The sequence below is a fragment of the Telopea speciosissima genome, chromosome 8 (assembly GCF_018873765.1).
Source record: "Telopea speciosissima isolate NSW1024214 ecotype Mountain lineage chromosome 8, Tspe_v1, whole genome shotgun sequence".
Lineage (NCBI taxonomy): Eukaryota > Viridiplantae > Streptophyta > Magnoliopsida > Proteales > Proteaceae > Telopea > Telopea speciosissima.
In genome coordinates, this window is record NC_057923.1 from 33196097 (window position 1) to 33340275 (window position 144179).

At 41.2% G+C, this 144179-nt stretch overlaps 2 protein-coding genes, 1 non-coding gene and 1 pseudogene across 5 annotated transcripts in view; 1 reads left to right on the forward strand and 3 right to left on the reverse strand.

Annotated features, from left to right (window-relative positions):
- Positions 1-424: 424 nt before the first annotated feature.
- On the reverse strand, positions 425-9377 carry LOC122671617 (ribulose bisphosphate carboxylase small subunit, chloroplastic-like). Of its 2 annotated transcripts, XM_043868949.1 has the most exons (5): positions 9195-9377; positions 8987-9121; positions 8639-8864; positions 4473-4492; positions 425-440 (listed from the first exon to the last, which is right to left on the reverse strand). In XM_043868949.1, the coding sequence occupies exons 1-4, from the start codon at positions 9375-9377 to the stop codon at positions 4485-4487; spliced, it is 552 nt and encodes a 183-aa protein (XP_043724884.1). In that variant the 3' UTR covers positions 425-440; positions 4473-4484. The 2 variants fall into 2 exon arrangements, with proteins under 2 accessions (XP_043724884.1, XP_043724885.1); XM_043868950.1 differs by lacking the exons at positions 425-440; positions 4473-4492 and having other exon boundaries at positions 8634-8864.
- Positions 9378-40290: 30913 nt separating this feature from the next.
- On the reverse strand, positions 40291-95321 carry LOC122672244 (annotated as a pseudogene).
- On the forward strand, positions 77435-77541 carry LOC122638473. The gene has a single exon (XR_006329465.1). It is a non-coding gene; the product is annotated as a small nucleolar RNA R71 (small nucleolar RNA).
- A 44408-nt stretch (positions 95322-139729) lies between the features above and the next one.
- The window catches only part of LOC122672756 (acyl-protein thioesterase 2-like), a 6208-nt gene continuing 1758 nt past the window's right edge, over positions 139730-144179 (reverse strand). For both annotated transcript variants that reach the window (XM_043870234.1, XM_043870235.1), the window contains exons 4-10: positions 143536-143572; positions 143337-143406; positions 143065-143169; positions 142544-142694; positions 142266-142348; positions 140218-140311; positions 139730-140114 (exon numbers count right to left, since the gene is read on the reverse strand). In XM_043870234.1, the coding sequence (XP_043726169.1) occupies positions 140027-140114; positions 140218-140311; positions 142266-142348; positions 142544-142694; positions 143065-143169; positions 143337-143406; positions 143536-143572 (628 nt within the window). In that variant the 3' untranslated portion in view covers positions 139730-140026. The remainder of the gene's footprint in view (positions 140115-140217; positions 140312-142265; positions 142349-142543; positions 142695-143064; positions 143170-143336; positions 143407-143535; positions 143573-144179) is intronic.

Below are 144179 nucleotides of genomic sequence, written 5' to 3' on the forward strand. Positions count from 1 at the left end.
CAGCAGTCTATCCTTTGCTAATAGGGAATGCCTTATATCGCGGGACAATCAGAGCTCTGTTATTGACGTACCCTACTAGATAGTGTACCATTTTCCAAGGGACAATCGAGGCAACATTTTTTATACACAACTCCAGATGGATATGTCACTTTTAATGAGGGACCATCAAAGGATGGACAGAGCCCCTTCTGATGACAGGTAATCCACATTAGGAAGGGTGTACCACTGAGAATCTCGCTTATAGCCCTAAATAGACTATGTTAGTTTGTGGTGTATCCTAATCGTATATGGTCTAATTTCCTACATGATGCATGCAATAGGTAGGCTGATAGGACAGAATAAGATCACCCTTGACAGAACCTATATACCTATTGCTTATGGTCGTGAATTGCAAGTATGTGGTTCTTTTGATCTACTTGGGGCATAGGTCACATGATCTACTCAGAGTAATCAATCTAGTGCCCTTTTTGAGTAGCAAAGTACCCCATGACACACTAGTGAATACCCTCGTTGGTGATTCTAGATCCGTATAGTAAATATCAAGGGTTGTGGCTTCGTCGTGAATTACCCATGACTACATATGGGGTCCAACGACTAACCATGAGGCTGTGTGTTTCCATGCCGTGTGTGTGTGCATCATAGTGGTGCAGGAAACAGCTATCATCCGATCTCAGAGTACATAGTATGATGTGCCAAGGATAGAGGCACAACAGGGAGTATGCTCATCGTTCGATTTCACTTCGAACACGATGCATGATGCAGTTAGTAAAACAAAAGGGGTTAGCCAAACATGTTATCAATCAAACAATGCATGAGGGAGAATATTCTTACGTTCAATGGTAGCATCTAGTATTAAAAGCTTTATCAACAATCCCCAGTGAATTCACCATTGTGAGGATCCATTTTTCTAGTGCTCTGATGTACGGAAGGTCGTTAGGTTTTCAAATGTGTTTCCTCGGTTCAGAGAGAGAAGGAATGCGTCTTCTCAAGGGTGGATGATTATCAAGATTTATCAGGGAATGGGGGTCATACAATAATTTAAAATGGAGTCGCCACCTAGAGTTAGGGCCTAGGACCCATTGATGTAGCCCTGGGAAGGGCTACGAGACTTCAGCTAGTCTGGTCAGAGATTCGGGTAAGTGGTCTGGTTACGAGAGTGAGACGGTGTTAGGCACCCACCTCGCCCAGGTAAACCAATCTTTCTACTAGATGCTTGTTTTCGAATATTCTCCTTTTATGAATGTCTTAAACCCATATGTATGGCTAAATAATGACGAACAAACTACTTAAATAAAATTAAACTAAGTTACAATAACTATTGTAAACTACACGGGAATGCTTAAAAGGACTACATTGTGCCAGAATTAAAAGTTAATGGAAGAAATGTATACCTGCATACTTTAAACAAATGCAATTATGCAAGACGGACATCCCCCTGCTCAGGTGGAGGCAAAAGACTGGCTTTGTCCTTTGTCAGATAGAGTAATGGCTTACTAGTATTGGATCTTAAGATCTCGGGCAGAATAACGGCATTGCAAGGTTTCAAAAATCGGATGCTTTAATATTAGGCAGAGTGGCTAGGCCATGGGAGATTCTTGGGACTAGGATGAAAAGTGGTCAAAGAAGCCGGATTCGGATAATCCAGGCTTCAAACAATAAAACAAGGCCCTGGAACAAGGAAACTTGGAAAAACTGGAAAACTGGAGCTTTGGGGGTGCCCCCACTCCCATAAACTTCAAATGTTGCAAATGAGGAGGTGAGGGGGCTATTTATAGGCAAAATTGGTCTCTGCGGCACCGCAATGGTTATACGGGGCCGCATGGTGGGGCCGCAAAAAGTGAGAAAAAAGGGAAAAATGGAATCTAGGCACCCGCAAGTCTGCCTGGCATGGTCGGAGAGCATACACTGCACCGCACGGTTGGGCTAGGAGGTTTTGTGCAGTGCTGCCCTGCGAGGCTGCGCAGAGCATGCAAGGCTGCCATGTAGGGCAGCGCAAAGCTTATGGGACTACCTTGCCAGGCCACACAAACTTTAGTGCTACCTGGAGGGGTAGTGCCTTGTCCATGGGGCTGCTATGCGTATGATGTACGCCTTATAGGGTGAACGGGGATGCTTTCTGGCTATGTGGTGTTGAAGGGTTGGTTTCAGGGACATTGCTAGTCATTTGCGTCTGATTGTCGTCATCTCTGGGGGGTGACAAAATTCAGCATCTACAGGTTGTAGGGGATTGTTGGGAGACCTAGGGCACATTTGGGGATTGGTAGGCTCCAGTTTGCAACTCTAGTTTGACATCATCGGCTGACCAACATATGATTCCAGGACCAAGGATGCTACCTAAGGTGTTGCAATAGTACTATACCCTCAGACTTAGCTTTGCTATTTAGGTGGAATTAATAAAATGAACTCATTTATGCATTCATGTACATTGTGCATTCATGGATTATGTGCGTTTGTATGTGCTTGCATGATCTAACTGCTCATTGAGCTTAGTGAAGCTCATCCCTCGAGGGTACTTTCTTTTTAGAATGTAATGCAGATGCATCGGAGCCGGTGGGCTCAGAGCTTTCCCTTCTTGTTGCTGATGGAATCACTGATTGGTGGACTCCTGAGGCAAAGGGACGTGGTGCGGACTACATTTGTGATGTATGTGCCTATGAGGCACAGTGATTCTTGGACGTGTTGCCCTTGTTGAGAACGGGTCCTTGTGCCATGGGGATACAAGGGTAGTTTAGGTAATTTACCAATTATAGGGGATTGTCCCTATCTTGGTTACGTAGTTTGTTTCCACCGTTGTATGTTAGTTTCCTAGTTAAGGTTAGTTTCTTATTATTTTTAGTTTCTTGGTTGTCAAGGAATGAGTTTCCTATTTTGATGTAATTAGTTATTATTATAAATACAAACTGTGGGAGAGGAACTCAGTGCATCAAGATCTCTTCTTTTCTTCCCCATCTCTTCTTCTCCTATCGGTTCTTCTGTGGTTTGTCCTTTTCTTCTCAGGATTTATAACATGGTATTAGACCTGATGGTTTGAATCGATCTGGGTTCAAAATGTTGCCGGTTTGAGAGTCGTTTAAAGGTCTCTGCTATGGTGAGCAGCCACTGTTATCGCTGCACATTTGAAGAAAAAAAATATTATAAACCCTAGTTGAAGAAGACCCAGGGTTTCTACTGGTTCGAAAAAAAATTATATATATCTTATCTACTACTACGTTTTATGGTTTTGGATTCTTCAAATCTGTTATGGCCAAGGTTCTAAAACTCGGGTTTCGACTAGGTTTCGACCAGCTAGAAAATGAGTTCGTCTCGATTTCGATCATATCTGGGTCGAAATTTGGGACTTTCTCCAGGCTAACTAGAACCTTGGTTTTGAGGCCCCGAAGTTATTTTTTTGCCCTGATTCTTGTTGGGTTGCCTATTTTTGACATTTTAAACTCAATCCATGCATTAGTTTCACATAGATAACACTAAAAATATTACTTGTGGTTTTGATCCAAGCTTGATAGCTATATATTGTTCTTGGACATGGTATCAAATAAGGTTTGACCGAAACATAATTCTTCAATATAAATGAGATTTAAACAATCTTGGATTTGTTTGAAAGCTTTGTTTTGATAGCTTTCTAATAAGTCCAAGATTGCTTAAATCTCATTTATATTGAAGGAGTTATGTACTGGTCAAATTTAATTTGGTGTGCACGAATACTGTCAAAACTGCTCTAAATGAAAAAAAAATTTGGACATCAAAACAAATGAATATTTTACCGTAATTTTTGTTTTTAGCAATGTTTTAGCATATTAAGATTTATGAAATTTTTAGATTTGAGAAAAACCCCAGCATTAGAAAGTTGAAAATTGCACCTACCATCGAAAATCCAATTTTTGTTCTTGAACTAGGGGGATGACAGTTTTTCTTTTCAGAATTTTATTTTTTAACTATTTTTATTGGATTTAAATAGGGGGTATTTGCATATCTAAGAATAATATCTTAAGTAAATGAATACAAATACAAAAACATTTACTTAAATGATATTAGGCATAACTAAGTGTCTGTCCATATTTCTGGCAAAAATACTAAGTATCTGTCCTGGTTTCTGGCATAAATACCTGTCTGTCCTATTTTCTAGCCAAGTTTCCCCTAGTTTCGATGGACATGTGTCGAAACCACCGAAATATGGTTGAAACCATCGAAACCCAGTCGAATCTAGGGATTTTACAAAATCCCGCTTCAACTCATCTCGGAAACCTGAGAAACCGAGTTAACTCGGTGGTTTCGATAGGTTTCGATCAAGTTTTTGTTCCATGGTTGTGGCTGCTATAGTCATTGCACTCTATTGGTTCATTGGAGTTGGTTGCTGCTCATAGTTATTGATTTCCTAGTCACTTGTTCTTGTTTATTCCACTGGAACTTGGTGTCGATTGGAAACTTGATTGCTATCCTGCTATTATCAAAGGAGATTGGAAGGCCTTCTTTACTGAAGTTAATGGTTACTTGGTTCTTGATTGTAGTTTCGTCTGGTACTTTGTTCTCATCTTCTCCCACCGTAGTAGATACAAGGTGCTAGTTTATGTTTATCATTGGACCTGAGTAGCAGCAGATCTATTTCCTATTTTGATTTATGTTTAGAACACCCATCAATGGGAGGTTACATATCTTCTGGTTCACGCTAAGGGTTATTGGAGAAAAAAAAAAGGGTTTTTTTACCATTTAGTTCGTTCGATTTACTGCTATGGGTTCTTGGCTTGCTACTACTATTGATCTGGGCATCAATTAATTGGTGTCGATTACACCTGTGATATGCTACTACTGCTTGGTTATCGACAATCTTTCGCAGTGATTCATAGTCTTTCTCTTCTGCTTCACGCTGGAGGTTGGCGGTGAGTTCAACAGTCCTTTATTTATCTCTCTTGTTACCCAAAATACCCCTACAACATTAATCGTATCTAGCCCTGTGTTATTTCTATAGTTTCCATCTTTACACCTATTCTTCCATCTAATCAACTAATGTCCCAACTTTTAATTTTCTTCCAAGTTGATCCCCTATCAATAAATCCTAATATCCTATGTATCCTTTTCCCTTTTGATTTACTAAGTACCACCTTGCATATTCTATTTAATACCTATTTTCTGCCATTAACCCTTGTTTATTTCCTCTTGTGTACTTGGGTGGGCCCACACAAACCCAATTGGGTATTTTGACCCCTTTTTTGCATCACTTGGAGATTACATTATTATTTATAGAATTTCCATTGGACTTACAAATTCAATGGTGGACCCGGTCATATCAATTTGGAGTTCCAATATTTTTTATAAAGATTGGCATTGTTGCCACACTCTGGCTATCCCCCATTGGCTTTACCTTATTTGTCCATGTGCTACACGTGAGGGGGAGATTGGAGTTTATCTTGGTGATTATTGGTGCTTGGATTATTGGGTTGCTCAAGAATTATTTAGAAATTTGTCTAATTTATCTGGCCATCAGCATGATGTTTCTACCTGATTGAAGACTTATTTGCTTTAGTCACTCATTCTTGAAGATTATTTTTATCTGTACGTGTCATTTGCTCATATCCACTGCAACATTAAGAGTTTATGTGCTTGGTTCAGCAACAGTATAGCTTCTATTTGCTTGGTCCACGACTGCCTTATGCCGAGTGGTTCGTCAGCAACTATACGATGTCTTTGTATGGTCGGTCAGCAACCAGATGCTATCTTTGTGTAGTTCGTCAGCAACCATATGCTGTCTTTGTATGGTCGGTCAGCAACTAGATGTTGTCTTTGTGAATTTGATCCGCATTTCTACAAGCACCGAGTTGATGTACAAGTACCGCAGTAGTACCTCTAAGATAGTAGCCTTTTGTGAAATGGTGCCTCTGAGAGAGTTGTGAGATTCTTCTTGTGGTGTAGTGGTTGAAGCTGTACTTTTACTTGTTTTCTTTGGGAAGATGTCTATCTACTACCTGTCTTCCTTGGGGAATATTTTGTGATGTTGTTGTTGCTGTTATATGATCTTTAGATCACAATTGGGGTTCTCTACCGCTTATTATTGCTCATTGTTGTTTTGTTCTATTCGACACGGTTTCTTTTACTTGTTGTTGCTGATTGGTGGCCATTGTGCTTGAGCTGGTGATGTGCTGTTGGGTGACGCTACAATTGTTACCTTGTGCTTTTTTTTCAAGCTAGAGATTCCTTTTTGTTATATGTGTACTCCAGGTTGAGGGGGAGTGTTGAGAATGGGTCCTTGTGCGGTGGGGGTACAAGGGTAGTTTGGGTAATTTACCATGAATAGGGGGATTGTCCCTATCTTGGTTACTTAGTTAGTTTTCTAGTTAGGGTTAGTTTCTTATTATTTTTAGTTTCTTGGTTGTCAAGGAATGAGTTTCCTATTTTGATGTAATTGATTATTATTATAAATACATACTGTGGGAGAGGAACTCAGTGCATTGAGTTCTCTTCTTTTCTTCCCCATCTCTTCTTCTCCTATCGTTTCTTCTCTGGTTTATCCTTTTCTTCTCAGGATTTGTAATAGCCCTTATTTTGATACATTGTTGTGATGTATTTTTTAATACATTACCTTTTTGATGTATTAATCTTAATTGTAATTATACATAAGTTTGTGATTAAACAATGATGTACAGAATTGGATAACTTGACACAATTACAGTATATGATACAACATTTAGCTTCCGCACTATGATTATTGTTTTATATTCTGTCTTCCACAACTTTGATTGAATTATTGATTATGAACTATGAGGGATAGACATTGCATCTGTGATCTTGGTGGTTGAGTAGGGTGTCAGCATACATCCTAGTCACACTACTATGGGTAAATGAAGTGGGGTGTGACAATATCACTCGTCCTTACTGGGGTGTCCCTAGGCCTTTGTTGAACATGACCATACCATCTCATATAACTCTCTCGGAGCTTGTCATTGATCAGGGCAACTCGCACTAAATAAAATCAAATAAAATAAATAAGAGAATACATATCATCCTATTAAAGAAAATAAATATCTAATTGCTAGTTTTTTTTTTTTCTTTCTCCCCCCCCCAAATCCAGGGTTCCCTATTTCTCTTCCATTTGGTAAAGAATTTTTGTTCCCCAAAATAAATATCTAATTTATTCTATTAGACCCACCAAATCTAGACCCTCTTATCAGTCTTGGTTCTTGTTCAGATTCTGCCAGGTGGAAGGAAGTGTTCCTGCGTTAGATCTTACCTGTTTTTCCTGTTGGATTTATGTGTCCATCAAACCCGGTTCGGTCCGATTCAATCCGGTTTTACTTTGTATTGAACCTTTATACTTTTTGGTTTAATATTATCACATGCCATATAAACTTTTTGAACATTATGTGTCCGTAAGTTTTACTTAAAATGGTAGTCACGACTAGGGTTTGGGCTGGGCACCCTTATCATATGGTCGTCGCATTGGGTATGCGTAGACATGTGATGTCAGGGTACGAATGCGAGTGCTCACATGATCGATGTGTGTATTGGAAAAGAATCTACTTTGTCGATTCCCTCATGTATTACTGCCAGATGTAGGTAGGGATAGACATGTGTCACCGACACCCTTTACCTCAGGGAACCCTGTCGCTGCAAAGTGTGATCGCATTCTTTGGTTCATCACTAACTAAGACTCAAGTGAATCAAAGCCGGTGTTCTGGAAATACGTGAACACTTTGTGAGTGAAGGAGTTACAAAATATGGTCACCACTACCCGACTGGGGAACACCAAGATTGAAGTTGTCTATGTATGGTTGGATCGGAATCTGGATCCAGTGCCGTTTTGGAAATGGTTTTTACAAAAGATATTTTACACAAAATAATAGATTATATGTAGTTATTTGAATAAAGTGTTTTATCGAGTTTTGAAGGACCCGATCAAATATACAGACACTCTTATATGGACATATGCTATGGAATGGGATTTGCCAGTACAAGTGTACATGCCCTAGATTCCATAATGATGGTGTTTATTAGTGGGGGGTTATACATGATAATTTATTATCATATAGGGAGTTATTTAGAATTTGCTAAAATAACTGGTTCTTTATTTAATTAATGGATATGGTGCTAATTGTAATTATCCATAAATTAAATAAAGTAATTAATTATAGGGTTTTTTATAATTACCACCCTAAAATCTTTTATATTTACTATTACCCCCCAAAAAACTTTGAAACAACTGTTACCCTCCCCTGTTGCATACTAATAACTAACTGCCCCCCACCATTACAGACCCGTAACGGAGGGAGTTAGTCGTGAGAGTGTGCCGTTGTCACAGATTTCTTAGGACCAAAATGCCCTTTTTGGGGTGGTAATTGTAAAAAACTCCCACCCCATCACCGTCCCTTCTCCTCCTCCTCCTTCTCCTTCTTCTTCTTCCTCCTTTGCAACCCCAACCGCCCCGATCGATGATGCCATCACCACCTGACATCATCTTAAAAGCATGGAGTTTCTCCTTCTTCTTCTTCCTCCATCGCCTAACTTTCTATATCTTGCTCTTCAAATGTACATTTCGCCGAACACATCTACATTTTAGAGACAATTCAACGAAAACAGGAGATCCTTTGAAAAAACCAAAAAAAAAAAGAGAAGAGCACAACCCAGTTGGGTTTTAGTCCTAAAATTTAGAAGCTAGGAGGCTTGTAAGCAATGAAACTGATGCACTGCACTTGACGCTTGTTGTCAAATCCAATAATACGAATGAAAGAGTTGGGGTATTCCTTCTTGGCTTCCTCCAGCTCCCTCAACACCTGTGAGGAGTCAGTGCATCCAAACATGGGCAGCTTCCACATTGTCCAGTAGCGGCCATCATAGTACCCTGGAGATTTGTTGTTTTTTTGGTACACGAATCTTTGCTATACATATTTCACACGAACACAAATCGAATCAAATCAAATAAAACTGTAACGAGGGTAATGAACTAATTAATGGGTATAGCTTTAAAAGCAGAGATCAAACAGGGGATAAATTCAAAAACCTCTAACTCGAATTCCAAGCAGGGAACCCAACCCATGCGAAGGAGGTAATCGACCTCCTTGGCTAGTGATTCAGATGAGAGTGGTGGAAGATATGATAGTGTCTCAAACTTCTTCTTCCCTAGTGGAGGCCACACCTGCATTCACAACCCTTTAAAATCCCTTCACGTTTTGAACTTCAATGAAACACTTCCAATTCTTGAAGCTTACATTCATGCATTGGACTCTGCCACCATTGGTGGGCAGAGAAGCGAGGTCGTTGTTGAGCTTGCGAGTTACAGGGAAAGCTGAACCAGACTTGAGGCCTGTGAAAGGAGGCACCAAGCTAGCTTGAGCAGGGCTGTCACGATTAAGGGAGATAACTACTGTCGATGAGATTATTGAAGAAGCCATTTCCTTCTCTATTGCTCCTAATGGCTCTGATTAATCCTCTTTGTTGGAAGCTGCAATGGAAACCATAGTATATATATAGGAGTATGGGAGCTCTTAGCTAGCAATCTTCATGGAAGAATGAGGATAGACAATACCCATTCCATAACCATGCAAGGGAGGATAGAATATTGAAACCCTTAATCCCTTATCGTCTGCAACTTCATCATTGTCTTAAAAGCATGGAGTTTCACTCCACTAGCTTCTTTCTGGAATCTCTCCTCTCTTAAAAGCATGGAGTTTCCCATAGATGACTTGGAGGTTCGTACGGTTAATGTGAACAGGAAGAAGAAGAAGGAGAAGAAGAAGGAGAAGAAGGAGGAGGAGAAGGGACGGTGATGGGGTGGGAGTTTTTTACAATTACCACCCCAAAAAGGGCATTTTGGTCCTAAAAAATCCGTGACAATGGCACACTCTCACGACTAACCCCCTCCGTTACGGGTTTGTAACAGTGGGGGCCAGTTAGTTATTAATATGCAATAGGGGAGGGTAACAGTTGTTTCAAAGTTTTTTTGGGGGGGGGGGGTAATAGTAAATATGAAAGATTTTAGGGTGGTAATTATAAAAAACCCTTTTTTAAATAATACAGTTAGATTCTACTTCTTCACCAATTAGAAGCACTTTGAGTTTAAACAGAACAACCAAACAAGGAGAGAGAGAGTCTGACTCTCACTGAGATTTTATTTTCCCATCTAGGGTTTTTTAAAGTCCTAGCATTATATAAAAGAAAGCAAAAACGTAGAGGAGGGCACAGGTCTCCACGTTTTTGGCTGCCCCCCCTCTTAGATGGTTTTTGGTCTCCCCTCTCTCTCTTGTGATCTCTTCCTCTTCTTCTTATTGCTCCCTATTGTGTTTAGAGAGTTAGGGTTTTAGAAACCCAGATTTGTGCTTGAAGAACAGAAGAGCATTTGGGATTGGCTTGAAGAACCTTGGCTACACCATTGGAGGTTTAGATCTGTTTACTTGGAGTACTCATTGGAGGAAGAACCATTGTCTATTGGAGGAGCAACACTTGAGGCTCATCAGATTGTAATTCTATGTTAATTCCTCTTGTTATTTAATTATTGATTATTCATGGGATGTGAAAGTAACCCGAATCGATTATTTTCCACTATGCATTCAGGTATGGGATGGATCCCCCTATCTATGAGATGGAATAGGGATGATTGGACGAGGTATTGGTTAGTCATACCAAACCCTACTAGGGTTCCTGTAGGACACCATGGGCGACCATGGATAACCCTAAAATTGAAAATAGGGTGTCTTAGGGACAACCTTGGAATTCCCTAAATCAGGGAACTTGATTTTTTATTACTATTGGTTTACCATGGTGAACCATTATGATCCCATGGACCGTAGTTTCACCTACAGTGTGGTATCAGAGCCACCTTTCTCACTCATGGACATCATATAATTAATTGGATGTAATTATTATATATGAGATGCAATCTTTTTATTTAAATATTCATGGTAGAATATGGATGGATGTTTTTGCACATGGCTTATAATGGTTGTAACAACCTTCCCATATACACATGGGTGGTTACAATGTACTTATTCGTGTAACAACCTTACCATCTGCACATGAGTAGTTATGGTTGTTGTAACAACCTTGTCCATGTAAGATGATGGAATTTTATTTTTGTAATGTTTTTATTTTCATTCCATCATAGGGTTTAAAACCCATTATTTCAGATTTAATAAAAAAATAAATAAATTTTCTTTGTACCCTAGATTCCCTGCAGTGCCAGTGGCTGCTGCCTATGTTGCCAGTGGCTGCTGCCTACAGTGTCAGTGGCTGCTGACAGTGGTGCCATGTGGCTGTAGCCTATGGTGCCTTGTGCGACTGCTGCCCAGTATGTTTGACAGTGTTTTTCCCTCCAAAATAAAAAAAAAGAGTTTTTTATTTATTCTATTGTTTTATGGGTTGAAGGAAGAAGATGGGTGAAGAGATTCTTCTCTACACTCACTTGGTAATAAATTGAATTCTATTGTGAATTTGGGTACATATTTTCACATTCAACAAGAAAGACTCTCAATAGACCAAAAAGGTAAAAATGCTCTTAAAGAAAATAATGATTCTTCTTCAAAAGACATTGCTTGCTATGAGTGTAAGAAATCAAGACATTTTAGGGGAGATTGTCCGAAGATAAAGAAATACAATAAAGTATACAAAGCCGAACACTCCTTCGATTCAAGTGATGAAGAAGAGGAAGACGAAGAATCTCAAGAAGAAGAGAAAATCAACTTTGCTTTTGTGGCTATTGAAGATGAAAAAAGTGAAAATGAGGTAACCCCCACTTCTCCATCTCATAAGGATAAGGATTTTCTAGAATTAGAAGAAGCTTTTGAAAACCTCTACCAAAATAGCATGGAGTTAACTACTACTAAAAAGAATCTCTTAAAAGAGATAAATACCCTCAAAGACCAAAACACAACTCTAACTTCTCAAGTTAACAACTTAGAAGAAGAAAAAGAAAAATTGTGTATAGACTTAGAATCTTTTACTAATGGTAAAAAGAATCTTGATATTTTACTTGAATTTTCATCTAAAGCACCCTTCAACAAGGAAGGGCTAGGCTATAATGTGAATATGAGTTCAAAGCAAACCCAAAAGCCAAGTTCAAGTAAGATAGCAAGCAAGGGAGCAAAGAAAAATAAGTTTTGTAACTACTATAGGAAGAAAGGACACTCGATTGAGGAATGCTACTCAAGAAAGAAAAGTCCTCAAGTTAAAAACCCCAATTCCAAAGGGAAGACTCAAAATACCCCTCAAATTATTGTATGCAATAATTACAATAAGAAGGGACACACTATTTGGGAATGCTATCATATGAAACAATCTTTTCATCGTCCTAGAAGACCTTACAATGGTCAAAACTGGAGAAGTCATCCAAATGTGCAAAGACCCCCAAAAACCAAGGTTCACATAAGATATCCCAAAACCAAAGACCTTGGAACCCCCAATCATATCCAAATTGGTATGGCAACCAAATAGTATGGAAACCGAGAGAAAGGTATGATACTAAGATTGATGGACCCAACACACAATGGGGACCAAAACTTTATTAAGTTTTTTCCTTTCTATCCCCGCTTTTTGATAATGCCGAAGGGGGAGAGAAATGGAGAGATAAAGTTGTAGTTTATCTTTTGAACATAAATTGTCTTGATATTATCTCTATATATCATTTGATACTATTTATTTGTCATCATCAAAACCATAATGGGTGATGTGTGGAATTTACCCCAACAATCTCCCCCTTTTTGATGATGATAAATAAATAATATCAAATGATATAAAGAGATAATATCAAGACAATTTATGTTCAAAAGATAAACTACAACTTTATCTCCCCATTTCTCAATACTTATAGAGGTGCAAGTAACCTACTTTGAAGACGTGATCGGACTGAGGAGATGATCGAGGCATAGCATCCATGGCATGATTGATGCACCCATGTTATTTGATTCTATCCATGATATGTATGTGAGAGTTGCTTAATCCCTCTTTAATCATAATACATGTTTGATATGGACTAGTCTAAGTTAGTAGATATGTCCATGGCCTCCTGTTGAAGATAAATGTAGAGATTGTGTGATATGACCCGCATATGTCGACAGGACATTGTCAGGCTCATTATCACATGGTTATCTATATTTACCTCTATCTAGATACGTTAGGATATGGATAGTGAGAGGGCACTGTGAGAGTGGGCCATCTTTCATGATTCCATGATTCTAACTAATGCAATAGGTAAATACATGACTTGGATGTATGTCAGCCGACAGGATCTGGACATGACACCCAGGTGGCCAAAAATATTGGAAGCCCATGAGGCGGATAGCTTAGTCCACATTGCCACAGTGTATATAATGACTCCAGACAGGGTAAGTTATGAATGCAACGGTTGTAGGTATCCGATTCATTTTTTCGATCATGAGGGAGACCTAAATAATGAAAGACCATTAATGTGTAAGCTCAATTTTTTTCAATGGTTATTAATATGCATGTGTTTTACTTGTACATGTGTAGATTATTACTCAATGGCTGCCATTAATTCTAACTTGTTAACACTCATTAGCGAATACAAATTAAATGGTACAAATTATGTCGATTGATACCGGAGCATTAAATTGCTCCTGACTACTGAAGGACTATACACAATTCTTGATGAACAAGTTCTTCCTCAATTCGACCCGAATGATTTTGAGGCACATGAAGAGATGCAGGATTTCCTCAAGAGGGACCCCAAGGCATCAGTTTACATCCTAGGATCATTGGAAAAATCAGTTCTGGACTCAGTCAAGGATATACGCACCTCAGGCGATAAACTGGATAAGCTTACTGAATTGTTCAACAGGTTGCTGACACATGCACACTCTGATGTAGTCGGTCAGATCCATAACTGCAAGATGTCCCAGGGGACTCTAGTGATGGACCATGTTATGAAAATGATTAATTTGTATCAGAAATTGGAATCCATGGGGACTGATTTTAGTCTGCGATACAAGACTGATGTGATCTTGGCATTACTCAATTCTGCCTATGCACCCTTTAAGATGTCTTACAAGATGTCAGATAAGAAGGTGGAACTCACCAAGTTTGCTAATGCATTGGTAGAGGCGGAAGCTTCCTTGAAAAAGGACAAGGCTGAGGTCAATGCAACTGATATGAAGCCTTCTTCAAATGGGAAGAAGAAGAAAAAGGGAAATAAGGGTAAGCCTCTGAAACCCAAAGGTGGGAAGTCTGGCAATAAAGCTAATGGCAAGTGCTTCTATTACAAGAAGGAGGGTCACTGAAAAAGGAACAGTCGTGCATTCTATGCTACTATGAAAGACAAAAAGCCAAATGATACTAAGGCTGCTAAAGAAGGTACATGTGATGTTCACGTTCTTTATGAGTCTAATTTATGTTTTGAACTGACCAATTCTTGGTTGGTGGATAGTGGTTCCACTGTTCACATTTGCAATGATTTACAGGGGTTCAAGGAGACAAGGAATCTAGAAAGAAATGAGGCACATCTTCGAATGGGCATTGGAGCTGAAACCATGGCGATGGTTGTGGGAACACTTATATTTTAAATTTTAGTTCAGTTAATTTAGTTTTAAAGGATTGTTACTATGTACCCTCTTTTAAGAGGAAGATTATTTCAGTTTCAAAACTTGTTTTGGATGGGTATAGTTTTTCCTTTAAGTCTAAATTATTATTCGTTTTAATAATTCTTTTGTGGCTTCTGGATATGTGCAAAGTGGATTATACTTCTGAGACTGCCCTATTAGAACGAATGTTGTTTTAAATGTTGATTTGAAACGAAAACAGCTCCAGTGAACTCAACATATCTATGGCATCTAAGATTAGGTCACATTAATTTGGACCGAATTAGTAGATTGGTAAGGGATGGGCCCTTAGATTGTCTGAGGGTGGAACCATTCCCTACCTGTGAGTCATGCCTTCAGGATAAAATGACCAAGAAACCCTTTAGCAATAAAGGTACTTGAGCCACAGATCTGTTAGAGTTAATACATACTGATGTGTGTGGGCCCATAAATATATAAGCAGGGTAAGGGTATGAGTATTTCATAACTTTCACTGATGATTACTCTAGATATGGTTACATATACTTGATGCGTAAAAAATCGAAAGCCTTTGATACATTCAAAGAGTTCCAAGCCGAGGTCGAAATATAGCTCAATAAACGCATCAAGTCCTTACGATCAGATCTTAGAGGGGAGTATCTATCGGATGAATTTAAAAAATATCTCATATCGCAAGGGATAGCTACTAAACTAACTAATCTAGGAACACCATAACAAAATGGTGTATCCGAACGATGCAATCGGACTCTATTGGATATGGTCCGGAATATGCTAACTTATAGTGAGCTACCTCTCTCTTTCTGGGGGTACGCTTTAGAAGTGGCTATTTATATCTTGAATAGGGTTCCATCCAAATCTGTAGCTAAGACACCCTTTGAGTTGTGGAAAGGGCGTAAGCCCAGCATTCAACACCTTAGGGTATGGGGTTGCATAGCACATGTACGAAAGTAATAGACAAACAAGTTGGAATCCAAGACTTCAAGATGCTTTTTCTTAGGCTACCCCAAAGGCACGATAAATTACTACTTTTATGACCCGGTTGACCAAATGGTCATTGTAAGTAAACTTGTCACATTTCTGGAGGAAGAAATGTTAACCAAGAAGTCCGAACCTGTAGTCATTAAAGAGTTATTGGATAACTCAGGAACTTCACTTCCAAAAGTGAGACCAATTGACATACCCGCTGAAATATCAATACCTCAAGAACCTTGACGCAGTGGGAGGACCATTAGACCACCCACCAAGCTTACACTTCTTACCAAAGAGGAACAAATAGTGGAAGAGTTCCATATGCTGTCGATTGAATCGGATGATAATCCGATAACATACTCTGAGGCTCTTAAGGATGTTGATGCCACTTGGTGGCTGGAGGCAAGGCGCTCTGAAATCCATTCGATGCATTCCAATAAGGTCTAGACTCTGGTCGATCCACCACTTGGCATTAAACCGATTGGATGTAAATGGATCTTCAAGAGGAAGAAGGGCGCGAATGGAAAGGTCAAAAGATTCAAAGCGAGATTGATGGGAAAGGACTATACCTAGAAAGAGGGTATAGACTATAAGGAAACCTTTTCACCAGTGGTGATGATGAAGTCCGTTAGGATTTTATTGGCTATCGCCGCATACTTTGATTATGAGATGTGGCAGATGGATGTGCAAACTATATTTTTGAATGGATTTCTTCAAGAATAAATCTACATGCAATAGCCAGAGGGGTTCTCTTCCTTGGAAAAAGAAAGAAAAGTATGCAAATTGTAGAGGTCCATTTATGGACTGAAGCAGGCTTCCAGAAGCTGGAACATTAGGTTTGATCAATCAATCAAATCTTATGATTTTGATCAAAATATAGATGAACCATGCGTTTACAAAAAGATTAGTGGGAGTGCAATATGTTTTCTTATTTTATACGTAGATGACATATCATTGATGGGTAACGATGTGGGGTTTCTTTCATCAGTGAAACAGTGGTTGTCCACAACGTTCTTGATGAAAGACCTTGGTAAAGCTAGCTATATCCTTAGGATCAAACTCGTGAGAGATCACCAGAAAAAGATGCTAGGCTTGTCACAGGCTACCTATATAGACAAAGTCCTGGCTAGATTTAGCATGGAAAACTCCAAATGGGGAAGTGTCCCTTTCCAACATGGAGCCAGTCTTTCCAGATCTCAATGTCCTCAGTCTCAGATGGACATTGAAGAAATGAAGAGGATTCCCTATGCCTTTGTCACACCCAAAACCACCCCTTGGGAGGATTGGGTAGGTGACCCGAATTGAACGACGGCACTCTACCAAATCCCACAGATCTAGAAGCAGTGCTTACATTCATGAACCAACATCCACATCTTAACCACAAGTAAGATAAGAGTAATGCAGAACATCTACAATTTAAACAAATAACCAGAAGCATAGCGATATGGGAAATGGTGATAATATATACATGTAGAAACTTGTTTGTTACATTTCCCAGCACACACAACCCACAACGAAGGAAAACATAAGCTGATAAGTACAGCACTACATACATGATTATATACAGGGTTAGGATACCCAACCCCAAAAGAGAGAAAGGAAATAAAAGCAGTAACTAAAACCGATCCACAGTCAAAAACAGGAAACCTCCTAACAAAACAAAAAGGAGTTTCCAACACCAAACATCAGAAGCACTCCTCAACGGTCTTCATCCATGACCACCGAAAAAGTATGCAAAATCAGTATGACCTCCGTCGGGGTCCATACCAACATCATCATACACACCAGGACTCTCCTCCTCGAGATAGCCTGCCATGCCATAGCAGCATCTACCTGCAAGATCATCTAAGAACAAAGCAACATATAACAGAGTGTGAGCCCCACCGAGCTCGTGAGCAAATAAAATCCATCATGTATGCATATGCAATCACAATCCACAGTTCATATGATCTACATGATATGCAAGTCCAGTTTTATTATTAGCCACCTATCATTACAAATGAGTCAGGTTTGTGCTACTACAATCCCAATGCATGTATCCTGGTGTAGTCTTGGTTACCTCTTCCCGCGATACACTCATGGGGTTGTCGGAGAAAACCAGTCGGCTCCAGCATCCCTTCCTAGGTCAGCCCGACCAACCCTCTGTGATTATCCTGATAAACAACCGTTTCTTCCCTCATGCACCATATAGGTGTTCTGTATCTATGCACCTTTTGGTGTTCTGATATATGCACCTTTCGGTGTTCTGATAATTGCACCTTTTGGTGTTCCGATCCTATTCACTCCTTGATAATTGCTTCCCAGGCATCCAGCACCTTAACCCCTACTGGCAAGGGTTCGTAGCACGGGTGATGAAACTCTAGCTCCATGTCTATATGGTATAGTATGAGTCAAGCAGTGTCAACCGTATTCATAGTACAGGCTACCGCAGGCCTCATTTCCAAGCCGAGTACAGCATCTATTCTAACAATCACAATCACCATAATCATTTCACAGTGTTGATCGACAATAGTCATTATGTAGTGATTTGAGTAACTTTGATTATACGTATGTAAATAGCATAACAGACAAGATTCAATTATTAATAGCCGGCATCAGATCACAATTGCATTTATACATACGATAGTATCATTCACTCACCAGTTCCTGGCATGGGCCAATGACTAGGGCACAGGGGCATTTTGGTCATTATCAGTGCCCGCACCTGCTACTAGGTCAGAGCTAGCCCCAAACATATTTTACATCATAATAAACGGCTGTCCAACGCCGGACAGCACAGTAAAAATCAATCACAGCAGTGCACAGTCACCTGCGGGGCCCATTTAGGGTTCCAAACCAATTTTCACCTATGGACAGATGTGGGGAAGGTCATTTTTGTCATTTCTCACATCCCACAGTGTCCAAGGATCATTACCCATAGGAAATTATAGTTTTTCCCTTTTATATCAAAAGATTCCTTCACTGGGCATTGGCTCTAGGCGATGTCTGCATCGCCCAGTGCATCGCCCAGTGCCTATAGAATCGACTCAGGCTGAGTTTCCAAGGTTGGGCTGGGCCCACACTTGATGCTCTGCATGTTTAGGGATCTAGGTAGCCCTTGCAATGGTCTACATCATGGTCCAATCGATTTCACCATCAGGGATCTAGTCAGGCTGATTGTGGCTGCCCAAATAACCCTGGTGAATAGTGTTCAGGGTTTCACAAATCTGAGAACTTGGGATTCAGCCACATGCAAGGCTGGAAATGGATGTATAATAGGGTTTCAGGGCTGCAACCACCTAGGGTTTGGTCTCTGCATCCCTGGCATGCAGTTTGGGCTTCAATCCAACAGCCAGAAGGGGATCTGGGCAACCAGATTTCGGCCAAGGCAGCAGCATATCTGAATTTTCTTTTTCAATAAAAATCTCAGATTTACCATGCACAAGGTCTGCATGGATGATCTGAACCAAAACTGGGCAAACCCTAGCTTGTCTGGGTTGCCCAAGGTTGTAAAACACAGCATACAAAGGAAGGAGATCATGAATAGCAGGTATGTAGGGGATTTTTATACCTGAATATGGCTGAGGGAGCTCGAATCAATCTCTATGGGTGATGGCAGCAGCCTCCCACCTTCCTTCCTTCTTCCACCTTCTTCTTCTTCTTCTTTCTCTCCTTTCTTTCCTCTCCTCTCTTTCTCGGATTCAGATTTGCCAAGGGTTGTAAAATGAACCCAAGGCATCTTATTTATAGCCAAAAGCCAACTAAGGCCTGTTTGGCAACAGTCCCCTCTTTTAAAAACTGATTTTTAGAACTGATTCTGTCCAGTTTAGGGCTCTCTGGTGGGGTCCACACTGAACCAAGGATATGAGGTGGTCCCTTAGAGTCCCCTCTATCAGTGGAGAGTGTCCATGGTCAAGTTGGGTGGTCCCCATAATTATAATAATTAAATATATGCAAAATCAGCCACTGGGCGATGTCTCTAGGCGTTGTTGCATCGCCCAGTGCCATCGCCCAGAGAATTCCTGCAACAGAATTGAAAGGGGAAAAGCACAGGGGTTTGACCCTGGGTTAGGGTATTGTCCCCACATTCCCACCATGGGTTTTTACATAATTTTTTAGAGGTGGGTCCCACCACTTGAAGGAGGAGAGAGATTACCTGGGATCCAAGTCATACATTAGGCTGTGAGCTATACAAGAGCAGAGGTCTGCTGTCCATCTTTTCACAGGTGTATAGGAGGACATGCACTATGTTTCCTCATTGATCCATATCACTGGAGCGATGCTCCACAGTGAATCTGATTGCCTGATCAGAGGTTCCAATACTTCAGTCAGATTCCAGCCAATCAGAGGGCAGGGTTTGACATTTCTCCCCACCTTACAAAAATTTTATCCTCAAAATTTGCTTACCTAGTAATCCAAAAAGTTGAGGATACTTCTCCTTCATTTCTTCCTCACGTTCCCACGAAGCTTCTTCCACTGGGTTATTTCCCCATCGAACTTTCATGAAAGCAACGGTGCGGTTTCAAAGGTTATGTTCTTTTCTATCCAGTATCTCCATGGGGTGTTTTTCATAAGTCATATCCACGTCCAACTGTTCAGGATCATTTGATAATACATGTGTCGGATTGTTTATGTATTTTCTCAGCATTGATACATGAAAAACATCATGGATACCCGATAAAGATGGTGGTAGCTCTAGTCTGTATGCTACGGGTCCCACTGTATTGCATATCTCATAAGGACCAATGAATCTTGGGCTCAACTTGCCCTTCTTGTTGAAACATAGTAATCCTTTAGTTGGAGACACACGAAGGAATACTTTTTCTCCGACCTCAAATTCAATATCCTTCCTTCGGTTATCCTCATAACTCTTCTGTCTCAACTGGGCTACCATGATCTTCTCTCTTATGACATCCACTTTGTCGCAGGTCACTTATATCATTTTAGGTCCGAGATACTTCCGCTCACCAACTTCATCCCAGTAGAGCGGAGTTTGACACTTCCTGCCATAAAGTGCTTCGAACGGTGCCATGCCAATGGTGGAGTGATAGCTATTGTTGTATGCGAATTCCACCAAAGGTATGTGGGCATCCCAACTGTCATTCATTTCTAAAACACAGGCTCGGAGCATGTCCCCCAGAGTCTGGATGGTTCTTTCCGACTGTCCGTCCGTCTGCGGATGGAAAGCTGTACTAAGATTTAATTGAGATCCCAATACCTTTTGTAAAATTCTCCAAAACCTTGAAGTAAATCGAGGATCTCTGTCAGACACAATACTGACAGGCACGCCATGTAAGTTGACTATGTTGTCAATGTAAACCTGGGCAAGCTTCTCCATCGGATAACTTAGCTTAATCGGTAAGAAGTGAGCTGCCTTTGTTAGTCCGTCCACGATTACCGAAATTGCATTCATGCCCTTCCTGGTGTTGGGCAGATTTGTTACAAAATCCATAGTGATTCTTTCCCACTTCCACTCGGGTATGGGGAGTGGCTGCAATAACCCATACAGTTGGTGTCTCTCTGCTTTTATTTATTGGCAGGTGAGGTACTTAGACACATAGATTGCTATGGTCTGCTTCATTCCAAACCACCAGTAATATTTCTTCAAGTCTTTGTACATCTTTGAACTTCCCAGGTGGATAGTATAGGGTGAGCAGTGCACCTCTTTCAAAATTTGGTCTTGAACATCATAGTCATCTGGTACGCACAATCTATCACCAAACTTCCATGCTCCATCTTGGGCCAATAAAAAATCCGGGTCTTTGTGGACACCTTGTTGAATTTCCAATATAATTTTAGCCAGCTCGGGGTCCAATGCTTGCTTCATAATTATCTCCCCTCATATCGATGGTTGCAGATCCATTGCTGCTAATTGTATAGCTGCTTCTCCGATCACGAGCTCCAAATCAAATCTTTGAGCTTCCTCTATTAGTTGTTCACTCACGACCAAGGATGCGAGAGATGCAGTCTGAGATTTTTTGCTTAACGCATCCGCCACAACATTGGCCTTACCAGGGTGGTACTGGATTTCACAGTCATAATCCTTTACCAACTCCAGCCATCGCCTCTGTCTCATGTTTAATTCCTTTTGGGTGAAGAAATACTTCAGGCTTTTGTGATCGCTGAAGATTTCACTCTTTTTACCGTAGAGATAGTGTTGCCAAATTTTCAATGCGAAGACTACCGGTGCCAATTCTAAGTCATGTGTGGGGTAGTTCTTCTCGTGCTCCTTTAACTGCCTAGAGGCATATGCGACCACTTTTCCTCTCTGCATCAAGATGCCACCTAGATGCATCTGTATACACTACCATTCCCCTGGTTCCATCTGGAATGGTTAGTACTGGGGCTAACACTAATCGATTCTTCAATTCTTGAAAACTCTTCTCGCATGCCTCATTCCATTCAAATTTGGTGCCCTTCTTGGTGAGTTTCGTCATGAGCGCCGAAATACGCGAGAAATTTTCAATAAATCGACGGTAATACCCAGCCAAACCTAAGAAACTTTGGATCTCCATGGCATTTTTTAGAGTTTCCCATTCTAGCACCGCTTTCACCTTGCCGGGGTCTACTTTGATGCCGTCTTTGGTGACAATATGTCCCAGGAATTCAATTTGGTTGAGCTAAAATTCACACTTACTAAGCTTGGCATAAAGTTGGTGTTCTCGCAGCCGCTGCAACACAAATGTAACATGTCGCGCGTGCTTCTCCTCACTCTTAGAGTATACCAGGACGTCGTAAATGAACACTATAACAAACTTATCTAGCACATCATGGAACACTCTATTCATCATATCCATGAATGCTGTCGGGGCATTGGTTAGTCTGAACGATAATACCAAAAATTCATAATGCCCGTATCGAGTTCGGAATGCGATTTTATGGATGTCACCACTCTTGATCTTTAGTTGATGGTATCCTGACCTAAGATCAATCTTAGAGAAAACTCTCGCTCCTTGTAGTTGATCAAAAAGGTCGTCAATACGTGGGAACGGATATCGATTCTTAATTGTCAGCTTATTCAATTCACGGTAGTCGATACACAGCCACATGCTTCCATCCTTTTTCTTCACGAACAGCATGGGTGCTCCCCAGGGTGACACACTGGGTCGAATAAATCCTTTCTTTTGCAGGTCTTGAAGTTGTGCCTGCAATTCTTTCAATTTGATGGGTGCCATTTGATAGGGTGCTTTAGATACCGGTGCTGCACTAGGAATCAGATCGATCGCAAACTCTATATCGCGGTTAGGCGGTAGCTGAGTCAAATCTTCTGGAAATACATCAGGAAAGTCTCTGACGACGTGGAGTTCTTCCAAGGGTTTTACCTTCGCCTCCGTGTCTATCACGGTGGCCAGAAAGCCTTGGCATCCTTCTTCTAGTAGCTTCTGTGCTTGGAGTACGGATAACGTTACCCTTCTAGTCTTTCTCCTTGGTTCACTTTGGTAGGTGAACTCTGACCCATCTCCCAATTTAAACCCTATCTTTTTCTCTGCACATAAGACGTTTGCACCATAGGCAGATAACCAATCCATGCCTAGTATTACGTCAAAATCACTTATTTCCATTTTTATCAACCGAGCGGTTAACTTCTTCCCACAAATTTTGACTTGACAAGGGTCGTAAACCTCCTTCAAACTTACGATGCTTCCTGTTGGCGTGCTGACTACTAGCTCATGCCCAATGTCCCTTGGTTGGTCTCTCATCTTACTTGCAAAGTTTGAGGAGACGAAAGAGTGGGTTGCGCCCGAGTCAAATAACACTCGCGCGGGTATGGTTGAGACATTTAGGGTACCTAGGGCTTGTAGGTGATTTAGGTTATATGATATAAACCAATTATTACCTAGTTAAGTAGCGTTCAGCAACATACCTGTCATTATGTCGGGGTTTGCTTCAGCTTCTTCATTGGTTAGAGCGTACACCTTCCCTTGCATCCGATTGTCTCGTGGCTGAAATGGCCTGGCGTAGGCTTGATTTGGCAAGGTGTTGCCGTAACCACGCGTCTTACAGTCTCTGGCCATATGCCCTTCCTTGTCGCATAAATAGCATTTGAAGGGTGGGGCTCCAGGTGTTACGGGTTTGCTCGCTTGACTTGCTGCTAGTTGGGCTGGCGAAGCTGTTGTCGTCGCTTGACTCGTAGCAGGTTAAGCAGGTCGACTAAATGTGGAGTGGAATGGATTCTATCCCAAGATCGGCCTACGATACAGAGTCGAAGTAGGGCCTGAGCTTATTCCTCGGTAAACTTTATTTGGCCAGCCGTAGGTTTGGAAATTGTTTGGCCTTTTGTTTAGCCGGAACAACATCACAACCTTCTCTTTCTCCTTTTCTTTAAATCTATCCTCCATTGTCTTCGCCTTATCAACCATTTGGGCATATTCTCGGATATCCATTATCGACAAAACTGATCCAATCTCGGTCTTAAGTCCCTTCTCAAATTTCTTGGCCTTACTAACTTCTCCTTTCAAATGCTCTGGAGCAAAATGGAACAGATCTTCGAAACGCTATTGATAATCTAATACCGACTTGTTCCCTTGCACCAGTGCAATGAGTTCTGCTTCCTTTCTATCCTTGAAACTTTCAGGAAAATAATTCTTAAAGAAAACCTCTTTAAACTGCTCCCAAGTGGTATTCGGGTGTGCAGCTTCTAAATTAGGTCTAGTGGCCTTCCACCAAGCTTCAGCTTCATTCTGCAACTGATATCCCACACAAATAATCTTTTGTGCGTCCGTGCACTCCAGTACCTCAAATGCCTTTTCTAGGGCACTGATTCACCGTTTCGGTTGCATTGCTTTAGAGGTTATTTTCGAAAATGCAGGCAGTTGAAGTTTCTTAAATCGTTCCATCACCTTGGCGGTGGAATTCTCCTCTAAGTGTTGCGGTACTGGTGGTGGAAATAGCACTGGTCGATTAGGTGGAGGTGGTGGTGGTGGTGGAGCGCGTTCATGCATCATGGTTGAAAATTGTGTAGACATCTGACCAAGCAACTCCTACTGTTGTTGCATAGTCCGCATCATCGTGGTCATGAACGCAGTTACGTCGCCGACTGCCACACTTGGCTGAGATGCTGCTGCAGTAGCTTACGTAGCCGTTGGTGCTTCGGATGAAGCAGCCGATGCCTTAGAATTTTGAGCCTCAGTCCCATTGGGCAGCTCCACTTCCGGCACAACTCTAGGTTGTTTACCTTTCCAACCTCCACGAGAACTTCTAGTGTTGACCATTGATGCTTCTCTGAAAAGAGGAGCGTGTTCAATGTTCCAATTTCATCTATGTGGGTAAATAGTTGTTTTCTAACTTAAACAGGTTCAAGTCCAGTCCAAAGTTCCAATGAGTAGCATGAGTCATACCAGTAAGGTGGAATTTGTTAGATTCTTTATCTTGGTTTGTTATGTGATATGTTTTATTGAATGCTTTGTGTTTCTTTGTCTTATGCATTTTATGAATCAATATGCTATGCATGGCACTAATGGGAAATTTCAGATTTTTAAATAAAAAAGCTTTTAATTAATTACCTGATCTAGCAGGCGAGCATCTCCAACCTCTTCCCAGTCTCGAACTCCACTGCTCATCAAAATTCTATGTCAGCTATTACCTCTCCAGCTAACCTCAGAAAATGCTCTTGTTCCTCAGGTCCACTAATGGCTGCAATGGTCAAGTAAAGGTCCAGTCGGTTTTCAGGCCAGGGTAACACTAGTCGTGTCCGCCTCAGTCTCTCTTGTAGATGTCTAATATAAAGCATGGTACTGGGGTCTCCAGGTCGAATGAGGTAATAGGTCCTATCACACAAAATGGTTCTGGGCATGAGGGCATACTTAATTAAAAGAATTAAGTACATAACTATGGAATTTAAATATGTATGGACCAGTAAAACAAACTAGTGGGTTGGCTCGAGGTACCTTAACGTCTAAGTGATCGATTGACTAAGAGGTACTATTAGGTCCTGTTCTCGGGTATTCTAACCTGAGTTTGGATAGGATCTACGCCTCTCACACGTACTACGCATGTATCACAACATACCTAGGTAGCTATGTTCTGTTTGCATCACAACATTTCAATTGGGTTCATACATTGCAACAAACAAGTATATTATATACTTATAATGCACACCATAGACTATATTTATATAACAAATTATATATAATTATACTTATTAGTATATAATACACTTCCATTTTAAAACTTAACCATATAGGTCCTTTCCTTAGCCCCTATTTGTGAAATTTTACCTTCTTGAGCTTATGAAACCTAAGTCCCTAAGTTGTCAATTTCTTATTATGTAATATATTTTAATATTTTTATTATTTAATAATAATAATCAATTAATCTGTTTTTTGTAAAGGTCCTTGCTTTAATGTCCTACAAGGTTAGTATGCCCAAAAATAGAGTCTACATGTGAAAATACTGATTTCTTGCAATTTTACCTTCACTGGGCGATGTCTCTGAGCGTTGCCACATCGCCCAGTGCCATCGCCCAGAGAATCGGGCTCAGCCTTTTTAAGTCCGAGAGGGTCCCATTTGTTCCCTATTCTATTCCAAACTTCTCCAAATCTTAGGAAAAAGTTCTTGAAGGATAAGGGGACCACTTCCACACTATTTCTCATCGATTCCTCGGACTATTTACGATCACCTACGCTCTTTGGTAAGCTTTCTTGGTCAACTTGTCTTTTACATGTCTCTATTTATTTCTCTCTTGCCTAGGTTAGGTTTTTCACTAAATTGCTAGCCCTAACCATGGGGTTTCTTTCTCTTTTGTAGAGAATGTCCACCAATCGTCGTACTACACGGAAATCGGTAGCCCAAAAGAGGCTACGAGTCGAATCCGAGGAATCATCCTATTCTTCGGTTCCACCTTCATCCCCTAGAGATGATTCATCCTCAGAGGAACCAGATTTTGACCACCATCTTTTCTCCAGGTATGAGTATGCTAAGGACTGGAAGAATTTTATTTTTGTAAAAATAGTGAATGGCCGGGTGGTGCGAGTAGAGGACTTCCACCAATATGGCCTCTTTGCCAAGTTTAATGCCCTAGGCTGGGCATCTATGTTATCTCCTACTGAGCCTTATTATCCCAACCTGGTTCAGTACTTTTATTGTAACCTGGGGCCTTCTAGTGCCCAGGAGTTAGGGGTGGAAAGTAAGGTGAAGGGAGTGGATATCAGGCTGACCACTACCCTATTGGCGGAGATCTTGGGTTTACCTGACACAGGTGATAGGGTTTATTACCAACCCCGTATGGATATATCGGACATGTTCTCTTTAGAGACTAGGCAGACTGTGTTCAGACCTTTGACAGGGTCAGGGGATACTCCTAAATCAGAGACCGTCTATAACCTTAGTGCAAGGGTCATTAGTAGATGTGTAACCTATAACATCTACCCGAAGGGTGGTAACAAGGGTAGCATTTCTATGATGCGGGCCTACATTACCTATTGCCTGTTAGGTGCCGGTCAGGGGGGTCTAGTCATCAACCTCCCATATTTACTACTTCAGGTGATGCTTTACCACGCACGGAATCCAGCCGATGGTAACCTTCCTTATGGGAAGTTCCTTACATTGGTCTTTCGATACTTTGGGGTTCCGTTAGAGGGGGAGTACATTGACAAGGCCAGATCCAGGCCAATAGACAAGACCTCTATTCTGAAGATGAAGGTTCCTTGGGAGGATCCTATAGAGGGTGAGGAGCAGATGGGCATACCAGAGGGTGAGCTTCATGGTGATTCTGCACAGGACGAGGGTCAGATTGGTGATGCACATGATGAGATTGGAGAGGAGCAGGGAGACATTAGAGCAGACACTCAGGGCATGTACACGGAGGAGCAGGGATTAGATCCAGATGATCTTGAGGGTTTTGGCACGCCGTTTACGGACTTACCTACTTACGAGATGATCGGTGCCACTAGTTCACAGGTTCCAGGGCCTCCAGATTGGGCTCAGGTGATGGCACAGCTTCAGAGCCTCGGGACACAGATGTCGGACCTGGGATCCAGAGTTGATTAGGGTTTCACTTCCTTGGGCGGCAGAGTAGGTGCTGTTGAGCAGAGATTGGACTTCTGGGATCGCTACTTTCGAGTTGATTCACGCCAGCCTCAGCCTCCTACTGATGACTTGCCTCCTACAGAGTAGCTCCTAGCATCTTCCAGATACTTGTGGCTACATGATTATGATCATTTTTTTGTAGTTTATGCATTTTAGTCTTTTACCTATTGTACTTAGTCTATGTTTTTTTTTTCCTTCTATCAGCTTATGTACTTGTTGAATTGCAGTTTATGCAATTAAATTTATATTAATATTGTTAAGTTAATGAAAATTTTGAGTCTTTGTTTACTTGCATCTACCTCCCTTGTAGCTTTTACTTATTACATATTTTATTAGTTATATCTTGTTACCCTTAGTCTGCACGTCATGAATGTGAGAAGAGCCTCACGCTCTGATACCAAGCTCTGTCACACCCCAAACCACCCCCTGGGAAGATTGGGTAGGTGACCCGAACTGCACAACGACAATCCGCTAAATCCCACGGATCTAGAAGTAGTGCATACAATCATGAACCAACATCCACATCTTAACCACAAGTAAGATCAAAGTAATCAGAACATCTACAATTTAAACAAATAACCGAAAGCATAGCGATATGGGAAATGGTGATAATATATACATGTAGAACTTGTTTGTTACATTTCCCAGCACACATAACCCACAATGAAGGAAAACATAAGCTGATAAGTACAACACTACATACATGATTATATACAGGGTTAGGATACCCAACCCCAAAAGAGAGAAAGAAAACAAACGCAGTAACTAAAACTGATCCACGGTTAAAAACAGGAAACCTCCTAACAAAACAAAAAGGAGTTTCCAACACCAAACATCAGAAGCACTCCTCAACGGTCTTCATCCACGACCACCGAGAAAGTACGTAGAATCGGTATAACCTCCGTCGGGGTCCATACCAACATCATCATACACACCAGAACTCTCCTCCTTGAGATAGCCCGCCATGCCACAGCGGCATCCACCTGCAAGATCATTTAAGAACAAAGCAACATATAACAGAGTGTGAGCCCCACCGAGCTCGTGAGCAAATTACATCCATCATGTATGCATATGCAATCACAATCCACAGTTCACATGATCTACATGATATGCAAGTCCAGTTTTAGTATTAGCCACCTATCATTACAACTAAGTCAGGTCTGTGCTACTACAATCCCAATGCATGTATCCCTGGTGTAGGCTTGGTTACCTCTTCCCGTGATACACTCATGGGATTGTCGGTGAAAACCAGTCGGCTCCAGCATCCCTTCCTAGGTCAACTTGACCAGCCCTCTGTGATTATCCTGGTAAACAACCGTTTCTTACCTCATGCACCATATAGGTGTTCTATATCTATGCACCTTTCGGTTTTCTGATATATGCACCTTCTGGTGTTCTGATAATTGCACCTTTCGGTGTTTCGATTCTATTCACTCCCTGATATTTCCTTCCCAGGCATCCAGCACCTTAACCCCTACTGGCAAGGGTTCGTAGCACGGATGATGAAACTCTAGCTCCATGTCTATATGGTATAGTATGAGTCAAGCAGTGTCAACCGCATTCATAGTATGGGCTACCACAGGCCTCATTTCCAAGCCGAGTACGGCATCTATTCTAACAATCACAATCACCATAATCATTTCACAGTGTTGATCGACAATAGTCATTATGTAGTGATTTGAGTAACTTTGATTATAAGTATGTAAATAGCATAACAGACAAGATTCAATTATTAATAGCCGGCATCAAATCACAATTGAATTTACACATACGATAGTATCATTCACTCACCAGTTCCTGGCTCTAGGTACTCAATCACAAACTCAGTTCCAGCTGTTGTCTGATTGTTGTCCTCGAGCACGGGATCAAGTCCTAGATACCAAAATCAAACAGTGTTTTATTTGGTTATTGGTCCCAAACTGGTGTCCTAGGGTTACCCTATCTTACTGGGTTGACCTGGGGTCTAGTTGGTCTCATTTGGAAACACCGGGCCTTACACTGGATCTTAGGTCATGTCCCGGTGCATGGGCCAATGCCTAGGGCACAGGGGCATTTTGGTCATTATTAGTGCCTGCACCTGCTACTAGGTCAGAGCTAGCCCCAAACATATTTTACATCATAATAAACTGCTGTCCAACTCCGGACAGCATAGTAAAAATCAATCACAGCAATGCACAGTCACCTGCGGGGCCCATTTAGGGTTCCAAACCAATTTTCACCTATGGACAGATGTGGGGAATGTCATTTTTGTCATTTCCCACATCCCATAGTGTCCAAGGATCATTTCCCATAGGAAATTACAGTTCTGCCCTTTTATATTAAAAGATTCCTTCACTGGGCAATGTCTGCATCGCCCAATGCCTGTAGAATCGACTTAGGCTGAGTTTCCAAGGCTAGGCTTTGCAGGGCTGGGCCCACACTTGATCCTCTGCATGTTTAGGGATCTGGGTAGCCCTTGCAATTGTCTACATCATGATTGTTTGAGTTAAAATAATGCCGCAAGCGTACGGGTCAATCGTAGCTACGGGTCGAACACGAGGAGATATATGCCACCCTATTTAATTAACTTAAAAGTAATGCAAAGTGAACCAAATTAAAATGTTAAATTAAACTAATTAAACTAATGAAAATTAATGCATCCTAACTCATAGGCATCTAACAAAATTAAAGGATTAAATTGGCGTCCTAACACATGAGCAACTAACCTATCAAACTAAAGCGAATTGAAAAGAATAACAAAAACGCGGCCACACTTCATAATCACATAAAAAGAAATAAGAGAATAAAAGTGCATCCACATACCACAACCATATAAAAAAAATAAAAGAAATAGAGGGAGAAGAAGAAGAAGATAGAGAGAGATAGAGGAAAGGGAGAATGAGATTAAGGGTTTAGAGAATGAGATACCTTGATGTGCTTGAATACTTGAATAAACTCACCATGGCTTCCTCTTCTTAATCTCCATGTCTTGTCATCAACATAGGAACTTAGACTAGGAAGCTTTAAACTAAAACTATTACAACCATTAAACTAAACTTATGAAATCAAAACTAAGAACTTGAAATCAAAACTAAGAACTTAAGCCAAAAATACGAAAAGAAGAGAAAATTTCACTAAGTGAATGAAGTAAAAATTACACTAAAAAATTGAATTAAAATTGAACTAGAAACTAACTAAAAATTGAACTAAAAAACTACTCACTTACAACCCAAAGGGCAAGGGGTATTTATAGGGGGAAGAGAAGAGAAGGGAGAAGAGGGAAGTGTAGGAGAAATATTCCCTAAGAAAAGAGAATATTCTCTTCTCCTTCCTCTTTTACAATGCCTTGAATCCTAAGAAAAAAGAAAAAAATAGAAAGAAGAAGAAGAGAAAATTGTTTACATAGACCTTCTATTTCTAGAAAAGTAAACTTCCAATTCTAACAAGTGCTTCCTTTTCTTTGTAGATATCTTCTCCAAGCAATAAAATCAAAGCATCTTTGATTTTTCAACTTTCCATAGGTGAGAATGTCTTTCAAAATAAGTCTATCCCAAGTAGAATTCCAGAAGTGCCCTTGAGAAGTTGGAGGAGAGAGAGAGTAAGGGTGATGACTAGGATTCCTTCAAGAATAAATAAAATACCCATTCTGTCCTTCAGAAAACGTGGAGCATGGGGTGCTTATATAGGCCTCACAATTGTGTTCCTTATGAAAAATCACCCAAAATAGACCCAAATTTCGTCCAATTTGGAGTTCTGGAGCCCAAGATATCTCAAGTTGAAGTTGGACTGTCCAGAGCCCTCCAAATGGAATCTTTCTGGTACAAGAAATGTAACTTCTAATAATTCTGTTAAGGCCCCTGCAATCTGAACTTTCGCTTCACTTTGTCTCCAGCCGACTGTCAATAATTACAAATAAATCCCTATAGACCATTTTCGTGCTTCGTTACGAAAACGGCTGTAACTTCTTCGTTTCAACTCGGAATCATGTGCCGTTTGAACCGTTGCGAAGCTGACTCGATGGGCTACGCATCCAAGCCATTAACACCTCTAAACAGCTTAAAAACATTTCCTTAGCATCATCTCCTCCATTTTCACAAGAATTCACCTAAAACCTGAAAAGCACAAGAAAACACCGAGTAACTCTGTCCAATGTGGTAAAATATATGTTTTATGCCCTAAGATTTCACACATAAATGTGCTCATCAGATTCCCCCACACTTGAACGTTACTTGTCTTCAAGTAAAGCAAAAGAAAAACTAACCTAGAATGCAAAAATCCTAACTCACTTTCGTAGGAATCACGATTGCACTTAGCATGTGCAACAAGCCTTTAAACCCCTAGGTTACCCCTAGTGGACGAGTTGTGTCTCGTGGGTGTTTGCAGTGAATATACACCCAAAATTCAATTGTAAATAAATGCTGCAAATTTTAATCATGGCATAAGTAGGACAGTGCACATAATCCCAAAAAGTGTTCAACTAAAGATCAAGGAGCCAAAGGTTCCCCCACACTTGAATTTTATCACCCCACATCAATTCAAGTAACAAGTATGCATCAAGTTCAAGGGATCTCCTCATATTTTCTGAACACTACTCACCTTCAAGTAAACCCCCATAGCATCGATGGAACCAAAGACTTAGGCATTGAGTATTGTTGACCATACTTTTTTTTTTTCAGGCATTAAGGCAAAAGTTTTTTCTTTATCAACCACAAACTCTATTTCTACTCCACTACTGTTCTCTGAATGACATGGTGGAGCATACACCAGACACCCAAATACTTGATAGCTTCGATTTTTGCATATATCCATAAGACATTGAGACATTGAAGCAAGAGTTTTTTTTTTTTTTTTTTTAGTTTCTTTCCAAAGAATTTCGATCAAGTCACCCTGCTTCATGAGGCACAGTGCCCTGTCTAGTCCCAAGGAATTCCACTTTCTTTTCTGTTTCTTGCTTCTTCTTTTTTTCTCATTCACTTCCACTTTCATGCCTTGCCTTGCCACAAACAAATTGGTCTCAACTACTAGCCAAAAGATCAAAGGATCCATAAAACACATAGAGGAATCTAGCCATCAAATGAAATAACGCTCATATTTTTCAATTCAATCCCTCTCACCGGATACAAACCAATTACCATCCTTGAAAAGGGATTTTTTATTATTTCGCATGCTAGGACACCTAATTCCCTCTTTCTCTCGCTTTGCAATCAAAGAGACATATACACAAAACCAAACTATTGCCACAATCAAAATTCACCAATTAAGCCCAACATCCCCCCCACACTTAATTCATGCAGTGTCCTCAATGCATGCATAAAAGAAAGAATAAGGACAAGGGAGGAGATGAAGGGGTTTACCGGATATAATCAACAAAGAGGATCATGAAGAGTCATGAGCTCTACAAAAAGTGCTAGGAGCAAAATGAAATCTCAATCCATGGCCAAGAATGGAGAAATAGCTTGAGACTTAAAACACTCGACCATGAATTTTAGTAAAGCGAGAAATAATATGGAAGTTAAGCACAACTGAGAAATATCCAATAGAAAAATCTATCCTCATGGGACAGTGGAAAATGAAGGCATTAAAACTCAGGCCATAAATTCTTCCCTTCTCTCCCATTTGCAATGTAGAACACCTATCATTCTTTGAAAAACCAATCAAAAACGGATCACAATAAGCATAAAAAGGATTATGAATAACCTCATCTAAATAATCATCAAAAATTGGAGGCTTACTCAAATCAATCCTAGCAATACAACTATCCGCTCTTTGCATAACTTGGTTTGCTAAATAAGGATCATGGAAATATGTTTGAAACGCATCTTGACTAACATTGTCTTCCTCAATAAAATCATCAAACCTAGGAAGTTTGGACAAATCAACAAACGGGACAATGGAATCCTCAAAATGACCATTATCCGGGTTTTCCAAAGAGAGAGGGGGAGATCGAATTTCCTGGGTTTCTATGTTATTATGAAAATCTGATTCTAAATCAATAAAAACACTAGGCTCACTAAAATCAGAAATTTCAGGAAAAAGTTGGACTTCCTCAAGTAGCTCATCAAATCTCGCTTCACTAATATCCTGAGGAGACTCAATCTCAACAAATAAATCATCATAAAAAACAGCTTGCTGGGAATGATTGTCATTAACCTCAAACTGGGGTGGTAGACTTTCAATATCATTAAATTGGGGATGGGGTGGTTCATTCTGAACAGGAATCTGGTAGCATAGACTAGGTTCAGGCTGACTAGGTAATGTACCCGTTTCCTCCTCTTGCACCATGATTATCAGTTGAGAGAGTTGTTTCTCCATGGTATTTTGGCTTATTGTGAGAAGGTCTATGTATTTCTCAAGCTCATTCAGTCTGGCCTCCACACCCATGTTTTGAAACTCAAGGGGTTGGTGATATGGTTCAAGGAGAGGTGGCCCATTGAGATTTAATGGAGGGTTGGGCATTGGAGGACCAAATTGACCATGATATTGGAAATTGGGTGGTCCAGCTTGGTTATTCCATTGATCCCACAAAAAATCGGGATGATCACTCCATCCCTGATTGTAAGTGCCAAAAGAATTGTATTGAAATTGAGGACTCACATTCTCATCACCATAGCTACCCCTATAAAGATTAGGGCATCCTTCCATAACATGGATTGTCTGGGGAAGTGACCAATCAAAATTTCCCGAAAGCCCATAGTTGGGTTGGGGAGCAAAATTGTACTGGGGTGGTGCAAAATTGTTCTCTCTCTCACAACTTTTGGCTTCCCTAACCTGTTTAAACATTTCCTCCAAAATCATGGTTGCCTTAGCATAGGTCCATCTTTCCCCCAAAGTCTTATTTGGAAGTGTATCTCCCATTATTCTAAATTAACCACCTATCCCAAATTGAGGTCTCCCATAAAAAAAAATTTAAAGAAAAATAAAAGACTAGAAAAAAAAAAAATACTAAAACAAGAGGGAGCCCAAGGTAGATAGTGCATCTATCCCTCGAAATCGAAACAATGGTTCCAAAGTCGTAAGGTTGCCATATAGGTTGACAAAGAAGGGAACCCGTATAATCTTCACGAGCCACCTACGGCGACTCCAAATGGATTCCGATGTAGGGTGGAGGACTACTATACGATTATGTTTCCAACGCTCTCACTATGTCGCTTTCCTGTTATCAAGAGTGGTCACCTCCAAAGATAAGTCACATGCCAATCCAAACCACCCAACGAATCAAGGGGTACCAAGATTGGCTGGGTTTGGGCATATGAAGGACTTTAGATTGGGCGCACACTATTTGAAACAAAAGAGAAACAAGAAGAGGTTTTCAAAAAATTTTTTTTTTTTTTTTTTTTTTTTTTTAAAGAAAGAGGAGAAAGAGAAGAAACTAAAACACTTCGAATTACTTAAAAATAAAAAAAATAAAGTGGTCAATAATCTCCCCGGCAACGGCGCCAAAAACTTGTTTGAGTTAAAATAATACCGCAAGCGTACGGGTCAATCGTAGCTACGGGTCGAACACGAGGAGATATATGCCACCCTATTTAATTAACTTAAAAGTAATGCAAAGTGAACCAAATTAAAATGTTAAATTAAACTAATTAAACTAATGAAAATTAATGCATCCTAACTCATAGGCATCTAACAAAATTAAAGGATTAAATTGGCGTCCTAACACATGAGCATCTAACCTATCAAACTAAAGCGAATTGAAAGGAATAACAAAAACGCAGCCACACTTCATAATCACATAAAAAGAAATAAGAGAATAAAAGTGCATCCACATACCACAACCATATAAAAAAAATAAAAGAAATAGAGGGAGAAGAAGAAGAAGATAGAGAGAGATAGAGGAAAGGGAGAATGAGATTAAGGGTTTAGAGAATGAGATACCTTGATGTGCTTGAATACTTGAATAAACTCACCATGGCTTCCTCTTCTAAATCTCCATGTCTTGTCATCAACATAGGAACTTAGACTAGGAAGCTTTAAACTAAAACTATTACAACCATTAAACTAAACTTATGAAATCAAAACTAAGAACTTGAAATCAAAACTAAGAACTTAAGCCAAAAATACGAAAAGAAGAGAAAATTTCACTAAGTGAATGAAGTAAAAATTACACTAAAAAATTGAATTAAAATTGAACTAGAAACTAACTAAAAACTGAACTAAAAAACTACTCACTTACAACCCAAAGGGCAAGGGGTATTTATAGGGGGGAGAGAAGAGAAGGGAGAAGAGGGAAGTGTAGGAGAAATATTCCCTAAGAAAAGAGAATATTCTCTTCTCCTTCCTCTTTTACAATGCCTTGAATCCTAAGAAAAAAGAAAAAAATAGAAAGAAGAAGAAGAGAAAATTGTTTACATAGACCTTCTATTTCTAGAAAAGTAAACTTCCAATTCTAACAAGTGCTTCCTTTTCTTTGTAGATATCTTCTCCAAGCAATAAAATCAAAGCATCTTTGATTTTTCAACTTTCCATAGGTGAGAATGTCTTTCAAAATAAGTCTATCCCAAGTAGAATTCCAGAAGTGCCCTTGAGAAGTTGGAGGAGAGAGAGAGTAAGGGTGATGACTAGGATTCCTTCAAGAATAAATAAAATACCCATTCTGTCCTTCAGAAAATGTGGAGCATGGGGTGCTTATATAGGCCTCACCATTGTGTTCCTTACGAAAAATCACCCAAAATAGACCCAAATTTCGTCCAATTTGGAGTTCGGGAGCCCAAGATATCTCAAGTTGAAGTTGGACTGTCCAGAGCCCTCCAAATGGAATCTTTCTGGTACAAGAAATGTAACTTCTAATAATTCTGTTAAGGCCCCTGCAATCTGAACTTTCGCTTCACTTTGTCTCCAGCCGACTGTCAATAATTACAAATAAATCCCTATAGACCATTTTCGTGCTTCGTTACGGAAACGGCTGTAACTTCTTCGTTTCAACTCGGAATCATGTGCAGTTTGAACCGTTGCGAAGCTGACTCGATGGGCTACGCATCCAAGCCATTAATACCTCTAAACAGATTAAAAACATTTCCTTAGCATCATCTCCTCCATTTTCACAAGAATTCACCTAAAACCTGAAAAGCACAAGAAAACACCGAGTAACTCTGTCCAATGTGGTAAAATATATGTTTTATGCCCTAAGATTTCACACATAAATGTGCTCATCAATGATCCAATCGATTTCACCATCAGGGTTCCAGTCAGGCTGATTGTGGCTGCCCAAATAACCCTGGTAAATAGTGTTTAGGGTTTTGCAAATCTGAGAACTTGGGGTTCAGCCACAGGCAAGGCTGGAAATGGATGTATAACAGGGTTTTAGGGCTGCAACCACCTAGGGTTTAGTCTCTGCAGCCCTAGCTTGCAGTATGGGCTTCAATCCAACAGCCAGAAGGGGATCTGGGCAGTGCAACCATGCACAACCAGATTTTGGTCAAGGCAGCAGCATATGTGAATTTTCTTTTTCAATAAAAATCTCAGATTTACCATGCACAAGGTCTGCATGGCTGATCTGGACCAAAATTGGGCAAACCCTAGCTTGTTTGGGCTGCCCAAAGTTGCAAAACACAGCATGCAAAGGAAGGAGATCATGAACAACAGGTATATAGGGGATTTTTATACCTGAATGTGGCCGAGGGAGCTCGAATCAGTCCCTATGGGTGATGGCAGCAGCCTCCCACCTTCCTTCCTTCTTCCACCTTCTCCTTCTTCTTCTTTCTCTCCTTTCTTTCCTCTCCTCTCTTTCTCGGATTCAGATTTGCCAAGGGTTCTAAAATGAACCCAAGGCCTCTTATTTATAGCCAAAAGCCAACTAAGGCCTGTTTGGCAACAGTCCCCTCCTTTAAAAACTGATTTTTGGAACTGATTCTATCCAATTCAGGGCTCTCTAGTGGGGTCCACACTGAACCAAGGATATGAGGTGGTCCCTCAGAGTCCCCTCTATCAGTGGAGAGTATCCATGGTCAAGTTGGGTGGTCCCCAGAATTATAATAATTAAATATATGCAAAATCAGCCACTGGGCGATGTCTCTGGGCGTTGCTGCATCGCCCAGAGCCATCACCTAGAGATTTCCTATAACAGAATTCAAAGGAGAAAAGTACAGGGGTTTGACCCTAGGTTAGGGTATTGTCCCCACATGCCCACCATGGGTTTTTACATGATTTTTTAGAGATGGGTCCCACCACTTGAAGGAGGAGAGAGAGATTCCTGGGATCCAAGTCATACATCAGGCTGTGAGCTGTACAAGAGCAGGGGTCTGCTATCCATCTTCTCACAGGTGTATAGGAGGACATGCACTGAGTTTCCTCATTGATCCATATCACTGGAGCGATGATCCACAGTGAATCTGATTGCCTGATCAGAGGTTCCTGCACTTCAGTCAGATTCTAGCCAGTTAGAGGGCAGGGTTTGACAGCCTCTGCAGTAGAGAGTCTTATGTACGCTATGTTGTGTATGAGGCCGGACATTTGCCATGCAGTAGGTATTGTGAGTCGTTACTAGTTTAATGAGTGGAGGTGCCATTGTATAGAGGACTACAAAATAGAAATCTACAGCCGATCCCAATTTTTAAGAACAACTTGCATCATATGATGCGGCTAATAAGGTGTTTGGGTTAGAAAGTTCCAAACGTTTCTGGAGTAGTTCCTGATCTTGTCGAAGGCCCTATTCCCCTGTTATGTGACAACAGAGGGGCCATTGCACAAGTTACAGAGCCTAGGGCTCATCAGAGGAACAAACACGTGCAGTGGAAGTATCATCTCGTCAGAGAGATTATCCCGTAGAGCGACGTGAGTATCTCCAAAGTGGATACTATTGAAAATATGTCAGATGCCATGACAAAGGGTTTGTCCCTTGGAGTGTTTGAAAAATACATGGAGGGCATGGGTTTAAAATGTATGGGAAATTGGCTTTGATGTACAAGTAGGAGATTGTTGGATTTATGTGTCCATCAAACCCGGTTCAGTCTGGTTCAATCCAATTTTACTTTGTATTGAACCTTTATACATTTTGGTTTAATATTGTCACATGTGATATAAACTTTTTGAGCATTATGTGTCAGTAATTTTTACTTAAAATGGTAGTCACGACTAGGGTTTGGGCTGGGCACCCTTATCATATTGTCATCACATTGGGTATGCCTAGACATGTGATGTCAGGGTACGAATGCAAGTGCTCAAATGATCGATGTGTGTATTGGCGAAGAATCTACTTTGTCAATTCCCTTATGTATTACTGCCAGATGTAGGAAGGGATAGACATGTGTCACCGTACACCCTTTACCTCAGGGAACCCTGTCTCTGCAAAGTGTGATCGCATTCTTTGGTTTATCAATGACTGAGACTCAAGTGAGTCAAAGCCGGTGTTCTGGGAATGCATGAACACTTTTTGAGTGAAGGAGTTACTCAACATGATCACCACTGCCCAATTAGGGAACACCAAGATTGAAGTTGTCTGTGTATGGTCGGATCGGAATCTGGATCCAGTGACGTTTTGGACATGATTTTTGCAAAACCTATTTTACATAAAATAATAGATTATATGTAGTTATTTGAATAAAGTATTTATTGAGTTTTGCGGGACCTGATCAAATACATGGACACTCTTATATGGACATATGCTATGGAATGGGGTTTGACAGTACAAGTGTACATGCCCTAGATTCCATAATGATGGTGTTGATTAGTGGGGGGGGGGGGTTGTACATGATAATTTATTATCATATAGGAGTTTTTTAGAATTTGCTAAAATAATTGGTTCTTTATTTAATTAATGGATATGATGCTAATTGTAATTATTCATAAATTAAATAAAGTAATTAATTATATCATTCCTTATTAGATTCTGCTTCTTCCCCAATTAGAAGCACTTTGAGTTTAAACAGAACTGCCAAACAAGGAGCGAGAGATTCTGACTCTCACTGGGATTTTATTTTCCCATCTAGGGTTTTTTAAAACCTTAGCATTATATATAAGAAACCAAAAATGCAGAGGGGGGCACAAGTCTCCACGTTTTTGGCTGCCCCCCTCTTGGATGGTTTTTGGTCTCCCCTCTCTCTCTTGTGATCTCTTCTTCTTCTTGTTGTTGCTCTCTACTGTGTTTTGAGAGTTAGGGTTTTAGAAACCCAGATCTGTGCTTGAAGAACTGAAGAGCATCTTGGATTGGCTTGAAGAACCTTGGCTGCACCATTGGAGGTTCAGATTTGTTTACTTGGAATGCTCATTGGAGGAAGAACCATTGTCTATTGGAGGAGCAACACTTGAGGCTCACCTAGTTAGCAATTCTATGTTAATTCGTCGTGTTATTTAATTATTGATTATTCATGGGAAGTGAAATTAACTCGAATCGATTATTTTTCACTGCGCATTCGGGTGTGGGATGGATCCCCCTAGCTATGAGATGGAATAGGGATGATTGGACTAGGCATTGGTTTGTCATACCAAACCCTACTAGGGTTCCGGGTACCATGGACGACCATGGATAATCCTAAAATTGAAAATAGGGTGCCCAAGCCAGATTGGGGTGCCCAGGGTTCCCTAGGGACAACCCTGGAATTCCCTAAATCAGGGAACTCGAATTTATATTACTATTGGTTTATCATGGTGAACCATTATGATCCCATGGACCGTAGTTTCACCTACATTTCCATTATACACTCACATCTTAAAACCAACATGGCAACATCCTTCTTAGGCATGAAAAAGAGGGCACTCCACCAATCCATCAGCTTGCCTTTTTCATTCAACAAGTTTAGCAGGTTTTATGCAATAGGTAGGTTAATTAGGCAAAGAACATTAACGGCATGCTGGTGGTTTTAGTCAATATTATGTAATCAGTGATTTTCTTTTAATCACTTGGGACCTAATGGCAGCAACAGCCAACAAGTCATAAAGTCTGGTGCAAATGCTAGTAGATCCACAACAAGTGTTTACAGAGATGAAAACTCCATGACAAGTTGCCAAATACCTTGGTGCCTCCAATAGTAGCACTTGAATCACCAGTATCTTGTTCAAGCCTGTCTACCCTTAAAGACCCAGATCTCTCTGACGTAACATCAGAGGAACTCCAAGAAGATTCAAACTCTATAATAAAAATAGGTCTTGGTATGTGCTTCTGCTTCCTATCGAAGGACTGAAACGCAATGACCTGGATTCTTCCAACCTAAAATAAAAATCTAAATATTCAAATCAAGATATGGAAGATACTAAGTTACACCATTAAAGTCAAAGAATATTTTAAATTTTGATCCGGACCTTGAGTGTATCTTCACTGAAACATGAAAATATGAGTCCAATGAACCCAGTATCTAGAAGTTGATACATGGCCTGAGTTCGCACATCTGCAGAAGGTAGGCAGAGAGAATCTCCTTGTCAATGAAATAATAATGAATCCATTTTTTTCCTTAAAAAAAAATCATACTTAGTCCTCAAAAATGTTAGTCAGGGATATTAAGTGGTCTTCAGTTATTTTAGAGACTCGAGTTCTTTGCTAAAATATCCATTTATTACTCCCTCTGTCCCATTTGGTTAGTGTCCTAATCTAAGTACATCACTCTTTATTTTAAGTTTAGTAAATGTAAAAGGAGGTGCCAAAAATCACTTTATTCTAAAAAAAAAATTTATTTCAATTCATTAAATTGAAAGAACAATAAAAAATCAATAAGAGATCCCTTGCTTTTGCAGTCCTCCCTCCAATACCAGATCAAAGAATAACAAATGAAATATATTTCCTACCCTTCTTGCCCATTGTTAGATTGAATATATTCATTGCCTTACAGATTACTCTCAATGGAGAGTGTTAACAGAGAATACAGAATGTGAGATCCTTTTAGGATTTGTACAAGGTAAGTGGATGAGAATGGATACATAAAATATGGAAATAGAGATGTGGTGAATCACTAGGAGCCGAGTTGCCATTCCCGTAGGGAATCCATATCGCATGTAGATCTCTAAGGAGACATGCAATCTGGGTTTCCATTTTCAATAGGAAACGTGTTATCACATGTGCCAATCAAGAGAGAAAGACCAATATATCCTCAATACACCCCCTCAAGGTGGAGATTCTGGCACGCGAATCTTCAGCTTGTCGCGTAGGAACTGAAAACGTGCAGTACCAAGGGCCTTGGTAAACGTATCCGCTAGTTGATCCTTAGTGGAAATAAACTGAACCTACAGTCGCCATTGAGCAACACGATCTCGAACGAAGTGGAAATCAATTTCCACGTGTTTACTATGAGCATGAAAAATGGGGTTGGCAGAGAGGTCCGTGGCACTGATATTGTCATACTAAAGGATGGGCGGGCAAGACAATGGGAAGCCCAGCTCTTGAAACAAAGATTCCAGCCAAATTAGCTTAGCAGAGGCATCCACTAGGGCCTTGTATTCAGCTTCTGTGGAAGATCAGGCAACCGTGCGTTCCTTGTGGGAGGTCCAGGAGATGAGATTTGGACTAAGGAAAATTGCAAACCCACTGGTGGACTTGCGATCTAAGGCGCTGCCAGCCCAATCGACATCAGAGAAGGCCTGGAGGGAGCATGATGGAGAGCGCTCAAAAAGTAAGCCATGAGTACGGGTGCTCTTAAGGTAGCGAAGAATATGCTTGACGAGTTGCCAGTGGTCCACTGTAGGAGAGTGCATAAACTGGCAGGTCCGGTTGACAGCAAAGGAAACATCAAGGGTATCAGTGTAACATACTGTAGGGCCCCAACAATCGACCGGTACTCAGTGGGGTTTGGCAGAGGGGCACCCCCTGAATCAGATGCCTTAAAGGTCGTGGCCATAGGAGTGTGCACTGGTTTGCAATCGATCATGCCAGCCTAGTGCAGTAAATCTGAAACATATCTTGATTGAGATAGAATAATGCTTTTTGGAGTGAGGTAAAGCCTCAATGCCCAAGAAGAAATGAAGGACCCCAAGATCCTTGATGGAGAACTCACTAGATAACTAACGAAGAAGAGAAGACACCTCATGCGAGTCACTGCTGGTGACTAAGATATCATCAACATAAATGAGTATGTAGCAAATCCAACTACCATGGCACCAAATAAAGAGAGAGGTATCCGTTTTGGAACCCTGAAAACCGAGATGGATAAGAAACTCTGAAAGACAGTGGAACCATGCCCGAGGGGCCTATTTGAGACCATAACGATGGAGTTTGCAGACATAGTTGGGATGAGCCAGATGCATGAAGCCAGGCGGCTGAGACATATATACCTCCTGTAAACGACCATGGAAAAAGGCATTGTGCACATCCAATTGGCGAACAGACCAGCCTAGAGAGATAGCAATAGATAGGACACTGCGAATAGTGGTAGGCTTCACGATAGGGCTAAATGTCTCACCATAGTTAAGCACATGCTGTTGATGAAGGCCTTTGGCAACCATGCGGGCCTTGTAACATTCAAAGCTACCATCATCTTTTCGTTTAATGTGAAACACCCATTTGCACCCTATAAGATTCTGATGGGGAGATAGTGGAACCAATGACCAAGTGTCATTTCGAATCAAAGCATTAAACTCTTCAGATATAGCGGTGCACCATTCAACAAACTTGGAGGCCTACGAAAAACATGTAGGCTCAATAGACACATCAGTAGCATTAGTAATAGCCAAAGCATGAGGACTAGGCTGAAGATTCATGGGTCGGGTTTGTGCATAGATGTCATGGAGAGGGCGCAGGCGTAGTGGTGGGGATTGTGGAGACTCAGGGGAGTGGGGATGAGGTACAAGGGAGAGGGTTTGACCAAGGTATTGGGGAATAATTTGGTGCAGGAGAAGGGGGTGGTGTGGGCTGGTGTGGTAAGGGCATAGAAGAGGCAAAATGGGGTGCAACACGAAGGGGAGCAACAGCCCAAGGAGCCACTAAGGGTGAGGGTACGGGTGGTGGGGGACCCAAGATAGAGGTGGAGAATGGAAAGAAAAACTCATCAAAATGAACGTGGCGGGCAATGATAAAATGACTAGTGGTGGGTGTGACGACCCAAACCCGGGATAAGGGTATGAGTACAACCCTCGCAGGCGGTGATCTTATGATTGGTTTCTTAACTTAGCATGTGTCTAAAAGTTGGCTGAATTTTTTTTTTATTAGCATACAAGCATGCCACCTTTTCTAACTATGCGGAAGCTTATCAGGCAATATATCATCGAGTAAATATAAGTTTTCATCCAAATCTGGTGGCAATTTCAAGTAATCATTATATGTTCCTCCCACAAGCATAAGAGCTATCATAAAAGAAAATAAACAGTATCCAAGTCAAATTGTGCTACATCCAACCATTAAATCCAAATTAAATCAATAAAGTATCCTAACATTTATTATTCAAATCTTCAAGTCTATCAAGCATCATAATCGCCATCCTGTTGCTCCTAGTCACCTGTGCAGTCCGTGTACTGATATGTTCCGTAATCTGTGTCTGAAAAATAAAAGGGTGAGCTCGATAGCCTAGCGTGACAAAGCATAGATAATACATGCATTAATAGGCACAACTTATACATACAAACAATGCATGAACTATGGTAAAAACTAGACACATTAATGCAATTCTGTTTGGTTCTACTGCATGTACACATCTAGTAAAGGTGAGGAACACGACCGTTGATCTAACGGCTACCATTTCTTGCATTACCCAGTTGAACACTACCGGGAGTCATTTCTCTTTTACCCCAGCTGATCGGACTGGGTCTGGGATGAAGTACGCTCCCCTATGGGAAGTCTAGATCCGGTTCTGGTTCCATAGGACAGTGTGCTTCCCTGTGGGAGGTTTTGTCCTTGACTCTGTTCTAGTGTCCTCATCCAGCACCTAACCCCCTGCTGGAAAGGGGTGCAATCTGGGTACTAGGTCTGAATTCTAAATGTCTGATTCTAGGACCTTATGTCCAATTCTTTCTTATATTCTGAATGAGGTTCTATCACATGCTATCATGGTATTTCATCACATCATATAATTCTAAATTCATGATACATACATGGTATGTCACTCATATTAAAGCATAAAACAAAAATTCAATGCTTGTAAACATCATAAACAATCACAAAACATCTGAAATATAAGAGATAATGGTTCACTCACATAACATAGTATAAGAGGTAAATTAATCCATGTAAAATCCATGATTATCCTCACCTTGGTACTTGAATAGAATTACACTTTTACCAAGTCTTTAGTTTCTCTCCCGTACAATGTGCAATCCCTAGATATGCTGACCTATCACATCATATTAATCTTCTCAGATTCTGTCCCATTCTGCGCATAGTCACTTCCTAATGCCATAACTTTTAACACAGACATCCAATAGGTATAAAACTTATATACTATTAAACTAGACATAAAATACCACAATTCATACGGAGGACCCATCTCCAGAATAAGCCTCCAAGGCCCTTCAAATCCAAGCCCAAACTAAGGTACTGACAGAAAATTTTTCTATTAAACAGAATGACCTTTGTGCATTAAAAGTGCATTAATAAATCGTTAAAATTATAATGGCTCTCAGTTTTTTATACATTAAACTAAACTTATAAATACACAAATCATCAGAAGACATAAACCTAATTTAAGGTCTCTAAGTCTGCTCAAAAATTGAGCACAACTCGGGTTCAAAACTATAACAAAACCTGCACTCAGGATTAAGTACAGAGCATTAAAAATATAATTTTTCCATCTTCCAAATATCAATTCAATTGGGTATTTTTATGGGTGAAACTAGAATTATAGGGCCACGTTTCATCAGAAGGGGTCATCTTTAGATTTGGCCCATAGGTAACCCGAGAAATAGTCACAAGGACAGACAAGTGTGCTGGACAGAATTGTAGGTCAAACTACGGTCCATGGTATCAAGTCATGCTTCCCTAGGAAAACCAATTATAAACCAATTAGGATATTGCACGCCCTGGGTTAGCCCATGGTCGCCCATGGGTGCCCTATTTAAATTTTAGGGTTTCCCATGGTCACCCATGGGAACCCTAGTGCATCCCAATTAGGGTTTGGTTGTTAAATCAATGCCCTGCCCTACTATATTGTGTCCCATGCAATTATGGAACCCAAAACAGTTAAAGAAAATTCATCTCAAATCCATCACATGGAAAGAGGGATCCATCCCATACCCGAATGCACAGTGAAAATAAATCAATTTAGCTTTCTTTCGCATCCCATGAATAATCAATAATTAAATCAAGAGGAATTCATGAAGAATTGCTAACCTGGTGAGCCTCAAATGTTGCTCCTCCAATAGACAATGGTTCTTCCTCCAATGAGCGCTCCAAGTAAGAAAATCTGAACCTCCAATGGTACTACCAAGGTTCTTCAAGCCAATCCCAGATGCTCTCCAATTCTTCAACCATAGATTTGGGTTTCTCAAACCCTAACTCTCAATTGCAGTACAGAGAAACTAGAAGAAGAAGAAGAGAGATCACAAGAGGGAGAGAGAGAGAGACCAAAACGCAGGCTAGAGGGGGCCGGACAGAAAACGTGGACCAGTGCCCCCTCTGCATTTTCTTGCCCCCTTATATAATGATAGGGTTTAATTAAAAACCCTGATAGGATTAGGATTAATCCCTGTGAGAGTCTAACTCTCTCTCTCTTTGTTTGGCAGTTCTGTTTAAACTTAAAGTTCTTCAAAAAGGTGAAGAAGCAAAATCTAATAGGAAAAATTTTAATTAATTACTTTATTTAAATTTATGGATAATTATAATTAGCACCATATCCATTAATTAAATAAAGAACCAATTAATTTAGTAAATTCCAAATAACTCCCTATATGATAACAAATTATCATGTACAACCCCCTCTACTAATCAACACCATCATTATGGAATCTAGGGCATGTACACTTGTACTGCCAAACCCCAATCTATAGTACATGTCCATATAAGAGTGTCTGTGCATCTGATCGGGTCCTGTAAAACTCGAAAAAATACTTTATTCAAATAATCATATATAATCTATTATTTTATGTAAAATAGATTTTTGCAAAACCATTTCCAAAACGGCATTGGATCCAGATTCAAATCCGACCATACACAGACAGTCTCAATTTTGGTGTTCCCCAATTGGGCAGTGGTGATCATGTTGAATAACTCCTTCACTCACAAAGTGTTTGCGCATTCTAAGAACACCTGTTTTGACTCGCTTGAGTCTCAGTCATTGATGAACCAAAGAATTCCATCACACTTTGCAGTGACAGGGTTCCCTCAGGCAAAGGGTGTTGGTGACACATGTTAATCCCTTCCTACATCTGATAGTAATACATGATGGAATCGACAAAGTAGATTCTTCGCCAATACACACATCAAACATGTGAGTATTCACATTCGTACCCTAACATCATATGTCTAGGCAAACCCAATTCGACGATCATATGATAAGGGTGTCCAGCCCAAACCCTAGTCGTGACTACCATTTTAAGTAAAACTTACGGACACATAATGCACAAAAAGTTTAAATCGCATGTGATAATATTAAACTAAAATGTATTACAGTTCAATATAAAGTAAAACCGGATTGAACTGGACCGAACCTAGTTTGATGGACATACAAGTCCAACAATCTTCCACTTGTACATCAAAGCCAATTCCCCATACATTTTAAACCCATGCCCTCCATGTGTTTCTCAAACACTCCAGGAGACAAACCCTTTGTTATGGCATCAGACACATTTTCAGTTGTGTCCACTTTGGAGATACTCACGTCGCCTTGCTGGATAATCTCTCTGATGAGGTGATACTTCCGCTGCATGTGCTTGTTCCTTTGATGAGCCTTAGGCTCCTTAACTTGTGCAATGACCCCTATGTTGTCACATAACAGGGAAATAGGGCCCTTGACAAAGTTAGGGGCAACCTCCAAATCTGATAGGAATTTCCTCAGCCAAACACCTTCTTTTACTGCATCGCAAGCTGCAAAGTATTCTGCTGCGGTAGTGGAATCGGCTATTGACTTCTGTTTAGTACTCTGCCACATAATGGCACCTACACCCATTAGATATACCATTTTGTCAGTTTGGAAATCAGAGTCTATGTATCCCAAGACTGACAACTGATCAGATCCAAACACCAAGAAATATTCCATAGTCCTTCTCAGGTACTTAAGGATATTCTTGACAGCACTCCAATGCTCCCGTCCAGGGTTAGATTGGTAACGACTTACCATACCTATTGCATAGCAAATGTCAGGCCTCGTACACAACATAGCGTATATAAAACTCCCTACTGCTGAGGCATAAGAAATTCTCTTCATCTCTTCAATGTCTGTTTGAGACTGAGGACATTGAGATCTGGAAAGACTAACTCCATGTCAAAAAGGAACACTTTCCCGTTTGGAGTTCTCCATGCTAAATCTGGCCAGGACTTTATCTATATAGGTAGTGTTACACCCGCACCCCAAATATACCCCTATACCCGGGGTAATTTAGACCTTTACCTAGAGGGCAATGCCACGGTGGCACTAGCCAACACCTGTAACCTTAGACTTAAGATATTACTAAGAGTATCCCCTCGAAGACCTGGAGGTGTGGGCCAAAGCCCCGTAACTTTTCTTAAAGATTGGGCCCTGACAGCAACACCGGAGTCACGAACGGACTCACTCGTACTGAATCCACTCGAGGATCCGCCCATGCTGTTACTGCCCTTTTTGATAATTCTTCCTGTGGGACCCACATTCCCGTATCCCGGATACTATAATTGGACCTTTGGACCATATGGATCCCTACCCTTATCATTAAATGGTTAGTTGAACTATGAAAATTGGCCCACAAAGCATAACTTAAAGGAATAATGGGTTTTGTACACCCTAACCAAAAACCAACCAGATCTTAGAGGACAATTAAGTCCTATGGACTTAGGATACACCCCAAAACATGACCTAATGGACCTAATGGTTATGACTAAGGCCAAACAAGCCCTAAGACCTAATTAAAACCCATTTAAAGACCTAAGGGCCACTAAGTGTTTGGGGGTACCTAAACCAAAGATGACCTAAGACCCATTTAACCCTTAAAAAGGATAAGAGAATCCTTATTCTCTTATCTCTCCCCCTCCCAAGTAAACCGTGGAGGAGAAGAGACAAGAGAAGAAGGAGAAGGAGGAAAGAAGAAGAAGTGGAAGTAGGAGAGGAATAGGAGGGGAAGGGAAGAAGATGGGAGCTATGCCAAAATGGCTGGCTGCCCCACATCTCCTCCCCAAGCTGATCGGACCCAAAGGAGAAGAGAAAGAGGAGGAGGAGAGATGGAGAGGATGGTTGGAAGGAGAATCTCACCAAGGTAAGACTCCATGCTTGGAATCTCTCTCTCTCCATTTCCATTTTGTATTTTTGATGATTTCTTGAGCTTGGGCTAACCTAGGGTTCCATTTGGGACTCAAGGTGATGCTTGGCCCTATTTGGGAGCTCTAATGGAGCTAATCTAGACCTCTAAGTGCTGCATTTATAGCCATTATTGGTGAACCCTTGGTCCTAAGCCATGAAACCCAATCCTTGGACTAATTTGAGACCAAACCTTATTGGATCTTGGATCCTTGAGGTGAACCTAGGTTCTAGTGACCCTAGGAAGGCTTAGACACCTCTCCCTTATCCCTGAGAGCTTGGGGCACTTCAAGCTTCAAGCTGGAGCAATAGCCCTCTGAAATCTTGGAAGAGACTGTCAACGGACGCACGATCGGATCCACCAATCATGGTACCGTCCGTCAGTCCCCGCAGTATAAGCCCTGTGAAGTGACCTGGACTGATGAACGAATGGACTCAGGCCTGTTGCATCCGCCCAAGGCCATTTGCTCTCAGGAATGTCTTAGGGATTGAATGGATGCAGGGGCGGACCCGAGAAGCACATTCGTCTGTTGATCCGCTCCCTTTTTAGGTGTGTCTCAGAAGTCAAATGGATGCACGATCAGATCCAAGTATGATGTTTCGTCCGTAGGTCCGTTCACTCTGTTTTTACCTTTTGGCCTGACGTAGTCAGGGACGGACTCACCTCTGCTGAAACCGTCCGTGAGTCCGCTCATGCTGTCTTGGTTGAAATCTGATTTTAACCTTGGGGGTCTAACATGGGACCCTTTTATACATGCTTTAATGATTGTTTTTGTATTCCTAGGCTACCCATCTCGATGGATAGCGGGAAGCCCAGGTGAGATTCATGTCAACCACACACGGTGACACCCATGTTAGGTGAGTGGGTTCTAGGTGACTTTGTTGGGTTTGAATACATATATAATATGAAATCTTAAGCATGCTATTATATTTATAAGCATTGTGCGCATTGCATTGTTATTCAAATGTGAACTGTTATGAATGTGATAGTATGCTTACCATTGTATCGGGCTACGGTGCCAGCTATGCCGATATCGGAACCCTAATTTATTTAAATTATGAAAACTGCTATATGTCACCCTAAACTGTATGTATCGTGCCGTGTTGGTACCCGGGTACTAAATGGAATGGGACATTGATGCACCCGAAATACCTCTCGGGATGATAGGACTTGCATATAGTATATCTATGGCTAGGATGCTTATTCCCTTGTGCTACGACCCTTACCAATAGGGGTTTATGTGTTGGATAGTCTGAGCACCGGATGGTTGTGGAGGCGGGAGAGGCCAAGTCAGGGGTAGTGATGGCTATCGGGGTCTGCCACTGGATGGTCATTATGGCTTCTACCAGCATAGGTCCCCTCGAGATAATTGAGGTTTTACTAGGGCGATAGGATAAGTGACTCTCAGTGTCTCCCGAGTTATCACAGTAGCATATACTTGACTGATAGAATTGTGTGTTAGGTGGAAAATGAATCTAACATTAGTATGCATCATTCTAGTTGATATTGATTGTGTAGTGTATGTGCATTCCCCTTTGCTCCCTTACTAGCTAGTCTAGCTAACCCCATTGCGCAACTCCTTTTCAGTTGTTATGCAGGAGGTACTACTTTGATGAGCACCGTTGGATGCAAATCAAGTGGTGCTGGAGGCCGTGACTTGGATGTAGATATACACCCAAGATTGGTGCCCTTGAGGCAATTATTTATCATTTAATTTCTATCTTCATTCCATAATCATGTATAAACTATATGTTTATTTATAAGGAGAGTAATGATTGGTTACTTATATGGAAATTATAATATGTGTTATCGTTAGAGAACCGATGCTTTATAAGTTCACATGATTTAATTAAATTTTGCTTCTGCTAACTCTGTAATTGGAACGATTTATTCCTTTTGGTATGTTCCTTTCTGTTATCAATGTGTGATGATAGGGTGGATTGTGGCTCGGGACACTGTATCTGTGATCCTAGTAGGTGTTGAGATGACACGTGTTGTCCCAGTCATTCCCCTATGTGGTAAAATATCTTACATCGGGATGGGGGTGTGACAGGTAGCATGTGACAAGCCTAGCATCCTTTTCTAGCGATCTCTCACAAGTTTAATCCCAAGGATATAGCTAGCTTCACCAAGGTCTTTCATCGAATTGTGGATAACCACTGTTTTACAAATGAAAGAAAACCTACATCGTTATCAATCAGCAATATGTCATCTACGTATAAAACAAGAAAACATACTGCCCTCCCACTGATCTTCTTGTAAACACATGGTTCATCCATGTTTTGATCAAAACCAAACGATTTGATTGATTGATCAAACCTAATGTTCCAGCTCTTGGAAGCCTGCTTCAGTCCATAAATGGACCTTTGCAATTTGTACACTTTTCTTTCTTCCTCCAAGGAAGAGAACCCCTCTGGCTGTTCCATGTAGATTTCCTCTTGAAGAAACCCATTCAGAAATGTAGTTTACACATCTATTTGCCAGATCTTATAATCAAAGTCTGCAGCGATAGCCAATAAAATCCTGATGGATTTCATCATCGCCACTAGTGAAAAGGTTTCCTTATAGTCTATACCCTCTTTCTGGGTATAGCCCTTTGCCACCAGTCTCGCTTTGAATCTTTCGACCTTTCCATCTGCGCCCTTCTTCCTCTTGAAGATCCATTTGCATCCAATTGGCTTAACGCCAAGTGGTGGATCGACTAGAGTCCAGACCTTGTTGGAATGCATTGAATCAATTTCAGAGCGCATTACCTCCAGCCACCTAGTGGCATCAACATCCTTAAGAGTCTCAGAGTATGTCATCAGATCATCATTCGATTCAACCGATACCATGTGGAACTCTTCTTCTGTTTCCTCTTCGGTTAGAAGAGTAAGCAAGGTGGATGGTCTAATATTCCTCCCACTACGTCGAGGTTCTTCAGGTGTTGGTATTTCAGTGGGTATGCCAATTGGTCTCACTTCTAGAAGTGAAGTTTCTGAACTATCCAATAGCTCTTTAATGACTACTGGTTCGGACCTCTTAGTCAACATTTCTTCTTCCAGAAATGTGACGTGTTTACTTACAATGACCTTTTGGTCAACCAGATTATAGAAATAATAGCCTATCGTATCTTTGGGGTAGCCTAAGAAATAGAATCTTAAAGTCCTGGATTCCAACTTGTCTGTCTGTTGCTTTCGCACATGTACTATGCAACCCCATACCCTAAGGTGTTGAATACTGGGCTTATGCCCTTTCCACAACTCAAAGGGTGTCTTAGCTACAAACTTGGATGGAACCCTATTCAAGATATAAATCGTCGTTTCTAAAGTGTACCCCTAGAAAAAGAGGCAGCTCACTATAAGTGAGCATCGTCCGGACCATATCCAATAGGGTCCGATTGCGTCATTCGGATACACCATTTTGCTGTGGTGTGCCTGGATTAGTTAGTTGACTAACTATCCCTTGCGATATGAGATATTCTTTAAATTCATCTGATAGATACTCCCCTCCACGCTCTGATCATAAGGACTTGACGCGTTTATCAAGCTGTCTTTCGACCTCGGCTTGAAATTGTTTGAATTTATCAAAGGCTTACGATTTTCTACGCATCAAGTATATGTAACCATATCTAGACTAATCATCGGTGAATATTATAAAATACTCATACCCATACCTTACATGTATGTTTATGAGTCTACAAACGTCAGTGTGTATAAACTCTAACAGATCTGTGGCTCTAGTACCTTTATTGCTAAAGGGTTTCTTGGTCATTTTGCCCTGAAGGCATGACTCACAGGTGGGAAATGGTTCCACCCTTAGACACTCTAAGGGCCCATCCCTCATCAATCTACTGATTCGGTCTAAATTAATGTGACCTAATCTTAAATGCCACAGATATGTTGAGTTTACTGGAGCTGCTTTTCATTTCAAATCAACATTCGAAACAACATTCGTTCTAATAGGGCAATCTAGGAAGTACAAACCACTTTGCATATATTCAAATGCCACAATAGAGTTATTAAAATGAATAATTAATTTAGAATTAAAGGAGAAACTATACCCGTCCAAAACAAGTTTTGAAACTAAAATAATCTTCCTCTTAAAAGAGGGTACATAATAGCAATCCTTTAAAACTAAACAAGTAGAACTAAAATTTAAAGTAAAAGTCCCCACAGCCATTGCCATGGTCTCAGCTCTAGTGCCCATCCGAAGATGCACCTCATTTCTTTTCAGGTTCCTTGTCTCCTTGAACCCCTGCAAATCATTGTAAATGTGAACAGTAGAACCACTATCTACCAACCAAGAATTGGTTGATTCAAAAGACAAATTAGACTCATAAAGAACGTGAACATCACATGTACCTTCTTTAGCAACCTCTGTTTCATCCGGCTTCTTGTTTTTCAAAGTCGCCAGGTATGCATGACAGTTCCTTTTCCAATGACCCTCATTCTTGCAATAGAAGCACTTGCCTTTACTTTTATTGCCAGACTTCCAACCCTTGGGTTTTAGGGTCTTACCCTTACTTCCTTTTTTCTTCTTCTTCCCATTTGAAGAAAGCTTCACATCAGTTGCATTGACCTCAGCCTTATCCTTTTTAAAGGAAGCTTCCGCCTCTACCAATGTGTTAGCAAGCTCGGTGAGCTTCATCTCCTTATCTGACATCTTGTAGGACATCTTAAAGGGTGCATAGGCAGAAGTGAGTGACGCCAAGATCACATCGTTTTTCAAACAGATTGATTATTCTCATTACACGATTCATCAGTGGAGTCCCTTGGGACATCTTAGAGTTGTAGATTTGGCACCACATTAGAATGGGCGTGTGTCAACTGCCTATTGAACAATTCAGCAAGCTTATCCATTTTACCCCTAGCGGTGCGTATATCCTTGACCGAGTCTAGAATTGACTTTTCCAACGATCCTAGGATATAAAGTGATGCTTTGGAATCCCTCATGAAGAAATCCTGCATCTCTTCATTTGCCTCAAAATCATTTGGGTCGGGTTGAGGAGGAACTTGTTCATCTAGAACCGTGTATAGTCCTTCAGTAGTCAGGAGAAATTTAATGCTCCGGTACCAATCGACATAGTTTGTACCATTTAGTTTGTATTCGGTAATGAGTGTTAACAGGTTGGAATTAACGACAGCCATTGAATAATAATCTACACATGTACAAGTAAAAACACATGCATATTAACAACCGTTAAAAAAAAAATTGAGCACACACACATCAATGGTCTTTCATGATTTGGGTCTCTCTTATGACCCAAAAGATGAATTGGATATCTACAACCCTTGCATGCATAACTTACCCTGTCGGGAGTTATTATACACACTATGGTAGTGTGGACTAAGTTGTCCATCTCATGGGCTTCCAATGTTTTCGGCCACCTGGGTGTCATATCCAGATCCTGTCGGCTGACATACACCCAAGTCATGTATTTACCTATTGCATTAGTTAGGATCATGGAATCATGAAAGATGGCCCATTGTCGCAGTGCCCTCACACTATCCATACCCTAACGTATCTAGATAGAGGTAAATATAGATAATCATGTGATAGCGGTCCTGACAATATCCTGTCGGCTTATGCGGGGTCATATCACACAGTTTCTACATTTATCTTCAATAGGAGGCCATGAACATGTCTACTTACTTAGACTAGTCCATATCATATATGTATTATGATCAAAGAGGGATTAATCAACTCTCACATATCATGGATGAAATTAAACAACATAATTAATCAACATTAATTAAAAGTGATTATGGGATGGCGGTATTTTTATCAGAAGCAATTAAAGAACCCTTCCAATAAAAATAAAAACTAATAACTTGGGTGCATCAATCATGCCATGGATGCCACGCTTGGATCATCTCGTCCACTCGATCACATTCAAAGTAGGTGACTTGCATCTCCATAAGCTTTGAGCGTCACATGTGGATCACCATCAACATGCCTTGGGAGTCCTAGCTCCTTTAAAATTACAATGGAAACCTAGGAAAAATATTCTATACACTTTCATTTCCATAATAAAGAAACCCCGCATAGAGAAACCAACCCACCATTTGGCTGCCCATGGGGTGGAGTACATTTGTTTATCAAAAAGATAGGGGGAGAGAGAGAAGCATCACATCCACCCATAACCCCAATGCATCACATACGTTAAATTTCCATCTATTTTATTAGAATGCCATTCCCATAATCACATTATAACATAATTTCATGTATGGACATCATTAAAGCAAGTAAACCAAACCATGGATTTCTTCAATTATTGAACCACCACATCACATGTGATAACATGTATCCAAGCCCTTAAAAATTAAAATCATATTTTAATTGCAAGTGGGTGGAGAGAGGGATCTCTTCACCCATCTTCTTCCTCCAAAAAAAAAAAACAAAAAAAAAAATTCTGCTTTGAAAAACCCTTTTTTTTTATTTATTAAAAATTGGAGGGGAATCAAGGCCGGGTGCATGCAACCTGCATGGGCAAGCAGCGTGCACCCATGCGAGCAACCCACAGGCTACACACCCACGGGCAGCAGCCCACAAGCCGCCACCCACAGGCCTGCAGCCTGTGCGTTGGTTGTTGCCAGGGGTGTTCATGGGCAGCACACAGAGGGGCCATAGTCAGGCAGAGAGGGGGGGCGCGCGCAAAGGCGTGGCAGCGTGCATTTCGCCCCCATATGTTCATGATAAAAAATTTTAAAAAAAAAATAATAATCATCATCCCACTTGGATACCATGTTTTAACAATTGGAAAAAATAAATTAAACAATTCCATCATCACATGGGCAAATTGTTACATCTAACAACCTTATAACTACCCATGTGCACATGGGAAGGTTGTTACAACAACCATGTAATCACCCATGTGCAAATTCAATCAAGAATTTGAAACTTACATCCCACACGTGATAATTACATTAAACAATTAATTATTTGATATTCATGGGTGAGAAAGGTGGCTCTGATACCATACTATAGGTCAAACTACGATCTATGGGATCAAGTCATGCTTCCCTAGGGAAACCAATTATAAACCAATTAGGGTATTGCATGCCCTGGGTTAGCCCATGGTCGCCCATGGGAACCCTAGTACATCCCAATTAGCGTTTGGTTGTCAAACCAATGCCCTTCCCTACTGTTTTGTGTCGCATGCAATTATAGAACCCTAAACAGTTGGAGAAAATTCATCTCTAATCCATCACATGGAAACAGGGATCCATCCAATACCCGTATGAATGACGGAAATAAATCGATTCGGGTTTCTTTCGCATCCCATGAATAATCAATAATTAAATCAAGAGGAATTCATAAAGAATTGCTAACCTAGTAAGCGTCAAGTGTTGCTCCTCCAATAGATAATGGTTCTTCCTCCAATGAGCGCTCCAAGTAAACAAATCTAAACCACCAATGGTGCTACCAAGAATCTTCAAGCCAATTCCAGATGCTCTCCAATTCTTCATCCACCGATCTGGGTTTCTCAAACCCTAACTCTCAATTGCAATACAGAGAAACTAGAAGAAGAAGAAGAGAGATCACAAGAGGGAGAGAGAGAGAGAGACCAAAACGCAGGCTAGAGGGGGCCGGACAGAAAATGTGGAGCAGTGCCCCCTCTACGTTTTTTGGTCCCCTTATATAATGATTGGGTTTAATTAAAAACCCAGATAGGATTAAGATTAATCCTTGTGAGAGTCTAACTCTCTCTCTCTCTTTGTTTGGTAGTTCTGTTTAAACTTAAAGTGCTTCAAAAAGGTGAAGAAGTAGAATCTAATAGGGAAAGTTTTAATTAGTTACTTTATTTAAATCTATGGATAATTATAATTAGCACCATATCCATTAATTAAATAAAGAACCAATTAATTTAGTAAATTCTAAATAACTCCCTACATGATAACAAATTATCATGTACAACCCCCCCCACTAATCAACACCATCATTGTGGAATCTAGGGCATGTACACTTGTACTGCCAAACCCCAATCCATAGTATATGTCCATATAAAAGTGTCTGTGCATCTAATCGGGTCCTACAAAACTCGATAAAACACTTTGTTCAAATAATCATATATAATCTATTATTTTATGTAAAATAGATTTTTGCAAAACCATTTCCAATACGGCACTGGATCCAGATTCCGATCCGACCATACACAGACAGTCTCAATCTTGGTGTTCCCCAATCGGGCAGTGGTGACCATGTTGAGTAACTCCTTCACTCACAAAGTGTTCTCACATTCCCAGAACACCGGCTTTGACTCGCTTGAGTCTCAGTCATTGACAAACCAAAGAATGCCATCACACTTTGCAGTGACAGGGTTCCCTCAGGCAAAGGGTGTTGGTGAAGCATGTCTATCCCTTCCTACATCTGGTAGTAATACATGAGGGAATAGACAAAGTAGATTCTTTGCCAATACACACATCAAACATGTGAGTACTCGCATTCGTACCCTGACATCACATGTCTAGGCATACCCAATGCGACGACCATGTGATAAGGATGCCCAGCCCAAACCCTAGTCATGATTATAATTTTACGTAAAACTTACAGACACATAATGCTCAAAAAGTTTATATCGCTTGTGATAATATTAAACTAAATTGTATAAAAGTTCAATTCAAAGTAAAACCGGGTTGAACCGGACCGAACCGGGTTTGATGGACATACAAGTCCAACAAGAATTACATTAACTTCAATGTAATACCCAAAGTACATACACCTCCAGAATGGATTAGGGTCTTAAAATACATGCATAGGAAGGTCTATCAGTCTATTTTGTAACCATATAAATTTAAAATCTTAATCCTAAGCCGTCTAAAAACCTTGATTTTTACAAAAATGGTGCACAGAAAAATCTGTGCTGAAAATATCAAGAGTCATAGTCTCCTAAAGATTATCATACTTTCTAAAGACGCAATATAAGGTCTTAGGATACGATCTTAGAAAATTAATCTAGGTCTATTATCTCTTACCCTAGGTAAAAATTAAATTAAGTTTAGAAGAACTTACTCTTTGTTTGTGCAGCCCCAAATTTACTTGAACACTCTAAGCTTTCACTTCTTCTATCTTTCTTCTCTTTCTCTTCTTCTTCTTTTCCTTTCTTTCCTTACTTCCACGATCTAGGTTTGGGGTTTCCTTGGAGTCCACCCTTATATTTCTATCTCCTATTAAATGGCTACTCCTTTTGTTAAATCCGTGCCCAAAACCCAGATTAAAACCCGATCTGACCACTGGTCTGATTTGAATCTTTTGTGTAGAACCAGGAGTGGAGTACACTCGTGAACTGTGGGTCATAATACTCAAGCCATCACATAAGATTGTTGACCACGAAACAGGGTAAGTCCTCGAGGAAAGATCCACCTTCAGAGACAGGGGGAAAATCATCCACGAAAGCATATTCTTGGAATTCCCTTATAATGGGGATCCGCGGGGCCCGCACCTGAATCACCCTTATCCACTTAGCGATGACTGGGAGTAAGTCACTATCTGAATAATTCATGCCTATGCATGACCATTAATAAGCATAAGAACTAGAATGGGCTTTGGCTTAGGAGCTTCGCCTCTTTCTATTTGTAACTAGAACTTAGGACATGGGTCCAAGTGGATCCAATGGCCCAATGACTTAAACTAGACCTTGGGCTTATACCTAACCAAACAAGCTCCTAAGAAAATGGACCTAAGGACTTGAGACTAACCAAACAAGACCTAATGCCTAGATGGGTTATTAAAGACCCAAAACTACTATTCACCTCACATTACAATCCTAAATCGTGGAGAGGAGAGGAGAAAAAGAAAAAAGAAGAGGAGAAGAAGAAAGAAGAAGAAGAAAGAAGAAGAAGAAAGAAGAAGAGGAAGAAGGAAGGAGAAGGGAGAATTATGGTGGAGCACAAGCTATCATCATCAACCCTTGGTGAGTCTCTTTCTCTCTCTCTCTCTCTCTCTCTCTCTCTCTCTCTCCATCTCTCTTTCCCTAATTCTATTACCTAAGGTTTGAATCGGTTGAGCAAATCTTGAGTGCTCCATCTACTCAATTGGAAGGCTATTAATGGTTGACCTTGTGTCTCGTGGGGGTACCTAACCTCACATTGAGCCTCTCTCCCTCTACATCTATTCCTATTAACTAGGGTTTTGGGAATGAACTACCATTGATGGATCATTACTTACCTAAGTAAGGAAGCCATGAATGGATAGTATCATTCTTAAGTAATGAGAGCCAATGAACCCTTATGATTTCTATTTCACCTTAAACCCTTCCCCATTGATAGGCCCTAAGTGGGGTTTTACCTCCATTTATGGGTTTCACCAACCATTTATGGAAAACCCTAGGTGTGAGGTCGAAATCGATGAGTTTTCTTAACAAGGAAAACCCATCTAAGCGTTGGATTCATGAACCCATGTGGGGGATGGCACCTTTAATGGAGTGGAACTCATAGCCAAGAACCCCTAAATAACCCTAAGAATACCCCATTTTACCCCAAGGTAAAACCATTCTCAGAATGGCATGAACAGCAAGACTGGCACATGGACAGGCACATGCAAGTGCCTGTCCCTGAGAAACTAGATCTTTCAGTGGGAAGTCCAAGAGGGACAGGCACATGGACAGGCACATGCAAGTGCCAGTCCCTGAGAAACTAGATCTGCCGGTCCCTGAGGGACAGACACATGGACAGGCACATGCAAGTGCCAGTCCCTGAGAACCTAGATCTACCGGTGGGAAGTCCGAGAGGGACAAACACATGGACAGGCACATGGATAGGCACATGATATAGCCTTACTGTATGTGCCGGTCCCCTATTTCAACCTTGTTTGATACCTTATGGGGCCCAACTCTTCTAGCCCTAAGGCACTAATCTCTCCCTACGTTGTACACCCTCTTTAGGTTGACTGACCTGGCTCGGAGGCGTATTAGTACGTGGGACAGTGTACTTGGCATCGAATGTCGATTTGAAGAACTCCGTACTGACGATTGACTGAGAATCAAGGTGAGTGAGTTAAGCAAACGTCTTAATTTATAAAATGTTTGTGTGTCGTGTCTTACGAATGCCATTCATGCATGTGTGTTATAATATATAATTATTGGTAAGATATAGGACGATAAGATATAGGACGATATAAATGTTTAGATGTTGATAGGACTTTACATTCTTGTCTTGCGATATTATTTATTTTATTGCACTATGGTGCGAATGGTATTGGATTTAGTTATGGGACTCGGGTGCCGGTTGGTGCTGGACCTGGGGATTCCATAATATGGACTCACTCATGGCATGTAGATCTAGGGCTTCGGAAGCGGGATCCAAGTGCTGGTGGGTGCTGGGCTTGAGATTGCCATACTTGAAATTGCATTAGAGTTGTCCATTACATTAAGTGGAAACGGGATGGTGACCAACCGACTACCTTCGGTATTCACATCTCGTACTTGTATACGTACGTATGGGCTCGAGGGGCGAGAGGATAGCCGGCCGACCGTATTTTGGTATCTATGGACTCGGCCTCTGGCCTATGCACATGCGTACCTCACTCATATAATAGGTGAATGCTAGCTAGGATAAATGTTTACCTAGTACTATGACCCTTACCGACAGGGGGTTAGGTGTCGATCAAATCTGTGGGTTCCGACCGTTATTCGGGTATGCCCACCCGGGAAGTTCGGGCACCGATCGTATTTTGGGCCGAACGCCAGGATGGGATTTGACTTGGGGGTTTACGTATATCTCTTGGTGGAGACCGGTACGGCAGGCTTCCAGTGCAACTCAGGTTTGTCATCACCGGTATACCATCCGTTTATGGTATCGATGTCGGGGATGCTACCTAAGGTGTTGCTATAGTACTATATCTGACTTAGTTGTGTGTTAGGTGGATAACAATAAAACTATACATCATCATTCATTCATATAGCATGATTGTAAATTGTATGTGATGTACGGTCTACCTTGGTGGTATGGGACACCTTGGTATCCGTCCATCATGTATGGTTTGCAGTCAACCCCATTCATTATTATTATTGTGTATGTTTGTGTAGCTTAGCCACTCATTGGGCTCAGTTGGAGCTCACTCCTCAAGGAAACATATTTTTAGTTGATGCAGGTACATTCGAGCAGGATGGCGTAGAGTTCAAGATTCCTGAAGAAGGTCATGAAGAGTGGTGGACTCCGGAGTATGAGAATCATGGACCGGAGTACTACTATGAGATATGTTCCACGAGGGATCAGTGATTCTTGGCTGGTGGCCATCTTTTGTTACACTTTGATAAACTATCTTTTGTTTCAAAGGTGTATTCTTTTTATTCCTTTCTTGATAGGTGTATTTATTATACAGTGATAATACATAGATCCTAATTAGAACGAATTGTACTTAAAGGGGTAAACTTAAATAGACAATATTTTATATGCTATCACCTAGCTTCTGCTAACTCTGATGTTATTAATATTAATCCTTTCCTTTTACCTATTATTTGTCGTTGTGAATGAGTTAGTCTTGGATACTGTATCAGTGATTCTGGTGGTTGGAGAGCGTAGTTGTATGCTCCGGTTGCATTTTCCGTGGTTCAGGGATGGGGGTGTAACACCTTTCCTCTTTCTTGTTTATCTCCAACTCACTCTCTCTCTCTTCCTCTCTCTTCTTATCTCTTGTGAAGATTTGTTACCTTTTGTGAGTCAAGTTTCTTTTATTTATTTTATTTATTTATTTATATTTTCCTTGTATTTTTCTTCTTATGTGCGATGACCCTCTTTCCTTCCCTCTCTGTTGTTCCTAGTTTATCTCAATTTATCTCTAATTTTTCTTTCATTCCTAATTTATCTCTAATTTCCCTAAATCTCCCAATTAGACTTGCTTTCTTCCAAGTATTCTGCCATATAGTCTACTCTCTCCTCTTTTTTTTTTTTTTTATTTTATTATTATCATTGTTTATTCTTTTTTTAGCATAAAGTCACGAGAATTGAACCTTGTACCTCCCACAAACAAAACAACTACACACCGATAAGCTATGACTACATGTATGTATATAAAAACCTAAAATTTTATAAAACATTACTTTTTGCATTAAAACTCATTTAATGACAATTAATAAACTCTAATTAATCATATAGCATAATTACCATAATATCCCTGGGATTAAATTACTATTTTACACATAAGGTTGAGACTCAAGGTTTCCAAAATCTTGGGTTGCACAGTGGGATTAAAACAGCGATACCCATGATGAGAGGGACTATAACCAAGAAAAACGTAGGGAGAAGACCTGAAATCCATTTTATGATGATTATAAGGACGAAGGTAAGGAAAGCACAAACAACTAAACACCCGAAGCAAGGTGTATTCAGGAACTTTGTGAAAAACAAGCTAAAAAGGAGAAACACCACTAGAAATAATAGAGCGCATCCGATTTATTAGAAAAACGACAGTTTCAAAAGCAAAATGCCAATAAATTTGGGGAACATTGCTTTGAGCGAGGAGGGTGAGCTCCATCTCAACAATGTGACGATGACGGCACTCAACAGCCCCTTGCTGTTCATGGGTGTGGAGAGCAGATAGGCGATGAGAAATTCCATGTTGGAGAAAAAAAGAAGGAAGAGTTCAAAATTCTCCACCCCAATCAGTTTGAACCGATTTAATTTTGCGTTCAAAAAGATGTTCCACAAGTGCTTTAAATTGAACAAAAATATGGAAAACCTCAGATTTGTGCACAGTGGGATAAAACCAAATAAACTTTGAATTATCATCCATAAAAACTACATAGTACCGATGGCCATTACAAGAAGCAGTAGGAGAAGGGCCCCAAACATCACTATGGATGAGATCTAAAGGAAAAAGACTTCTACTATTAGTGATTGGTAAAGTAAGGCGATGTGCTTTACCCTGCTGGAAAGCACTACAAACCGAACTAAGATGAAACAATGAGAAAGACAAATTATTTTGACGAAGCATGGACCGAAGAAAACGTTCATGAGGGTGGCCAAGTCGATGGTGCCACAAATCAAGGGAGATGCGAACTGAAGCATGAGCTGATGGAGAAGGAGATGAAGGAAATTCACAAAGACCACCTTTATTCGGATCGGACAGCAGAGTTGACTTGGTGGCCTGATCCTTCACAAGAAAGTGAGAGGGATGAAATTCAAAAAATACATTATTATCATGGGTAAACTGATTAACAGAAAGAAGACATTTGGAAATAGATGGAACATGAAGAATATTATTTAAATGAAAAGAACAATTAGAGAAAGAGGGTAAAGAGGAATAATCAAGATGTGAAATCGGTAAGCCTTTATGGCTTTACCATTGCCAACATTAAGTTGATCCGAACCTATGTACTCATCATATTAAGAAAGAGAGTGCAAGTCAGGGGTGACATGATGGGTTGCACCGGTGTCAAGGTACCAAGGGAGAGCAGTAGATGGGTGTGGGGTCGGTAGGAGGGGAGGACTGGGGTGACCGTAGGGTTGGGTAGAGGCCGGATAGGTGTAGTGAACTGATGGAAAGGGGCCGGATGGGGTGTAGGACTGGTTAGGGGCAGGGGTAACCTGGTTGCTGGTGGTAAAAACAACGATCCGTGATGTGATTTGTTCTACGGCAGATGGCGCACCAAAACTGACCAGAGAATTGGCCAAAAGTACCACCACGGCCACCTCGGCCACCACAGTTTTGGCCACCTCGACCACCCCAATTGGAAGAGGAGATGTCGCCAGGGTTGGGTGTGCGTTGAGCAGTATTTGCAGACGATGAAGCGGCAGCAGCAGGCGGGTCAGAGAGAGTAAGTGTCATCATTGTGGTACCATGAAGAAACTCATGACTAAGAAGCATGGCATGGAGATCATCATACTCAATCGAATTAGTGCAGGTGAGAAGAGACGAGACCATGGCACGAAAACCCAATTTGAGTCCTTTATAAATATGAAGATTGAATGCACTGGGGAGTAGAGCCTGACCAGCAGCCACAAGTTTAGCCGCAATATGTTTGGTACATTGCAAGAATTGTGAAATAGTTTCATCAAGCTTTTGGGTCAGATCATGCATGGCCATGGTGCGTGACATAATCCGACTTTCAGAAGGCGATGAGTAAGCAGTGCAGAGGGCAGTCCATATTTCACAACTGGTGCGTTTACCAAGCACAATGGGAAAGACTCAACGAGAGAGAGGAGAGGATGAGTCCCTAGATCATGGAGTCCTGGCGGCGCCAGGTAGTAGCATCAGTGGGATCGGCAGGGCACGGTGTAGTACCATCGAGGTGTCCAAACAAATCAAGCCCATCGAGAAAGGGCTCAACCTATGTTTGCCAAAACAAAAAGTTCTTCGAAGTTAACTTGATAGAGATGTAGTGGTGTGCATTGGGGAAGGAGAGAGATGGCATGCTCAGCAAGGAGGAAGAGAAGACGCCAGTAGTGGTGGATGAGAGTGAAATGTTAGTCATTGGAAAAAAAATTTGAGGAACAAACAGGATCAGAGGAAACTCATGGGAGTCTTTGTGGCTCTGATTACCATGTTAGATTCAATATATTCATTGCCTTACAGATTACTCTCAATGGAGAGTATTAATAGAGAGTACAGAACGTGAGATCCTTTTAGGATTTGTACAAGGTAAGTGGATGAGAATGGATACATAAAATATGGAAATAGAGATGTGGTGAATCACTAGGAGCCGAGTTTCCATTCTTGTAGGGAATCCATATCGCATGTAGATCTCTAAGGAGATACGCAATCTGGGTTTCCATTCTCAATAGGAAATGTGTTATCACATGTGCCAATCAAGAGAGAAAGACCAATATATCCTCAATAACCATGTAGGTAGGAAACAAAATTAAAATGTCGCCTACAGTGTCATGAATAGATGGATTATTGTGTTGGGTTAATCATGTAGAGGTAGATGGGTAATTTGTATTGGGTTAGTCTGCTAGGGGCAGTTGGGTAATTAGAGGATAAATGGTTGCTATAAATGGAGGAATGAAGGTCATGTAGAGGTATCCAAGAATTAATCAAAATCTCTTCTCTTATCTCTATTCTAGGAGGTCACCACCCTCGAAGTAGTATTTTTCCTTCCCCTTCTCCTTCTTCAACTTAATTTCTTTCCTTCCCAGATCTAGGTTCGTTACATTGGTGCTTTCATTGAACCTCCCCCTACCATTCCATTACCATTTCTTTGCCCTTCCTCTTTCATTCCCTTAATCCCCATGGGTCTGTTCTCTCATTACAATAGTTTGGTCCGTTCTTTTCTTTACTGGGAACAACACGATCCGACATCGCCGTTCTTTTCTTTACTGGGAACAACACGATCCGACATCGCCGTTCCTAAATTTTCTTGAGACTGCAATCTCCACCGAGCTCGAGCGGATCTACTATCTTGATACAGTGGAAGGTGAAGGTGTGTCGATTCCCAGGGAGCACGACGATGCACATGCCGACTCCACGGCTTTGGTTCCGGCTTCCTTGAACCAAACCCCACTGGTTTCAGCGCTCATGGCATCGGATCCGGCTTCCGGCGTCATGAATACTGTCTACCCTCTTATCAATCGAGTCGACCAGATTCAGCCGACGATGAAACAACCGACGTAAAAACCAATCGACCAACATCCAATCATTGCGTCGCAGCTCTCTGAAGGTTGTTCATTACCGTCATGCCGAGCTCCATCACATCACTCCATCGTATTCTGTGCGGCATCACAATCCTTCAGGCTTCCCCTGGATTTCTCGGCAGATATGGCAATTCGCACCATCGGCATCGAGCAGGCTCTACGACCCTTTGATCCAGGCAAGTATTCATACCCGTTTGTGCTTATTGAGCCAAAATCACGGCACAAAAGGAAGAGAAAAGATCTAGATCCCTTTTCTGATTTTGGGGTCATGGGATTCCGACGGTCAAGACCCCAATCCACCGATTAGGGTAAGTATGGTGTTCGATCGAGGAAAAATGGAAGTCAAGGTGACGGCGAAGGTGGCATGCGTTTGTCGACGACAGAGCGCAGCTACCACATGGGTGCTCGATCGCGGAACAACAGGGACGAGTTGGTGTTCCATCACCTCTGTTTTTCCCCCCTTCCCAGTTCAGTCATGGAGCCTTGGCGATCAAGATCTTGGAAGCCAGCGAGATCTTGCTCTTGTGCGTAGATTGTGGGATCCTAGCGACCGAGACCTCAAGAACCGGCAACTTCGGCCACCACCGGAGCCACCACCTCATTCGAGCTTCTATCGGAGCAGGAATACCAGTTCCTTTGCTGCGAGAGTTTTGTCTGTAGCTCAACAAGTCCACTGCAACTTCAATCCGCGAAACCAAACTACTGCAACTTGGAGAAACGAAACCTTGGAATTCCTTCAATTGGCACAGCTGTACAGTAGTTGGGAGACTTGGGAGTTGGGACCGAAGAAGGGGAAACGAAAAATGCGGAGGAACCAAGGCTTGCAAGCGGAGTTTACTAGGCTCCCTGAGATCACCGTCTCCCTTGCTGGAATCTTCAGATTCAGAGGCCTATCGTTTCCGCCTTCCTTCGTTTTGCTTTTATTCTTAAGCAAACTGAGATTTTCTTCGCATTCATTAGTGAAATTCAGGCGATTGGTATCCTCAAGTTTATTTCTCTTCCCCAGCGGTGTTTGCAACTCGATCAAGATCACCATAATTTCAGGGTCTTAATCCACTTCTCAGCCCTTCTCCGCAAGTGACAGTTGTGTTCCAGGTGTGTTGGTATTTTATCATCTTCCAAAATTTGGTGCTGACCATCTGGCTCTTCTCTTGTGATGGGTGCTATTTGGAGAGAGAGAGAAACCTGTAGTTGCATGCACAGTTGTCATGAGCGCTTCAACGATACCAAACTCCTCATGGACAACCTTGGCAAGAGGAGCAAGACAGTTGGCAGTACAACTTGCATTAGAAACAATGTTCATGCCAGGATTGTATGTCTTCTCATTTACTCCCACAACGAACATAGGCGCATCAGTTGATGGAGCTGATATAACCACTTTCTTTGCTCCACTCTTCAAGTGAAATGATGCTTTTTCCAAAGTTGTAAGAGGGAGAAAAGAAAGAGAGAGGAAAGTAATAGGGAATATAAAAATAAAAGAAAGAAGAAGGAACGTGTGGCCATATTACCCTTGCCATGTGTTTGTTATTGCTGGTGTTTTAAACCAGCCTTGAATAAGTTAAGCCGATGGCAGAGGGCTGAGTTGAGTCCGGACTCATGCATGCTCATAGATTGGTTGAAGATGGCGCAATTTTTCGGTGTCGATCCAGCTTTTTTGGGCGGCTCTTCTTGGCTATGGTTTGTTTGGTGTTAGGGAAGCATGCTTGAAGTGCGCCAGTTGTATGCAGCTGAACCTTGAGGACAAGGTTCTCTGAAGGGGTTGGCAATGTTATGAATAGATGGATTATTGTGTTGGGTTAATCATGTAGAGGTAGATGGGTAATTTGTATTGGGTTAGTCTGCTAGGGGTAGTTGGGTAATTAGAGGATAAATGATTGTTATAAATGGAGGAATGAAGGTCATGTAGAGGTATCCAAGAATTAATCAAAATCTCTTCTCTTATCTCTGTTCTAGGAGGTCACCACCCTCGAAGTGGTATTTTTCCCTTCCCCTTCTCCTTCTTCAACTTAATTTCTTTCCTTCCCAGATAGGTTCGTTACATACAGTGCCCAGTTTTCATAAGTATGGTCCTATAGCTTTCATTTTCTGAACTTTTTGTGGTGAAGATGTTGTAGGAGTGTTGCTTGGCACCAGAAAATCAATAAATAACTACATAAATGTAGCATGGACATCAAAAGGGAGACCATAGTTGAGGAAACATACTAAAACAGCTTCAAGAAAGACAAGTCTTGGTTAGCAAAAAATAATAGTCATCAATTCTTCTTACCAACATGAGATAGAAAAACTGTAATGTGTGGATGTGAATGGTACCATCTAATCACCCTTGTTGTTCGTCCTGTAGCCTGTGTCATTCTGTGCTATAGAATTAAGTTAAGCTTCCACAAACTCACCAACTGGCCTTAAGTATCAAGTTTGAAGTCAGTATAGGAAAATTGATCAGCCACATTAAATTAAGCAAATTACATGGAAGCCAAGGATATCTTAGCCTGAGCTGATGCTGCAGCCATTTGCTCAGGATTAGTCTCTACTCGGTCCTTCCGAGGATCAAACCGTGTCTGAGGCGATGCTCCCTAGATTAGTGCAGTGGCACTCCCATTGTTCAAGTACTGCATGCTTCCAACATCAGAACCAAAGTAAAAGAGGGAGAATAACCAAATTGATAGTATTGTTTCTCTTCCATCTTGAATTATTTCTGAGTGAACAACTTAAAGACCACTCTTTCAAAAGCTATATTCAGTGATCGAGTAAAAGCCATGCAATGTGATACACTTGAGGAAACTTATCACATAATTAATAACTTACAAACAAAAGAAGAGCAGATGAAAAACCCATTGCAATGAAATAGGGGAGCCAAACAAAAGGTTGTCCTTTTGTTCTCCATTGTTGAATCTGAGTGAACAGTATTTTCAGTGGACACCTTAACACACTGTTTATGGTGAAAACTACAAAAAATCATATCCAGTTCTATAAAACTAACTATATTTCCTTGAGTTAAAGACTTCCGAACCCAGTCAAAGAAATATCCATATATTGAATTGATGAATAGGAAGATATGGACTTGTTTTCCTCAAAGAAAAAAAAGGGCTTACCCAGTGCACGAGGCTCCCGCCACTGCAGAGTCTAGGGCGGGTCATAATGTAAGCAGCCTTACCCTTGCTAATTCAACTACTCTAGATCAGCACAGAACCCCGTCTAATTAACAACTACATAAATAATTGTTTCCCCTAATTTCTTCGGTCTAGAGACCGTTGTTGGTTGAGGAACTATTCTGATTTGCTCCAAGCGATGATGGACCCTACTAGTGCCTTGGTAATCCAAGGACATCTATAAAAATGCAAAGATTGCAATGCCAAGAAGAAGAAAAAGAAATCAAATTGCTTACTTTGCAGAAACGCAACTGTTGAAGTCTTTACAACTCGTCAAATCCAAACCGATGAAGCTTACAAGTTGGTATTTCCACTAAACTACTTTACGATCAAATTGCTAACAACCCATAAACAAATTTGTTGAAATCTTCACAATTCTACCAACCATGCACGATCTGTTGAAGGTTGCAACTTGATGAATGGATGTCTTTTGAAACAAGCCAAAAGACATATTGCTGGATAAAACTCTACATCACACTATTCTTAAAAATAAATAAAAAAATAAAAAAAAAAGATAAAAGATAAAGACATTGTGTTGATTTGTTGGATGCCTTCCTTTGTTTCGAATTTCCTTTTATAGGCATCTTTGGCAGTTTTGGTGGTTTTTGTAGCTATCAGATAGTTTCACAACTTTCCACTTCTTTAAGAATTAGTTATAACCGCCTTGCTGACTGTTCGTCGATCACTGCCAATCCTTTAGTCACTGACCATTTTCGGTCATTAACTGATTTCTGACCATTTTCAATCATTGTTCGTTTTCTGACCATTTTCCAATCCCTGATTAATAGGTCAATCTTGACTTAAATAGATTTCGTCTATTGATCGAAATAGACCAAAAATAGGGTGTAAATAATACCCCTCCCGATCCCATTTGAACGAGGTCACACGAATTCGAATGGGATTGTAGGCACGCTTTTATCCATCTTAAGTTCGATCTGTTGAGACGAAAATAGGGTGTAAATTGAATGGGATCACATGAGTTCAATGGGATTGTAGATGCCCGAATTATTGGTCTTATTTTAATCTCTTGAAGACCAAATTACGGAACTAGCATCAAGGTTTCCCAACAAAAATCCTACTCCCTAGACTTCTTTCTCTCTCCAAATAAATCTCCTTTGTAAAACCTTGTTTATCCACTGTGATTGCACAACCAAAATAGCCCCACCATATTCCTGGACATCAATTCTTAATTATTTCACCAAAGGCTGCAGGTCCACTACATGCTGTTTTCAACATGCACCTTAGAGATAAGTAATAATTAATGAAAGAATAGAACACCAATGCAATAACCAATGGGGAGAGCTTATCAAGAGTTGGACCTTCAAGAATAGAACCAAACACGTAAGTGATTGCCTCACGGCTAAGCCAATCTGGTTTCTATGTTTTTTCTTTTTTTTTTCTGGCACGAAAGGCATAACAAGAGGCATCACAGCATTCCCAACGGTCTTTGAAACAGACCGAGTGGAGTTCCTTCAGCCATGCACTGATTTCGAAGATATGACCTGTTTGGAAATATACACAGTTGCCAATAGTTGTCACCGTGCTTAGGCAACTCAAGGCGGTGGAGAGGATAAAAATGCAAAGCGGCACCAAATAGTCGATCAAGGTGTCTAAGACGTCCGTCTAAGCGATCAAGACGTCCAGGTCGATCAAAGCGCCTGAACGTCTAGTGAACGCCTTGACAACTATGCAGTTATCCATAAGTACTGAAAATATAATGGATTCATAAGGACACTTAACCCTCCATCTTGTTGAGATTTGGCACTTTGCTGTAAGTTGCTTTTGCGAATCTGAAACAGAATTGCATTTAACATTGGGCCAACATTCACTTCACCCTTGGCAGAGACGAGTATCTTGATCTTGGTGAAGGTTCGCAAAGGAAAAAAAGAATATCAGCGGGAGTTCAAATTTGTGGCCATTGGTTTCGGTGTTGTTGGAGGACCAAATTGTTGAACCATCGAGAAAGGCCAAGATCATGATTTCGTCTTTCTGAGGTAAGAGGGTAAAGTGATGACCATTCACAAGCTTGTTTCGATTGGCCATCAATACTATGGTTTTGTTCACCGAATTGGTAAACCAAATCAAGAGATGGAAAGCATTTGAACTGACCGTATAACACCCAACGGTGAAGGATTTGTCTAGTGAAGGTCTGATTCATCTCTATTAGAACTCATAAACTATGGAACATAGAAGCAGAACAATATCAAACGGATCTTCATTATTCTTGCATACTCTGTTCACTTTGATGATTACAAAAAAGGGGTCTCATATATATAGGCCTAAGGGAAACTATTTACCTAATATAAGAGATACTACTTACCTGTAATAGTAGGTGTATATATGGGTGAAGGAATCCATATGTTAGAAACTCAATCACCTATTATACACATTCCAAATATAAAAGATTACAATATGACATTCTACTATTCACAGAAGATTGAGAGAGATACATTGAAGATTGTATAAGATTATGAACTTCATTCCTAATATAACTAAACTACTTATCTAATGTACTGTTGAGATATGGATGTAAGATCCTTCTCTTATTCTAATACTAATATATTCCTAATATATTCCTATTATATCTCTAATACTCCCCTGCAAGATGAGCGTGGATAGAAGAGAAACGTTCAGCTTGATTATTGAATTGAAAAGCCGGCACAATCTGCAACAAGCATGTGACTGAAATGGCGAGCGTCTTGGATGACGAGGTCGTGGGAGCTTGTAGGAGCTTGGTGTGCTATGATTCATCGGCCGAGATTGGGGTGCCCGCGTGCTATGGAGCTGCTGTTGGTGCACAAGTGAGAAAAGGACTGAGAAGAAATTGGGGTGCCCACGCGCTGTGGAGCTGCTGCTGGTGCACAAGTGAAAAAAGAATTGAGAAGAAATTGGGGTGCCCGGCGCTGTAGAGCTGCTGCTGGTGCACGAAATTGAGCTTTTTGTTTTTTTTTTTTTTGGAGTTTAAGCCTTAAGCCCTCTACCTGAGGCACACCCCGATAAAGAGACCTCGACTTAAGGCACGACTTAAGGATGACCGAAAATAGATAATCAAAGAAAATAAAATAATAAGGCAGAGATAAGAGAAACGACAAAAGAAAGGTGGAGAATTTGGGATGCTTAGTATAACTAGGACGATGGTGGATGGGGCTTTTTTTTTTTTTTTTTTTGTTGATGAAAGGGAATTAGGCCATGATATTGGATGAGGTGGTAATGTTATTGCGGTTGCAGACGAGAGATTTCAAGAGGGAAGGGAGTAAAAATGAAAATTGGAAGAAGGAAGAATGGTGGATCGAGTGTTCATTGGAGATGAGAAGATTGAAAAAAAAAGAAATGAATCTCTTGCTCGGTGGAGCTAGAGGCTCTTGATACCATATTAGAACTTATAAATTATGGAACATGGAAGGAGAACAATATGAAACAAAACTTCATTATTATTGCAAACCTTGTTCACTTTGATGATTACAAAGAAGGGGCCTCATATGTATAGGCCTAAGAGAAACTACTTACCTAATATAAGAGTTACTACTTACCTGTAATAGTAGGTGTATATATGGGTGAAGGAATCTGTTTGAGTTAAAATAAAACTACAAGCGTACGGGTCAATCGTAGCTAAGGGTCGAACACGAGGAGATATACGCCACTCTATTTAACTAACTTAAAAGTAATGCAAAGTGAACCAAAATTAATTAAAGCACTAAATTAAACTATTGGCAAATAAACTAATGGATCCTAACTCACAAGCATCTAACCTATCAACTAACGCAAATTGGAAGGAATAAAGGAATAAAAGAAACCTATCAAACTAATGCAAATTGGAAGTAATAAAAACGCAGCCACACATCCACATCCACATAAACAAAATAACCACATAAAAGAAAAATAAAAGAAATAGGAGGGAGAAGAAGAAGAAAGAGAGAATGAGATAGAGGAGAGGGAGAATGAGATTGAGAGTTTAGAGAATGCGAACCTAGATGTGCTTGAACCGGATTAATTAAAGAAGCTTGAATGAATACTTGCATGAACTTACCATAGCTTCCTCTTCTAAATCTCCAAGTCTTGTCATCAACATAGGAGCTTAGACTAGGAGGCTTTAAACTAGAACTATTACAACCATATTGAAGACATTAAAGCATGAACTAAACCTATTACAACCATTAAACTAGACTTATGAAATCAAAACTAAGAACTAGAAAGCCACAAATCATAATTTAAAAAGAGAAGAAGAGAAGAAATTGCACCAAGAGGATGAACTCAAAATTGCACTAAAAATAACTTAAAAAACTGAACTAAAACTAACTTATTACAAGCAAGAGGGCAAGGGATATTTATCGGGGGAAGGGAGAAGAAAGAAGAGGGAAGTGGTAGGAGAAATATTCCCTAAGAAAAGAGATTATTCTCTTCTCCTTCCTCCTTTACATTGCCTTGAATCCCAAGAAAAAAGAAAAAAAATAGAAAGAGGGAGAGAAAAGAATCCTAGATACATAAACCGTTTCTTTCTAGAAAAGTAAATTTCTAATTCTAACTTGTGCTTCCTTTTCTTTGTAGATATCTTCTCCAAGCAATAAGATCAAAGCATCTTTGACTTTTCAACCTTTCATAGATGAGAAAATATCTTTTAAAATAAATCTATCCCAAGTAGAATTCCAAAAGTGCCCTTGAAAAGCTGGAGGAGAGAGAGAGTGTGATGACTAGGATTTCCACTCAACAAATGATAAAATCCTCAATGTGTCCTCTAAAAATTGTGGGGCATTGGAAGCAGCCCAATAAAAATCGTGGACACCTTGTGGGCTTTCAAAACTGTGGAATCTAGTGGCAGTGTGGGTCCCTCCATGTGGGTAGCAGTCCTCCTCTCTCTTCAAGAATGCAAAATTGCCGAAACGGCCCTATACTTGCAGTAGATCTCCACCATTGCTTAGAAATATCTTCTACAATGTCAAAAATGTTCTTGGGCAGTGGTAGAATGACTATGGGCTTGCACTACAGCTCGTTTCTGACCCATTATCCTTTCTTGGGCTGAAAACAATAATCAACTGCATGGAGGCCTAAACGGATGCATACTTGCATTCTGTCACGTCCATATTGCTCTAAATTTGGTCCTCTTTACAGTCATGGAAAGAAAAATGATAACTTTACGTGTAAATTTGGACATGCAGCTCCTGATAGTTCAGAATAGCCCAAAACCTGAAAAGCACAAGAAAGCACCAAAGTAACTCTGTCCAATGTGGTAAAATGTATGTTATATGCCCTAAGATTTCACACATAAATGTGCTCATCAGATTCTCCCACACTTGAACGTTACTTGTCCTCAAGTAAAGCAAAATAAAAACTAACCTACAATGCAAAAATCCTAACTCACTTTCGTAGGAATCACGGTTGCACTTAGCATGTGCAACAAGCCTTTGAACCCCTATGTTACCCCTAGTGGACGAGTTTTCTCTCGTGGGTGTTTGCAGTGAATGTACACCCAAAATTCAATAAATCAAAAAGAATGATGTAAGTTTTTCTCATGGTATAAGTAAGATAGTGCACATAATCCTAAAAAGTGCTCAACTAAAGATTAAGGAGCCCGAAGGTTCCCCCACACTTGAATTTTATCACCCCACATCAATTCAAGTAACAAGCATGCATCAAGGTCAAGGGATCTCCTCATATTTTCTGAACACTACTCACCTTCAAGTAAACCACTCATAACATCAATGGAACCAAAGACTTAGGCATTGAGTATTGTTGACCATACTTTCTTTTCAGGCATTAAGGCAAAAGCTTTGTTTTTTTCCTTTCTCAACATAAACTCTATTTCTACTCCACTACTGTTCCCTGAATGACATGGTGGAGCATACACTAGACACCCAAATACTTGGTAGCTTCGCTTTTTGCATATATCTATAAGACATTGAGACATTGATGCTAGAGTTTTTTTTTTTTTTTTTTGAGTTTTCTTCCAAGGAATTTCGATCAAGTCACCCTGCTTCATGAGGCACAGTGCCCTGTCTAGTCCCAAGGAATTCCACTTTTCTTTCTCTTTTTTTTTTTTTTTTCATTCACTTTCACTTTCATGCCTTGCCTTGCCACAAACAAATTGGTCTCAGCTACTAGCCAAAAGATCAAAGGGTCCATAAAACACATAGAGGAATCTAACCATCAAATGAAGTAGCACTCATATTTTCAAACTCAATTCCCATCACCAGATACAAACCAACTACCGTCCTTGAAAAGGGATTTTTTATTATTTCGCATGCTAGGGAACCTAATTCCCTCTTTCTCTCGCTTTGCAATCAAAGAAACGTATGCACATAACTAAACCATCGCCACAATCAAAATTCACAAAATTCAGCAATTAAAGTCCAACACACCCCCCCCCACACACACTTAATTCATGCAATGTCCTCAATGCATGCAAAAAAGAAAGAATAAGGACAAGGGATGAGATGAGGGGTCTTACCAGATATAATTAATAAAAAGGATCATAAAGAGTCATGACCTCTACAAGAAGTACTAGGGGCACCAACATAAATCTCAATCCATGGCTGGTAAATGTAGAAAGAGCTTCAGAACCAGAAAATACTCGACCATGAATTTTAGTAAAGCAAGAAATAATATGGAAGTTAAGCACACATGAGTAATATCCAACAGAAAAATCTATCCACATGAGACAGTGGACAATAGAGGCACTAAAACTCAGGCTATAAATCCGTCCATTCTCTCCCAAGGTTAATACAAAATGCATGTCATTATCGTAAAAACCAACCAGGAATGGATCGCAGTAAGCATCAAAAGGATCATGAATATCAGTAACATCATCAAGATAATCATAAAAAATGGGCGGTTTACTCAAATCAATCCTAGCAATAAAACTATCCTCCCCTTGCATAACTTGGTTTTCCAAATCAGGATCACGATAATATGCTTGGGGAGCATCATGACTAACATTGTCCTCCTCAATAAAATCATCAAACCTAGGAGGTTTTGACCAATCAACATATGGGTCAATCATGGGGGAATCAAATATGAAGGGTTGAGGAATGGAGGTGGTTATGGGTCCAAGGGGCTCCAATGGTGGTTGGATGCTCCAGACCTCAGATAAGGTGGTATCATCAATACCTTCCAATTCCTTCGTACAGCCCTGAAATCCTGAATGAAAATAAAAAAAGAAAGTCTCATCATCTGAGAATTCCTGAAGCACATGTACCTCTTCATCCATATCAGGCTGCCTGCCCAACCTGAACACATTAAAATCCACAGAGGTATTGCCAAAAGAGAGTTTCATAAGACCATTCCTGCAATTGATTAAAGCATTACTGGGAGCAAGGAAAGGTCTACCCAGAATAATAGGGATTTGGTCCTTGAAGTTGACAGTAGGTTGGGTATCTAAAACAATAAAATTCACAGGAAAAATAAATTCCCAATCTTCAACAGGACATCCTCAATCATTCCCTTAGGAACTTTAACCGATCGATCTGCAAGCTGAAGAGTGATTTTGGTGGGTTTCAGCTCTCCCAATCCCAACTGTTGGTAAACATGGTAAGGTAACAGGTTCACATTTGCACCAAGGTCCAATAAGGCATGATTAATGGTGGTGGTGCCTATAGTGCAAGAGATGGTGGGGCTTCCAGGATCCTTATGCTTGGCTGTTACTGGCTGTAAGATGAGAGAACTAATGTTAGCAGCCAAAAATGCCTTTTTGGACACATTGGTGGTCCGCTTTTGGGTGCAAAAGTCTTTGAGGACTTTAGCATAAGCAGGGACCTAGGCTATGGCATCCAGTAAAGGAATATTCACCTGAACCTGTTTAAAAACATCTAAAATTTCCTCCACAGAAGGAGACTTCTTGCTAACCAACCCATTTGGGAAAAGGGCAGGTGGGGTATAAACTCTCTCAGGGGTGGTCCTTTTCTCTTTCTCAACAGAATCATCTTTGGTTTTCTTAACCAAATCATCTGGAATCTCTTCAGGTTCATCAAACAAACCAGGAACAGTAGGCACTTCAATGGCCTCATCAGAAGGGGAAGAATCAATAGGAATATAAGATGGTAAAGACTGAGGTGTACTAGCCTATTGATACTCACGGCTACTCCGCCAAACATATATTGCATTTACCTGACTAGAGGGTCCTTGATGCTATTGGCCTTGTACAACATTGAGTGGAGGAGCTTGGGTACCTTACTGAATATGAACCTGATGCCTAGGATTTGACTCAGGTTTGCTAGGTAACTTCCCTGTTTCCCTCTCATGTACGATGGTGACAAGCTGGGTGAGCTGTCTCTCTATATTGTTTTGTCCTATCATGAGAAGGGCTATCTTGTTTTCCATCTCACTCATTCTTGTTGCCTCTCCTGTATTGATAAATCCTGGGGGTGGCTAATAAGGAGCAAGGAGAGATGGCCTAGCAGAATTATTAGAAGGTCCTAAATGAGGATGAGGGGGGAAGGGGTTAGGAGACATCCCTTGGTTTTGTGATGTAAAGTTGGGCCTTTGGACACCAAGCTGGCCTTGATGGTTAAAGTTGGATGGGCCTACTTGGTTCCCTTGATTCCAAGAGAAATTGGGATGATTTCTCCAGCCTTGATTGTAAGTGTTGTTATATGGATCATTTTGGTAGAGAACACTTATATTCATAGTGTTAGAATTACCCACAAAGGTGTTGGAGCATTCCTCCAAAAGATGTCCAGGGGTATGGCACCAACTGCATATTGACACATGGTTGACCTAGTTAACTGGTATAGGCTCTTTAGGCATTAGGGACTCCAACCTTTTGATGAGGCTGTCAAGTTTGGCATCTTTGGCTGGAATACCTTCAATGAGATACCCTTTAGTGGTCTTTTCAGCCTCTTGGGAAGATTCCCACTCCCTAGTCTTTTCAGCCAAGTTGGTCAAGAATGTCCAAGCATCATTCTCATCAGAAAAAGAGGTAAAACCTGCATGACACATAGATTCTAAAAGCTGCTTGGTCTGAAAGTCTATACCCTCATAAATAATTTGGCAAAGCTGCCACAAATCAATACCATGGTGAGGGTATTCGAAAAGGAGGTCCTTGAATCTCTCCATGAACTTAGAGAATGACTCATGTGGTTTTTGCCTGAATTGGAGTATGTCACTCTTGAGTTTATTGGTCTTATGAAGAGGGAAAAATTTTCTCAAGAGGACAATAGTGAACTCATCCCATGTAGTAATGGAATTGTTGGCAGTCCATAGAGCCACTTCTTGGCCTGGTCCTTTAGGGCAAAGTTTATAAACCGAAGCCTAACTGCATCATCAGTCAAATTCTGGACCTTAATTAGAACACAGACCTCCTCAAATTCCCTAAAGAAGAGATATGCATCATCATTAGCCATCTCATGGAAATGGGGTAGCAAGCTGATGAAGTTGGTCTTGAGTTCATAGTTATTCCCTGTAACAACAGGTAGACTAATGCATGAGGGTTGTGCAGCTCTGGTAGGGTAGAACCTATCCTTAAGAGTCTTGGGTTGTTGGTCACCCATGGTCAAAGGTGGGGTCAAAGGTGATAGAGAAGGTGGTCTTCTAATAAAATGATTACTTGAATCACGAGTCCACACCTTAGCCACCTAAACAGATATGAGGTCTCCTTTAAAAAAAAAAAATTAAAGAAAAATATAAGACAAAAAAAAAAACTAAAAACAAGAGGGAGCCCAAGGTAGATAGTGCATCTATCCCTAAAAAATCAAAACAATGGTTCAAAAGCTGTAAGGATGCCATATAGGTTGACAGCAAGGGAACCCGTATAGTCTTCTATAGCCACCTACGTGCGACTCCAAGTGGATTCTGATGTAGAGTGGAGGTCTACTATACGTTTATGTTTCCAACGCTCTCACTATGTCGCTTTCCTGTTATCAAGAGTGGTCACCTCCAAAGATAAGTCACATGCTAGTCCACCCAACCAAGTCAAGATGTAGTGTCATAGGTAACTTAATCCTATGAGGGACACCAAAAGATGGAGGGGTGAAGCATATGAAGGACTTTAGATTGGGCGCACACTATTTGAAACAGAAGAGAAACAATAAGAGGTTTTCAAAAACTGATTTTTTTTGTTTTTCCGAAAAAGAAGAGAAAATAATAAACTAAAACACTTCGAACTACTTAAAAATCAGAAAAATAAAATGGACTATAATCTCCCCGGCAACGGTGCCAAAAACTTGTTTGAGTTAAAATAAAACCGCAAGCGTACGGGTCAATCGTAGCTACGGGTCGAACACGAGGAGATATACGCCACTCTATTTAACTAACTTAAAAGTAATGCAAAGTGAACCAAAATTAATTAAAGCACAAAATTAAACTAATGGCAAATAAACTAACGGATCCTAACTCACAAGCATCTAACCTATCAACTAACGTAAATTGGAAGGAATAAAGGAATAAAAGAAACCTATCAAACTAATACAAATTGGAAGTAATAAAAATGCAACCACACATCCACATCCACATAAACAAAATAACCACATAAAAGAAAAATAAAAGAAATAGAGGGAGAAGAAGAAGAAGAAAGAGAGAATGAGATAGAGGAGAGGGAGAATGCGATTGAGAGTTTAGAGAATGCAAACCTAGATGTGCTTGAACCGGATTAATTGAAGAAGCTTGAATGAATACTTGCATGAACTTACCATGGCTTCCTCTTCTAAATCTCCAAGTCTTGTCATCAACATAGGAGCTTAGACTAAGAGGCTTTAAACTAGAACTATTACAATCATATTGAAGACATTAAAGCATGAACTAAACCTATTACAACCATTAAACTAGACTTATGAAATCAAAACTAAGAACTAGAAAGCCAAAAATCATAATTTAGAAAGAGAAGAAGAGAAGAAATTGCACTAAGCGAATGAACTCAAAATTGCACTAAAAATAACTTAAAAAAACTGAACTAGAACTAAATTATTACAAGCAAGAGGGCAAGGGGTATTTATAGGGGCAAGGGAGAAGAGAGAAAAGGGAAGTGGTAGGAGAAATATTCCCTAAGAAAAGAAAATATTCTCTTCTCCCTCCTCCTTTACATTGCCTTGAATCCCAAGAAAAAAGAAAAAAAATAGAAAGAGGGAGAGAAAAGAATCCTAGATACATAAACCGTCTATTTCTAGAAAAGTAAATTTCTAATTCTAACTTGTGCTTCATTTTCTTTGTAGATGTCTTCTCCAAGCAATAAGATTAAAGCATCTTTGACTTTTCAACCTTCCATAGATGAAAAAATATCTTTCAAAAGAAATCTATCCTAAGTAGAATTCCAAAAGTGCCCTTAAAAAGTTGGAGGAGAGAGAGAGAGTGATGACTAGGATTTCCACTCAACAAATGATAAAATCCCCAATCTGTCCTCTAAAAATCATGGGGCATTGGAAGCAGCCCAATAAAAATCGTGGACACCTTGTGGGCCTTCAAAACTGTGGAATCTAGTGGCAGTGTGGGTCCCTCCATGTGGGTAGCAGTCCTCCTCTCTCTTCAAGAATGCAAAATTATCGAAACGGCCATGTACTTGCAGTAGATCTCCACCATTGCTTAGAAATATCTTCTATAATGTCAAAAATGTCCTTGGGCAGTGGTAGAATAACTATGGGCTTGCACTACAGCTCCTTTCTGACCCATTATCCTTTCTTGGGCTGAAAATAATAATCAACTGCATGGAGGCCTAAATGGATGCATACTTGCGTTCTGTCACGTCCATCTTGCTCCAAATTTTGTCCTCTTTACAGCCATGGAAAGAAAAATGATAACTTTACGTGTAAATTGGGACATGCAGCTCCCGATAGTCTAGAATAGCCCAAAACCTGAAAAGCACAAGAAAGCACCAAAGTAACTCTGTCCAATGTGGTAAAATGTATGCTATATGCCCTAAGATTTCACACATAAATGTGCTCATCAAAATCCATATGTTGGAAACTCAATCACCTATTATACACATTCCAAATATAAAGGATTACAATATGACATTCTACTATTAATGGAAGATTGAGAGAGATACATTGAAGATTGCATAAGATTATAAACTTGATTCCTAATATAACTAAACTACTTACCTAATGTACTGTTGAGATAAGGATGGAAGATCCTTCTCTTATTCTAATACTAATATATTCCTAATATATCTCTAATAATCTTCAACACATAGAGAAGAGCCTCTATACAGTATTGACCGTGCCTATTGGTCACTACCAAGATTTGCAGGACTTGCCTTGGTTGGTGGTGATTAACAAAGGTCTGGTTATTGGTCGAAAAAATAAATTTTTAGTCATCCAAAATGGTAGCCGCAAGGCTGGTACATTAACCGTGTTCTTAGTTTGCCAATACTGACCAATATCCAGCAGGTTACAGCTTCTCAATGCTCATTTACAATGGGATTTACCCTTGGTTGAGCCTTTTTTTTTGTCTGACTCGGGACTGGATTCCATTCATCTGCATTTCTTCTTCTTGGCAACATTATGATTCAATTTTGGTGTCCCACCGGGCATGCCAAATTTTTTCCCCTAATTTCTTCGGTTTAGAGAATGTTGTTGGTTGAGGAACCTATTCTGATTTGTTCCAGACGATGATAGATTCTACTCGTGCCTTGGTAATCCAAGAACTTTTAAAAAATGCAAAGATTGTAATGCCAAGAAGAGTAAAAAGAAATCAAATTGCTTACTTTGCAGAAATGCAATTGTTGAAGTCTTTACAACTCGCCAAATCTGAATCGATGAGGCTTACAACTTGGTATTTGCACTACAACTACTCTATGACCAAATTGCTAACAATCCATAAACAAATTTGTTGAAGTCTTCACAACTCTGCCAGCCACAAACTATTGAAGCTTGCAACTTGATGATAATAGATGTATTTTGAAATAAGCCAGAAGTCATATGCTGGATAAAAGTCTACATTACACTACTCCTAAAAAAAAAAAAGATAAAAGATAAAGACTTGTTGTGTTGATTTGTTGGATGTCTTCCTTTGTTTTGAATCTCTCTTTTTATAAGCATCCTTGGCAATTTTGGTGGTTTCTGTAGTTACCAGGTAGTTTCACAACTACCCACTTCTTTGATAATTGAATATAACCACCCTGTTGACCATTCGTCGATTACTGACCGTTTATCAGTCACTACCAATTCATTAGTCTTTGACTGTCGGTTACTGAGCGTTTTTTTATCACTGACTGTTTTCAGTCACTGAACGTTTTTGGTCATTGACCATTTTCGATCATTGATTGATTACTAACCATTTTCTAGTAGTGACTAATAGGTCTGAAATAGATTTCCGTCTATTTCACTATTGACCGAAATAGACCGAAAATAGGGTGTAAACAGTAACCTACTAAAAGAAGAAGAAAGAATACTGAAGAGGTAAGAATATGAAGAAATTTTTATCAACTTTGCAGACTCAACTCTTGGGAGTTTTGGATCCTACTCAACTAAACAAGGCCACATTCCAATTATGTAGGTTGACAGCATGAATCCTGTTCGGCCATTCCACCCAAATGACAAAACAACATAGCTCAAATAGAGAATTGCATAGAGTTCATAAACAAGATTGCAGAGAATCAAAACATGAAAATAACCGACAGCCAATAGCCAACAAAGCTCAATTCTTCTCAACTACTCATCACAAAACTCTGCACAAAAAACACAATCTGAAGAGGGAGGAAGATGAACCCAAACCCATTACACCTTGACTCTTTAAAGTATACTCCTAACTAGGAAACAATCCCAGAGCATATGTGATCATCCTACTTAAGCAATACCTAAACCCTCATATTCAGTTTAGTTCAGTTCATGTTTAGCAATATAAATACCACTTCTGAGGCAACTTTGCATAAAAGATTCTGAAGCACAGAAACCCCAAAGCCACATAAGCAAACCCATTCTAACTCCATTTCCATCAGAGTTCTTCGAACATAGATTCCCAAATGGCAACCCCCACTCCCCTACTCCCCCCCTCCCCCAAAAAAAAAAAAAGAGAGAGAGAGAGGGAGAGAGAAATAACTGAATCAAATGTAACAAACCGACCTGAATGTCCTCAAGGAGAAGACCCATGATCTCTTCGGTCTTCGTAGACAATGCATGAGTAAGGCATGTCAACCAGACATCCTCTGACATTTTCACACATGTTAGAGACATTTTCTGTTTTCTTTATTTCCCCAGTCTTCGAAGCTTTCAACTTTTCTCCTAAGACTAAAACCCAGATTCTCAGGTCTTCTCTCCTAAAGGGGGTTTTTGGGGCACTGGATCTAAAGACCAGAGTCTGAGTCTGAGACCCTCATCTGCTGATGTGATGGGACTCGCCACAGAATATAAAAGTTGTACAACGCATATAATTTGTATGATCGTTGATTACGCTGATGATGTACCAAATCGAACGGTTTCAAATCCATGTCTTTGTTACGTTAATATTAGCATGGGTCTCACATCACCTGCTTTTAAGATTTTTTTTTTTTTTATAGCGATCGTTGTGTACCCCTTTAGAGCCTACACGGACGCAAGCGACACCTTGGGTGGATTCTGTCTTTCCATGGGATAGTGTGGTACTTTTTTGCACGCTTGTGTCTAGGCACAGGAGCAATGCAGACCACATGACTAGGTATCATTCGTTTGCCCCTTATCTTTTACTTGCTTTTATGATTACGGCAGAGGCCATTTGCACCCCAGGAGGTATCCGGATACCAATCTAGATCGGCCAAAAATCAGAAAAAGTACCAATTTTATCCAATCCCGTTGAGAAACCCGAAGAGATTCTGGGGTGCAAAGAGCACAATCTCCCAAACTATACTATCTTATTGTAAAGGTACTGTGGAGTAATCACCCCAATCAAAGAGAGTTTGGGTGGCGAAAAAATGAAAAGCAATTGAAGTATCCTCACATATTCGGATCCCCAAACACGTCAAATTTTGAGGATGAAATTTCTTGTAAGGTGGGGGGGGGGGGGGAATGTTACACCGGTGCCCAAAAATCCAAGCTAATTCAAACTTTGGTTGCAGGTCCTAAACCGAAGGTATAGTTGTTAGTCTTGTGGTGTATTGACCAAGTGCTTGTTGGAGATGAAGTTACCCCGAGGGTGAGAGTATACACACCAGTAAGGAGACAAGTATCCTGAATGCACAACTGTACAATTCACCATCAAATGCACAACATGTGGTAAGAGCCCAACCCAATTCTTTGACTTTCCGGACATAAGGAATATTGTAGAGAGGGCTAGTACATGAACACATAAATAAATGGGATGTTTCAGCATTGGTTCAGTAGAGAAAGACACTCAGGTCGATCACTCAGGCCAATGCTACATCGGCTTGAGTCATCAACCTGAGTTGTTTTACTATGTGATTTTCTATCCCGTGAGAGTGTGGGACCCAGTACCGCGTGTCGTGAATCCTAATCATTAAACCCCGATTACCTAGTTGAAATGAATTCCCCAATCATTGGAGTTGAGCGGGACCCACGTCTCAGCCCATGCACTCTTGAATAAAGAAAGAATGCAATTCTGGCATTTTGGCACCAGGCCAAACAAGCCCTTAAACCACGTAATATATCAACCCCTTTCATTTCTGAGAACCATTTCTCAGCCCAAAATCGTTGAACTTGTGAAGAAATGAAGAAGTAGACGGAGAAGAGTAGAAGAAAAAGATGAGAAGGAAGAGAGGCTTGGGACACCAACACCTATCTGATCATTGAATTGAGGTAAGAACCATCTCTTACACTCTCTCTTCCATCTCATTTTTGTTCTCCACAAGAGAAACCTCTGCTGAAACCTTGTTTACTACCATTCCAGCTGGTATAAGAGAACCAAGCTGGGGATTTCAGCAACCATCTACTCAATTTGACTCTTTGAAGGTAATCTCTACACCCAAACCTAACTTCCTCTCTTTTACTTCTTCCTAAGCCTAATTCCAGCCCAAATTCTAGTTAGAGGTAAGATTTGATCATCTAACATCATGCATGTTAAATTTATTCAAGTAAATGCAATTGGAAACCCAATCCCATCCATGCATGCTCAATCCCAATTCTAATTCAGCAATTTCCATCTTACTCTTTTTGATGTTTTTGGATACCCTTTTTGAGTAGATAGAATTCCGCTGTAAATACTCTATAAAGCCTACTCAGTTACTTTTGTGTAATTAAACCCTACTATAACCGATGTAAAGCTTAAACTACTAAACCTTGTGTATATATACTAGACATACCACATAGAACTCTGATATAGACTTGTATATACATAACTAATTTCCTTTCTACTGCATTTGATTCTGTATTGTGATGGTTGTTTGAGTTGGAGGAATATGTTTGTGATCCTGTGGTTGTTGAGGTGTCAGTTGACATCCGGTCACGCTAGTCCTCCTAGGTGGGGGTGTGACAGGAATGTTACACTCATACCAAAAAATCAGGGTTAATTTGAAATTTTAATAATAGGTGTTGTGATATCGGCAACTATCAACACTAGTGACCTTTGGCTGTAGCAGTTAAGGATATAATTATTGATGGAAAGGAAGGAAAATACATTTACTATGGTAGAATTGTCGACTACCCTCTATGCACGTGTTGTGGTGTGGAGTTAATTAGGAGGGGTACCTAAATCCCCGTCTGGATGATTAGTGGTAAGTGGCTAACCATGAATAATCAAATTCAACCATGCATGGTAGCTAATGACATTTGATGTATAGCATTAATGTCCTCAAAGGTGTATGAGTGTACTGGAGAAAGTTCCATCTCGATCCGAGTCAAAATAGGTCAGCTAAGCTTTAAAAACTAGATTAAATGGACGTGGGCCCCACCTAGCCCTAAGTGGGACCTACCCCTACTTAATGCTAACCTAGACTGGGGGTAATAAGGACATTTCACACTAAATTGTGTTTAGAATACAAGTCTATTGGGGTTAACAAGTAAATTAATGTGAAATGGATGAATAGTATTGAGTACCCAGCCTAACAGGGCTTAGTGCCTATATACTCCTAAATAAGGACCCTTTTCTAATATTTGGACATTTCTCCAATTTAGAAAGCCCTAATGGATTGTGAGAGGAAGCAGAGAAGAAGAAGAGGAGCTAGGTTCAACTCGAGTCCAGCTCACGTTCACGTACTTAGCTGTACAGATGGAATCCACTTTTTTGTTTCTGGTGGCGCCACAGGATTCGTCGTGGCGCCGCGACGGCAATTGTGCCTATAAATATCCCCCCACCCCTCATTTCAACAAGTTCCAAGTTGAGGAGAGGGGGGACCCCTAAAGCTCTAGTTTTTTGTTTTTTTTTTCTTTTTTCCTAGTTTCGGGACCCTGCCCCAGTCCGATTTCGAGCTTTCGAGCATCGTCCCTCTGTCCGGAGTCCGAGTCCCCTAGACCCGCCTTTCCTAACCCATTTCCTCCCAAAACGCCGAAGCCTCCCATGGTCTAGTCACTCTGCCCGATGTCCTAACCCCTAGTTTCTGAAGCCTTTCGAAGTCGTTATTCTATCTGAGGTCCTAGTACCCAACATCCATGTGCTGTTATTCTGCCCGATATCCGAGGAGCCTAGTTTTTGAAACTTTTCGATGCCGTTATTCTGTCTAAGGTCTTAGTACCCGAACACCGTTACACTATCCGACATCCGGGTGATCACTCTCTAGAGATTTTTTGACGCCATTATTTTGCCTCATATCCTGGCAATTACTTTCTGATGTTGTTACTCTGTCCGACAAAGGACAAAGCCAGTCTTTTGCCTCTACCTGAGCTGGGGGACGCGATCTATCCCATATAATTGCATTGGTTTAATGTATATAGGTATTTAATCTTTTCATTGCACTTTAATTCCGTAACAATGTAGACTTTTAAATTATGCCCGTGTAGTGTATAGTAGTTAATTTATTTAAGCAGCTTTGTGCATCATATTAGTTATACATGTGGAAATAGGACATTTATGAGGGAAGAATATTCGAAAACCAACATCTAGTAGAAAGACCGGTTTACCCGGGCGAGGTAGGTGCCTAACACCTTCCCACTCTCGTAACCTGACCACTTACCACGAATCTCTAACCAGACTAAACGAAGTCCTACAGCCCTTCACAGGGCTACACCAATGGGTCCTAGGCCCTAATCCTAGGTGCCGACTCCATTTCATTTTATTGTATGACCCCCATCCCCCGATGAACCCTAACCTTTGAGAAGACGCATTCCTTCTCTCTCTCCAATCGAGGAGCATAACCCCTACCCCCTCTAAACTAAGCGCCCAAGAGGGAATGCGGGGCACGATTTTGAGAACGGATTCTCATAGTGACGACTCCACTGGGGAATTGATGGTCAAGCTTTCAATACTAGATGCTACCGTTGAACGCAAGAATATTCTTCCTTCTGCATTATTGATTAATAACATGTTTGGCTAACCCCTTCTGTGTACTAACTGCATCATGCATCGTGTTCGAAGTGAAGTCAAACGACGAGGGTACTCCCTGTTGTGCCTCTACCCCCAGGGAGGTGGGGCACATCATACTAAATACTCTGAGATGAATGATACCCGCTTCCGCCACCACTATCATGCACACACAACACTGTATGGAAACACACAGCCCGTGGTTAGTCGTTGGACCCCATATGTAGATATGGGTAATTCGTGGGGAAGCCACAGCCCTTGATATTTATTGTACGAGTTTAGAATCACCAATGAGGGTATTCACTAGTGTGCCATGGGGTACTTTGCTACTAAAAAAGGACACTAGTTTAATTACTCTGAGATTGTGTGACCTACTCTCCAGGTATATTAAAAGCACCATGTACTGACGATTAGCGATCACGAGCCATAGGTATATCAATTCTATCAAGGGTGACCTTTTTGTGTCCTATCAGCCTACCTATTACATGCATCATGTAAAAAATTAGACCATATATGATTAGGATACGTCATAGACTAACGTAGCAACCCTTCGGGGCCGAAAACAAGGTTCTTAGCTGTGTATCTTCCTTAATGTAGTTTACTCGTCATGGGAAAGGGCTCCATTTGTCCCTCGATAGTCCCTCAATGAAAGCGACATAATCGTCCAGGATGGTGTATCAAAAAAATGTAGCCTCGATAGTCTCTCAAAAAATGGTACCACCACTAAGGACATTATGTCAATAATGGAGCTCTAGTTACCCCAAATGAAAGGTACTCTACATTAACTGAGGATAGACCGTCGGGAGATCCTCAAGAAAGCCTCTTCGTGACGATCCTAATTCAATCTCTGGGAGCCATCGAACAAGGGAGGATTTATGGCAAGAAGTGGATCGAAGAGGTCAGAAATGGATCGTCACACTACCCAACCACTATTTGTATATATATGTTTGTATATTTGCTTTGTAAACCAGAACATAGGGGTGTCAATGGGCTGGGCTGGGCCGGGCCTAGCCTAAACCCTAACCCAACCCTAGGGGCCTTAACCTAAACCCAAACCCAACCCAACCCTACCAGGGCCTAAGATACCCTCAACCCAACCCGACCCTACCAGGGCTTTCCCTAACCCGACCCGGCCCTGATTGACCCTGATTGGGTCGGGCAGGGCCGGGTTGGCCCTGATTGACCCTGGCATGCAAGCAACTTTTTCTTTTATTTTTGCACTCTAGGCTGCGTCTTCTTCTAGCCACATCATTCATCTGATCCTTCTATCCACATACTAGTTGAGGGTAGTGATAGTTTAGGAGTAACTTAAAAAATACCAATCGAGAGAGAAAACTCAGATTTGTATCAAACTCAAATTAGAGGAGGGGTTAGGATTATATGGATTAGACAATAAATGTTGAAATAGGTCTGAAAACAGAGTATGCCACAGGTTGATTTAAACTGAAATTAAACTTTGATTAGCTCTTACCTGTAGTTGGGAATAAAACAGGAAGTGAAGGACAATATGCTCTCTTGAAATCAGAAGATAAACACTAGTGGAAATTGAAGCTATAGAGCATAAATTAATCATAAACCAAGGCTGGCAGCAGAAGGGGGAAAGAAGCCTATCGTAGGCTAGGGTATCTCATCCATTCTGACTCTCATAGATTCTCAAGGCTAAACAACACTCAAATCTTCAATCCATTCCAACGTGAGAGGTTGATACATTATATTTATAAAGTTCAAATCAGAGAAAGAATATGATAGGCTCAACCGCTCAAGAGAAGAAGAGGACCAAGAAGAATAGGAGAAAGTAATATAGATTTTGTGAACTTTAGCTTCCATTCTCCTGCTTCAATGCTTCACGCCAAACTGAACTTCAGGCCTTCAGCCTCCACCCTCCAGCGGCGCCCTTAGCCCCTTACTCAGTTACTCCCTTAGCGATTAGGATGAAAAGGGTTTGTCATTTAGGGTTTTACTTTTGCTTTTTATTTAATTACATTAATATATTAATATCTATATATAAAATTTAGGGTTTGTCTTTCGCTTTTTAATACTTATAATATAATATTAATACAGGGTCGGGCTGGGCTCAGCCCGAGGTCTGAACCGAGCCCGACCCGACCCTGCTAGGGCCAGACTATTGCTAAACCCATTCCTGCCCTTCGGGCTAAAAAATCAAGGTCGGGTTGGGGCCGGGCTCAGGGCGGGTTTGGGGCGGCCTGGCTTTTTTGACACCCCTACCAGAACATAGATATGTATATATACATATATAAAGAAATTAAAAAAAAATAAAAAAGATAAAAAAATGCTAATTTGTTTGTCACACAAAATGTTACACCCGCATACCAAATATACCCCTATACCTCGGGGTAGTTTAGACCTTTACCAAGGGCAATGCCGCGGTGGCACTGGCCAACACCTGTAACCTCAGACTTAAAATATTATTATAAGAGACCCCTCGAAGACCTAGAAGTGTGGGTCAAAGCCCCACAATTTTTCTTGAAGTTTGGGGCTTGACAGCAGCATCAGAGTCACGAACAGACTCACTCATACTAAATCTGTTTGAGGATCCGCTTGTGCTGTTACCTACCCTTTTGGTAATTTTTCCTATGGGACCCACATCCCCATGTTCTGGACACTGTAATTGGACTTTTGGACCATATGGACCCTCACCCTTACCATTAATTGGCTAGTTGGGCCATGAAGTGGGCCCACAAGGTCTAACTTGAAGGAATTATTGGGTTTTGTATAACCTAACCTAAACCAAACAGGCCTTAGAGAACAATTAAGTCCTATGGACTTAGGATGCACCCCAAACAAGACCTAACTAACTAAATGGACCTAATGGTTATGACTTGAACCAAACATGACCTAAGACCTAAACTAAAACCCATTTAAAGCCTAAGGGGTTAACTACATTCTAAGGGCACCTAACCAAACATGGCCTAAGGCCCATTTGATCCTTAAAAGGATAAGGAAATCCCTCATTCCCTTATCTCTCCCCCTCCTAAGAAAATCGTGGAGGAGAAGAGACAAGTAAAGGAGGAGAAGGAGGAAGGAAGAAGAAGAAGTGGAAGTAGGCAAGGAATGGGAGAGCAAGGGAAGAAGATGGGAGCTATGCCAAGATGGCTAGCTATCCCACATCTCGTCCTCTTGCTGTCCGGACGAAGGGAGAAGAAGAAGGTGAAGGAGAAGAGATGGAAAGGAAGGGAGGAGGTCAAGAGGGCTCACCTAGCCTTGGGTTTTACTTCTCCATTGGAGGATCTCACCAAGGTAAGACTTCAAGCTTGGTACTTCTCCATTTCCCTTTCTATTTTGGTAGAATTCCTTGATCTTGAGCTAACCTAGGGTTCCATTTGGGACTCAAGGTGATGCTTGGCCCTAATTGGGAGCTCTAATGGTGCTGACCTAGCTCTAGAAATGGTCCCTAAGTGCTGCATTTACAGCCATTATTGGTGAACCTTTGGTTTGAACCTTGAAACCTAGCCCTTGGACCAATTGAGACCAAACCCTTATTGGATCTTGGATCCATGAGGTGAACCTAGGTTCTAATGACCCTAGGGAGGCTTAGACACCCCCTCCATGACCCTGAAGAGCTTGGGTTCTCCAAGCTTCAAGTTAGAGAAGAAACCCTTTGAAATCTCAGAAGAGATTGTCGACGGACGCACGATTGAATCCACCAATCATGGTACCGTCTGTCAGTCCGCCCAGTGTAGTCCTTTTGAATTGGCCTGGACGGATGAAGGAACAGACTCAAGTCTGTTGCATCCGCCCGAGAGCAATTCACTCTCGGGCATGTCTCAGGGATCGACCGGATGCAGAGGCGGACTAAGGAAGCACATCCGCCCGTGGGTTCACTCGCTCTCGGGTGTATCTCAGGACCCGAACAGATGCACGATTGGATCCAAGTAAGAAGTTCCATTCGTGGATTTGCTCCCTATGTTTTAACCTTTGGCCTAAATAGAGTCAGGGACTGACTCATCCTGTTGTAACCGTCAGTGAGTTTGCTTATGCTGTCTTGGTAGAAACTTGATTTTAACCTTAGGGGCCTAGCATGGGACCATCTTATACATGCTTTAATGATTGCTTTTATATGTTTAGGCTACTCAACTCGATGGACAGCTGGTGCACCGGTGAGATTCATGTCAACCACGCCGGATGGCACCCGAGTTTGGTGAGTGGGTTCTAAGCTACTTTGTTGGGTTTGAATATATATATATTTGACAATCTTAAGCATGCTATTATATAATTATAAACATTGTGCTCATTGCATTATTATTCAAAGCTAAACTATTATGAATGCGATAGTATGCTCACCATTGTATCGGGCTACGGTGCCTGGTGTGCCTGTACCGGAACCCCAATTTATTTAATTATGAAATCTATTATATGCCATCCTGATTTATATGTGCTATGCCGTGCTGTGTTGGTACCCGAGTACTAGATGGAATGGGACGTTGATGCACCCGGATACCTCTCGGGACGATAGGATTTGCATATAGTATATCTGTGGCTAGGATGCTTGTTCCCTTATGCTATGACCCTTGCGGATAGGGGTTTACGTGTTGGATAGTCTGAGCACCTGTGGTTTGTGGAGGTGGGAGAGGCTAGGACAGGGGTAGTGATGGCTAACGGGGTCTGCCACTGGGTGACTGGATGGTTTTTACCAACGTAGGTCCCCTTGTGATAATTGAGGTTTCACTGGGGTGATACGTTAAGTGACCGTCAGTGTCTCCCGAGTTATCACAGTAGCATACACTTGATCAATAGAATTTGTGTGTTAGATGGAAAATGAATCTAACATTAGCATGCATCATTCTGTTTGATACTGATTGTATGATGTATGTGCATTCCCCTTTGCTCCCTCACTAGCTAGTGTAGCTAACCCCGTTGCACAACCCCCTTTTAGTTGACATGCAGGTAATCTCTTGACGAGCACCGTTGGATGCGATTCAAATGGAATCGGTGACTGTGACTTGGATGTAGATATACACCCAAGATTGGTGCCCTTGGGGCAATTATTTATTATTTAATTTCTGTATTCATCCACAATCATGTATAAATTGTATGTTTAATTATAGGAGAGATTGAATGGTTACAAACATTGATATTGTATTATGTGGTATCAATAGAGAACCAATGCTCTATAATTTCACATGTTTTAAATTAAATTTTGCTTCCGCTAATTCTGTGATTGGAACGATTTATTCCATTTGGGTGCGTTCTTTGCTATTATCATGAATGATGACAGAGTGGATTGTGGCTCAGGACACTGTATCTGTGATCCTGGTAGGTATTGGGATGATGTGTGTTATCTTAGTCACCCCCTATGTGACAAAATATCTTATATCAAGATGGGGGGGTGACACAAAATCTTAAAGCAATCTTTCGCCTTTGTTGCCCACTTAGGACCGTCAGGCCGGCCGATTAACTCAGGCCCATCTTCACCAGTCTCCATCTTCTTCATCCAATAGAAATCCCAGCCCATCTTCTAGTCTCGCTAGGCAAATTCCAGTAGGGTCACCCCCTCTTACGAGTACCATGGACCCACCAGAGGCCGGTTCTTCGAAAGAAGTTTTGAGTCAAGAAATGGTCAGCATGAGAAGAGAGATGACTAAGATGAGGTAGCTAGTTACACAGATGGTTTAGGAAATGCAGAGTCAGTCTCGAGGAGACAGTACACAAATCCCCAGGGAACCTAGGATGATGCCAATATCCAAAGTACAACCCAAGGTTCTAATAGAGGAGGAAGAAGTTGTAATTCTTAACACCCCACAAAATCCCCCTGAGACTAAAAGGGAGAAACGGATGAGGGAGAAAGTTGAAAAACTAGAGATTGTTGTGCAAGGGAAAGCAATAGCAAAACCAGAAGATGATTTGATCTTCTTCCCGAAGGGGAGGATACCTCAAGACTTCAAATGGAAGCTTGAAAAATTTGATGGGATAGGGGTGCGAGGATCAGTTTTAGGAACCGAGGGGGTGTGGTTCCCCACACAGCTTGGAGGGTTTTGGTTATGCTCCTAGGTTGGAGAGAGAGAAGGAATGCATCTTCTCAAAGGGTTATGATTAATCGGGGGATGGGGTCATACAATTAAATGAAATGGAGTTGCCACCTAGGATTAGGGCCTAGTACCCATTGGTGTAGCCCTGTGAAGGGCTATAGGACTTCGTTTGGTCTGATCAGAGATTCGGGGTAAGCGGTCAGGTTACGAGAGTGGGAAGGTGTTAGGCACCCACCTTGCCTGGGTGAACTGATCTTTCTACTAGATGTTGGTTTTTTAATATTCTTCCTTCATAATGTCCTATTTTTTCACATGTACAGCTAAAATGATGCACAAACTACTTAATTAAATTAACTACTGTACACTACACATTCATAATTTAAAAGTCTACATTGCTAGATTTTGGTATGCGTTTAAACCAATGCGATTATACGGGATAAATTACGTCCCCCAACTCAGGTGGAGGCAAAAGACTGGCTTTGTCCTTTGTCGGACAGAGTAACATAGTTGGAGAGTAATTACCTAGATGTCAGGCAGAATAACAGCGTCGAAAAATATTTGGGGAGTACTTACCCAGAGGTCAGGTAGCGTAAATGCATACGGGTGTCAGGTGTCGAGACCCTGGACAGAATAACGGCGTCTGAAGGCTTCGGAAGCTAGGCTTCTTCGAATATCGAGCAGAGTAATGGCGCACGGGCGTCAGATACTAGGACCTCAGATAGAATGACAGCATCAAAAAACACTTCAAAAACTAGGAATTAGGATGTTGGACAGGGTGACTAGGCCATGGGAGGCTTCGGGGTTTCAAGAAGAATCGGGTTAGGGAAGGCGGGTCCGAAAGACCCAGACTCCATACAGAGGGACTAGGCTCGAAGGCTCAAAATCAGACAGGGGCAGTGCCTAAAAACTAGGAAAAAAGGAAAAAAATTGGAAAATTGAAGCTCTGGGGGTCCCCCCACTCCTCAACTTAAGACTTATTGAAATGAGGGGTGGGGGCTATTTATAGCCAAAAATCCATCTGGCGGCGCTACTGGACAAAAAATATTACGTTTGGGATACCCGACGGTGCCACGGCTCGGGGTACGACACCATCGCGCGACACCGCGAGGGGTAGGTCTTCCTGGCCACGGCGTTGCCACGCGGTGCCACGGCTAGGAGACACCGCCACCACGGCCAAGTACAGCGCTACCAAGCAGTGCCGCTGCCAGGCATGGCATTGCCGTGTAGTACTGTGGTCGTGCGTGGTGCCACTGGGTCAAGCCTTCAGGCGAGGGCGTCGTGTAGGGTCATTCAGGGGATGCTGGGGGACCACGGATGGAAACAAGATTGAATAAGGGGTGTCCGAGTCATCCTGAAGGAAAGGAATATTTAAAGGGCATTGCCAATCTTTTGCATCCTGTTGTCATCATCATTGGGCGATGGCAAAATCAAGCGTCTACAGTTTGCCCCTCTTTAGCCAAGACCTGTGCCAATAGCTGAAAGGCAAAGATAAAAGACTGCTTGATTTTGTCATCAGGAGCATGTATCACCGCCACTTTGCTCATTGGTGGCAGAGTCAAACGATAAAACTGCATCTCGGTAAATCATTCAACAAATCTTTGAGCAACTACTACCGTCACTTTTGCTCATAGGCGACGGTGTTCCCTCGAAAAACTTTTCAGTAAGCCTCCTTGGGCCGAGCAACTACTCCATTACTTTGCTCAAAGGTAATGGAGATCCCTTAGTATACCTTTCGGTAAACTTCCTCGGGTTGAGCAACTACTACCACCACTTTGCTCATAGGTGACAGTGTTTTAAACGATAAAACCTAATTCGGCAAATCGCTCGGTGAAGTCTTTTGCTTTGAACGAGAAAACCTATCTCGACAAACCGTCCAATGAAATTTTTAATTTTGAATGGTAAAACCTATCTTGGCAGACCATACGACGAAAACTCTAATTTTGAATGATAAAATCTATCTCGGAAAACCGTCTAGTGAAGTCTCTTGTTTTTAATGATAAAACCTAGGATCGGATGACAATAGGTGATCGACAAACCAAATGGTAACAGGTGATCAAAAAGTCAAATGGCGACGAACGATCCAGGGATCGGATGACAACGGGTGATCAATAGATCAAATAGTAAAAGGTGATCTAAGGATCGGGTGAGAATGGGTGATCAACAGATGAAATGGCAACAGGCGATCGAAGGATCAGGTGACAATGGGTGATCAACAGATCAAATTGTAACAGGTAATCAAAAGTCAAATGCCAATGGGCGATCCAGGGATTGGATGACAATGGGTGATCAACAGATCGAATAGGGTAATGGGTGGTCAAAAATTCAAATGGCAACGGGTGATCCAGGGATTGGATGACAATGGGTGATCAACAGATCAAATGGCAATGGATGATCGAATAGTTAAATGGCAGTGGGCGATCCAAGGATCGGATGAGAATGGGTGATCAATAAATTAAATAGGGTAATAGTTTTGAGTAGTGCTCCGTTGGATTATGACTTATGAGCAATGCTCGGCATGGATTTTTGGTTGTGAGCAACGAAAAGTTGTGTTTGAGCATCGCTCGATGGGAAAGGCATCGTGACCGAAATTTGAAATGTATAACGATGAGACGACATAGCGATCGAATTTTGAAATATGTAATGATGAGACGGCATCGCAATCAGATTTTAAAAAATGTGTGACCATGAGACGGCATCGCTACTGGATTTTGAAATGTGTGACGATGAGATGACATCGCGATATAATTTTGAAAAATGTGTGAGGATGATACAGCATAGCGACCGGATTTTAAAATGTGTGACGATGAGATGGCATCGTGACTGGATTTTAAAAAATGTGACAATGAGACGGCATCGAGATCGAATTTTGAAAAATGTAACTATAAGACGACATCACGACCAAATTTTGAAAAATCTGTGACAATGAGACGACATCTGACCGGATTTTAAAATATGTGACAATGAGACGACATCGCGACCGAATATTAAAAAGTGTGTGATGATGAGACAGCATCACGATCGGATTTTGAAATGTGTGACGATGAGACGGCATCGCGACCAAATTTTGAAAAAATGTGTGACGATGAGATGGCATGGCAACCAAATTTTGAAATGTACAATGATGAGATAGCATCGCAACCGAATTTGAAATGTACAATGGTGAGACGGCATCGCGACCGAATTTTAAACTATGTGATGATGAGAAGGCATCGTGACCAAATTTTGAAATGTGTAACAATGAGATGGCATCGTGACCGAATTTTGAAATGTGTAATGATGAGACAGCATCACTACCGGATTTTGAAATGTATAACGATGAGACGGCATCGCAACCAAATTTTGAAATGTGCAAGAAGAGACGGCATCACGACCGACTGGGGAAAGGAAGTACGATGAGATGGCATCGCGACCAATTTTTTAAAACGTACAAAGAGATGGCATCGCGACCCACTTGGGAAAAAATGTACGATGAGGTGGCATCATGACCATTTTTTGAAAAACGTACGATGAGATGGTATCGCGACCAATTTTTGAAAACGTACGATGAGATGGCATCATGACCAATTTTTGGAAAACATACGATGAGATGGCATCGCGACCCACTTGGGAAAAAAAAATATGATGAGATGGCATCGTGACCAATTTTTGGAAAACGTACGATGAGATGGCATCACGACCCACTTTTTGAAAACGTACGATGAGATGGCACTGTGACCACTGGGGAAAAATATTCAAAGAGATGGCCCTTCGGCCAGTTTTTCAAAGTGCATGGTGAGGTGGACTTGCAACCCCAAAAAAAATATTTTTTTTTGGTCGTGACACTGCCTATTCTGCGCGACGCTGCCACGTGGGGTTGCCGACCTGTACGGTTCTACCACGCGGGGCCGCCTACCTGTGCGATGCTGCCACTCAGGGCAGGGGACCTGCGCGGCACTACCACATAGGGTTGCGGGCCTATGTAGTGGTGCCACGGGGCCGCAGCCGCGGTCATAGTACAGCTAGGAGTGCTCGCCCATGGCCCGCAGTGCCGTCAAGCCTCAATTTCTATAAAAGGGGAGGTGGACCTCATTTCTCACCTCCCCCTCTCCCTTTGTTGGTTCTTTCCCTTTTGGGCTCCCCCCTCTCTCTTCTTTCTCTCTCTTCCTTGTTTTTTTCTCAATTTTCTCTTTCTTCTTTGTTTTTGTATGAGCCATTCACCATGTCTTCATCCAAACAAGGCAGGCCATCATCTTCTTCTTCTGAGGTGTCCGGTGACCTAAAGGCGAAGTGGTACATAGGCAGTATTTTGGTGGACACCGCGCTCCACAAATGCTGCACCATCTGGGGTCATGCTCTCAAGAAGGTAAGGGGTGCTCTCCTTTTCTTCTCTTTTTATGCAACGCATGTTCTTATTCAATACTTGAATCTCGCCCATTATCTTGTAGGAGCTTTACTCCCCTGGTTACAAGAAGTACTGCCATACCAATGACCTCTTGTAATGGTACTCACGCCTTCATCTTGCCGTGAGAGAGAGGGTGGACTTGATTGGCTTGGGGCGTACTGCTCAGGTAGTTTCGCCCAAGCTGGACACTCATGTAGTTCACGCTTTGGTAGACCGTTGATGGTCGTTGACTCACACATTTCATCTGCCTGCTGGGGAGGTAACCATCACCTCTCTAGACTTCTTCATGATTACAGGGATCCCCTTCACTAGGAAACCCATTTCTGTGACTCCTTCCCTTGAGACGAGGTCCCTTAAGGATATTGGGGATCTCCTAGGTTTCACAATGAGCTCTCGTGTCATTCTCTTATCCACCCTGAAGAAGTAGTGGGACAACCGCGTGATTGATGACAACTCCCTAGGGAGTTATTGGACCAAGCCGCTAGGAGTTTTCTCCTTTATCTTGTCTCCAATGTTCTTTTCTGTGACAGGCGAGGCCGCATAGACACTCTTCTTGCTTGTTTCTTTGAGGATTTTCATGAGGCAGCATCCTTCGACTGGGGCAGGTCTACCTATGCTCTCTTTTTGAGGATGTTAGATCTTCTTGCCATCGACACTCCTGGCTTGACCGGCTACGCCTACGTTCTTTGGGTATGCTTCGCTCCCCTGATCCCTCTTTTTTTTTTTTTTTTTCTTTTAGCCTTCAATCTTTGTTTGGTTCTTGATATTGCTCTCTTATTTTCTTGACAGGTCTGGTGCTATGAGGTTTTAGGGATCCATGCCTCTGGTCTCCCAGACGAGTCGGCTCCTTAATCCTCCGAGTGACTCGTTGTGGAAAGGCTAGGTGTTCTCTTATCGATGAGCCGCAAGGACATCTTCAGCTCAATGATTTGGCAGTTACCCGGGTAATGATCAAAGAAACTTCTTAGATTCTTCATGTTCTTCTTGAATTGATTCCTCTTTGCTTGTTTAACTGAAATGATTCTGTTGGCAGATCTCCTGGCAGCCCTATGATGAGGAGGAGATTTTATATCCCGACGACCTGGGGGAGTACCGGTTTGCTTGTGGGCTTGTCCAGAAGCAAATAGCCTTTGAGGGTCCTTCTAGGGTGGAGCTGTATCTTGGGGAGAGGGTGACCCATCAGTGGCATCCTACTCAGATGGTGCCTCGGCCTTCCCCTACTCACATGTGTGCTCCTCTCCTGACATTGAGGCCTTGAGGGTTGGGATCGCAACTGCAGAGCTAGTTATGGTGAACCAGGATTACTAGGATTTCCTTTATTGAGAGACCATCTGTGTTCACTTGACTCAGGAGGGTCCAGTGGTATTCCCTTGAACCTTATCTCCTTTTGTGACATTTTCTATCTCCCTTTTTTTTTAAAAAAAATTGACAGTCTTGTCTCTACTTTTCTTCCTTTCCTTTTTGTAGTACCTAGGTCGTCGCCTGATTCCTAGCGAATATGGATTGCCTCCCTCATGTGGCTGCAGTGTGAGCTCTCGCCCTTCCCATGCTTCCGTACTGACTTGCCTATTACGCAGATGGGTGATCCCATCCTAGGGTACAGGGGGTCAACCATCCCTTCCAGGTTTGATATCAGTCTCTAGATCGTCCTCCCTGCTTATCGGGTTCCCGATTACGACTTGGGGCTCCCGATTCCCTCTGCTAGGGTATGTTGTCTCTTCTTTTTCTCTTTATTTTATGATCAATTCCTTGGTCTTGGTTGGCCTTTGCTAGGTATCATCATAACAGATCAGTGCTGAGAGATACGCTGACATACGTTGGATGCAGGCGAGTGTGGATGCCGAGTTCTAGGAGAGGATATGTGACATCCAGCTGTTGGTGAGTAATTCCTCTTCTATATCTTTTGATGCTTTCCCTTATTTTGGAATCTCTTCCCTTTTCTTGAAATAATCTCAATCCTTTTCTCTTTCAGAGGGATCAGCTCCATGAGATGAGGGAATCTCGGGACCACTTCAAGCGTCGCTATCGACGGAGTTCTGAGGAGAACCGGAGGTATTCTGAGGAGAACAGATGCCTTCGGAGGGAGCTAGCACGTGCAGGACTCTTTCAATTGCCATCCCCGATGTAGGGTGATAATGATGACGATGATGACGACGGTGACAATGGCAGCTATGAGCGCATCCCAGAGGCCAATAGTGAGGCCGCATCCTTTTACGGCGAGAATTAGTCTTCTACCCCCCCCCCCCCCAGTTACTGAATATACTCTTCTTTTTTGTATGGATTTTTTGGGTTGTGTGGATTTTACAGTGTTGTTTGGATGTTGATGTTGTATTTTATTTTTTATTTTTATTTTGTCTTATGTATAGAGTAGGTTAATTACCTTGAAACAGTTACTTTTTCCTTTACAAGGCACAATCCCAAATGTCTTTCATTTAACCAGAATGGTATGGCAACGGAAAAGAGGGTACGGGAACGGAAAAGAGAGTGATGGAAATGAAACGTAGTCCAATAAATTCACCCCTCAATTACATGTTTCATCCATAATTCATCTAGTAGATTCACGATCTTCGGCGTTAACTCTTCTAGTGGTCGAACCTTCTCCGTTGCTGCTTTCAGAGCCAAATGAAATCGTGTGGATACGAGATGAGGCAGGTAGAAGGTGGTATGAGTCAAACCCATCAACCACACACAATTACAATCCTAGATTTTGAAGATTGGGGCTTTTGTATCCCACCAACGGCAGTTCCACTGAATCTTCTCATCCGTTCTTTCTTCTAAGTATTTCCTTCAATCCTTGATCGCATAAAACACTATTGTTTCTTTTTGGATTTGGAAATGCTTCAGGTGCAGTGTAGTGTCAAGTATAGGTTGAACCAATCGTAGCCTTTCTAGTAGCCATATTTATAAAATTGCAGGCAATCCTGCACAATAATCTGTGCAATACTTTTGGGAAGCATTCATGCCGTCCAGGCCTTGGAAAGTCTCAGCTAGCATTGTAGGGGTGATATCACATCCTTCTAGGAGCTGCTGAACAACGTCGGCCATTACAGGGAGAACGCCTTTCCTCGGGGAACGCAACAAGTATCTCCCAATCATGTAAAATGAATATGCTTTCCTCCTCTTCTCCTGTTGAGTCTTTCCGACACTTTCCTGCTTGGAAAAGATTCCTTCTATTTTCATGATGTTAACTCTGCCATATTCCATAACCTTCTTGACTTCCCTCTTGGGCCATCTGAAGAAATCTTACAGAACTTCTTCATAGTTATTGCGTAGAGGGGGACGGAAAAGTCTTCCTAACGGTGGTGAGAGCATGCAACCTCAAAATTCTTCAACTGTGGGGGTTGTCTTCACATCTCCAAATCAGAAAACGTGCAGTTCTGGATCCCAACATTGGTATACTTGCCGAAGCATGTCATGATGGATCTCCACATACATAATCCTTCTAAGGTTTGGTAGATGTACATCTTCCAAAGCGGTTGGATCTTCCGTACTCATGTCTATGGTCCATTTACGTAAAGTCTCATCGAGAGTTGCCTTCTTTGGGGGATGCATATTGCAAGTACCCAACCAAAGAACTTCTTAGTAAACTGGAAAAGATCTCTCTCTTTTTTCTTTTTTAGACTCAAGGAATAGTCAGCTCCTACTAGTAACACACGAGGAGATGCCAGATGGTAGATTTTTGTTGGATGGCGGGACTTTTTGGATGGTGTGATGGAGATTGCTGGGTGGCAAATTTTGGAATATGCCCCTGATGAAGGATTGTTGTGACCGCACTTGAGCATGCCAAGTTTCCTACATATCCTTTGAAAAGGAATCAGGTCAAACGTAGTTCATGTAGACCTGGCGGCTACACGAAATATTTCTTGAGTTAGTCCATGTTGACAAGGCCCTTGACGTCTTCTCCATCAAGATCCACGAGTCAAACAGCTTGCCTGGTTAGGATTTCTTTTACTTGATAAGGTCTGCTCCAATTTGGCCTGAACTTGCCCCTTGGGTCATGGGCAGGTGCCCTTTGCTCACGAAGAACTAAATCTCTGTCTTTAATGTTCCGCAGGCGAACTCCTTTGTTGAAGGCTCTCACCATTCTGAGTTGGTAATTTTTGAGGTGATCCATGGCTTTCATCCTTTTCTCATCTAACAGGTTGAGTTCATCATGCCTTTCTTGCATCCATTCTCTTTCGGGTAATTTGCAGTCTATCAATACTCTGAGGGACGGTACTTGGATTCTATAGGTAGTATTGCCTCCGTTCCATAGACCAATGAAAAAGGAGTTGTCCCAATAGAGGTTCGAATGGATGTCCGATAAGCCCATAATGCAAACGGGAGCTTGTCTGCCCAATCTCTATGAGTATCAGCCATTTTTTGCAATATGACTTTGACATTTTTGTTGGATGCTTCCACCACTCCGTTAGTCTGTGGTCTGTAAGTCGTAGACTAGTGCCTCTTGATACCAAACTTGGAAAAAACCTATCCATTTTTCCCAAGAAATGTGCTCCCTGATCAGATATGAGGGCATGTGGTACTCTGTATCTGCATATGATATTTTTCTTGACGAACTTCACTACTTTCGTAGCCGTCAAGGTGGCGTAAGACTATGCTTCCACCCATTTGGTGAAATAAGCTATGATGACGAGGATGAATTCATGTTTGTTGGACGCTTTTGGCGTCACCTTCCCTATGATGTCGATGCCCCATGTGGAGAATGGCCAGGGAGCATTCAATGAATGAAGTTCCATGGGAGGAATGTGGATAATGTTGGTAAATATCTGGCACTTGTGACATCTCTTCATGAACGTGGCACAATCCTCTTCCATGGTTGCCCAATAATACCCCAGTCTTAGGATCTTCTTGGCCAGCATTCTGGCATTCATGTGCGGTCTGCAAATTCCCTGATGGATTTCCTTCATGATTGTTTGAGCTTATTCCTCATCTACACAGAGTAGTTGTAATCCATCGTAAGACCTTTTGTACAGCAAGTTTCTTTGGAGCATGAATTGTGTGGCATACTTTTATAGCCGCTTCTTTTCACCCACAGTGAAATGTTCAGGATACCTCCTTTCTTTGATGAAGTCAACTATGGGTGTGAACCATATTTTTCCATCAACTGTCAAGACATTCACTGACTCTTCATATGCCGGCTCACAACTTTTGTCCACCAGAAATGATCAGATCTGGGTATCTGAGCTTCATTCAACCATTGAGGTGAAGGTGGCCAAAGTGTCTACAAATTTATTGTTGACTCTTGGCAAATATTCGAACATAATTTCTTCAAAGTTCTTGATTATCCTCTCCAAGTGTTCCTGATGGGGTTTCAGCTTTTCATCTTTCGTTTTCCATCTCCCTTGAGTTTGATAGATTATGATTGACGAATCCCCATAAATTTTCAACTTCTTGATTCCCAATGCCATGGCGGTCTCGAGGATAATCACACATGCTTTGTACTCTAGGGTTATCTGCAATATTTCAGCCCCATATCCCCTCTAATTGGCTGCACCATCAGAGTACAACTGCCACCAGTCTTTGCACTCTTCTTCTTCCATGCATGCTAAGTCCTCATCCGGGCAAAGATCTTCTGTTGGTCACAAATCCGCCTCCACCGGATGAGCAGCTAGATGGTCTGAGACTGCTCGCCCCTTCATAGACTTTTGGTTGACATATGTTATGTCAAATTCTGATAATAACAACATTCATCTGGCCATCCTTCCGGTTAGCGCCGGCTTTTCAAACAAGTATTTTATTGGGTCCATCCTTGAGATGAGTCGGATTGGATGCGAAAGCATGTAATGCCTCAATCTTTTAGTTACCCAAACCAGGACGGTACATGTCTTCTCCAAAGGGGTATAGCGAGTTTCATACTCTTGCAATTTCTTGCTCAAGTAGTAGACTACGTGCTCTTCTCCATTCTTCTAATCAAGCTGTGCTACCATCGATCCCATTGCCATTTCTTCAGTGGATAAGTACAACAGAAGTGGTTCACCCAGCATCGGTAGGATAAGTACTACCGGATGAGTCAGATACTCTTTTATTTTTTCGAACGCCTCTTAGCACTTATCGTTCCATTCTTTTGGTTCTTCTTTTCTCAGGAGCTTGAAAATGGATTAACATATTGTGGTTAAGCGTGCTATGAACCGGCTTATATATTGGATTAGACCCAAGAAACCTCAGATCTCATTTTCTATTTTTGGTGACGGCATTTCTGTTATAGCCTTTATTTTGTCGGGATCCACTTCTATTCCTCTTTTATTGACGAGAAATCCTAGAAGCTTCCCTGCCGTTGCTCTGAATACACATTTTTTAGGGTTTAATCTGAGCTTGTATTCTTTTATTCGCTCAAGAAACTTTCTCAATGCCAGGAAATGCCCTTGTCGGGTGACCGATTTGATGATCATGTCAACCACATACACTTCTACTTCTTTGTGTATCATGTTATGTAGGATGACCGTAACTACTCTTTGATACGTTGCTGTTACGTTCTTTATACCAAAGGGCATTACCTTGTAACAATAGGTTCCCCATGGCATGGTGAACGCTGTCTTTTCTCTATCCTTTGGACACATACTGATCTGATTATACCCAGAAAATCCATCCATAAATGATAATAGGGCATGCTTTACAGTGTTGTCTACCAACAAGTCAATGTGTGGTAATGGGAAGTCATCCTTGGGGCCGACTTTGTTGAGGTCTCTAAAATCCACACACATCCATACTTTCTCGTCTTTCTTGGGAATTGGGACAATATTGGACAACCATTGAGGGTACTATGCCACTTGGAGAAATCCTGCATTCCACTGCTTGATGACTTCCTCCCTGATCTTTTCACTCCATTCAGGTCGCATTCTTCTGGGCTTCTGCTTGACAGGCTGAATGTCTAGATAAGTGGGCAGTTGATGTTGTACTATCCTTGGATCGATGTCCGGCATATCTTCGTAGGACCATGCGAATACTTCTTGAAACTCCTTCAACAGGGCTGTCATCTGACCAACTTCCTCCTTATTGAGAGAGGAGCCAATTTTAACAATTCAGGGACACTGTTCTGTTCCCAAATTTATGAGACATGTGTCCTCTCAGACAGGCTAGGCTTTTCTTTGCTTTAGTTGTTTTATTAAGTGATGGTGTTCAAGGATATCCTCATCATCGGAAGATGAATCGGAGGAAGAAGAAGAGACATACTCGGAATGGTTGACTTCATTCATGATGGAAAGAGGAGTACAAGCAGACTCAACAGACTGGAAGGTACTACCTTCCTTGATTACAAGAGACTTACTAGCAGATGAGACTAGTTCGGAGCTGACCACTCCTTGAGACTCTATTTCCTGAAACCTTTCAGAAACACTGATCCAGTTTACAATGGGTTCTTGGAGAGGGTGAATCAAACGATGAGGTTTTGGTCCTTCTTTATCCCCTGCAAAAATCATGGCTATCTCGAACAATTCTCTGATGCTCAGATCTTCTTCAGCAGCTTTCACTTCTGCTTGTTCCACTTCTGGTGCTATCCAGTCGATGTTGTCTTGAAAGAAGACTTCAAATCCAGGCTGGAGTCTTCCTTTGTCATGATCGAACCATGGCTCAACGTTGCCACAGTATGGGAAGTTCTCTCCTTCCTTGACAAAATACCCATTTAGAGCCTTGAAATAGGGAGGCATTCCCATAGCAGTGCTCGCCTTCTCACATTTCAGGCTATTTTTAAGTTTGCCTTTCTTTTTTGGTTCTTCATATCCCAGTCCATGATGGTTGCCGTAAGTTGGAAACGCAAGGAATACTGGAATCCCTTACTGATTCTTTCCTAGTCCAAGCACCGGGAAATACTCCATGTTGTTCATCATCTTCAGAGTTGACTTACTCCATGCAGATGGATATCCAAATGGGATTATCTTCCTCTCTCTTTAGGTCATCACACCAATTGCCCCAATCTCGAATCCGCCCAGCTGGGTATCTTCTGGAGTTTCTATTCATACCTCAATGCTTGCCAAAGTGTAGACTATTTCTGGGTCACCAAAGACTGTGATCATCTTCCCTTCATGGATAAACTTCATTTTCTGATGCAGACTTGAGACCATCGCCCCTACAGAATGTAGCCAGGGTCGCTCCAATAACATGTTAAATGATGCATAAATGTCGATCACTTGACATTCCATCGTGAACTGGATAGGTCCGACTCGAATATCAGTGGTTAAAACTCCCAGAACTTTCCTTCTTGTGTTATCATACGCTCGTATGGTCTGAGCAGAAGGCTTCACACAAGTGAGGTCTAGCCTGATGCAGCTTACAGCTTTGAGAGGTATGACATAGAGAGCTGATCCGTTATCTATCAAGACTTGGGGGACCCGGCTTCCATTGCATTCTATGGTAATGTGCAATGCATTATGATTCTTTCCTCTAGGTGGCAGATCATCTTCGGAGAATGAGAGAGAATGTGTGGCATAGGTAGCCCCCACAATGTTTGAAAGTTCTTCTGGGCCCATCTCTATTAGTACCTGAACTTTGTTGAGTGCTTTCAGAACTGCTTCCCGATATGGCGGGGAGGTCATCAACAACCCCCAGACAGAGATGTTGGCTTGTATCTTCTTCAGTTGGTTCAACACTTGATTTTTTAGCTCGTACTTGCTTTACGATAAGGCAGGCGTGTACGGTTTCTCCACAATCTGACCCTTATCTTTGAAATTTCTTCCACTCCGAGTCTTTAATACTTCAAGTTCTCTTCCTTTAACAATGAGCTCTACCGAGCACAGCTCGTCATCCTCCAGGTCACTTTTAGTTATCACCATAGTTCCTACCATTGGGCTCTTCTTTCTTGGATGAGTGTTTTCACTTTCTGCCTTCAAGGCAGCGATCGTCCGTTGGGCCTTTTACAGAAACTTGGATAAGTCTTCTTGCTTCCCATGAAGATGCCTGACAAGTTGGTCAAGTTCTGGTTTTCTTGGGCCTACCGGCATCATCTGCTGGATCATTTCAAAGACCTCACTGGCTAACTTTTGAAACCTCAAAGATTTCGCTGAGGATCCTAAATGCTCTTCATCTTCCGATGTTTCTTCATCGCTGGAGATTACATGACGAATGTTCCTTGTAGGATCCCTCATTTGTTCATCCGTGTTGATGTTGTAGAGATAGAACCTATCATGTGCTTGTGCCCATTCGTGATACTCCTCACTTCCATGGTCTGGAGATGCTGGAGGACTTCCGCACAAATCTTTTGCTAGAGCGAACACGAGAGAGACCTCATCTTCCAATTCTTTCAGAACTTGAGGTAATGGCCATTTCTCATTCACCGGCTATTGCCGTTGTAGTTCTTCCTGATAGCTTTTGTCTATAGGTACTATCTTAAAGAGCATTTAGTGAATCTTATCGACCATTCTGAGGATCCCCCTTGCTTCAAATGGAAGGGAGCAAGCTCTTGGCCCACAGATTTCCTCATACTGGTTGATGTTAGGTTCTTCCTCTGCTTCAGATGCTTCATTGGGTCATTCACTACCAGTGCCTTCATCCATTACTTCGTCAGTCAGACTTTCACTAGATGTTTCTTCATCTGGCTCTTCTTCAGAATCCTGATGATCTGGGTCCTCTTCTTCTTCCCCACTGCTATCAATAGGGTAAATTCCTTTGGTTGGATCAAAGTATGGATCTCCGGTATTGACGTTATCGACCCAATTTTCCCACCCTTCCATCATTCTTGGTGGACCGGTATAGGGGAACTCGTCTGAGTATAACATAGGATCTTGGGGCGGATTCCCAAAGAAATCCTTGGTTAATGCCAGGTTTAGCCAAGCCATGTTCCTTAGCTCATGCAACCTGCTCTGAAGTACATCTTCTTCTATAGGTAATTCTATCTCTTCAACTTGCTCTGCCAAAAGGCCACACACCATGTTCGGGAAGCTGGAAGTTGTTTGATACATGATGTCGTGGGACGTGGATATTAGCTCAAGGATGTCTTGCACTTGATGGAAGGCACTCATGCCCCATTTATCGAAGTCTTCTTCTTTGATGAACCAAGCTCTTCTCAGATTTTTGGGGGACCTTTCTCCTTCGCTGCTACTACTTCCCTCATTTTTGGCAGGTATGGGTTGGATGAGATTAGTTAGGTGCATTCCATCATTGTCTGCTCCAATATTATTTATTGAAGTTTCAATGGAGAACTCATCTTCAGAATGTGACTCGAAGTCTTCTTCTTCACTATCATCAGTACTTCCTCCCATCTGAATAAGGAAGGTGTCTCCAGAGAGAGTCTCGCCAATGCCCAACGTAGCTACTGCTTGGATCAAGCTCGGTGTGACCTCTTATATGATTTTCACATTATCTCCTGGTGAATTTCCCCCAATGGGTTGAATGTGAACCGTCGGGTTAGCGCATTCATCTTCATCTTCTGAGTTTTCTACATACGCCATGTGGCTGATCTCATAATTGGTGAACCCGAACTTCCTCAATTGCGCATGAGGCCTAAAGCTGTCTAACCCATTTTCCAGGTATTCTAGCTTCATCGCACGATGGTCGAAGGCTATTCCTTTCCCTCGATCACATCGCTACCCACCTTCTCTAAATTTTCCATTCCAGTTGGTTCTTGTATAATAGACACATACCATCATCCTTTTTGCTCTCCTCCTCCGAGCGTATCGGCTTCAGCCGCGAAAAGGTATTGGCTGAGCTTCAATCATTTCTCTTTTTCTCATGTCTCTTAGGAAATTGCTGACGTAGGTTCTATCTTCTACTGGGAGGTCCATCTGCCACATAAGACGCACCTTATCCCTCCAAATTCTTCTTATCTCCTTTAAGGGACCTCCTACTAGCCAAATTGGAGTAGTTGGGTCTTCACAAGGAACATCCTCTTGCAATATAGTAGTTACATTGGGTTGTTGTTCCACTTTCAATGCTATCTTCCTTGCGTCGATCAGGTCTTGTATGGCATGCTTGAGGTGTATGCATTTGTTGGTCTGGTGACCCTTCTGATTATGATAGTAACAATGTAACTCTGGCTTGTATCCTAGAGGTGGATTGGCCAAATCTACATGCCTTGGCAGTACGACATCCAGCATTCCTTCCCTCTTGAGCTTGAAGAAGAGGCGAGTAGGAGTCATATTGCCAAAAGTAAACTTTCTAGGAGAGGGTGACGGTTCTACTTGGATAACCAACGGTGCAATGGCTGTCGATGAAATCTTCTTCTCAGTGTACTGGACAATGGTAACCGTGTTCACTTCGGAACCCTTCCCTCTTCCTACTTTTTTGTTCTTATTGAGGTAAGACCCAAAGGTCCCCTTAGTCGAAGCCTGGGCTTGCTTTCCTTTAAAGAGTTTGTCTTGAATGCGCTTTCCCATAGCTATGAGTGCTTCAAAGGTTTTGATGTGCTGACAGTAGAGGCGGTCATGGTACTCCCCATGTAAGTTCTTTAGAATCATTTCCACTTGCTCTGCTTCATTCGAGCATTTCCACATCCTAGATGCCTTCTCGCGGAACCTCATAATGAAATTGGAAAATCCTTCGTCAACTCCTTGCCTCAAGGTCTCCAACTCACGTCGAGAATATCTACCTCAGTGTTGTAAGAATACTGCTTGGTGAACTCCTTTACCACTGCCGACTAGGTTTAAGTTTAAGTCAGATCTAATTGGGTGAGCCACCTCAGAGCTGATCAAGCCAATGAGTAAAGACAGGCTTGACCTATTTGATTCTCAATAAGATCCCATGACTTGACCACAGTGATGAAGATGTTCATATGGGCTTTGGGGTCCTCTGTCCCGTCGAACTTGTCAAGTTTCCATTTGAAGTCTTCAGGTACCCTCGCCGTCGAGAAGAAGACCAAATCATCTTCTGGTTTTGCTACTGCTTTCCCGTGCATAGCAATCTCTAATTTTTCAACTTTCTCCCTCATTTGTTTCTCTCTTTCAGTCTCAAGGGGATTCTGTGTGGTGTTGAGGACCACAACTTCTTCCTCCTCTATCACAACTTTAGGTTGTACTTTGGGTATTGGCATCACCCTAGGTTCTTCGAGGATTTGTGCATTGTCTCCTCGAGACTGACTCTGCATCTCCTAAACCATCTGTGTAACTAGCTGCTTCATCATCTCAGTCTCTTCGCATGTTGACCATTTCTTGACTCAAAACTTCTTCCAAAGAACCGGCCTCTGGTGGATCCATGGTACTTGTAAGAGGAGGTGACCCTACTGGACTCTGCCTCGCGGGACTAGAAGAGGGACTGGGATTTCTATTGGATGAAGGGGATGGAGACTGGTGGAGGTGGGCCAAAGTTAATTGGCCGACCTGACGGTCCCAAGTGAGCAACAAAGGGTTCTTTCATCGCGGAATTGTGCCTTACAAGGGTGAAAGATTGTTTTAGGATTTTGTGTGACAAACAAATTATCATTTTTTTTTCTTTTTTATCTTTTTTTTTTAATTCCTGTATATATGTATATATACATATCTATGTTCTAGTTTACACAATAAATATACAACCATATATATACAAACAGTGGTTGGGTAGCGTGATGATCCGTTCCTGACCTCTTTGCTCCACTTTTGGCCATAAATCCTCTCTTGTTCGATGGCTCCCAGTGATTGAATCAGGATCATCACAAAGGGGCTTTTTTGAGGATCTCCCGACGGTCTATCTTCAGTTAATGTAGGGTACCCCCCATTTTGGGATAACCAAAGCTCCATTATTGACATAATGTCCTAGGTGGATTACCATTTTTCGAGGGACTATGGAGGCTACATTTTTTTTTTTTGATATACCATCCCGGACGATTATGTCGCTTTCATCGAGGGACTATCGAGGTACAAATGGAGCTCTTTCCCATGATGAATAAGCTACATTAAGGAGGGTATACTGCCAGGAACCTTGTTTTCAGGCCCGAAGGGTTGCTACGTTAGTTTATGGCAATCATATATGGTCTAATTTCCTACATGATGCATGCACTGCGTAGGCTGATAGGACAGAAAAAGGTCACCCTTGACATCATCTATATACCTATCGGCTCGTGGTCACGAATCGTCAGTACGTGGTACTTTTAATATACCTGGAGAATAGGTCACACGATCTCAGAGTAATCAAACTAGTGCCTATTTTGAGTAGCGAAGTACCCCATGGCACACTAGTGAATACCCTCGTCAGTACGATCTCAGAGTAATCAAACTAGTGCCCTTTTTAAGTAGCGAAGTACCCCACGACACACTAGTGAATATCCTCAACGGTGATTCTAGTCGTGCAGTAAATATCAAGAGCTGTGGCTTCACCGCGAATTACCTATATCTACATATGGGGTCCAACGACTAACCACAGAGCTGTGTGTTTCCATGCGGTGTTGTGTGTGCATGATTAGGGGTGTCAAACGGTCGGTTCAGCTCGTTTTCGGGGGGCTGAATAGGGTTTCGGTCTCGAAATGGTGAGACCAAAACCAAACCGTTAAGAAACTTCGGTTTTCGGTCGGTTTCGGTTTCGGTCCAGTGCGGTTTCGATTTATTTCGGGTTTTCAATATTGGGTTAATACCGATTTAGATCGGTTTGCTTTCGGGTTTGAGCCATAATGAAATCTTAAATTCATAATTTGTAGTGAGGAAAGATTCATTAAAAACACTTCAATTCACCTTCCCAACTAAAAAAAAAAGAAGTATACAACCAAAAATAAGAAAAATGGTTTGATATGTTCATCAGTTCATGTTGTAATTCAACCAAAGAAGAATAAATTATATAGGGAAGAACAGAAGATAATTAATATTCAAATCAATGGATAAATAGAGTTTGTAGCAAAATCATTGTTACAAATCATATAGTTATTTATCATTAATTGTAAGGAGAAGGTAATTAAAATTGAAATCAATGAATAATCACTGAGAAGATAATTAATATCGAAATCACAAAAAGAACCCTACTATCAAATCATTTTGGATAACCAACTAATTTTGTATAGTAAACAAGGAGATCAATGGACGAAGCATGGTTACAAATCAATTTCCTTTTTTTCAACCTCATGCTCATTGATTTGTAAAAATTCCCCTTACAACTAGAAAATTGCTCACTAATATTGAAATCAGTGGGTAATCAATCCACCTATTCATAACCTTATACTCTATGTTTTTGTATCGGTTTCATTCGGTTCGGTTTTCGGTTTGTTATCTATCGGTCCGATGCTGTCTAGTTTTCAGCCGGTCTTGCAATACCCCAGCCCAAAACCAATCCAATAAGGATCGGTTCGGTTCGGTCTGGGTTTTTTTGGTCGATTCGGTGCGGTCTGGTTTTCTATCTGTCTTAACGGTTCGGTCTGGGTTTTTTTGATCGGTTTCGATCGGTCTTCACTTCGAACACGATGCATGATGCAATTAGTACACAAAAGGGTTAGCCGAACATGTTATCAACCAATAATGTAAAAGGAAGAATATTCTTGCGCTCAACGGTAGCATCTAATATTGAAAGCTTGTACTTTTCTCCCCAGCAGAGCCGCCACTATAAGGATCCGTTCTTCCCGAAGTCGGGGGGATGTGTTTCCCCATGCACCTCGGTGGGTTTGGGGGTTGTGCTCCTGGGTTGGAGAGTGAGAAGGAATGCGTCTTCTCAAATTGTTATGATTAATTGGGGGATGGGGTCATACAATCAAATGAAATGGAGTTGCCACCTAGGATTAGGGCCTAGGACCCATTGGTGTAGCCTTGTGAAGGGCTCCAGCACTTTGTTTGGTCTGGTCAGAGATTCAGGGTAAGCGGTCAGGTTACGAGAGTGGGAAGGTGTTAGGCACCCACCTCGCCCGGGTGAATCGATCTTTCTACTAGATGCTGGTTTTCGAATATTCTTCCTTTAAAATGTCCTATTTTCACATGTATAGCTAAAATGATTCACAAACTGCTTAATTAAATTAACTATTGTACACTACACAATCATAATTTAAAAGCCTACATTGCTACGGATAAAATGCGATGAGAGAATTAAATACCTATATGCATTTAAACCAATGTGATTATACGGGATGAATCGCGTCCCCCAGCTCAGGTGGAGGCAAAAGACTGGCTTTGTTCTTTGTCGGACAGAGTAACGGCATCAGAGAGTAATTACCTGGATGTCAGGCAGAATAACAGCGTCAAAAAATATTTGGGGAGTACTTACCTGGATGTCGGGCAGCGTAACGGCGTACGGGTGTCAGGTGCCAAGACCTTGGACAGAATAACAGCGTTAGAAAGCTTCAGAAGCTAGGCTTCTTCGAATATTGGGCAGAGTAACGGCACATGGGCATCAGAATGATGGCATCGAAAAGCGCTTCAGAAACTAGGAATTAGGACGTCGGACAGGGTGACTAGGCCATGAGAGGCTTTGGGGTTTTGGGCAGAACCGGGTTAGGGAAGGCGGGTCCGAAAGACCCAGACTCCAGATAGAGGGACTAAGCTCGAAGGCTCAAAATTGAACAACGGCAAGGCCTCGAAACTAGGAAAAAGGAAAAAACTGGAAAACTAGAGCTCTGGGGGTCCCACCTCTCCTCAACTTGAGACTTATTGGAATGAGGGGTGGGGCTATTTATAGCCAAAAATCCATCTGGCAGCGCCGCCAAACAAAAAAAATTACATGTGGGGTACCCGACGGTGATGCGACCCGGGGCACAAAGCCTCGGGGGGCAGGTCTTCCTGGCCGCGGTACTGTAGGGCAATGCCTTGCTAGGTCGTGGCACTACCCAAGAGCAGTGCTGCCAGGCAATGTCGCTGCCAAGCGCGACGCTACAGTGCAATGCAGTGGCGGTGCCGTCAGAAATATGGCAGCACCGCCAGACAAAAAAAATTACATTTGGGGTACTCGGTGGTGATGCAACCCGAGGCAAAACGCCGCGGGGGCAAGTCTTCTTGGCCACGGCACTGTCGAGCGGCACCGTTCTCAGCCGCGGCACTACCCAAGCGCAGCACTGCCAGGCAATGTCGCTGCCAGGCGCGATGCTACCTTGTAGTACTACAGCCATGTGCGGTGCCACTGGGTCAGGGCTTCAGGCAAGGACATCGTGCGGGATCATTCCAAGGATACAGGGGGACCACGGGTGGAAACGAGATGGGGTGTCTGAGTCATCCTGATAGAAAGGAGTATTTAAAGGGCATTGCCAGTCTTTCGCGTCCGATTGTCATCATCGTTGTGGGGGTGGCAAAATCCAGTGTCTACAGGGGGACCCCAAAGCCCACCTGAAGATCTTCATTACTATGGCCAAGTCATGGGAGCTTATAGAGAATCAAATGGGCTAAACCTTCCTTTACTCATTGGCTAGATCAGCTCTGAGGTGGATCATCCAATTGGACCAGACTCAAACTCAGACCTAGTCGGCAGTGGTAAAGGAGTTCACCAAGCAGTATTCTTACAACACTGAGGTAGATAGTACCCGATGCGAGTTGGAAACTTTGAGGTAAGGAGCCGATGAAGGATTGTCCAATTTCATTATGAGGTTTCGCAAGAAGGCATCTAGGATGTGGAAAGGTCCGAATGAAGCAGAGCAAGTGGAAATGATTCTAGAGAACTTACATGGGGAGTACCATGACCGCCTTTACTGTTAGCACGTCAAAACCTGTGAAGCACTCATAGCTACGGGAAAGCTAATTGAAGACAAGCTCTTCAAAGGAAAGCAAGCCCAGGCTTCAACTAAGGAGGCCTCTGGATCTTATCCTAATAACAAACAAAGTAGGAAGAGGGATGGGTCCCAAAGTGAATGTGGTCACCATCGGCCAGTACACCGAGAAGAAGATTTTGCCGACAGCCACTACACTGTTGGTTATCCAGGCAGAACAGTCAGCTTCTCCTAGACAGTTTACTTTTAACAATATGACTCGTACCCGCCTCTTCTTCAAGCTCAAGAGGGATGGGATGTTGGATGTCGTACCATCGAGACATGTAGATTTTTCCAATCCACCCCCGGGATATAAGCTAGAGTTATATTGATACTATCATAATCAAAAAGGTCACCAGACTAATAGATGCATACACCTCAAGCATGCCATACAAGACCTGATCGACGCAGGGAAGATAGCGTTGAAAGTGGAACAATAGCCCAATGTAACTACTAACCCTTTGCCAAACCATGGGGTGAATATGTTGTAAGTGGATGTTCCTTGTGAAGACCTAATATTCATGATCCAATCTACAAGACAAGGGAGGAAGTTGATGGACTCTTGAATTTATAGGGCTATCCTAACAGGCCAAACCAAGGAAAATGAGAAGAAAAGAAAAGAGTTGGAGGCTCTAAGGCAAAGGTCGAATGAAGGATTCTCTAACTTTGTCAAAAGATTCCACAAAGAAGCAAACCAGATGCAACCTCGCCTAACGGATGAAGAGCAAGTAGGGATAATCCTAGAAAACCTGCATGGAGTGTACCATGAGTATCTCTACCCTCAGAGGTGTGAGATACTGGAAGAATTCACCACTCTGAAGGGTCACTTGATGAAAATGAACTTGACTCCCCGAGATCATCCATATGTAAATGCCTTGGAAGATGGGACAATGGATTTAGACCCAACCACTCTAATTCGGCCCGTAGGGAGTCCCTTGAAGGAGTTAAAAAGAGTTTTGAGGGATAAGGTGCGTATCATGTGGCAGATGGACCTCCCAGCATAAGCTGGAACCAATATTAGCAATTTTCTAAGAGACACGTGCAGAAGAGAAATGATTGAAGCTCAGCCAACACCTTTTCACGGCCGAAGCTGATACGCTCGGAAGAGGAGAGCAAAAAGGATGATGGTATGTGTCTATTATGCAATAACCAACTGCAATGGAAAATTCAAAGAAGGTGGACAATGGTGTAACCGAGGGAAGGGAATAGCCTCCGACCATCCCACAATGAAGTTGGAGTACCTAGAGAATAGCTTAGATAGCCTCGAGCCTCATGCGCAATTGAGAAAGTTCGGATTCACCGATTATGAGATCAACCGCATGGCATATGTGGAAACCTCAGAAGGTGAAGAAGAATGCGCTAACCCGACGATTCACATTCAACCCATTGGGTAAGAACCACCTGAAGATAATATGAAAATCATTGAAGAGGTCACACCAAGCCTGGTCCAAGCCATATCTACATTGGCCATTGGTGAGACTATCTTTGGAGGCACTTTTCTTATTTAGATGGGAGGAAGTACCGATGACAGTGAAGAAGGGGACTTCGAGTCACACTCTGAAGATGAGTTCTCTATTGAAACCGCAATAAACAATATTGGAGCAGACAATGACAAAATGGACCCAACTAATCTCATCCAACCTGTACCTCCCAGAAATGAGGGAAGTAGCAGCAGTGAGGGAGAAATGTCTCCCAAAAATCTGAGAAGAGCATGGTTCATCAAAGAAGAAGACTTTGATAGATGGGGCATGAGCGTCTTCCATCAAGTGCAAGACATCCTTAAGCTAATATCCATGGCCCACAACATCATGTACAAAGCTACTTCTAGTTTCCCGAACATGGTGTGTGGCCATTTGGTAGAACAAATTGAAAAGATAGAATTACCTGCAGAAGAAGATGCACTTCAGAGAATGTTACATGAGCTGAGGAACATGGCTTGGCTGAACCTGGCATTAACAAGGATTTCTTTGGGAATCCGCCCTAAGATCTTATATTATACTCAAATGATTTCCCCTATGCTGGTCCACCAAGAATATTGGAAGAATGAGAAAATTGGGTTGGTAATGTCAATACCGGCGATTCATACTTTGATCCAACCAAAGGAATTCACCCTATTGATAGCAGTGGGGAAGAAGAAGAGGACCCAAGTCATTAGGATTCTGAAGAATAGTCAGATGAGGAAACATCTAGTGAAAGTCTGAACGACAAAGTAATGGATGAAGGCACTGGTAGTGAGCTACCCAATGAAGCGTCTAAAATGGAGGAAGAACCTACTATCAACCAGTATGAGGAAATCTGTGGGCCAAGAGCTTGGTCCCTTCCATTTAAAGCAAGGGAGATCCTCAAAATGGTCGATAAGATTCACCAAATGCCCTGTAAGGTAGTACCTATAGACAAAAGCTATCAGGAAGAACTACAACGGCAATAGCCGGTAAATGAGAAATGCCCATTACCTCAAGTCCTGAAAGAATTGGAAGATGAGGTCTCCCTCGTGGTCGCTCTGGAAAAAGATTTGTGTAGAAGTCCTCCAGCGTCTCCAGATCGTGGAAGTGAGGAGTATTATGAATGGGCACAGGCACATGATAGGTTCTACCTCTACAACATCAATAGGGATGAATAAATGAGGGATCCAACTAAGAACATTCATCATGTAATCTCCAGCGATGAAGAAACATCAGAAGATGAGGAATATTTCGAGTCCTTAGCTGAAGCTTTGAGATTCTAAAAGTTAGCAAGTGAAACAAAATGATCTAGCAAATGTTGCCAGTCAACCTACGAAAGCCGGATGTTGACCAACTTATCAAACACCTCCATGGAAAGTAAGAGGCCCTGTATAAGATCCTACAAAAGACCCAATGGACAATCGTTGCCTGAAGGCAAAAAGCGAAGTCCCTCATCCAAGAAGGAAGAGCCCAATGGTAGGAACCCTTGTGATAACCGAAAGTGACCTGGAGGATGATGAGCTGCACTCGGTAGCTCATTGTCAAGGGAATAGAGCCTGAGGTATTAAAGACCTAGAGTGGAAAAAATTTCAAAGATAAGGGTCTGATTGTAGAGAAACCGTACGCACCTGCCTTACCGCAAAGCAAGTACGAGCCAAGAAATCAAGTGTTGAACAAACTGAAGAAGATACAAGCCAACATCTCTGTCTAGGGGTTGTTGATGGCCTCCCCGCCACATCAGGAAGTAGTCTTGAAAGCACTCAACAAAGTTCAGGTACCAATAAAGATGGGCCCAGAAGAGCTTTCAAACATCGTGGGGGCTACCTATGCCACACATTCTCTCTCATTCTCCGAAGATGATCTACCGCTCTGAGGGAAGAATCATAATCGGGCATTGCACATAACCATAGAATGCAACAGGAACCGGGTGCCCCAAGTTTTGATATAACGGATCGGCTCTCAAAGTCATACCTCTCAAAGCTATAAGCTATGTGGAGCTAGGCCTCACTTATATGAAACCCTCTGCTCAGACCATCTGAGCATATAACATAAGAAGGAAAGTTCTGGGAGTTTTGACCACTGATATCCAAGTCGGACCTGTCCAGTTCACCATGGAATGTCAAGTGATTGACATTCAAGTATCATTTAACATGTTATTGGGGTGACCCTGGCTACATTCTATAGGGGCGATGGCCTCAAGCCTACATCAGAAAATGAAGTTTATCCATTTAGGGAAGATGATCACCATCTTCGGTGACCTAGAAATAGTCCACACCTTGGCAAGCATTGAGGTAGGAGTAGAAGCTCTGGAAGATACCTAGCTAGGTGGATTCAAGATTGGGGGAATCTGTGTGACGACCTTAGAAGTAAGAGAGATAATCCCATCCGGATATTCATCCACATAAGGTAAGTCAACTTTGAAGATGATGAACAACATGGAATATTTCCCAAGGCTTGGACTGGGAAAGAATCAACAAGGGATTTCAAAATTCCCTGAGTTTCCAACTTACAGCGTCACGGACTAGGATGTGAAGAACCAAGGAAAAAAGGCAAACTTGAAAATAGCCTGAAATGTGAGAAGGCGAGCACTGCCATAGGACCATCCCTATATTTCAAAACTCTAAACGGATATTTTGTCAAAGAAGGAGAGAACTTCCCATATTGTGGCAACATTGAGTCGTTGTTTGATCATGAGAAAGGAAGCCTCCAGTCAGGGTTGGAACTCTGCTTTCAAGACAACATCGATTGGGTGGTACTAGAAGTGGAACAAGCAGAATTGAAAGCTGCTGAAGAAGATCTGAGCATCAGAGAATTGTTCGAGATAGCCATGATTTCTGTAGGAGATGAAGTAGGGCCAAAACCTTTTGATTCACCATCTCCAAGAACCCATTGTAAACTGGATCAGTGTTTCTGAAAGGTTTCAGGAAATAGAGTCTCAAGGATTGGTTAGCTTTGAATTAGTCTCATCTGCTGGTAAGTCTCTTGTAATTAAGGAAGGTAGTACCTTCAAATCTGTTGAGTCTGCTTGTACTCCTCTTTCCATCATGAATGAAGTCAACCATTCTGAGTATGTCTCTTCTTCTTCTTCCGAATCATCTTTCGATGATGAGGAAATCCTTGAACACCATCACTTAATAAAATAATTAAAGCAAAGAAAAGCACAACCTATCCAAGAGGACATGTGTCTCATAAATTTGGGAACAAAACAATATCCTTGAATGGTTAAAATTGGCTCCTCACTCGATAAGGAGGAAGTTTGTCTGATGACAACCCTGTTGAAGGAATTTCAAGAAGTATTCGCATGGTCCTACGAAGATATGCCAGGCATCGATCCAAGGATAGTACAGCATCAACTGCCCACTTATCCAGATGCTCGGTCTGTCAAGTAGAAGCCCAGAAGAATGCGGCCCGAATGGAGTGAAAAGATCAGGGAGGAAGTCATCAAGTAGTTGAATGCAGGATTTTTTCAAGTGACACAGTACCCTCAATGCTTGTCTAATATTATCCCAGTCCCCAAAAAAGACGGGAAAGTATGGATGTGCGTGGATTTTTGAGATCTCAACAAAGTCAGCCCCAAGGATGACTTTCGATTGCCACATATTGACTTGCTGGTAGATAACACTGCAAAGCATGCCCTATTGTCATTTATGGATGGATTTTCTGGGTATAATCAGATCAGCATGTGTCCAAAGGACAAAGAGAAGATAGCATTTACCATGCCATAGGGAACTTATTGTTACAAGCTAATGCCCTTTGGTCTAAAGAACATAGGAGCAACTTATCAAAGAGCAGCTACGATCATCCTACATGACATGATACACAAAGAAGTAGAAGTGTATGTGGTTGACATGATCGTTAAATTGATCACCCGGTAGGGACATTTCCTTGCATTGAGAAAGTTTCTCGAGCGAATAAAAGAATACAAGCTCAAATTGAACCCTCAAAAATGTGTATTCAGAGCAATGGCAAGGAAGCTTCTGGGATTTCTCATCAGTGAAAGAGGAATAGAAGTGGATCCCGATAAAATAAAGGCTATAACAGAAATACCGTCACCAAAAATAGAAAAAGAGATCCGAGGTTTCTTGGGTCACATCCAATATATATATGCCAGTTCATAGCATGCCTAACCACAACATATGAACCCATCTTCAAGCTCCTGCGAAAAGAAGTACCAAAAGAATGGAATGTTAAGTGCCAAGAGGCGTTCAAAAAAATAAAGGAGTACTTGACTCATCCACCAATACTTGTCCCACCGATGCTGGGTGAACCGCTGTTGTTATACTTATCCATTGAAGAAATGGCAATGGGATCGATGATAGCACGGCTTAACCAGAAGAATGGGGAAGAACACGCAGTCTACAACTTGAGCAAGAAATTGCTAGATTACAAAACTCTCTATACCCCTTTTGAGAAGCCATGTACAGCGTTGGTTTGGGTAACTAAAAGATTGAGGCATTACATGTTTTCATATCCAATCCGACTCATCTCAAGGATGGACCCGATAAGGTGCTTGTTTGAAAAGCCAGCCCTAACCGGAAGGATGGCCAGATGGCTGTTGTTATTATCAGAATTTGACATAACATATGTCAACCAAAAGTCTATGAAGGGGTGAGTAGTCTCAGACCATCTAGCTACGCATCCAGTGGAGTCAGATTCATGACTAATGGAGGATCTTTTCCTAGATGAGGACTTAGCATGCATGGAAGAAGAAGAATGCAAAGACTGGTGGCAGTTGTACTTTGATGATCCAGCCAATCAAAGAGGGTGAGGGGCCGAAATATTGCTGATAACCCCAGAAGATATTTATCTCCCTTCTGCTTTCCAATTAGAATTCCCATGTACCAACAACATCACAGAGTACAAAGCATGCGTGATTGGCCGCGAGGCCGCCATGGCATTGGGAATCAAGAAGTTGAAAGTTTATGGGGATTCATCAATCATAATCTGTCAAACTCAAGGGAAATGGAAATCGAAAGATGAGAAGCTGAAACCCTATCAAGAACACTTGGAGGGGATGATCAAGAATTTTGAAGAAATTACATTCGAATATTTGCTAAGAGTCAACAACAGGTTCGCAGACACTTTGGCCACCCTTGCCTCAATGGTTGAATGTAGCTCAGATGCCCACATCCGACCATTTCTGGTGGAAAAGAGATGTGAGCCGGCATATGAGGAATCAATAAATTTCTTGACAGCTAATGGACAAAGATGGTTCACACCAATAGTTGACTTCATCAGAGAAAGGAGGTATCCTGAACATTTCACAGTGGATGAAAAGAAGCGGCTACAAAAGTATGTCACGCAATTCATGTTCCAAGGAGACTTGTTGTACAAAAGATCTTATGATGGCATACAACTGCTCTGTGTAGATGAGGAACAAGCTCAAACAATCATGAAGGAAATCCCTCAGCGAATCTGTGGACCGCATATGAATGCCAGAATGCTCGCCAAGAAGATCCTAAGACTGGGATATTATTGGGCAACCATGGAGGAAGATTGTACCATATTCGTGAAAAGATGTCACAAGTGCCAGATATTTTCCAACATTATCCACATTCCTCCCACGGAACTCCATTCATTGAATGCTCCCTGGCCATTCTCCACATGGGGCATCGACATCATAGGGAAGGTGATGCCAAAAGCATCCAACAGACATGAATTCATCCTCGTCGCCATAGATTATTTCACTAAATGCGTAGAAGTGTAGTCTTACGCCATCTTAACAGCTGCAAAGGTAGCGAAATTCATCAAGGAAAATATCATATGCAGATACGGAGTGCCACGCGCCCTCATCTCTGATCAGGGAGCACATTTCTTGGGAAAACTGATATGTTTTGTGCCAAGTTTGGTATCAAGAGACACCGGTCTATGACTTACAGACCAGAGACTAACGGAGCAGTGGAAGCAGCCAACAAAAATGACAAAGTCATATTGCAAAAAATGGCTGATACTCATAGAGATTGGGCAGACAAGCTCCCATATGCGTTATGGGCTTATAGGACGCCCATTCGAACCTCTACTGGGGCAACTCCTTTTTCATTGGTCTATGGAATGGAGGCAGTACTACCTGTAGAAATCGAAGTTTCATCCCTCAGAGTATTAATGGACTACAAATTACCCGAAGGAGAATAGATGCGGGAAAGGCATGATGACCTCAACCTGCTAGATGAGAAAAGGATGAAAGCCATGGATCACCTCAAAAAGTACCAACTCAGAATGGTGAGGGCCTTCAACAAAAGAGTTCGCCCGTGGACCATCGAAGAAGGAGATTTGGTCCTTCGAGAGCAAAGGGCACCAGTCCATGACCCAAGGGGCAAATTCAGGCTGAATTGGAACGGACCTTATCAAGTAAAGGAAATCCTAACCGGGCAAGTTGTTCGACTTATGGATCTCGATGTAGAAGACGTCAAGGGCCTTGTCAACATGGACCAACTCAAGAAATATTTCATGTAGCTGTCAGGTCTACATAAACTACGTTTGACCTTATTCCTTTTCAAAGGATACGTAGGCAACTTGGCATGCTCAAGAGCGGTCACAACAACCCTTCACCAGGGGCATGTTCCTAAATCCACCACTCGGTAATCTCCATCACCCATCAAAAAAAAAATTCTGCTGTCCAACAAAAATCTGCCATCTGGCATCTCCTCATGTGTCACTAATAGGAGCTGACTAATAAAGAAGTTCTGCAAGATTTCTTAGGATGGCCAAAGAAGGAAGTCAAGAAGGTCATGGAATATGGCAGAATTGACATTATGAAAGTAGAAGGAATCTTTTCCAAGCAAGAAAGCGTCTGAAAAGCTCGACAAGAGAATAGAAGGAAAGCATATTTATTTTGCATGATTGGGAGATACTTGCTGTGCACCACAAGAAAAGGTGTTCTCCCTATAATGGCCGAAGTTGTTCAATAGCTTCTAGAAGGATGTGATATCACCCCTACAGTGCTAGCTGAGACTTTCAAAGGTCTGGACGACATGAGTGCTTCCCAAAAGTATGGCACAAATTATTGCACAGGATCCCCTGTAATTTTGCAAATGTGGCTACTGGAAAGGCTACAATTGGTCTAACCAATACCTGACGCCACGCTGCACCTAAAGCATTTCTGAATCCGAAGAGAAACAAAAGAATTTCATGCGATCAAGGATTGGAGGAAATATTTGGAAGAAAGAAGGGATGAGAAGATTCAGTGGGACTACCATTAGTGGAATACATAAGCCCCGATCTTCAAAATTCAGGATTGTTATTATGTGTGGTTGATGGGTTTGACTCATACCACCTTCTACCTACCTCATCTTATACCCATACAGCGCCATTTGGCTCCAAAAGCATCAATGGTGAAGGTTCAACCACCAAAAGACCTAACGCCGAAGATCGTGAATTTATTGGACGAATTGTGGATGAAACATGTGAATAGGGGGTGATCTCATTGGACTATGTCTCATTTCCATCACTCTCTTTTCCGTTGCCACACCATTCCCATGCATGTAACAATCAGGGATTAAATGAAAGATGTTTGGGATTGTGCCTTGTAAAGGAAAAAGTAATTGTTTCAAGATACTTAACTTGCTTTGTTCATAAGACAGAGTAAAGGAAATAAAATACAACATCTAAAATCCATACAACTCTAAAAATCCATGCAAATTTCTAAAATCCATGTAAAGAAAAAGTATGTTTAATAACTACGGAGGGGGAGAAGGCTAGTTCTCGCCGCCAAAGGATGTTGCCTCACTATCAGCTTCCAGGATGAACTCATAACCACCGTCGTCACCATCATCACTGTCGTCATCATCATCATCATCACCCGGCGTCATGGATGGTAATGGAAAGATTCCTACACGCGCTAGCTGCCTCTGAAGGCACATGTTCTCCTCAGAATACCGCTGACAGCAACTCTCAAAGTGGTCCCGAGATTCCCTCATCTCATTGAACTAATCGCTCTAAAAGAGAAAAGGATTGAGATTACCTCAAAAAAGGGAAAAGATTCAAAGAAAGGAATGGAAACGTCAAAAGACATAGAAGACGAAGTACTTACCAACCACTGGATGTCACGTATCCACTCCTAGAACTCGGCGTCCATACTCGCCTGCATCCGGCGCATGTCAGCGTATCTCTCAGCACTAATCTTTTATGATGATACCAAGCAAAGGTCAGCCAAGACCAAGGAATTAATCATAAATTGAAAGAGGAAAAAAAAAAAGAGGTAACATACCCCAGCAAAGGGAATCGGGAGTCCCAAGTCATGATCAAAAACCCAGCAGGCATGAAGGACGACTTGGAGACTGATATCGAATCTAGAAGGGATGGTCCATCCCCTGTACCCTGGGATGAGGTCACCCATCTGCGCGATAGGCAAGCTAGCACCGGCATCATGGGAAGGGTGAGAGCTCACACTGCAGACAAGTGAAGGAAGCAATCCATACTTGCCAGGAATCAGGCAACGACCTGGGTACTGCAAAAGGAAGAAAGAAAAGAAGAGACAAGATTGTCAATTTCAAAAAAAAAAAAAATAGAAAATGTCACAAAGGGAGATAAGATTCAAGGAAATACCACAAGACCCTCCCGGGTCAAGAGAACGCAGACTGTCTCCTGATAAAGGAAGTCCTAGTAATTTTGATTTACCATAATCAGCTCCGAAGCTGCGATTCCCACCCTCAAGATCTCGATATTGGGAGATAACAAAGGAGCACGCATATGAGCAGGGGGAGGCCGAGACACCATCTGAGCGGAGTGCCATTGGAGGGTCACCCTCTCCCCAAGGTAGAGCTCAACTCCAGAAGGACCCTCAAAGGTGATCTGTTTCTAAACAAGCCCAGAGACATACTAGTAATTCTCCTGGTCATTAGGATCGTCAATCTGCCCCTCATCGTAGGGTTGCCAACGGATCTGCCAACAGAATCGATTCAGTTAAACAAAGCAAAGGGGAATCAATTTAGAAAGAACAAAAAGGCTTAGAGAAGTTTCTTTGATGATTACTCGGTTGACTGCCAAATCATTGAGCTAAAGATGTACTTACAACTCATCGATAAGAGAACACCCCGTCTTCCCCCAACGAGTCACTCAGGGGATTTGGGGAGCCGCTTCGTCAGGGAGACAAGGGGCATGGATCCCTAGAATCTCATAACACCATACCTGTCAAAGAAAATAAGAGAACAATATCAAGAGCCAAACAAAGATTGAAGGCTAAAAAAGGGGTCAAGGGAGCGAAGCATACCCATAGAACATAAGCACAGCCGATCAAGCCAGGAGCACCAAAAGCAAGGCGATCTAACATCTTTAAAAAGTGGGCATAAGCAGACCCGCCCCAGTAAAAGGATGTTGCCTCCTCAAAATCTTCAAAGAAACAAGCAAGAAGAGTATCTATGCGGCCTCGTCTGTCATGGAAGAGGACATTGGAGACAAGATAAAGGAGAAAACTCCTAGTAGCCTGTTCCAATAAATCCTCGGGGGAGTTGTCATCAATCACTTGGTTGTCCCACTCTTTCTTCAAGGTGGACAAGAGAATGACACGAGAAGTCACTTTAAAACCCAGGAGATCACCAATCTCCTCAAGGGATTTCGTCTGAAGTGAAGGAGTCAAAGAAACAGGTCTCCTAGAGAAGGGGATCCCCGTAATCATAAAGAAGTCCAAAGGGATAATGGTTACCCCCCCCCGGCAGGTAGATGGAACGTGAGGGTCAACGGCCTCCAATGGTCTACAAGAGCATGGACTACAGGGGTATCAAGCTTGGGTTAAACTACCTGAGTAGTACAACCCAGTCCTGTCAAGTCCACCCTCTCTCTCACAGCGGGATGGAGTCGTAGGTACGATAACAAGATGTCATTGGTACGACAATACTTCTTATAACTAGGGGAGTCAAGTTCCTATAGGATAATGGGCAGGAATTAAATATTGAACAAAACATGCGTTGCAAGAAAAGAAGAGAAGGCAAGCACCACTTACCTTCTTGAGAGCCTGACCCCAGATGGTGCAACATTTGTGGAGTGCAGTGTCCACCAGAATACTTCCGAGGTGCCACTCCACCTTCAAATCGTCGATCACCTCAGAAGAAGAAGATAATGGCCTACCCCGCTTTGATGAAGACATGGAAGAAGGCCAAACTAAGAAAAGCACAAGGAAGAGATAGAAAGAGGAGAGAGGGCAGACCTCTAGTGGAAAAATCCAAGCCAAGGGTAAGGAAAGGTGAGAAATGAGGACCACCCCCTCCTTTTATAGAAAACCGCTGCCGCCGTCGCCGCTGGACCATAGGCGTGTGAAGGCCCGCGACCTTGCATGGCACCACCGCGTAGGTCCATGGCCCCACGTGGCACCGCTGCGTAGTTCCACAGCCTTGCATGGCACCACCGTCCAAAACCGGCAGCCTCGAGTGGCACTGCCGCCAAAAAAAAAAAGAAGTAATTTTTTGGGGTTCCGATGCCACCTCACCATACACTTTTCAAAACTGGTCGCGATGCCATCACATTGTATTTTTTCAAAACTAGTCACGATGCCATCTCATTGCGCGCATTTTAAATTTCGATCGCGATGCCATCTCATCGTTATACATTTCAAATTTTGGTTATGGTGTCGTGTCATCACACACATTTCAATATTTGGGTCGCGATGCCGTCTCATCGTTACACATTTCAAAATTTTGGTCGTGATGCCGTCTCATCATTACACATTTCAAAATTTTGATCGTGATGCTGTCTCATCGTTACACATTTCAAAATTTTGGTCGCAATGCCCTCGCATTGTCACACATTTCAAAATTTCGATCGTGATGCCGTCTCATCGTTACACATTTCAAAATTTCGATCACGATGACGTCTCATCGTTACACATTTCAAAATTTCGGTTACGATGCCTTCTCATCGTCACACATTTCAAAATTTTGGTCGCGATGCCATCTCACCGTTACACATTTTAAAATTTCAGTCGAGATGCCATCTCATCGTTATGCATTTTAAAATTTTAGTCGCGATGTCGTCTCATCGTTACACATTACAAAATTTTGGTCACGATGCCATTCATCATACATTTCCAAGAGAGATTCAGTCAATGCCCTCCCAGTTGAGCAATGCTCAAAATCAAATTCCAATCGAGCGGTGCTCAAAATCATATTTTTGATCAAGCGATGCTCAAAATTTTGCTGAGCGATCCTCAAAATCAAATTCCAATCGAGCATTGCTCAAAATCAAACTTCTGATCGAACAATGCTCAAGACTCTGTCGAGCATTGCTCAAAATCAAATTCCTATCGAGCATTGCTCAAAATTAGATTTCTGATCAAGCGATGCTCTAACTCAAAACTGTGCCAAGCGTTGCTCACAACCAAAAATCCCCATCGAGCATTGCTAAAAGTCAGACTTCCTACCGAGCGTCACTCATAAATCAGAATCCATCGGAGCGTCGCTCAAAACCATTACCCTTTTTTGATCGCCCGTTTCCCTTTGATCTATTGATCACCCATTGTCATCTGATACTTGGATCGTCCATTGCCATTTGATCTGTTGATCACCCATCGTCATCCAATCCTTGGATCGCCTGTTGCCATTTGATCTGTTGATCACCCGTTGCCACCCAATCCCTGGATCACCCGTTGCCATTTGATTTTGTGATTATCCGCTATCATCTGATCTGTTGATCGCCCACTACCATCAGATCTTTGATCTCCCGTTGATACCCGATCCTCTAGATCTATTGATTAAGCACCAGTTGCTACTGAACGGTTTGCGGAGATAGGTTTTATTGTTCAAAATAATAGTTTTCATCGAATGGTTTGCTAAGATAGGTTTTACCATTCAAAATAAAAGAATTCATTAGACGGTTTGCCGAGATAGGTTTTACCATTTAAAACAAAAGACTTCACCGAGAGATTTGCCGAATGAGGTTTTATTGTTCAAAACGTCATCACCTATGAGCAAAGTGGCGATAGTAGTTGCTCAACCCGAGGAAGTTTACTGAAAGGTTTATTAAGGGAGCTCCGTTACCTTTGAGCAAAGTGATGGAGTAGTTGCTCGACCCAAGGAGGCTCACTAAAAAGTTTTCAGAGGGAACACTATCGCCTATGAGCAAAGCGACAGTAGTAGTTGCTCAAAAGATTTGTTGAATGGTTTACTGAGACGCGGTTTTATCGTTCAACTCCACCACCTATGAGCAAAGTGACAGTGATGCATGATCCTGGTGACAAAATCAAGCGGTCTTTTTGTCTTTGCCCTTTGGCTATTGGCACAAGTCTTGGCCAAAGAGAGGCAAATTGTAGACGCTGGATTTTTCCACCCCTTAGCGATGATGACAATCGGACGCGAAAGGCTGGCAATGCCCTTTAAAAATTATTTTCCTTCGGAGAGACTCGGACACCTATTCCACCTCGTTTCCACCCGCAGTCCCCCTGCATCCTCGGAACAACCCCACACGACGCCCTCGCCTGAAGTCCTGACCCGATGGTACCGCGCACAATCGTGGCACTATACAGTAGCACCGCACCCTACTGTGGCACTACACGGCAGCACCCAGCCCGACTGCGGCACTGGGTGGCAGCACCGTGCCTGGTAGTGCACTCCCAACTGCGGCACCGCACACCAACGTCGCGGCCAACGAAACCTGGTCCCGCGAAGCTGCGCCCCGAGCCGCGGTACCGCGGGGTACCCGAAATGAAATTTTTTTATTTCTGACAATGCCGCAGGATTCGGCACGGCGCCGCCAGACAAAAATTTTGCCTATAAATACCCCCACCCCTCATTTCAACAAGTTCCAAGTTAAGGAGAGGGGGGACCCCCAGAGCTCCAGTTTTCAGTTTTTTTTTCTTTTTTCCTAGTTTCGTGGCCCTGTCCCAGTCCGATTCCGAGCTTTCGAGCCTCGTCCCTCTATCCGGAGTCCGGGTCCCCCAAACCCGCCTTTCTTAACCCATTTTCTCCCAAAACCCCGAAGCCTCCCATGGCCTAGTCACCTTGCTCGATGTCCTAACCCCTAGTCTTTGAAGCCTTTCGACGTCTTTATTCTGTCTGAGGTCCTAGTACCCGACAACCGTGCCATTATTCTGCCCGATATCCGAGAAGCCTAGTTTCTGAAGCTTTCTGATGTCGTTATTCTGTCTGAGGTCTTAGTACCCGATACCCGTACGCCATTACGCTGCCTGACATCCGAGTGTTCACTCTCCAGAGATTTTTTGACGCCATTATTCTGCTTGATGTCCAGGCAATTACTTTCTGACGTCGTTACTCTGTCCGATAAAGGACAAAGTCAGTCTTTTGCCTCCACCTGAGCTGGGGGACGCGATCTGTCCTATATAATTGCATTGGTTTAAAGCATACAGGTATTTAATCTTTTCATCGCACTTTAATTCTGTAACAAAATAGACTTTTAAATTATGCTCGTGTAGTGTACAGTAGTTAATTTAATTAAGCAGTTTTGTACATCATGTTAGCTATACATGTGGAAATAGGACATTTATGAAGAAAGAATATTCGAAAACCAGAATCTAGTAGAAATACCAGTTTACCTGGGCGAGGTGGGTGCCTAACACCTTCTCACTCTCATAACCTGACCACTTACCCCGAATCTCTGACCAGACCAAATGAAGTCCTGTAGCCCTTCACAGGGCTACACCAATGGGTCCTAGGCCCTAATCCTAGGTGGTGACTCCATTTCATTTTATTGTATGACCCCCATCCCCCAATGAACCATAACCTTTGAGAAGATGCATTCCTTCTCTCTCTCCAACAGAGGAGCATAACCCCAACCCCCTTCGAACCAAGCGCCCAAGAGGGAACGTGGGGCATAATTTTGGGAATGGATCCCCACACCTGTGAAAAAGAGTTAGGATCCTCTTATCCTGTGAAAAAGACTGTAAAGGTATTCTTCCCACCTATTGTACTAAAAGGAAGAAGCTAGTGAAATTCTCTCAAGGTTGAGAGGAGTGGATGTAGGCTGGGTTAGCCAAACCACTATAAATCTTATGTGTTATTCTCTTTGAATATTTATTCTATCTATCTTGTCTTAATCAAAGAAAATTTTAAAAAGGCTAATATTTCACTAGTGATAACTTATTCACCCTCCTCTAGGTTATTTCTCAATTGTTATCAAAGCGGGAGCTCAATTCTTGAGACTTGAAGATCTATGGGATCACACTATCCTAATGCACTTGAGGGACTAAATGTCTCCAGGCCTCCATTGTTTAATGGTGATAACTTTGCATATTGGAGAATTAAATTTAAAAAATTCACTTATACTCACAACCTTTATATGTGGAATGTTATTGAACATGGACCATGTTTTTACCAAGAAAGTCAATGAAGAGGATGTGCCCAAAACCACAGATGAATTAACCTCTGCTGAAAAAGAGAAAGTTCAACAGAACTATAAAGCTATCACATTTGTACAATATGCATTGAGTAAATCTGAGTTTGATACGATAGCTATGTGTGAATCTGCCAAAGAAATTTGGGATACACTTGTTGTTTCCTATGAAGGAACCACACAAGTAAAAGAATCAAAAATTAATAAACTTGTTACTGAATATGAACTATTTAGAATGTTAAAAAATGAAAATATTGCTAGCATGTTTTTGAGGTTTACTAACATTATAAACAAGTTGAAGGGCTTAGGAACATATACCAAGTCTGAAAATGTTCGAAAAATTCTTAGATCATTATCCCCCAAATGGAGACCGAAGGTAATGACCATAAAGGAATCAAAGAATCTCAACACAGTTAGCATGGACGAGCTTATGGGATCCCTTCTAACTTATGAAGTTGAATTAAATGAAGATGATAAATGGATAGAGACAAAAGAGCTCAAGAGGAAGACCATCGCACTCAAAACTACAAACATTTCTGAGGAGGAAAACGATGAAGATGAAAACATCAGTATCTCAGAAAAAGAGATGTCTCTAATAACTAAGAAGTTTCAAAAATTCCTCAAAAAGAAAGGAGAAAAATACTTCAACAAGGGACAAGCATCGAAGGAGAACAAAGGTAAAAGTCTCTCTAAGGATAAACCTCAGTTTTCTAACAAGAAAGATATTGTATACTATGAATGCAGAAAATCCGGTCACTTCAGAATTAAGTGCTCAAAAGGACAAGACAAAAAGAAAGCATATGTCACAGAGATCACATGGGACTCTAATGAGGAACAAGAAGAAGAAAAATCTGATGAAGAGACCACCAACCTAGCATTGATGGCACACATTGAAAATCAAGAAGAAAAAGACATGGAGGTAAGTTCAGTCTATGTCAGTTCTAATTCTAGAAATAGTGACTCACTTGATGATATAGATACTGACGATATAGACGAGAATGATATTGAAAAAGGCTTTGAGGCTCTCTATGAGGGAAGTCGTAAACTAGAGGCTTCAAACTCTATACTAGAAAAGCAAGTCATAAGGTTACATGATAAAGTAGATGATCTACATGCCTATATTGCTATATTTAAAGAGGAAAAAGAAAAATTAACGTTGGTTTTGGTCACCTTCACAAAAGGACAAAAATCCTTAGATGCTCTTCTTGTTACATCACAAAAGACACCACAAGGCAAAGAAGGACTTGGCTACGATGGGAGAATTCCATACCATGCCAAAGAAAAAGAAAAATTGGTATACATAGAAGAGGAGAGAGCAAAACAAAGTCAAACGTCAACATTTCATGCACCTCCTCCAAGAAACAAAGGACGAAACAATCAATGGCATAGAACCCCAAATCATCATGCTTTTCAATACACTTCCTAAAGAAAGAATAGACCTCAAAGGCCACAAAGGTAATTGTATCAATCTGAAACTCCATATATGATGAAAAGAAAGACTAGACCCCAACAGGCTCATAGGCCATGTTTGGATTATTATCCAAGGCAATATAACTCCTATAGACCTTATGTACCTCAAAGACCCCAAAGAGGTAGAAGACCTCAAAATTCCTTTGACCATCAAAGATCTTAAAAAAGGGCACCATCTCCATTTGATATATGTGATCCTAGGTATCAACGACTTAAGAGTTATGTTCCAAACAAGAAGAGTAATTATAAGAAGGTTTGGATGCCTAAGGGAACTTTTGATCCTAACAACGATGGACCCATGAAATTATGGAGACCAATGTATGTGTGAAACTCTGTTTTGTAGGTATTCTTAAAGAGCAAAGGTCAAGTTGAATGGTACATTGATAGTGGCTGCTCTAAACATATGACAGTGAATGCAAAGATTTTCATAAAACTGAGAAAATATGATGGAGGATGGGTAACATTTGGAGACAATGGTAAATGAAAGATTATTGGCATTGGAAACATCGATATCGGAGGTACTACTATCTTAAATGTTTGTCTGGTTAACAAACTTGCTTACAATCTTCTAAGTTTCAGTCAACTCTGTAGTGTTGGCTACAAGGTAAACTTCGATGTATTTTATTGTTTAGTTGTAGATGTAAATAACAAAGTAGTATTGAAAGGATCTAAAAGAAACAACATATACACTTGTGTTATTGATGAAGCTAGATCTAGCAACATATGCTTAGTCTCACATGATAAATCAAATATATGGTATAGAAAACTTGGTCATATAAATGTCAAATTAATTGAATCTATTGCATCTAAAGAATTACTTCAAAATTTACCAAAATTAAAATTTGACAAAAATTATTTTTGTGATGCATGTCAAAAAGGTAAGCAAGCGAGAGTGTCTCATAAATCAAAAAATATTATTTCTATAGATAGACTTCTTGAATTGCTTCACTTAGATCTTTTTGGTCCTATACCTACTCCAAGTTTGAGTGGTAAAGTATGTACTTTTGTTATTATTGATGACTATTTTTGGTCCTATACATGGACTCTATTTCTTAGACATAAAAATGATGCATTTAATGAGTTTAAGACCTTATGCAAGAAAATTCAAAACCAAAGATGTTACTTAGTAACTACCATAAGAAGCGATCATGGTGGTGAGTTTGATAACTCAAACCAATTAAGGAAATTCTGTGATGATGAAGGTATCACTACAATTTCTCAGCTCCTTGAACTCCTCAATCTAATGGGGTTGTTGAGAGGAAAAATAGAACTCTTCAAGAGACTGCCCGAACCATGCTTAGTGAGTATTCTTTACCAAAATACTTTTAGGCTGAAGCTATAAATACAGCTTGCTGTGTTTTGATCAGAAAAATTTTGTCAAAAACACCCTATGAATTATATTTTGAAAAGAAACCAAAAGTTGATTATTTTCATATTTTTTAGTGTAAATGCTATATTTTAAATACAAAAAATTCCAAAAGTAAATTTGATGAAAATCAGATGAAGACAATTTTCTTGGGTACTCTAGCAATAGTCGTGCTTATAGAGTATTTAACAAAAGGACTTTGGCAATAGAGGAATCTATGAATATCAGATTTGATGTATCCCCTCCCAAGAAAAAATACAGACCATTGGTTGATGATGATGAGGTTGTTGTATCCGAAATCATGAAAAGAGTTGAGACATCTTCCTTAGAAGAAAATGATAATTCACCCCTAGAATTATCTCAGGAAAACTCAATGGAACTACCCAAAGAAATCAGACGTATAAGAGACCATCCCTTAGAACAAATCATTGGAGACTTTGAGACTGGTGTTCAAACAAGATCCAGACTCCAAAACACTTGTAATTATGCCGTATTCCTATCATTAATTGAACCTAAAAGTACTAAAGAAGCATTATCTGATAATGATTGGATCTTGGCCATGCAAGAGGAATTACATCAATTCGAAAGAAAAGATGTATAGGAACTTGTGTCAAAACCCAAGAATAAACCTATCATTGGTACTAAGTAGATTTTTAGAAATAAGCTTGACGAAAATGAAACTATTGTTAGAAACAAGGCAAGACTAGTTGCCCAAGGCTATAATTAGCAAGAGGGAATCGACTTCGACGAAACATATGCCCCTGTTGCTCGATTAGAAGCCATAAGGATGCTATTAGCCTTCTCTTATCATAAAAATTTCAAACTCTATCAAATGGATGTCAAGAGTGCTTTCTTAAATGGCTTTATTGCTGAAGAAGTTTTTGTTTCTCAACCCCCAGGTTTTGAAAATCTTTCTTTTCCATCTCATGTTTTCAAATTAAAGAAAGTCTTGTATGGACTTAAGCAAGCTCCTAGAACATGTTATGATAGATTAAAAACTTTCTTAATTGAAAATGCATATACTATTGGTAAGGTAGACATAACATTGTTTGTTAAACATAAAGGCTCAAATTTGGTTATAGTTCAAATAAATGTAGATGATAACATTTTTTGTGCTATTGATGAATCATTATGTATTGAATTTAACAGCTGTATGAAAAATGAATTTGATATGAGTTTAATGGGTGAACTAAATTTCTTCTTAGGACTTCAAATTAAACAAATCGAAAATAGAATTTTCATTACTCAATCTAAATATATTAAGGAACTATTGAAGAAATTTGATACAAATTCTCAAAAATCATCTAGCACTCTCATGAGCATATCAATCACCTTATCAAAAGATGAGCATAGAACTCCTTTTGATCCCACTCATTATCGAGGTATGATTGGAAGCTTACTGTATTTAACTACAAACAGACCAGATATTATATTTGGTGTTTGTGCATGTGCAAGATTCCAAGCTAGTCCTATGCAATCTCATGCTAACACAGTTAAGTGTATTTTCAAATATTTAAAGGGTACTATTAATATAGGACTTTGGTACCCTATGCATAATAATTTCGATTTACTTAGCTTCTCTGATGCTGATTTTGCTGGTTGCCATATTGATCGCAAAAGCACTAGTGGAACTTATCACTTTCTCAGATCATGTCTTGTATCTTGGTTCGGTAAGAAACAGAACAATGTTACACTCTCCACTACCAAACCTGAGTACATTGCAACAGGTAGGTGTTGTGCACGAATTCTCTAGATGTGCCAGACTCTCTCTGATTATGGAGTAAGTTTCGTCACTTCAAAAATCCTCTATGATAATACAAGTGCTATTAATCTCAATAAAAATCCTATTCTTCACTCCTGAGCCAAACACATTGATATTCATCACCACTTTCTTCGTGATAATGCTCAGAAGGGCGAAATTATCCTTGAACATATCGACACTGCTAGGCAAGTCGCAGACATTTTCACTAAACCTCTGCCCGAAGAAAGATTTTGTACTCTTCGTCGAGAGTTGGGTATTTGTAACCCATTTGAATGAGCTTATCTCTTTGAATCTGCCTAAATTGGACGATCCATTCAATCCAGGGCCAGCTGACTTGAAAATTCAAAATTTCAAGTCATCCAATCAATCGGATGGTCGAAACCGATCGACCGGATCGCGGACAGAGGACTTTTTAACCCGGTCCGTGGCTTATTTCGCTCATTCTATCTTTACTCAAACCGTTTCCTCTCTTCTCCAAAACCTCTCTTTTGGGTTTTTAGGGCAAAACATTATGATTTTCTTAAGTTTTGGAGATTCCATCATAGTTTCCTTGGCAAATCTTCAAGTTTTTCCATCTTTTTCCTTCTTCCTTGTCAAAAATCTTTCAAAATTCCATTTTGCAAAACCCTAACTTCTCAAATGGCACACAAAGGAGTCTTCCAAAAAGAGAAAGAGTGAGGCTTCCAAGAAGGATCAATTTGATGGAAACTTGTTCATCTCCAAGGAAGCTTCCATCTATTGGGTTATCTTCTCCAAGAAGAAACTCATTAAGGAGAAATTCATAAGTGTTTCTCAACTAAACAGTGTTCTTCCTTCTGAGATTCATACACCATTTGAAATGTTGGGTTGGGATGCTATTCTCTATCTCCAAGAGCTTCCTTTTCCTAGACTTGTTTAACTCTCCTATTGTAATCTTAAAGTTGTGGGTGAAGATGAAGGATATACTATCACCTCTAATGTCAAGGGGAAAGAAATTACTTTTGATATGGATGATCTTGCCCAAATTATTGGTGTTAGTGACCTTGGTGATAAAAAATATCTCAGAACCAAAACTAGCCCTGATGACTTCATGAATGTCCATGAGGTTTATGATTCTATTTTCAAGGATTATCAAGGAGAACCCAAAGAACTCACTGCTATTCAGCTTCATGACATTGTTAGAGTTGTTAATCTCATTCTTACCTATAATATACTTCCTATTGGTGGACACAAGGATGCAGTGAATAACTTTCAAGCCTATCTCTTTTGGAGCATTGCTACCTCCAATCAGATTAGTCTTCCTTACATTATTATGAGGACAATAGAGATTGCCACTGAGAAAGGCCACAAGGGAGGCCTTCCCTACTGTCGTCTCCTAACCATTATCTTCAAGCACTTTGAGGTAGACTTCCCTGACGAAGTTTCTGCTACCAAACCATGTGCTATGGATTCCTCTAACCTGAAGAAGATGGGTATTCCTTCTGTCTCTTCTGTTCCTCCTCCTCGCCATGTAAGGCACAAGCAGGCCTCAGAACCCATCATTGACAATGAAGATAAAGATGAAGATGACGATATTGATGGTGACTATGTGACTAGGACAGAATTTGTTGCATTTCAAGAGAAGCTAGACACCCGCCTACAGGGATTTGATGATCAGTTTGGTGTACTTTGTGGTGAGAACAGGGAGATCATGACTCACCTTTAGATGCTCACTTAGCACTTTCGCCTAACTCCTCCACCTCCACCTCCACCTCCTGCAGCTGACTAGTTTCTTTATTTTTAGTCTATATTTCAAGATAATGTGTACTCTCTTTTGGACCTTTTAAGTTACTTGTTTCAACGGTCTAAACGTTAAAGTACTGGTATTATGCTATCTGGATTTAAAACTTGTTTAGTGTGGTGCATACTCTTAGAGGCAGTATGGTTAATACTTATGCTTATGATTGAGCTTATTTTTGCTGATAATGTTTGCTTTATAATTATTGCATGAGATTCTCTAATGCAGGGGGAGCTTCTCTACTCCTTTTTGTTGTTGACAAAAAGGGGAGAAAGTTTTATGATTTGGATTACCTTTTGGAGAGAAAGAAAATGGATATTTATCTTGTTTATGGATACATATTGAAAGGGGAGATTGTGAATACATATTGAATGGGGAGAAAATCTTACAATCTTGAAAAAGATTTACATGGTTATACATAATGCATTTTTAGATTCCTATCTTGATTATAGCATATTGCATGATATATGTCATTGCCAAATTATTTGTTTGTCATCATCAAAAAGGGGGAGATTGTTAGGAAAACCTTCCCTACCTCTATGATTGTTTTGATGATAACAAATGGGAAAACCTTCCCTACCTTTATGATTATTTTGATAATAACAAACGTGTTGGCACAAGCCATTGTGTATTAATATGTCAACAGGTTTGATGATGGAACCAAGAAGATCAAGCCAAGAAATTGAAGGACATAAAGCACAAGGATGTGCAAGACAAAGCTTGAAAGATCAAGGCTATAAAGACATCTCACCATTCTCACTAAAAAATAATTGAAGAATGTAGATTGAAGATTGAAGAACATCACTTGAAGAAATCAAGATGAAGACCTTCATGAAGATGTTCATGTGCACATTCACAAATACACACACACACTTACATACTTGTATTTGCATTTGTATAATATTAATAAAATTGCATTTGCATCATATAGAGACCTTAGGAGGTTGTAATTTGAACCCACGTTCTACCAAAAAAAATTTTGAACCCACGGGACCTTAGGAAATGTTGGAAAACGGTTGGAGCAAAATCCTGTGAAACCCCACAGTCAAAACTATCAGAATCAAGCAATACAGGGGAACGGGACTGTGATCCGGTCGATCGGATCGCAGGACCCATTCTATCCGGAGGCTGGTAGCAGCATCATGGGAACGTACCCGTGTCTTGATCCGGTCGATCAGATCAAGTGGGACGATGGTTCGGTTGACCGGACTATGCTCGGATGAAATTCTGTCCTCCAACGGCTAGTTTCCAACGGTTATATTTCTCCAACGACTATGATCCGATCGACCGGATCATTCATCAGGTTGATCGGATGGACCAAAAATAGATCCGTTAGAGCTCATTTTGCACATGTTTTTAGTGCATTAAATGACCCTATAAATAGAGAACTTGTGAGAGCTTTTCACTCATCTAATATAGTCCAAAATAGTACTTTTATAAGAGGTGAAAAGTTATTCTAAAGTCCTATTGATTGAAGTCTAGTGGTCTCCATCAAGATCATTCTAGTTTGACTTCAACACTCAAGACCTTACAAGCTTTCATTCTAAAGAGAAATTCTAAAGAAGGTCAAAGCATTGAGCATTATTGCATGTCATTCATTATTTGCAAAAAGTACATGTTACACTCCTTGCCTAGGTAATTCGTACATTTTCTTCATTGTATTGTTTATGCTTTTGAGTTAAGAAAGCATTAGTGTGTTAATCTAGACTGTACTTAGATTAATACGTTGGGATCCTCTTATCCTGGGAAAAAGATTGTAAAAGTGTTCTTCTACCTATTATACTGAAAGGAAGAAGCTAGTCAAATTCTCTCAAGGTTGAAAGGAGTGGATGTAGGCTAGGTTAGCCGAACCACTATAAATCTTGTGTGTTATTCTCTTTGAATATTTATTTCTATCTATCTTGTCTTAATCAAAGAAAAATTTAAAAAGGCTAATATTTCACTAATGATAACCTATTCACCCCCCCCCTCTAAATTATCTCACACCCTAATATGCATATAGTTGTATGCTGGTTAGAATGGCTTTATACCTAGTGCTACAACCCTTGCCAACAGGGGTTTAAGTGTTGGATAATCCTCTTGGAGAAACCAGAGAGACCGATCGAGATACTAGGAGCTACGATACCGAGCGAGATACCGGAATTGTGGTAGTAGGATTAAACATTGGGGATTTTCTGGGGTAAACCAACGAGACCGATTGAGGTACTGGGACCAGCGAGTCCGATTTAGGTACCAGGACCGGTAAGCTCCCAGTGCAACTCGGGTTTGTCAATGTCGGACTGCCATCCGTGTATGGGACCGAGACCGGGGCCGAGGATGCTAACTATGGTGTTGCAACATAACTAGACCAGACTTAGGCATTTGTTTGTTAGGTGGATAATAATAAAATTGAACTCATTCATGTGGCATGACTATAAATCGGACCTAATATACAAATTGTCCTGGTGGTATAGGACGTTGTGGGATTTGTCTATCATGTTTGGTTTGTGTCCTTGTGATTGCATTCATGGGCTCTGTTGTGTGTGCTTGCATGTTCTAATTGCTCACTGGATTTAATGAAGCTCATTCCACATAGATACCCCCTTTTTTATTGTGATGCAGGAGTACCTATGCTGGATAGTACTATTGAGACTCCTCTAGTGGTGGATCCTAGTGATGATCGGTTGGCACCAAGCTTCGATGGACACAAGGCTGGATGCGCATGCGATGTTGTGCCAGTGGGGCATGTTGATTGAGGGCTTGGACTTCATTTTTGATACATTGATGTATTACTTTTATTTTTGCCATCAATGTATATTTTGGGAATATGGTAATTATATCTTGTCTCAAACACTTGGGTGAAAACAATGGATAACACAATTAATTATTATGAGATAACTGATAGATTTTCTCTTTATTGACTTTATATTTTAACCTGTCTTCCGCAGCTCTAATTTCGATTATATTGATTATGGATTGTGAGTGTTAGTCACTGTACCAACGATCCAGGTAGGTTTTGGGATGTATGCATACATCCTAGTCACACTTCTCGATGTTTGGAAGTGGGGTGTGACATGAAGGGAAGGGGTATTAATAGGATAGATATTTAGAATATTTATAGATTTTATAGGATATTTGAGAGGGTATTTTGCTACACGGATCCAAAGATGGTTCCACAGATCTGTGGAAGGTTCCACGGAATGGATCCATGGGCCTCAAAACCCTAATTTTGAATGTTTTGAATTTTGTTTCACGCCCGAGTATCAAATTTTGATGCGTAATATACTGTCGGAATCGTCTTTCCAAACACTATCCAATGATGCAAGTGCTGGTCCAAGTCTTAGTAAAAAATTGAATTTTAGAACAAAAACTAACCCTAATTCAATTATGAGGGAATTCCCGGTAGTCTTTTCCTACATCGCTTCTACACCCTTGACTAGCATCAAGTATTTTGCATTTAAAAGCATTTGTCCAAATCTTATTGAGGTCAAGGTGGCATAGGTTATGTGGACGAGACCTCAAGAGATCTTTCGTCAATCCATATTTTGGTTGTCATCATTGTCGAGGGTGACAAAATTAGGGTCTACACCAGGTAGTTACAGAACTACTCATTCCTTAAAAGTTTGTTATAAGTTATAACTCCCCTACTAACCGTTCGTCTGTTCGTTGATCACTGACCGTTTATCACTGGCAACATCAGTCATTGATTGTTCTTGGATCACCGACTATTCATCAATCATTGACCGTTTATCGATCTCTGACCATTTTTATCTGTCAATGATAGTTCGTCAATCACTAAAAATAGGTAGATCTTAACTGAGAATAAGTTCAATCAATTGACTGAAATAGGATGTAAACAGATACAAACGAAATGGACCAATGAAAATTTTTTTGAGTAAATTCAAGTTTTATGTGCTATCTACTTAACTTCACATTGCATTGATCTGAAAATTCTGAATAACATTCAGAACACGCAAGGCAACCAGCTTGCAAGATTACATACATAATTATGGAGATATTTCCACGTAAATGAATTCCAAAATCCATAAGAATAACCCAATCATGAAATGTTAAGATTCAGCATTACCAATCCCATGCAGGTGCCAACAAGCCAAAAAAAAATAAGAAGCATTCAAAAGTTCTTTTCAAGAGATGCTAGAACCAAAAGGGAATAGGTAGAATATGCCACTATACCATATACCACAACCATATCTACTCTCCAACTAACCACTTCTACTCCTCACATATAATAGTGTGTTCACTTCCTTTTCACCCCCTCCTATTTCTTCCTCACTCATATTATTTGAAATGAAAAATGGCTCCGCAATTACGAGGGAGAACCCTCAAGCCCCAACCTTGCATTTAACCAATTGCAGACCTCGTCCATCTCTTCTGGGATAGTGTAGTGGCCAAGCCTGCACAAATAAAATTGAACACTCTTAAGGAGATTGCTCTCTTGCTTCAGCCATAATTTAAACCATGTATTTCTTGCTGGGGAGGAAAAATCCAATTTGATACCCATTATATGTTCTGAATGTAAGATTACGAAACCCAGTTGCATTCAAGATCTCTGCAGATTTCTCTCCATGTTTGTAGGCGACCACATCATCAACTGCAACAGGAACATATGAACATAACAGTCCATGTAGTGAAATACCATATGTTTTCTCCATTACAATATACAGTACCAAACTACCAAATACAATGCTTTAAAAGCTAAAGGAATACACAATAATTCATAGAGCATTATTAGAAGCTTTGACAAGTAGGTGCCATAACACAACCCTTTTCCTAAAATAATGGAGGCCCTAAAAGCAGTAAATTCAATATGGGAGTTTTCTTCTACCACAACTAAGAAAGGGGAACAAATCTAGGCTACAAAGAAAACATTTCACATGTAACAAGGTTTAATAAGTTGAATCCATCTTCAATTAAGAGGGTTCCTGAATTGAAGTTACGAGAGGTAAAGAACTAGATCAAGTTGGGGGACCTAGATATGTGCGGTTTGGTATAGGTTCACTAAAGTGCACAAATACTTCCTGCATGCTGTTTGGATGTCATCACTAAATTAAGGGGAGATTCAGCTTGCTAAGTTGATAAGCCTTCAGCAGTTCATACTACGAACCTAAGCTCAATACCATCTTTATCAGCTAATAGCTATTTACATACTCATTTGCATGCCAAATAAAAGGGGGGTGGGATGCAGGAAGAATCAATACAAGCTCGCAATGAATTCATGTATACTTTGACAAAGTGGAATGTAAAGAATAAAGAGACTACATATAAATAGCAAGGTGGTAGGCGGGTAGCCAAGATTAGGTGTCCAAAAAAGCCTAGGAGTAGGTCCAAATACATAATAAAGCGAAGGACAGTAATCATTTGCAACAAAACCACTGACAACGCCAGTGAGGAGCACATATTGATGGCTTAAGGGAAAAAGGGGACGGCTACAAGAACAATAATCAAGCTCATGAACAAAAATTTGGAACATGTGCTTTAACAGAAGTGATCCCGGAAAAAAAAAAGGTTTTGACGATTACGATTAACACGTTGATGACATGCTAGTCCAGATTTCTAGATAATTCAGTTCTCAAACATGCGAGTCCAGGAGATTCAGTTTCCTGATTTAGTAAGCTCAAGCACTATACTCAGTAATTTGGTTTTAGCAAGCTGCAACACTGGAAATTTCTTCAAATAATGAATCAAGGTTTCAAACAGCGGTGGGCTAGACTCTAGAGCCCCATCAGGCCATGGTTACTTAGCAGTCAGTTGAATATGTGCTACCCCCATTCGACTGGGCTACAAGTCTTCAACCATCCCAATTCCCAAGGGTGTGTAGGTGGTGAGGACATTGATATTTTAGTATTATTCCATATTAAATCTCTCCTTGTTCAATTTTCCACTCAATTTAACAACGAAATAGACTAGAAGATAGCCGATTTCCAAGGGTTGCTGAACCATCTTTTCTTGAATCATCCAAGTTAAAAAAAAACTGTTGGTGTCATGAGCCTTCACACTCTTTCTCCTCCCTGACATGTGGGCCACCTCTATATGAACCATGCGGCACCCCTTCCCGTGCTCCCATTCACTTGGCATGGGAAATTGTATTCCACGCAAGCAGCGTGGCAATCTCCTGCCCAAAATAAAAATAGGAAATAGAGGACCTAATACTGGAGACATTCATCTAGAGAAGGAAATAGAAGACCTAGTGATAGGATAACCCAGAATTTAAGTTTAGTTTTCCAAACTGAGAAAACTTTCAAGAGACGGTCTAAGGAACCTCTAGGATATCAGTTCTAGACAGCCAACACATATAATGTTCCAAGGAGCATAATTGCATGAGTAAACTATAGTCAAAGCCGGGCTTGCATATTTAACATCCACCGGGAAATGGGATGCTGGTCAATAATAGGTCAACTTATGGCTGTAGTTCCATTAGGCTGACCAATACTGTCATTCCCATCTTCAAATTAGTACCTTAATATAAAATTTATTATAAAGGCATATGATAAAATAACAAAATCTCAACTGAAATAACACATTATATAAAAGGGAAACAAAGGTACCTCTGCCATGACATAGCAAAAGGGGCAAGGAGGAAGCATGCCTTGCAGCCTCCTGTGAACCTTCTATCTTGTTCCTCAAGCTCCTGGTAATAAACAATATCTGCTTTCTTATGAACATATATATGCACAAGAGTGAACTCTATATAAGGGAAAAGAACATATAACAGTGATTTTAAGTGATTTTGCAAGCATGCGTATGTGTATAAGTTTCTTCATTTTTTATCTTTTGCTCAAAGGGAAGGATGTATGTGGAAGGAATAAAATTTAGAAATTCGAACCTTGAACATGGAAGCCAGCCACTTAAACCAACAACTGTACTTAAGTTAACAGGGTATGAGTTTCCATTGCCATACTTCCCTTGAACATAGCAAATGGCAGAGTAAAGTGCCGTAGCAGCACCCATGCTGAAGCCGCCAATACCAAGTTTGACTGTAAAAAAGAAAAGAGGAAGGCACCAAGATTGTGAATTGTGAACTTACAGGGAAAACATATTGATTGTTCCTATTACATTAGCTTAAAACAAAGAATTATGTTAGAACCTCATCCAAGAAGCAATTGACCCACAATTGCTTTCCTGGCAGAATTCAGTAAATTGTCTAAGTTTCAGAAATCTCAACTTTCTAAATGAGAAAATAGCAACCCCACCAGCGGGGGGGAACAAAATAAAATAAAATAAACTGTTTAGTCCAGACTGAAACTTGAAAGTTTGGAGTATTAACATGTCTTCAAATAATCACATCCTTTTACCAGTGCAGTAAGATATATGTCATTTCCTCACTAGAGAAAGATTGAAACCTACTATCAGCAGGCTCTGTTGACAAGAGGTTTGCAACATGTGCTGCTGAAGCATCTAAACCCTCCACATCATCAGGAGCATCTTCGGAAAGGTCTCCTACATCAAACCCTAATATAAATCAACAAAAGTTGTTAGAACTTGTTTTAGTGCTTTAATGGCAGGAAGAGTTTGATATCAACTTTGAAAAACTTCGAAAAAGAGATATAATATCAATCATCGAACTACAATGAATGACCCGAAAAAGAAAGCAGCTCATATAAATTAATTACTCTTACATGCAGTGCAAGGAAATCCGCCAAATATTGCCACAGGTCGAGTAGGAGCAGTTGGGCATATCCATTTAATCTGTATATAAAAATCCATTAAAGAATTTGATAAATTTATTCAGGAACTAGGAAGCCATTCCCCCATCCTTACAGACATGTAAATAAAGATGCAATTAAAAGCAAATTAAAACATACTTATTATCCTTACATTTGGAAGAGGAAGTGTTTCCAGGAGCTGGGACCAGCTGCACAAAAATACCCGAAGAAAAAAATGAGAAAGATCTGTTAATCTCTATTGGATAATCTATAAATTTTCAGTAGCAGTTGAGAATATGAAATGTGAGATTGACGACGTGGATACTGTCAATCTTTAAGAAGTTTGAACACCATTACTGCAAAATTTCTCAATGTTCCCATCAACTTTTTGGACCACAGAGCATAGTCCTTTAGATAAAATGGAAAAATATGCCAAAATAAATACCCAATGCTGAAGCACCAAGACGAGATGAAGCTGCGTTTTTAGTTTGACTCAAGAGGAAAAGACTCAAGACTCAAGAGTTGGTGTTGATCATGTCATACTTCGTGAGAGGAAAAGAGTTCTAAAAGAACTTGTATTAAGTTAAATATGATAAAACATAACCATTAGGTAAGAGCTAGCTTAAGGCTAACCAATCTCTTTGCTCAGTTAGCTGGCAACACAGGTAGTGAACAAGTGATCCTATTCAAGCCTTAGTGCATATTCACCTTTCTGATTTGAAGCTTTCCCATTAAGCTCAGATACAAATGAGCGAATGAAAGAAAGGACAAACAACCAGGTTTATTTAGGTCACTGTACTGTCACTCTCAATATAG

Bases quoted from the DNA above. Each gene is read 5' to 3' on its own strand.
- LOC122671617 (XM_043868949.1), bottom strand. From the start codon at position 9,377: ATGGCTTCTTCAATAATCTCATCGACAGTAGTTATCTCCCTTAATCGT. The intron at 9,122-9,194 runs GTAAGCTTCAAG...TTGTGAATGCAG, and splicing joins GCAGAGTCCAATGCATGAAT to GTGTGGCCTCCACTAGGGAA. The intron at 8,865-8,986 runs GTTTTTGAATTT...AAATATGTATAG, and splicing joins GCTTGGAATTCGAGTTAGAG to CAAAGATTCGTGTACCAAAA.